The 144,179-nt window shown below is 43.5% G+C and overlaps 6 protein-coding genes across 15 annotated transcripts in view; 2 read left to right on the plus strand and 4 right to left on the minus strand.

Annotated features, from left to right (window-relative positions):
* Window positions 1–2,659, minus strand: part of LOC102904309 (baculoviral IAP repeat-containing protein 1b-like) — a 55,855-nt gene extending 53,196 nt beyond the window's left edge. Inside the window, exon 1 of the mRNA XM_076552131.1 lies at window positions 2,523–2,659. The gene's annotated coding sequence lies outside the window, so the exon portion shown is untranslated. The remainder of the gene's footprint in view (window positions 1–2,522) is intronic.
* Window positions 1–29,103, minus strand: part of LOC102903994 (baculoviral IAP repeat-containing protein 1e-like) — a 30,647-nt gene extending 1,544 nt beyond the window's left edge. The window contains exons 1-15 of one of the 2 annotated variants that reach the window (XM_042261702.2): window positions 28,616–29,103; window positions 26,594–27,226; window positions 25,880–25,979; window positions 22,698–22,779; window positions 22,018–22,069; window positions 18,470–18,589; window positions 17,279–17,378; window positions 14,921–15,002; window positions 13,854–13,911; window positions 11,267–13,375; window positions 7,520–7,687; window positions 5,229–5,381; window positions 4,826–4,912; window positions 2,523–2,687; window positions 1–748 (exon numbers count right to left, since the gene is read on the minus strand). The exon at window positions 1–748 is cut by the window's left edge and continues 1,544 nt beyond it. In XM_042261702.2, coding sequence (XP_042117636.2) covers window positions 384–748; window positions 2,523–2,687; window positions 4,826–4,912; window positions 5,229–5,381; window positions 7,520–7,687; window positions 11,267–13,375; window positions 13,854–13,911; window positions 14,921–15,002; window positions 17,279–17,378; window positions 18,470–18,589; window positions 22,018–22,069; window positions 22,698–22,779; window positions 25,880–25,979; window positions 26,594–27,158 — 4,206 coding nt within the window. In that variant the 5' untranslated portion in view covers window positions 27,159–27,226; window positions 28,616–29,103 and the 3' untranslated portion in view covers window positions 1–383. The remainder of the gene's footprint in view (window positions 749–2,522; window positions 2,688–4,825; window positions 4,913–5,228; window positions 5,382–7,519; window positions 7,688–11,266; window positions 13,376–13,853; window positions 13,912–14,920; window positions 15,003–17,278; window positions 17,379–18,469; window positions 18,590–22,017; window positions 22,070–22,697; window positions 22,780–25,879; window positions 25,980–26,593; window positions 27,227–28,615) is intronic. The other variant, XM_076552132.1, reaches the window with a different exon arrangement.
* An 11,833-nt stretch (window positions 29,104–40,936) lies between these two features.
* Window positions 40,937–88,930, minus strand: LOC102921243 (baculoviral IAP repeat-containing protein 1a-like). 5 transcript variants are annotated; one of them, XM_076552125.1, is made up of 15 exons: window positions 88,737–88,930; window positions 86,752–87,319; window positions 84,833–84,932; window positions 80,353–80,434; window positions 79,487–79,538; window positions 72,170–72,289; window positions 70,037–70,136; window positions 66,707–66,788; window positions 64,620–64,677; window positions 62,028–64,139; window positions 56,135–56,302; window positions 53,159–53,311; window positions 52,751–52,837; window positions 49,478–49,642; window positions 40,937–42,981 (listed from the first exon to the last, which is right to left on the minus strand). In XM_076552125.1, exons 2-15 carry the CDS (start codon window positions 87,314–87,316, stop codon window positions 42,617–42,619), a joined length of 4,209 nt encoding a protein of 1,402 aa, XP_076408240.1. In that variant the 5' UTR covers window positions 87,317–87,319; window positions 88,737–88,930; the 3' UTR covers window positions 40,937–42,616. The 5 variants fall into 5 exon arrangements, with proteins under 5 accessions (XP_076408240.1, XP_076408239.1, XP_076408241.1 ...); XM_076552124.1 differs by having other exon boundaries at window positions 86,752–87,384; XM_076552126.1 differs by lacking the exon at window positions 72,170–72,289 and having other exon boundaries at window positions 86,752–87,384.
* An 8-nt stretch (window positions 88,931–88,938) lies between these two features.
* LOC102916214 (sperm motility kinase 2B-like) lies at window positions 88,939–116,939 on the plus strand. 4 transcript variants are annotated; one of them, XM_076552136.1, is made up of 5 exons: window positions 88,939–89,047; window positions 94,122–94,234; window positions 105,445–105,562; window positions 114,485–116,111; window positions 116,564–116,937. In XM_076552136.1, exon 4 carries the CDS (start codon window positions 114,510–114,512, stop codon window positions 116,064–116,066), a length of 1,557 nt encoding a protein of 518 aa, XP_076408251.1. In that variant the 5' UTR covers window positions 88,939–89,047; window positions 94,122–94,234; window positions 105,445–105,562; window positions 114,485–114,509; the 3' UTR covers window positions 116,067–116,111; window positions 116,564–116,937. The 4 variants fall into 4 exon arrangements, with proteins under 4 accessions (XP_076408251.1, XP_076408250.1, XP_076408252.1 ...); XM_076552135.1 differs by lacking the exon at window positions 88,939–89,047 and adding an exon at window positions 90,087–90,222 and having other exon boundaries at window positions 116,564–116,939; XM_076552137.1 differs by lacking the exons at window positions 88,939–89,047; window positions 105,445–105,562 and adding an exon at window positions 90,087–90,222.
* LOC102912463 (rho GTPase-activating protein 11A) lies at window positions 90,093–93,619 on the plus strand. Its single transcript, XM_076552133.1, is given in 2 exon segments — window positions 90,093–91,419; window positions 91,422–93,619. Coding segments are annotated over 2 exon segments (2,877 nt in total). The 3' UTR covers window positions 92,972–93,619.
* A 24,265-nt stretch (window positions 116,940–141,204) lies between the features above and the next one.
* The window catches only part of Cenpk (centromere protein K), a 27,513-nt gene continuing 24,538 nt past the window's right edge, over window positions 141,205–144,179 (minus strand). For both annotated transcript variants that reach the window (XM_006982748.4, XM_076552155.1), the window contains exon 10: window positions 141,205–141,435. In XM_006982748.4, the coding sequence (XP_006982810.1) occupies window positions 141,277–141,435 (159 nt within the window). In that variant the 3' untranslated portion in view covers window positions 141,205–141,276. The remainder of the gene's footprint in view (window positions 141,436–144,179) is intronic.

Raw genomic sequence — 144,179 nt, forward strand, 5'->3', positions numbered from 1 at the left:
GGTTCCCAGAACCCAAATGGAGACCCTCAACCATGTATAACTCCAGACCCTGGGGGATTCAATACACTTTTTGGTCCTCTGCAGACACCAGACACCCATGTGATGCACAGACATAAATGCAGGCAAAAATACCCATTCATATAAAATAAAAATAATGGAAAAATTATCAGCCTTCCATAGTTAATGAGCAGTCTTGTACATGGAATCATTAGTAAAATGGTTTGGTATTGGTTCTGGTTTGGAGGAATGGTCTTACTATATAACCCACGCTTCTATCTCCTGCCTCAGTGTCCTAAATTCCGGCATTATGCCACACTCAGCTGGAGTGAGATGCATTGGAAAATTGGGTTTCTAGAACCACTGGTAGCCTTTGGCTGCATCCTTTACTTCTGAATGACAGGAGAGAAAGGCACTATGCATTTCCATAAGACAGTCAAGCGTTCGGACTGAGGGTGTCTCTCCTTCACAGCATTAATCACTTTCATGTCCTCTTCATCCAGGAGCCAACTGAGCATCTCAAGCCTGGTGAGGCTGGGCAGTCGGGACACACACTGACTCAGAGCCTTGACCGTGGTGGCCTGAACTTGGATGGAATCTGGGATTCGCCTGCAGATGTTGAGCACTTGTAAGCTTGGCAGGTTGTCCAGGGCTTGAAAGAAATGTCTGTACCCTTCCTCTGTAATCTTGTGATTCATTGAAAGATCTAAGGTTTCAAGTTTCTGGAAACCTCCGCTGGTTGCTCCCTTGGCTGGAAAACAAAAACATTTATGAAAAGAATATCCTGAGGACTTCAGTGATGGTGACAAGTTATTGGTACCACTCCCACACCCACCATGATGAAAGTGGGAAATGCTCAACATGACGTTTTAAGAGACCATTCTTTGAAAGCTCTAAACTGCTGCTTGGTTGATAGGAAACCACCTGGCCAAAGCACAAGCAGTTTGGAGGAAGCAGAGGTCAGGAAGTTGAGTTCACAGAGCTTTGGCTGCCATGGCAAAGTGGACTTCTCTTCTGGTCTCACAGAAGGACATATGTGAAGGGAAGTTACAGTAGAAGGAACTGAGAAATTGTGGCAACAGCGTCTCCATTTTTGCAGAGTACAGAATCCTAACAGCTTGTCCTCTCACTGGCTACCACAGTGTCTTCCACCTAAAGCCCAGAAGGGACTCCCTGGTTACTGAGAGCAGGTGCTCTGAGGGAAATGGAGCCAAAACATGGTGAGTGCTCAATGGCCATGGACCCATGACTTTGGAAGTGAAGATCTAATCCAGCTTCAGGTTTGTTTTTAACTGTTACCCACTTTTCCCTAATCAGGGAAGCACTAGGGCTGATTTCACCCAGAACCATGTCGTAGCTTGAGTTTAAGACAGAGGACTTAAGAAAGTGTTTCCACTGTGTCCTTAAGGGATCATCTGTGATAGTCAGGGGTATTCCTCAGTCCCTGAATGGAGACTCCTCTGGAAGGACTAGAGGAACGCTCAGTCCTCCCCCTTCCATGGCCTATCGTCCCCTGGTTTCCTTTACTCTGTATATCACACTGTACACTCATCTGCTTCTGTGGTGTGTGCAAGTGCTGTCTTCTAACTGTGAATTAGACGCTGGCCAGGAGTAACCTGTCAGCTGTTCATGGACTAATGGATGCTGTTGCCATGGTGAGATGGCTAAGCTGGTAAAGGCATCTTCTGGGCAAACCTGATGTCCTGAGTTTAATCCGTGGAACCCACATTGCAGAAGAGAACCAACAAAATTGAGCTCTGATCTCTATATACTTGCCACAGCACAGTCTCTCTCTCTGTCTTTCTCTCTCTCTCCCCCTCGGTCTGTCTCAATAAATAAATGGAAAAACAAATAAATAAATGTTTTTAAAAGTCTTAGTAAGGTAGGCAATTTTTAAAAAATTCATTTCAAGGCCAGGATGTGGTAACCCATGCCTTTAATCTCGGCACTCTGGAGGAAGAGGCAGGCAAATCTCTGTGAGTTCAAGGCAATCCTGGTCTACAGAGCAAGTTCCAGGATAGCCAGGTTTCTACAAAGATATCCTGTCTGAAAAAATAAAAACAAGGCTATTGACCTTCCCAGTCAGAACAGGATGAAGCTGTCTGCAGAAGGACACGAGATGAAACAGTGTGGTGGTGGAAATGAGGAACAGTTTGGAAGACTTTTTTTTTTTAATTTTTTAGTTTTTTTCCTTTTATGTGTATAATGGTTTTGACTGCATGTATGTATGTATACCACATGTGTGCCTTCTTTTTTTTAAATGTTTGTTTGTTTATTTATTTATTATGTACACACTCGCCAGAAGAGGGCACCAGATCTCATTACAGATGGTTGTGAGCCACCATGTGGTTGCTGGGAATTGAACTCAGGTCCATCAGGAAGAGCAGGCCGTGCTCTTAACCTCTGAGCCATCTCTCCAGCCCCTGGTTTGGAAGACTTTATCATACTAGATATTCGAAGCAGACAGCTCCAATGAAGCCACTGCTTCCACACAAGGAGAAACCCGTTCCCTGAGGGGAACTCACCGATTTCCATCACACTGTCGTCATCCAAGGTCTCCTTAAAGGCAAGAACTCGGAGACACCGAAGCTGCAGACACTGCCGGACAATCAGTTTGGCCACGTGGTGAATCCCGTCCCCACTGGGAAGGAGCAGTTCCTCCAGGTTCCTGAGAGAACCCAGAGCCTGGGCTGTGGGAGACACCACAAAGCCATCCTCAGTAGTAGTCCCGGCATGAGCGAGCAGCTGATGACCTAGACCTTCTGCAGTCTAGGAGGCCCCACCTAGCAGGGGCCCTCCTCATCACTGTCCTCTCCAAGGAAAGGAGAAGGGGTCAGCACACAGCTGTTCCCTGCTGCTCTCTGCAGCTGGCTCCTCCATCCTCCCCCACCTGACTCTTCACACAGGTCCAGGCTGTCTGTCCATTTCTGCTCTCTCTTCTAAAGCAGGGCCTCCACTGCAGGTCACTCTCCTAACTGCAGAGAGACTTTGGCCCCCTCCCTCGCCATCCCACCTCCTCTAATCCCTCTGAGGAATCCATCTGGCTGTCCCATTCTGCCCTTTCAATGCATGTAAATTCTTTGTTCCACAGTGCGGAGACTTAGCACTCATTATACTCCGTGTCTTTTTGGCACAACTACCATGTGATATATGCCAGTCACCATCTTGGTGCCTGATTCTGTCCCTGATATTTTAACACACTGAATTTCCCATCTAATCTCCCCATAAACAAAACTCACATGCATGCGTCCACACACACCCTGTTCCTGTGTCTATATGAAGAGAAGAGAAAGCAAGGGTAAACTCAGGCTCTCTGTATGCATGGTAAGTTTGGGAAACATTGTGAAGACACAGCTCTGGACCCCATATCTGCATTCTCTCTTTCCTTTATTTAACTTGTTAGAGTGTTTCCCATGAAAGCCCATTATTTTCACAATCAATTCTTAAGTCAAAGTACCTAAACTCTTCTTATACTTATCATTTTGTTGATTCTGAGTCATAGTTTCTTGACCTTAAATAGAAGTTTTAGTATGTATTCCAGAAACCATGAAACAGAAAGGACTTGGCATATTTGGAGTGTGTGCCAGACAACGACATAACACAGTACTATCATGATCAAATTCTCTCCTAAGAGGTCAGTGAGTCTGAGAACGTTGCATTTAATGAGATCAAGTGTCAGGATGTGTGTGACCAACAATGTTGGCATCTGGGGGTGATAAGGAGCATCACTGTGGTGTCCTCTTAAGGACCAGTGTAACTGGTACAGCTGACCCTCTGTATCGGCACATTCTACCCACCACAGGTTCATTTTTTATTATATTTAATTAATTGTGTGTATGTGTGCGTGTGCATGTGCGTGCGTGTGTGCGTGTGTGTGTGCGCGTGCGTGCGTGTGCGTGTGCGTGTGTGTGTGTGTGTGTGTGTGTGTGTGTGTGTGTGTGTGTGTGTATTACAGAATATGTGTGGAGGTCAGAAGACAACATGCCTAAGTCAGTTCTCTCCTTCCACTATGTCCTGGGGAGGAAGGGCATCAAGCTTTTGTAATGCTCTCAGCCCTTTTGCCAGACCTGAAATAATTTTAAAATTATATTCATGCCGAACATACATTTCCCCCATGTCATATTCCTTGAACAACACAATACTGTTTATGTAGCACATGTTATATTAGGCATTGTAGGCAATCCAGAGATAGCTTGACGTACATGGACAACAGGGTCACATTTTATATCATAGATTTAAGCATCTTCTAATGTTGGCATCATCAGCAGTCCCAGAACCAATCACTATGGGTGTTGTTCCTGGCCGTTTTATGTCAAATTGACACAAGCCAGAGTCATTTTGGAAGAGGGACACTCAATTGAGAAAATGCCTCCACCAAATTGTCTTGTGGGCCTGCCTGAAGTGCATTTTCTTGATTGACAACTGACGTGGGAGGGCCCAGCTTACTGTGGGTGGTTCCACCCCTGAACAGGTGACCATGGGTGCTATAAGAAAGCAGGTTGAGCCAGCCACGAGGAAAAAGCCAGTAAGCAGCAGACCTCTGCTTCAGTTCCTGCCTTCAGGTTTCTGCCCTGATTTCCCTCAGCGATGGAGTACAACCTGAGAGTTGAGAGCTGAAATAAACTCTGTCCTCCCCAAGCTGCTTTTGGTCATGGTGTTTTATCACGGCAACAGAAACCCTACCCAATAGTCAAGGGACAACCATTCACAGCTTGCTCTGTTCTGGGTTCACTGGAGAAGATGGAGTGGGGGAAGGGGAGAAGAGGAGGAGGTGGGGGGAGGGGGCAGGGGAGATAAAGAATAAAGAAACACTGTTTTATAAACCTACCAAAATTTTCTGATGTTTCCTTATCTGGAAATTGTTGGCGTTTAAGATTCAGTATCTTCAGGGAAACAAAATTTGGCAAAATAGTGACTAGGAAAAGGAAAATAAAATTTAGTTAGTTCAGATACATTTCCTGTGACACAGAGGAATACCATTGAAGTAAGAGTGTTTCAAAAGTGATGAAAAGTGATATAATATTCAGATTGAATTACTATGACTAAGCAGAGGAAACAATTCTGAAAATGAAATGGTTACATTGTAGACACAGATGCACTTCATTGCTGTGAAAGACTCACTGAAGTCAGGTGCTGTCACAGTTTCTGTGACACCAGCAGCCTTTTAATTCTAGAGTACTTAATGACTTTGTGCACAGGAGCATCTAAAATCAATGTTGTATAGTTCTTACCAAATGGCATGGCTTCAAAGCATCGTCCAGAAAACTCAATCTCTCTGAGTTTCTTGCAGGAAGCAAGCACAGTCATGAGAGGCTCACAGTTCGAAAAGAAATCACATTCCAGTTGGAAAACTTGAAGATTTGGAGAGTTATGGATCAATTCAACTGGAAAAGATGAAGGATATTCAGAAATTAGAGAAGGCTACAAATTCCCATCAGAATTGGCCTCTCAATCCACCAGCTCAGCCACAGCAATTTAAGAGGCAGTGACGCACTGAGCTAGTGCTCAGGCCATGCTCCATTCTGCAACGGACTAGTGAGCAGATAACCTGGGACAAGCTCCGGATGCTCTCTGGATCAGTTTTCACCTCTCAAAGTTCAAATAAGGGCTCACCATAGACTAACAATAGCCTCAGTACCAGACATCGTAAACTTCCCTTCAAGTTTTTGGTCAGAGGTTCCAAGAGAGTCCCCAAACAATACAGACTTCACTGTCGTTCTTGGTCTGCTCCCAGAACTTGAAGATAAATCCCTACTGCTGAAGATACCACACTCCTGACACAGTGCTTGATGGAATCAAAGTAGAAACGACTTGGAAATAGTGTATGTTCTCTCTGTCTCTCTGTCTCTCTGTCTGTCTGTCTCTCTCTTTCTCTATTGATACACACACACACACACACACACACACACACACACACACACACACACTCACACACGGCATGAATCTGAGACTATAAATCTGAGACCTATGCATAAAAGCCACCTTTATCTTTGAACGCTAATGTCTATGTATTTGTATATTGCATTTATGTAATAAAAATTCTATACAAAGTAACATAAAAGGATAATTCTGAAGCATAAATTGTTGAAGTTTATTTTTATTTAAAAATACTTTATTATACGTATCTATATGTGTTTGTGCTTGTTCATGCACCCTCAAACTATTTTGTTTGTTTGTTTTTGTTTTGTTTTGTTTTTCTTGTGGGAGATACTTTATAATAATCATCACAATAGATGGTGGTTTGGAGCTTTTAAAAAGTTAGATAGCTGAGAGTCAAGAGGCAGTGGCATTTGCCCTCGTGTACAGAATACTTAGTTTTTGAAGATTAATCAATGAGGATACACATGTTTTCCTTTTGATTAGAAACAGAGTCTTAATTGAGACCAGTTGGAATAGGGATCTATCACAGTGTTTTAAGAGTGCAAGGCATGCTGTGTATTACAAGAGTGAGAATTTTTTTCTCTTTTTTTTTTTTGAGTCAGTCTTACAGTGTAGCTCAGACTGACCTCGAATTCAGTGATTTTGAACTTGGTGTATCCTTCCCCCTTAGCTTCTCACATGCTAGGGTTCCAGGTGTGTGGCGCCATGCCACACCTCGATGATCTTTTACATGTCAGCTCCAGATTGACATTTTTCTTAGACTTCAGTGTTCAGTGTGCACCAAGTCAAGCAGCCCATCATATTTTAAAGCATTTTGCAAAATGATGAATTTCAGAAACATGGCTGCATAGCTGTCCATCAAGCATGAGGCTAGGCAGGGAGAAAGCGGGGGGGGGGGGGGGGGGGCATTCAGAGGGCTACTTATAAGATTTCCTTCTCCCTTGGCAGGTAGATGTGTAAGCAGCGATGTGCAGACAGCTTAAAACAAAAACCAAAGGACACTACAAATAATTTTGGAGAGGAAGATAAAGAAGAGGAAGTGGAGGAAAACAAGGTGTTTGATTTAAAGTGGCATGTTCAGCAATGGAGGTCCGGAATCCGGCGCAGTACCAGGTTGGGGGCGGGGTTTCAGAGGAAGAGGAAGAAAGCCTAAACGTCAGGGCAACCATGCTTAGTAAAGATGTAGGAAGAAGAGAAGGAAAGATTAGGCTTCCCTGAGTGAGGACTAAGAACAGCATCGGGCTTACCACAGCTGCATGGCTGTGCCTACAACAGCAATGGCCTGAAGATACACTAGCTGAGCTGAATGAACCTGAGCCAGTCACTTAATGTCTTTCTTTGTGCCTTCATTTCCCCAGATGCAGTGTCAACGATCACAGTGCCTTCTCTCACACAGTGCGTGTGAGGAGTGTGTTAGGATTTGTGAAGAGCTCAGAATAGTTCTTAGTATATAGTAAAGACTCAAGAGTTACAAATCAATCTCCAAGGAAGGGTGCCGTTCCTACACCTTCCTATGGACACAGTTTACGATGTCAGGCCCATAGAAGTTTTAACTAATGATGATTTCATGATTCTAACAATTATTAGCCAAGTAGCTTTTCCAGCTGAAGTATGACCTGGGAGATCCAAGCGCCATTCTTACCCAGTTTGGAGAGGTCAGACTCTGTGGAAGTTTGGATGGATAACTTCTCCATGTGGTGGAGGTTTGCAAAATCCCCAGGGATGACTGAAAGCACATCTGGAATGCCATCTAGTCCCACAGACAGTTCTTTCAGGCTTGGGAACTTGTCCAAGTTAGCGAAGAGTTGATCTGGAAAGCAGCACATAGTTTCCATCACTCATGCGTCCCAGGCGGAAATTCTCAAGTGTGCTGTGATTTTTAGATATTTTCATAACAAAACTTTTCAGAGATCCTAACATCTGTTTAGGAAGCACATCCATGAAGAACCTGCCGTCTGCAGCATCTGGTGGTCACTGAGCACAGGGGAAGCTCTGTGGTGCCCTCCAGACTCACAGAGTAAATAAGACAGCTCCCCAACAACCACAGCGTGGGAACAACTGGTTTTGTACATGCAAAAGGACACAGTTAGACTCTTACTCTAACTCATTGGTAACAAATTGGATCAATGACACACTTAAGAGCTAAAACTATAGAACTCTTAGAAGGAAACAGATAGTCCTCACAACCTTGGATTTTATGATGGATCCTTAGATATGCTATAAAAAGCAGTAGCAAAAAAATTGGACCTGGGATGGCTATTCTTGGTTGTTAACTTGATGGCATTTAAAATTAACTAAAACCTAAATGGACTGGGCACACCTATGGGATTTTTTTTTTCAAATTAGATCATTTGAAGTGGGAAGATCAACTTCTAATCTAGATTTTGGAGTGGGAAGATCCATCGTTAATCCGGGCCTCTCCTGATAGTCTCTATAAGGACATGGAAGAAGGAAGCTCTCTCTTTGCCTGCTTGCTCTCACTCTCTCTAGAAAAACCATTCATTCACTGGTATTACAGCCTACTTCTTTAGGATTCTGGCATATTGATGACCAGCTGAGACATCAGCCTCATAGACTCAACAACTACTGGGTTCTTGGACCTTCTATGGGTAGACAGCCATTGTTGTACTAGCTGGACCACAGCCTGTAAGCCATTTTAATAAATCCCCTTTCTGTTTATATCTAGACTCATTCCATTAGTTCTGTTCCTCTAGACTAATACAGACCCTGACTAATATAGATCTTATCAAATTGACAATTGTTCATGTGTCAGACGACATTACAATGACAATCTACAGAACAGGAGATAATGTTTTTCAAGAAACATGTGTGATAGGAGTTTTTATAGGGTTAGGTTAAAATCCAAAAGACAAAGAAGAACTCATGCAACAGAACAATGATGATTCTGTTTGTTTTGTTTTGTTTGACAAAATTTTACTCTTTAGCATTGGCTAGCCCAGACTCATTCATTATATAGCCCAGGCTAGTCTCAAAGTCAGGACAGCCCTCTTCACTCACCCTCTGGATTCCTGCAAGTGCAGGCATGAACCTCAATGCCTTGACAAATTGTTTTATTTTATTTTGGTGTTTTGTTGTTTAGGTTTGTTTTGGTTTTGGTTTTTGGAGACAGGGTTTCTCTGTGTAACAGCTCTGGCTGTCCTAGAACTCACTCTGTAGACCAGACTGGCCTCAAACTTAACAGTGATTCACCTGCCTCTGCCTCCTGAGTGCTGGGATTAAAGGCATGCACCACTACCACCCTGCAATATTTAATTTTATTTATTTTTATTTTATGAGCATTGTTGTTTTGACTCCATGTATGTCCTTGTGAGGTTGTCAGGCCTCTGAAACTCAGGCTACAGACTGCTGTGAGCTGCCAAGGGAGTGCTGGGAATTGAGCTCAGGTTCTCAGGAAGAGCAGCCAGTGCTCTTAACCACTGGCCATCTCTCCAGTTCCGACAAAATATGTAAATGGACAATGATTTAAGTGCACTTTTCTCTCAGTTAGGTACCCAGTTGTATGAAGAGTCTCATTCAGTCACTAGGGGAATGTAAATCCAAACCACAGGACAGAACACTGCCTTACTAAAATATGTCTAAGATAAGCAAAGCAAAAGGAAAAATTGGGGTGGGAGATGTGGAGAAAGTGGAGACTTGAACATGGCAGGTGAGAAGGTAAATGGGGTGGCCTCCCTGGAGCACAGTTGGGAAGTTCCTCAACTGTTACACAGAAAGACGTGATGCCTCACAGATGTAACACCAGAGGCTGGGAGGCTGCGGATGGAGGATTCCAGTGAGTTCCGGGCCATTCTGGCCAGAGCGAGACCCTGTCTTCAAAACAAAATTACCATAGAAAGCAACAATTTTACTCCCAGGAGTATATAAAAACCAATACAACAGGGATCAAACAGACACTAGTAACTCAAATTATCAGCGCAGCGGTAAAACAACTCAATGTCCATAAACAGATGCACGGATAAACAAAATGGCACACACACTCTAGTAAAAATATCCACAAAGGACTATTATTCATTTCTAAAAAGAAAAGCAAAGTCTGATATAGACTATGCCATGGTGAACTTAGAAAGCACCATATGAAAGGCAATGAGCTAGACAGGAGGCAACTATTGTATGACTGCACTTATGGAACATTTCTAGATAGACACATGGATTGAGACATAGAAAAACAGATGTTACCCGAGGCTGGTGGAAGGGAAGAGCACTGTTTGAAGGAACCAACATGCTGTGTGGTAGAATAAAAGGACCTGGGGCTGGAGAGATGGCTCAGCCGTTAAAGGCTAGGCTCACAACCAAAAATATAAGAATAAAAGGACCTGAGAGTGGATGGTGGTGAATATGAATATTATTTATGCCATTGAATTATACATTTAAGATGGTTGAAATGCTATTCCGTTGTTTATATTTTAGTGTAATCAAATTATGTTAGAAATAAAATATTTCTGGCCTGGGCAGCCGCTGAACCTCTGATTCTCCTGCCTCTACCTTCCAAGTGCTGGCCTTACAGACAGGCACCACCTTGCCCAGTTTACAAAAAGCTATGGCTCAAAGCCAGCTATTTGTGCTAGGCAAGAAATCAACCAACGGAGCTTCATCTCCACCCAGTTTACTTAAAAGTCAATCAGTGCTTTCAGAATCAGTGAGTTGGTATTTATCATTCAATTTAGATGCCTTTTCAGGGACAGGATGCTCAGCAATTTGCTGGGGAGGTAGAAACAGGTGGAGCAGGTATATAATGAAGTTAAGACCAATCTGGGCTACGGAAGACATCATCTCAAAAAAAATTCTTTTTAATATACATAAAAGTAAAGCATGTTCAATCAATTAACAGGCCAATGAGAACAAAAGCTTTACTATGAATGATCATAAAATTAAAAAGTTAAATATTTACAGTGATATCAAAACCTAGAAACAGACTTAATGAAATGTAGGTGGAGCTCACACTGAAAACTATCAAATATAATTGTGAGTTCAAGACAGAAATAAATGGAGATTATTTCCCACTTTTACACTGATATTATGGAGAAGCTACCCCCCTTTCTTTCAGGCAATGAGGGTGCAGATGATTCTCTATCATCGTCTTACACACAGGCCATCATTTATCAACAATGAACAATTCAAACTCTATTAATGACCTTGAGGGGTGAATACTGATGGTAATGTTTTCCTAGTTTTGTCTGAGTTACTTCAAACCCATTCTATGATTCAGGGCCTGTCACTAAATTATACACTATCCCAAACAGTGACAGTACTTAGATCTCTTCTGTCAAGGCACATTTAGGACCTTGTGCCTGAGAAGTTTCACTCATCTGAAACTAGGAATAAGAAAACACAGTGTCAGTCAGAACGGTTATGTGACACCCGGGGATACCTGGTAACTGGTTTGTCCCTGAGACCTCAAGAGACTGCAGGACAGGCAGGCCGAGAAGCAGCTCCTGTTCTGCTGCGCTGAGCTCCAGTCTGCACATGGAGCACTTGGTGACAGAGGTCTTATTCAGCTCCAGAGCTGGGCGGATGCTTTCAAGAAAGCCACTGCTGTGGTTCAAATGGAGCTCGATATTCTGTGATGCTGAGAAGACTTCCATTAGGACCCGGAGCAGTGCTGGGTCTGCTGGACCCATGCTGGCCACTCTAACTTCCAGCCTAGGGATCTTGTACGGCTTGGGAGACAGTTTCCAGTAGCCAGCACTGATGTCTGGTGGGGCCCTGGGTCGAATATTTATATAGTTCTTTATGGCCTCCTCATATGCGATAGAAGTTTTCTTCCATTCACTTATATGCTCAAAGGCAGATGAGTAGTCTTGATCGATAGTTGGTGGCTGCATTTTTTCAAAATATGTCTTGAATGCATAATCTATATGAGATGTTGTTTTATTTCCATTTATGGAAAATTTTACACCCCTCAACAGTGACAGGCTTTCTGGGTGGTCCCCAAAGTACTGAAAATTCAGTACTTTCAAAGCCAGTGTTCTCCCTCGAAGGAATTGTAAAATAAATGGAGAACAGGCAGCCACCGCTTTGCTTTCATAAGCAAAGTTTAGAGCAATGCTCAATAGATGTTCTGAAACAAATGAAGAGAAAGCTTCAGGAGATACCTGCCACAACCCCCTAACAAACTGCATCCACAGGGAAGTTTCTGGATGGAGCTTCATGTAATCCTCATTTTCAGACATGTTCTCCAGGGACTCTTTATCATGCACCAACTGAAGCAAATGAGATACAATTTTTGGCCCTGCCTTTGATAAAGGATGGCTACAGACATACTTCAAAAATATGTTATAGGAGTTTATAGCCTTCAAGGGTGAGTTAATTTGTCTCAAATAACCAAGTCCCAGATCTTGGTCTTCTTGTCTTTCTGAATCCAGGAGCTCAGTCAGCCTCATGGCAGCAAGAAATTCTTGGAACAAAGGACTCAAGAACCGATAGACAGGTCTCAGTCTCTGGGCAGAGAATTTGCTCATCAAGCAGGTGGTCAGATCTTCATCTTCATCAACACCTGCTTCTGTGAGGTCATCATTACTGAACTCAAAGCAAGATGAAAAAAGGCCTCTCAAGGCCAGCTGGCCACATGAGGACACAGTGGCCTTGAGAGGCTCAGGTGTAGCCTTGTGTTTTAAGGAAAGGTATTTCATATAGGACTTGAAAGCTGCCACATCATGAAAGGACTGGTCAGAAGGATTTTGAAACCAGTCAGTACAGACTGCTGCCATAAAGAGAGGAGTTTTGTTAATTCCCTGTAAATCTTCATTATTTACAAAGTAAACTATAAACTCTTCCACACGGGCTAGATCATGTGAGAATAACTTCCGTAATACAGAGATAGTGTTATAGAGGGGAAACTCTTTGATCTCTAGAATTGTATCTAGGTATGGGCGGATGTCCCTGGCCCTGTTTGTATGGACAGTGATCAATAAGCAGGTTCGGGTCAAGTAGTTTCTTGTAATCAGGGTTTTTATGGCTTGGGGCAGTGAGTCCATCCCATGATAGTCATCCAACAGGAACAGAACCTGGTGTTTTAACTGCTGGATGATGCTGCTCAGGCCCACGTCACTAATGCATCCTCCTGCCTCTAGGAGTTGGGCACAGATGATGTCAGCCAGCCCCTGGTCTGGTCTGGTGGAACCAAGGGAGATGTAGAAGACCAGCTGGAACCTGTTCAGCAGGGGACAGCATCCTGATGCCCAGAGAAAAGCTGTTTTCTTCAGGAAGGTTGTCTTCCCACTGCCAGTTTCCCCCTCCACACACATGACGGAGCTGAGATTGCTGAGGACCTCGGGAAGCATCAAGGCCTCTTGCACTGGCCTGCTGATGTGCTTTGAAACCATGGACAGGTCACAACCAAGCAAGTGGTCAGTGCCGAGGCCGGAACACACCTCTGGCAGATTGATGTGGCGGAAAGTGGCCTTGGTGTAGGCTCCTCTCAGCTGCTCACTCAGACTCTTTGCCTCTTGAAACCACTGGGCTGCACTCTGAGCCAGGTCTGTGGAGAGGAGGGAGAGAGGGAGGTGTACCTTCACATTTCTCAGTCCTAATGTGATTACTTTGCCTGTCTGCTAAGGGTGGATCAGGACTTCCCACTTCCCAGACACCCATCCCCTCCCCAAGATCCTCTCAGATCCATCCATAGCATCAGAATGTGTGGGGGAAAGTCTAAGGTTCCTCATATGACAGGGACTTAGACATCCTGGCATCCTAATTTCCCATTTAAGACCCCAGGAAACCGGCTTGCTGCAGGATGCCTTTAAGACGGGCTGATTTGGATCTCACACAAGGACCGCTGTCACTAGTCCTGCATTCACTCTCAAGATGTCGCAGGAATGCTGACACTCTCTCACCCACAGTGCCCTCCATGTCAGTGCCCTCCTCTCTAGGAGCTCCTTGGACAATTATAAATACACTTTCCTTTCAAATCCCTGCGTACAAATACACATAATCCCATGTTGCTTTCAGGTTCTTACCGGCCACCGTAGAGTGAACGGTTACTGGATCCTCATGATTGCTTTCACCTGTGGTGTTCTTTGAAGGAGAAATCCTTTATTAAATCAAAATATGCATAATACTGGGGCATTACATTATCATTGAGGGCCCAATATCTTATAACCATCGCAAGCATTCCACCAACTGAATGACATCTCCAGCTCTTGCAATGTCATGTTTAAGTTCACAAATACCATGCACACACCATGTGAACCCAAGGTTGCTTATCTTTTTGGTTTTTACTGCCTCTTGCTTCTTTTTTCCTGTTTGTTGTTGGTTTGTCTTTGTCTTTTGAGCTGCGGCTTTAGACTATCATCCCGGCTGAGCCTGGGCTCACAGCAATCTTCTTGCCTCACTGGAGAGTGTTAGCTTCCAGGCATGAAGCATGATGCCCAGCTTTGTTTTTTCTTTGCGAGACGACAGCCGTAGCCCACCTACTCTACAGCCTCAGTGTGAGGCCGTTTGTGTAGCTATTGAATGGACACTCAGCTTCCATACCACAAAAACAGGTTTTCTGATTTTACGATTTTGCTTTTGCTTTTGTTCACCAAGCAAATCCATGGCCCAGGGATGTATCTCGATCCTAGAGTGCTTTACCAAGCACAAGGCCTTGGATTTGCTACAAGAATCAACATCAAAAACCAAATCAGCTGGGCACAGTTGCACACATTTGTATCTTAGCATTTTAAACCTGAGGCAGAAGATCACAAATCTGTCTCAAAACCCCAACCAAGGAAAATGACTCATCCTGTTACAGTTCAAGTAGGAAGTCAACCCTACTGCCTCCCAGAGAAGATGACAGATGGGATCCGTGTAGTGTACACGGTAGTCAGGTCTAAGTCTAGAAGAATCTGAAGGGTGAACTTCCTATGGGAGGAGGGCTCAGTGTCCACCTTGTAGTCCCATCTACAGCTATCAGATGGTAGTTGCTTAGTAAAAACTTGTAGAATTTATTTAATTCTTATTTACAAATGGCAATTGCTGTTCAAAACCTCGTTCAACCACAGGATCATGCACTTCGAGGCAGAGAAGGGTCAGTGTCCATTACCATGGCTTCTGGAAGTGCGCAGTGGCTCTGAAGGTCAGGAATCGCTTCTGCAGAGGACTTCAGGTTTTGGAGAAAAACACAGCTAAGCAGAAAAGATAAAAATCATAAAATAGTTCCATGCAAGTAAGTGTTTCTTTCAGGTTTTTAATACACACATGTACAGACACACACACACACACACACACACACACACACACACACACACACACAGAGAGACAGAGAAAGAGAGAGAGAGAGAGACAGAGAGAGAGAGAGAGAGAGAGAGAGAGAGAGAGAGAGAGAAAGAGAGAGACAGCTAAGAATTAAGTACAGAGCTATGACTTTCAGTGATTCTGTCAGTGTTTTATTATATGAGACACTCAGACTGTGGCTTTCAACAATTCAGCACATATGGTTTGTAAAGTAATGGTAGGAACTGAGAATGTGGTAGGATGAATGCATAGTTAATACCAGTTCATGCAAACAGCTAAAATGAACTTAAACACTCAAAAATAATCCATCCTGTGTAGGGCAGAGAGTAGGGTCTTAGGGGTCTGTTGGCTGCTTGCCTAGTTACAGTTTCAGTGAGAGACCCTATCTCAAGGAAACAAGGTACAGAGTAACAAAAGAGAATGTCTGACAGTCAATAAGACAAAAAGACACCCAACAGATTGGGAAAAGATCTTCACCAACCCCACATCTGACAGAGGATTGATCTCCACAATATATAAAGAACTCAAGAAACTAGACATCAAAGCACTGAACAGTCCAATTAAAAAATGGGCTAAAGAGCTAAACAGAGAATTCACAAAACAAGAACTACAAATGGCTGAAAGACATTTAAAGAAATGCTCAACATCCTTAATCATCAGAGAAATGCAAATCAAAACGACTCTGAGATACCACCTTACACCTGTTAGAATGGCTAAGATCAAAAACACCAATGACAACTAATGTTGGAGAGGATGTGGAGCAAAGGGAACACTCCTCCACTGTTGGTGGGAATGTAAACTTGTACAACCACTGTGGAAATCAGTATGGCGGTTTCTCAGAAAATTAGGAATCGAACTACCTCAAGACCCAGCCATCCCACTCTTGGGCATATACCCAAAGAATGCTGATACATACCATAAAGATACATGCTCAGCTATGTTCATAGCAGCACTATTTGTAATAGCCAGAACCTGGAAACAACCTAGATGCCCATCAACGGAAGAATGGATGAAAAAAATGTGGTACATATACACAATGGAGTACTACTCAGCAGAGAAAAACAATGAAAGCATGAAATTTGCAGGCAAATGGATGGAACTAGAAAAAATCATCCTGAGTGAGGTAACCCAAACCCAGAAAGACAGTTATGGTATGTACTCACTCATTGGTGGATTCTAGATATAAAATGAACAATCAGACCACAACCCATAGAACCATAGAGGCTATATATATAGCATGGAGGTCCCTAGGATGACTGTGGCATATAATCAATTTCAGTTTTACTCAATTATTGAAAAAAAATAGCCAAATGAATGGAAACACATGAACTATGAACCAAAGGCTGAGGGGCTCCCAGCTGGATCAGGCCCTCTGAATAGAACTACTGTGAAGAGGAAGATCTTCCTATCAACTTTCCATACTTGACTATTTTATCAGAAACTAAGTTAATTAAACTGTTAGAGCATTAAAAAAAAAAAAAAAGAGAATGTCTGATGTCCTTCTCTGGCTTTGTAAAACACACAAGAGGACATCTGCACCATGTACACACACACACACACACACACATCACAGAGTAAAAATAAAATTTTTAAAAGTAAAACACAGATTCCTGGAACAACAACAACAACAACAACAACAACAACAACAACAACAACAAAAAGGCAATAGAAAAACAAAAAGGAACAAGGAAGTAATTCTCTTATTAAATTTTAAAGAACAGAAACAGAAAACACTGAGATTCTAGAAGAGGAGGAGGAAGAAGAGGAGGAAGAAGAAGAGGAAGAAGAGGAAAAGGAGGAGGAAGACGAAGAAGAGGAAGAGCAGCTTGCAATTAAAGGAATCAGAAAGGCTTGAAATGGTTGGCATAATTGTGCTAGGGCAGGAAGTCATGAATTCAAGCTATTTAGCTACATGGAGAGTCTGGGCTACATAGAGAGATCCTGTCTTTAAGAGTGTGTATATTGACCCAGCCAAAACCAAGATCTAATCATGATTTAAGGAACGCTATACAGGGAGTGTCTTGGGAGGAAAGAGATGAAGCTATAAGGATGCATCCTTCACAACAGGACCCAGAGGAGGGGGCAGATCCTATCCATAGGGAAACCATGGACAGAGAGGGATAACTGTTGAAGTACATTCCAAGTCAAGAGAATTCACCATGCTCACTTGGGAAAAAACTTGGTGTGATCTTCTAATGGGTCATCACCTTCCTCCCATTTCCACATACATCCTCCACAGGAAAAGCACCGGACAATGTCGTTTTTGCCTAGAATGAGGGAATATGGTCAGTTCAACAGCACATACACCTGTCAACTCACAAGCAGTGAAATCCTATTTGCAGCTCCAATTGGATCGTGTGGCAAAGTCACACATGAGTCACTAGGGGGCACTAGTTCACACAGGACTCTTGGTCCTTCAATGGGGTGTTCAGCAATAGTCACTGAATGTTCCTGTGCACTGTGTGCTTTGATCCCAACCCATCATCTTGAAAGTTCTGCTGTCAGAATCTAGAACAGAAGATCTGCAAGAGCAGAGATTTTTGTCTGATTTGGACACTAATGACATACTGGACATTCACAGATATAGGCAACCAATAAGCATTTGCTTAATGAATAAATCAGAAAGAAAATATTTGAAGATCATGTGGGAAACACAGGAGCAAATATAGGAGACTTGAAGTAAGTGAGATCATGAAAAATTACATATCTCTTCTCTTATTATTGCTGGGTGTACTACACTGGAAATAGAAACACATTGCTCGTAAGCCTGTATTCTGTGGAAAGGATTCTAATTTGCCTGAGCCGAGGGATCAAACCGGAAATGAAAGATCCACCATCTCCCACTCTTGGACCATGAAGGCGCTGTACAATTCGAGCAGAGAAGAGCCTCCCTGTCTCTCTGGCCAAAGCTACTAGGGCCTGGAGTTTGCAGGTTGTCTAAAATGGGGAGCTGAAAAGGAAGAGGGTGAACCTAAAGGAGAAGGGGCCTAGAGGGAGCCATCCCCCAGCTTCTGGAGCTCCAACTCTTTAACTGGGCGTACTGCTTCCTGAGGGAAATAGTTCAGATTCCTCAGCAATTCTTAAAGGTAGGTATGGCCATGTAAGTTCTGGTTAAAGAAACATTAGGGAGCTGGGGAGATGGCTCCCTGGGTTAGAGGGGATTGATGACTGCGCTCACCGTCAGCCCGGACCTCAGGTTCAAGTTTGGAGGCTGAGCACCAGGGGAATTGTGGGAAACTGAAGGTCTTATGAGGCAGCAAAGGGATCTATGAGGAATGATGGAGAGCAGAGCCTGCTGAGTGGAGACAAATGCAAGACCTGGACAAGCACATCTGGTGGACACAAACGACTGACTCACCTGTGTAGAAAAGGCCTGCTCTGACCAGAGCTTCAACAGCCACAGGGGACTCAAGGGGCCAGTCCTTAAAGGTGTCCAGCCTTAGTTCTTCATTAGCGAAGATGCTGTCATTGCAGTAAGCTTGGGGGTTGAGGGGAGAAAAAACAAAACAAAACAATGATGTAGGTGAGAGCAGCAGGCTTTGATTGCAAAGTTCAAGTTAGCTGTGTGTGCAGGTGGAATGATCTGGTGTACTGTGCTTGTGTCAAAATAATTGAGGGTGGTTGGAAAAGCATGAAGGGATAAAAGATACAAGAGTGACTGTTAGAACTGCTGGAGCAGAGCTGGAGCAAAGGCTCCATTCCTTCTATTCATGGGAGCAATGTGTTAAATATAACTGAAGACTGTCTCTTGGTTGTCAGGCATCAGGACACAACAAAATCGAGAGGAGACTCTCATTTCCAGAGTCAGTGTCAAGATTTGAGAAAGGCGACGTCCCCTGTGGCTCCCATAAAAACAGTCATTTTGATGGCTTGCTCTTTGAGATGACCATGCTGGGGGTCTCCATTAGCCTTTCTGCCTCATCCTGGCCTCTGGACATGTCTTCTCCATGCTGTGAGGACTTGAAAATGAAATTGCCTTTACCTTGGTTCTGACAAGTTTTTCAAGATGAAAGCTTGCCTGTGTTCACACTTAATCCTAGGATTAGATTTTTGTTGTTGTTTTTGCTGATTTACATATTTCTTTGGGGCAGAGTAGATGGCACTCGATATGCACATTAATTCTCCTGGCAAGAATCTTGCCCTTAACTTGCTTATTTATAGCATTGCCAAGAGCGTGCTGGGTAACACTGTACACTGCCATGGTAACACTCACGGCTGTGCCTGTCATATTGATAAACTACAGATTCCTTTTTTGTAGAGCCTCGTATGTGTGGCCAAAAAACAACCACTGACAGGCCTGGAGAACAAACACTAGACATTTCTTTGTCTCTTTTCTGTCTGTTGTTTTTAGAAAAGTATTGGAAGATAATAATTCCTGTTCAAGGCAACAGGAAATTTTGGGTTGGTTTATTTTTTGAGACAGTTTTTTTTTTTTTTTGCTATGCAGCCCAGGTTGGCCTTGAACTTGTAGTCTTTCTGCCTCAAACTTCTGAGTGATGGGACTGTAGCCATGGGCCACCACACCTGGCACTAACCTGAGGGTGCATGTTGCATTTGCATTTGTTTTGTTTTTGAGACAGAATCTCATGGAGTTCACGGTGGCCTCTAACTGAGTATCATATTCCTGGCTGCCCCGAACTCCTGTCTCTATCTCTCAAGCGCTGGGATTGTAGGTATGGGTTGCCACCCTCCGATGACATTGGAATTCTTGCTATTGGCACCATCCTGTCCAGTGTTCTCTATGCTCCATGTCCCACCCTCATGGCTGGACTCAGGGCTCAGCATGCCTGTGGACAGATGTCCTACTATGAGCTAAATTTTAACTCCAGCTGTTCTGTCTTGAGGTGCTGGGAAGAGAACTCAAGACCCTTGCCCATGTTGGGTAAGTGTTCCACCAGTGAGTAATATCCCCAGACCTGTGACTTCATTTGATTGTGAATACCCTTGCTTTCTTAACAGCGTACTGAGCCTTTTAAGAAGGCTTTAGGGATTTAGGATGTAGCTCAGTTCACAGAGCATTTGCCTAGCACGCACCAAGTCCTGGGTGCCATCCTGAGCACCTCCTAAGCTGAGTGTGACAGTGCACATGTGGAGTCCTATTCTGAAGAAGTGGAAGAAGAAATATCAGAAGTTCAAGGTCATTTCTAAGTTTGAGGCCAGTGTGGGAAACATGAGTTCCTGAAAAATGCTGTCAAAACATTTTATCCAGAAATTATAGGTGTTTTACAGGAAATGTCAGTTAAGGAGATGACTGACACTTCCTGTCATATTTATCTAGGTTCATAGTGTAAATAAAAAGAAGCTGTGTCTAGCTATGAACGAAAGAACAAGACACCTCCTGGAAGGAGTTTCTGTGCCCACAGAGACTAGTGGACCTATTAGAATAATTTCAGTACGTGGAAAGATTGGAATTTTGTTGGTTTAGAGGCTAATTACTTATCTTAGGCTAGTTTTAGCCTTCTGGAAGAGCCATGTCTTGTCCTACTCTGCATCTGAACTAACACCTCATGACAATAAATAAAAACCTCTTAGAAGCTACTAACAGCAGAACACTAGCTTCCACCAACCCAAGAGCTAAGAATGTCATCAGATAGAATCTTGGACCTATAAAATAGCTTCCCCCTCCTATCTCATTATACCCACTGTAAAACAGGGGAAGGCAGTCTTGGCCAGTTGGAGCCAAGGGGTCCTAGAAAGTCATGGCCATGACAGAATTCATGTGGAAGATTTACTGGGGGAGGGGAGGGAAGAAACACAGACTGGGAGGAAGAGAGGGGAAGAAAAGAAGAGATGGGACAAAGGGAAGGGGTGCAAACATAGCCTCGTGGTGGAGGGGAGGGAGGGAGGGAGGGAGGGAGGGAGGGAGGGAGGGAGGGAGAGAGAGAGAGAGAGAGAGAGAGAGAGAGAGAGAGAGAGAGAGAGAGAAATGAATTTGAAGAAAGGAAGGAAGGAAGGAAGGAAGGAAGGAAGGAAGGAAGGAAGGAAGGAAGGAAGGAAGGAAGGAAGGAAGAAAATCAAAACATTAACATCTCTATAGCATTTTTAGATTTATAATTCAACTTTACAAGTGACAAAGAATGATGAACCAGACTACCTCCATCTTAGGCTTAAAAGCCATCTTATAGTAAAGGCAAACTAGGTTTATTCCTGTTTATGATTAAACCTCCATTTCTCAAGGATTGGGCTATGCCCGGTAACCTTAACTACAAATAGTTCTGTACTATCTATTCCAGGAAATAGCAAACCGTGTCTTTGTTTCAAAAGGTTATGACCACCTGTTGTTATGACTACCAAATGACCGCCTTACAATCATGTCTGTTTCAGGTGGTCATTATGACTAACTGGTTAGGCTTATGTTCTGCTCCTGTAACACCCTGCCCCCATTTTGCCCACCAAATCCCATTTGGAAAGCCCCTACCCCTGAGCTATAAAAGCCTTGTCTTCCTCACAGCCAGTGCAGACCTCCCAAACCCCGCCTTAGGGGGAGGCAGTTTGTATACACGAATAAAAAAAGCTTGCTTTAATTCATTGCTTGCTTTAATTTGACCATAATGATTTGTGTCCATGGTCTTTCTCCTCCCATCTTTGGGATTAACAAGAAAAGTCTGATGGGATACTTTATAGTCCTGTCCTCTAATTTAAAATGCTCCTTTAAATGAAAATGTGTTTCTATACATATTTAAATTTATATGGAACATTTTATAAAAAAGTAAATAGTCATTAAGACTTATAAATTAACGTGTTACTTTTGAAAGTTTTGTAAAGCTTCAAGTCTAGTAGTTCTTATGAATCTGCAAAGATCTTAAAAGAATAAAAGTGACCCGAAACCTGGAGAAGTGGCTGTGGGGGTTGCTTGTAACAAAGAAAGAGAGAAGCAAAGCCTTTGGAATGTGCCTGAGGTTTTACCTGATGCCATAGGTAATTCTCTTCTGACCCAGCAATTGACAAAATGCTCTCCCTGAGAAACAGAAATTCCGGTTATTGATTCATTTATAAAATACACATCTATGTTGTGAGCAGCAACTGAAGATGGCATTCTATTAGACACTCTAATAGACATTCTATTAGAGTGGTTGGTGAGACAGGTCTTTAATTTTGGCTAGGTTATTATGGGATTTTTTTTTTATTCATTGCAAAACAACAGTAAGTGTTTACCTGTAGCCAAGTGGAAACCGCAGGGTCTTACAGAGCACGCAGCTCAAAACAGAACTAGGTTACCCAGCACAGATACATTGTAATTAGTGTGGAATGAAGACTCAGAGGAACGTTTCCAGTTGAACAATATACTGTCTAGGGAAACTGGACCAGTTTTTTTCTGAAGGAAGCACCTTTCCCCTGATTTTCAGTCTAAGTTCATGGCAGGAGTCAGAGCCAGCCAAAAGCCAGCTGTGGAAAAACAAATTTTCCCCAGCTTAGTAAGACAATGTGCTCCTCACCCCCATACATACCCCATGGGTGAGATGCAGAGGGATAGAAGGAGAAAAAAAGAAAGACACAGAAGCCACGAAAATAAACAAAACACCTCACCCTTGTGATTTAGATATTATGTAATAAAAAGATTTGGGAGAAAGGTGGTTGTGAATTACCATTACATGGACAAATCCCTCGTAGCTTTGAATATACTGGGCAATTTCCTTTGAGGATTTCTTACGTTGAAGAAATTCACATCTATAATGAAAAATATAATTGAACACTTCCCCAATACTGTGATAAACATGTCCCATATCACAATGCATATTCATTTTTTAATGTGTTGATGATTTTTGAGCATTTTATTTTTTAAAAAAATAATTTCATTTTGTGGTAGTTTGAATGTAATTGGCCCCCATAAGCTCATAAGTACTGGCACTATTAGGAGGTATGACCTTGTTGAAGTAGGTATGGTCTTGTTAGAGGAAATGTGTCACTGTGGGAGCGGGCATTGAAGCCTCCTATGTTCAAGCTATGCCCAGTTTAGACCACTTCCTGTTGTCTGTGGGTCAAGATGTAAGGACTCCAGCTCCTCTCCAGTACCGTGTCTGCCTACATTCCACCATGTCACACCATGATGATAATGGACTAAACCTCTAAAAGTGTAAGCCGCCCTATTAAATATTTTCCTTTGTAAGAGTTGCTGTGGTATTGGTTTCTCTTCACAGTAAAAGAAAACCCTAACTAAGACATATATGATGTATTTTAATCATACTTTCCCCTCCCCTCACAGTTTCAGGCCCCAGGTTCTCTTTCCTAGCGTCAAAAGCAGAGAAGAAGAACAGCAAATTCAAGGCCTTGGATTTGTGGGGAATTTGATCTTGGGGACCAGATGCCTCTGACTGGCCAAGCATAGCACTGCCTGCCTCCCCAGAAAGGTTCCAGCAATTCCAGCTCTGCAGGGTGTAGGGGTAGGGATGGACTGCAGAAGTGGTCTGCCCAAACATCCTTTCTAGACCAGTGGTTTTAGAAATCCAAAGGTACCCCAGTCCAGCTCCAGCAGGGTTCAGGTCCCAAAGAGGAGGTGTGGAGTCAGTGAGGGGAGGAGACTGATACAATCTGAGGGGGAATCGGGATGGTGAATCATGTATTGAAAATAGGTTACACCTTATACACTGAACAATCGCGTCATAGTTTAACCACGAGCAGTACTGAAAGCAAACTGAATGATTCCAAGATGGAAGTGGCCATCAGTGTCATTGTAGTGTTTTTCTTGAAGACAAACTCTAAATGCCTGTTGTTCTCCAAGGTTCAGTAACCCTGCTAGGTGCTCTCTTACACTCCCTCCTGCACGGTCTCAGCCCTTGTGGTCAGGAGGTGTCAGACATTGAGACCCAGAAGAGCGATTTTCATTCTTCAAGGGGCATGACATAGTGTTTGAACCATGAGCACAGGTGTCGAACTGTTTCCTAACTGCATTTCTCTGTACTTTAGTCTTATAACATGGGCCTGTTCCCTCCTATGTTCCCAAAAGGGAAGGTCCTGATATCTTATTATTTTTCCATTATACCATACCATTCTGATTCCTTCAATGTGTGTTCCTTCATATAGCAAAGGGGAAGCAAGCCAGTCTAACTTCTTAACAGACTCTTCTCTCTGTGGGCCAGACCAGATCTTGCCATTCATCCAGTAAGCAACCAACCGTGGGCACTATTCCATACTATATCATTAACTGATTTCTTGTCCTAAATGGCCTCAGGCTCTGGATCTGGGCCCACTGTTTCTCTTGATTGTGTTTTTCATCTCTAGGACCAGGTACACCCAGTTAGCAAATCTTGACCTTTTCTACTATTGTTGTAATGGGGGCGGGGGCACAATGGGGAGTCCCGTGTGTGGAGTAGGCAGAGTTATCATGCTACATAGTTCCACGGTGGCGGGGACTTTTTCCAAAGAATTATTTTGTTTAAAGAGACTTCCAATGTATACATTTTCATATTTCAGAGCCCACACAAATATCCCAAAGGAAGAGGCATAAGGGAACTCCCATAACACATAGGGAGAATCATTAAAAATGAAGATAAAAAGTTGCTGGGGAATTGTGGTCCCCGAAACCGAATTGCTGGAACTCTGTTACGCAGCAGTGGTCACCATACAGGATGTGCCACAATGGGGTCAAACGACCCCTTCACAGGGGTCGCCTAAGAACACTGTAAAACACAGAAATTTACACCACAATTCAAAACAATGGCAAAATTACAGTTTTGAAGTAGCAACTAAGTAATTTTATGGTTGGGGTCACTACAACATGAGGAACTATATTAAAGGGTCGCAGCATTAGGAAGGCTGAGAACCACTGCTCTAAAGTTGAAAAAAGAGAAGTCTGAAGTTGTGTGTGTGTGTGTGTGTGTGTGTGTGTGTGTGTGTGTGTGTGTGTGTGTAGTGAGGGACATATAGAAAAGAGTATTGTGTTACTGTGTCAACAAAATGAAATGATAAAAGCTGGAAAAAAAAAAAAGGAAAGTGGAGTGTGATAAGGGAAATACCCTAGGTCAACCTGTGGCTTCCTAAGCCCATGCATGTACACACACATATACTATACATATAACCACATAGTACATACGTCAACAACAAAATCTGTATAAGATGTTAACTGAAGTGTGAGAGGCTGTTTAGGTTCAAGTGATTCATACTTTTCACAATATGATGAAGTCCTTTTTCTTTGAAAAATTCTAGAGTTATCGTAATTTGGATTCGGGAAAGATATAAATAAAACTCAAAGGGAAGATCCAATAATGTGGCTCCTTTGTCTCTAGCTTTATTTTGCTTTTAAAAACCTGAAACTGGATGCTGAAGAGATGGCTCAGTGGTTAAGAACACTGGCTGCTCTTGCAGAGGTCCTGAGTTCAATTCCCAGCAGCCACATGGTGGCTCACACCTGTCTGTAACTTCAGGTCCAGGGCTTCTGACACCCTCACACAGACATACATGCAGGCAAAACACCAATGAACATAAATTAAAATTTAAATAAACAAACAAAAACCTGAAACCGGCTAAAGCCGGTCTGAAGAGGTGATGACTCAGTGGTAAAGAGCACTTGCTGCCCTTCCAGGGGACCTGGACCCACATGACAGGTCACAACCAAGTCCAATTCCAGGGGCTCTGATGCCCTCTTCTGGCCTCTGTGGGCACAGGCACACCATAGTATACACACAGACACATATATGCATATATGTACAAATATATATGTGTATACACACACACACATATGGGGGTGTATACATAAAATAAAAAGGGAATGAATCTTTTAAAATGCTTATTAAAACTGAAAAGTTTAAGAATAAAGGGTTTGTCTGCTTACTTGGGGAACCACTTGGCATGCTCCTTCCAAGGATCATCTCCTTCTTCCCAGTTTCCCAAGCATCCACCACAGGAGAAACACTGCACGGTGTCCCTTTTACCTGCAGATGCAGTGACATGTTTTGACTGGCCAGCAATGGCACCAGGTGAGACATTGGAGCTGGTCATCTTGTTGCAGAACAAGACAGACTCCAGCATGCCTGTTCGTCCATGACGCCTCTGGCTGAATCCCTGCCCACAGTCCCACTGCCCTAAAAGACTCCCTTCTGAGCTCTGGACCTCCATCCCCCAGCCCATGGCCTTCCTCATATACACAGTCCAGGGAATTGAATGTGCTAGGGAAGCTCTTTAGCACTAAGTTCTACACTCAGCCCATGCTGGTACTCACCAGGTCTATATTAAAAGAAAAGCAACATTTTATATATATATATATATATATATATATATATATATATATATATGTGTGTGTGTGTGTGTGTGTGTGTGTGTGTGTGTGTGTGTGCATGTGTATATATATATATAATATAGACTAATAATGCTATATTAAATGTATATTAAAGCAGAAGTAAATTTGTTAAAGTTGAAAGTTGATGAAATACACGTTATGTCTAATGTAACACAGTCCACCACTGAGGACTGATAATGAAATATTGCCTACATTGGAACCTAAATTTTAAAGTCCAAAGAACCACCTCAGAAGATAGAATCCAGTTACCTGTAAAGACAAAGCCAGCGGCTGAGAGCACACGGGGCGATGTCCCATGGGCATAAAACGGCCAGTTCTCAAAGGACTCCAGTCTGGCCTCCTCTTCTTGGTACCTTGCTTTGCCACCTCTCAGCTTCTCGGGACTCTTCATCCTGATGTCATACTTGCCGATGTTACCGACGTCTTTGCCCAAAAGGAACTCGCATCCTGGGCGCAATCTCCTGTGGCTTTCTATGGGAGTTTTCCTTAGGCTGGTACCAAAGAGGATTAGGCTGCAGCAGAAGCACTGAACCCCAAGTTTCACCCCGGTAAAGTAAAACCCAGCGGCTGCCATGTCCTGTGGCGTCCATGATCTGAACGTGTCATAGGTCACGAAAGTCTTTAATCGCTTGGCCTCACTGCGCATGTGCGAGTGAAAACCTTTCTTCATTTTCATTCGTTCCTGATGGTCTTCTTCTTCTTGACTCTTTGCGAGCTGGGCTGCATCCACACCGAGAAGAGCAGAGAGCTCAGGGAGAAACTCATAATCAATCTCGGAAATCCGCTCCTCGGAGGCCTCCCCGTGAGTGGCCATTTTCTGAGAGGACAAGGAAAGCAGATGATTGGTCTTCTGGTTAGTTTTATTTTGTTGTGATGAGCATCCTGACCAAAAGCAACATAGGAGGAAAGGGTTTATTTCTACTTACAATGGTGGTTCTGTAGCTGAACGTCCTTGTCGGACCGCCAGCTCCCCAATAAGGACACAGAGACTTATTATTAGTTATGAAAGCTTGGCCTTTAGCTTAGGCTTGTTCCCAACTAGCACTTAGGACTTAAATTATCCTGTTTCTATTAATCTGCATTCTGCCACATGGCTATTTACCTCTCTTCCATCCTGTATGGACGACTCTATGTCTTGCTATCATTTCTAGAGTGCCTAGATTCATCCAAGTTCCTCTCTTTCCCCAGGAGACCCACCTGTTCTAGCCTGCCTCGCTATTGGACACTCAGCTCTTTATCAAACCAATCACATTGATATCTTCATACTGTGTAAACAACTATCCCACAACATGGTTCACCATCAAGGGAAATCAGGGCAGGAACTAAACGCAGGAAACTGGAGGTAAACACTGAAGCAGAGACTGTGGAAGAATGTTGCTTACTGGCTTAACTTCCCATAGTTTTCTTAGCTTAATTTCTTTTCTCTACCTTTTTTATTATTTTATTTATTTATTTATTTATTTATTTATTTATTTATTTATTTATTTATTTATTTATTTATTTATTAGTTCATTTTTCAAGACAGGGTTTTTCTGTGTAGCCCTGGATGCACTGGAACTTGCATTTTAGACCAGGCCAGGCTGGCCTTGAACCAGAGATCTGCCTGCCTCTGCTGGGACTGGTTTATTTTCTTATACAACACAGGACCACATGCCCTGAGGGCACCATTGCCCGAAATGGGCTGGACCCTCCCACATCGATTAACACCAAGGAAATACCCCACTGACTGCCCACAGCCCAGTTCTGATGACAGCGATTCCTGTTTCTGCCTTTGAAGTTCTGGAGAGCAGGCATGTGCTTTCCTAACTAAAACGGGTCTTTCAATGAAGCATGCTCTTTCATCTGACACCTAGCAGAGGTTTCCCTTGGAGCAGTTACACATCTGACAACACCTAGTGCACCATAAAGAGTTCTTCTCACTACTGTGTAAAATCCACCCCAGCAATGATCCCCCTGGAGTTCTCTCAATCCTCGGGCTACTCAACTCTTATTTTTTAGTTATTTTTTCTTATTTCTTTCTAGGTATTTTTACAGTTGTCTCTGGATAGTCCCCCACTACGGTCTCCTTAGTGATCATGAGACAAAGGTCATGTTCTTATCTATGGACACAATCGCCCCACTCTAGCATCCTGCTCCCTCCCTGTAAAGAAGGAACTGGCCCTGACTTGGCAGCCTAAGGCTTTGCTTAGTTGCTTTCATTTTCACTACAACAGCCTGTAGTGACTTTTCTGACAAAGCAGATCACAGAAAACAAGGTTTATTCTGACTTACAGTTTGAAGATGTATTTCCACTGGGCACAGGAGACCTGGTGTCAAGAGCAGGAAGTCAGTGGTCACAGTGCATCAGCAGCAAGGACACAGAGAAAATGACAGGAAGTGGCACCAGTCTATAAAGTCTCAAGCCTGTCCCCAGTGACCCACTTCCTCCACCAGGCTCCACCTCTTAATGGTTCCAACATCTTACCAATGACACCCCAGCTGGAAACCAAATGCTCAGACACTTGAGCTGCTTGTAGGAGACTTTTCCCATTCAGAGCACAGCATAAGCCAGGGTACAATGTCCTCTACTAACATCTGCATGTGAGCACCTCCCTCCCACACTCTCCTCCACTAACATCTGTATGTGAATACCTGCCTCCCACACTCTCCTCCACTAACATCTGTATGTGAATACCTGCCTCCCACACTCTCCTCCACTAACATCTGTATGTGAATACCTCCCTCCCACACTCTCCTCCACTAACATCTGTATGTGAATACCACCTCCCACACTCTCCTCCACTAACATCTGTATGTGAGCACCTCCCTCCCACACTCTCCTCTACTAACATCTGCATGTGAGCACCTCCCTCCCACACTCTCCTCCACTAACATCTGTATGTGAATATCTGCCTCCCACACTCTCCTCCACTAACATCTGTATGTGAGCATCTCCCTCCCACACTCTCCTCCACTAACATCTGTATGTGAATACCTGCCTCCCACACTCTCCTCCACTAACATCTGTGTGTGAATAAGTGCCTCCCACACTCTCCTCCACTAACATCTGTATGTGAATACCACCTCCCACACTCTCCTCCACTAACATCTGTATGTGAATACCTGCCTCCCACACTCTCCTCCACTAACATCTGTATGTGAATACCTGCCTCCCACACTCTCCTCCACTAACATCTGTATATGAATACCTGCCTCCCACACTCTCCTCCTTGTCATCTTTCTTTCCTGAAAAAATGCTTATAAATCTTGTTCTCTCTCTCTCTCTCTCTCTCTCTCTCTCTCTCTCTCTCTCTCTCTCTCTCTCTCTCTCTCTTTCTCTCTCTCTCTCTCTCTCTCTCTCCTGTGTGTGTGTGTATACACATGTCTTAGCTGTTGTGCCCAGATCGTAACCCCCAGAGAGACCACCAAGGACGAACATACCAGAATGCAAAAGCAAGGTTTATCTGTTACAAGTCATGTCAGGGAACTCATCTCAAGCCATCTCAAGTGAGGCAGAGAAGAGTTACTCTTTCTTGGGGAAGTTAGTTTTTATAGGCAAAACCCATAAAATTTCTTAGAGGGGAGGGGGTTAGTACGGGTCCATCCTTGATTGGTCCAGTTTTTCCCAGGCCTGGACTTTATCTTATTCTAGCTTATCTGTTTGCCCTGTCAGGAGTTTTACAACTCATCTCCAGGGCCTGGTCCTGTTATCTCTGGAGAGGGGTATCTCGTAATTAATTGGTTACCATCAGACATCCTGACTCTGTTCTTTTGTTCCTGGGGCTGGTGCCATCATTTCTGGTGACTTGAAACTGGCCTGGGTCTATCTATATTGAGATATCTTTGTCTAAGGCCCCCTTTTTGAGACTATAGAGTGAGGGTCTTGTTGCACCTAGATCATGTCCCCAAAGCCGCCACTGGAGACTTTAGGTACAGAATGCAAAAGTAAGGTGTTCTCTAAGTTTACAAGCCTCCAGGGAGGCTCTTTCCAAATCTCTAACTCACAGCAGGGAGGTTGGAAGGAGTGCTCCCCTTTCTTTGTGAGGCTAGTTCTTAAAGGCACAGACCATATAATTTATTTTAACCCGCCTCCCTTTTTAGTCTTTTGGTTAAATATCCTGACTGTTTTCCAAAGTCCCTGTAGCAGATACAGCCACCTGGGGAAAAGGGGTCTAAGTTCTTATCTACACTTAGGAATCCTGGTTTAAGCTTCTCTTTGTCTGTAGGGGATAGAGTGGGGGGTTTTACTGAGGTATCACATTAGCTATGGTTACTACTGCTGTGATGGAACCATGACCAAAGCAACTTGGGGAGGAAAGGGTTTATTTCTCTCATAGTTCCACGTAACAGTTCATCATCAAAAGTACTGAAGGCAGGAACTTAAACAGGGCAGGAACCTGGAGGCAGGAGCTGATGCAGAGGCCATGGATTGGTGCTGCTTACTGCCTTGCTCCCCATGGCTTGCTCAGCCTGCTTTCTTATAGAACCCAGGACCACCAGCCCAGGGAGGGAACCACCCACAGTGGGCTGGGCCCTTCCCCGTTGATCACTAATTGAGATAAGGCCTTCCAGCTGGATCTCATGGAGGCATTTCCTCAACTGAGGCTCCTTCCTCTCTGATGACTCTAGCCTGTGTCCGGCTGACAAAAGAGTAGTCACTCCACATGCCAGGTCATACACAGATAGAGATTGAAGGACAACTTGTGGGAATTGGTTCTTTCCAATTCCAATTTCCACCATGTGGTTCCAGGGATCCACCGAGGGCACTATGCTGGTGGCAGGTACCTTGATGCACTGAGACATCTCGTTGGTCCAGCCTCTTCTTTCTTTCTTGTTTGTATTTTCTTTTGTTTTCTGACACAGGATCTGGTGGTAGACCTTTAATGGGAACAGTGAGAAAATATCTGAGGCACTAAAAGTCAAATCCCACAGTCAGGGAAGTGACCAGTGGATGCTTGAAGTTACTGCTTCAGCGGGTGAGTCAGGACCTCAGGGGATGACAGTGGGAGGGATTTTATTTGAATACTTTAGGATATAGTTAACATTGTGTGCTACTGTAAGACATTTCTGTAACACGAATCTAGTTGGTCTTAATAATAAAAAACCAGGAGCCAGATATGAGGTAAATGCTGAAAGATCAGAGACAAAGAGCAGCCAGCCACAGACACCTCTTACCTCGGCAACTCCTCAGCCGAAAAGGACCAAGCTCCTGTCTCTGCCCACCTTATATTCCTCTCTCTGACCAACCATAGCACTTCCTGTTTCCTCCTGCCATGTGCTTGAATTAAGGGTGTGTGCCACCACTGCCTGGCCTCTGTGGTTAACTAGTGGCTAGCTCTGCCCTCTGATCTCCAGGCAAGCTTTATTTGTTAGAGCACAAACCAAATATCACCACATTTTTCCTTTGAAGCTGGCAGTTTCCTCAACTCTGGCAGATAGAGCCAGTGGGAAATCCAAGCAGAGATAGAGGAAAAGAAGAGTGGAAAATGGGGGGGGGGGGTGCGTGCCGTCCGTTGAGGAAGCAAGACTTGTAGAAAATGAAGTAATGCCACAACCAAATGGCAATAGATAGATTAATAGAAATGGGTTCATTTATGTAGTAAGAGCTAGTTAGTAATAAACCTGAGCTATCAGCCAAGCATTTGTAAGTAATATTAAGCCTCTGGGTGCTTCCTAAAATATATACATATATGAAAGGAATTTAAATGGAGTCATCATATAATGGGGGATATAATGCCAACATTATATCATATGACAACAAGCAAGACAGGGCCAGGAATGGGTTGCAGCTGTTGATTGCTTGGCCAGGGACATCCCATACACAGCCCCACAACACTATGGGCTATTGTCAAAACCATCAGTTACTCTCTACAACCTAATGGAAGGCTCTATTGCTGAGGACAATACTTAACTATGTCATTGAACACCGAGAAGTTTACCAGGTACCTAACTAGAAGCTTCACTCTTGCTGACTGGTATTCATAGTACTGAAAGGTACTCCGCATGAGACTGGAGTAGGAAAGTGATCATAAATATCACCCCCCTACAAACCTTGCTAACCTATAGGAGTTACCTTTCCAGGAGATATACTGGTGTCATAGTAGCACAAATGTTATGGAAGTAACCAATTCCTTTTAAAGTTGGATTTAAGGTCCACTCCATGAGATGGAACCCATACCCGACACTGCTAAAGTGACCAGAAACCTGACACTAGATAGGTCATGGGTCTAGGGCAGCACTTCTCAACCTGTGGGTCATGACCCTTTGGGGTTGAATAACCTTTTCATATGGGTCACATTGGAAATACCAGATATTTACATTATGGTTCATAACAATAAAAATTACAGTCACAAAGCAGCAATGAAAATAATTTTATGGTTGGTGGTCACTCCAACATGAGGAACTGTATTAAAGGGCTGCAGCATTAGGAAGGTGGAGAACCACGGGTCTAGAGGAAAATCTAATTCTATTATTATGCTGAAGGATCATAGCATTAAAATGTCTCCTAATGATCATTGATCAGGGTATAGCGCAATTCTCATCAGAGAAGCTTCTTTCAGTGGATGGTAATTAACACAGAGGCACACAATTGGACAGCATGCAGAGTATGAGAGACTTTGGAGCATTCAGTCCTGAGGGATCTCTTCACCAATGCTCTCCCCTCAAGACTTAGGAGTCTATGCAGAAGAGGAGGTGGAATGAATGTAAGAGCCAGAGGTCGTGGTTGACAGAAAAAGGAAATAGAAAGTACCACCTCTAACCCAGAAGCTATTTGCAATTGATACCTGCTGGGAAAGAGAAAATCAGTTTTCTCCAATGGAGTGTCACTGGTAATATCAACCACACCCCAGGACAGGCCCCATACCCAGGAGTAGTTGATCAGCACAGGAGACTTCGTGTGTGTGTGTGTGTGTGTGTGTGTGTGTGTGTGTGTGTGTGTGTGTGTATGTGTGTGCACTTTTTGTTGTGTTTTGACTTTTTTTTTTGCCTTATTGGTGTTTTGTTTGTTTGTTTTGATTTTTGTTTTTTGCTGTTTGTTTTTTGTTTTTGAGAGAGAAAGAAAATGAACCTGGGTGGGTAAAGATGGTGTGAATTGTCTGGGAGGAATTGGCAGAAGGGAAGAATATGGTCAAAACATATTGTGCATAAATTTTTATGAAAAATAAATCTTTTAAAATTAAAAATAGAATAACAATCAATAACTGAACAAATAAACAAAAAAAGGAGCTCCTTATATGATTTGAATATTTGAATCCAGATCTTTTTTTTTTTTTTTTTTTTTTTTTTGGTTTTTCAAGACAGGGTTTCTCTGTGTAGTTTTGGTACCTGTCCTGGGTCTTGCACTGTAGACCAGGCTGGCCTCAAACTCACAGAGATCCTCCTGGCTCTGCCTCCCGAGTGCTGGGATTAAAGGCCTGTGCCACCACTGCCAGGCTGAATCCAGATCTTTTACTTTATGATGGAAAGATTAGGGAGTCAAGATTTATCCTGGAAAAGGGCTAGATGTCAGAGAAGTACTTCAGAAAATGACTCCAAGCTGTCTACAAAGTGAAAGCCAGAAGCTGAAAGCTCATTTCAAACAATCCTTTGGCATAAACTATCTCTGGGTACTACCAGAATTTAACTAAATCATGGAACACCTTGTTGGTGTCCATAGAGAATTGGAAAGTTGGTGTGGACACTCCCTCATTTGATGCCAAGAAATGTTGTGACTAGACTTGTTTTCCTGAATACACTCTAAGCACATTTAGGTTATTATTAGCAAATGTTATATAACATTATTAAGGTGATTTTTTTAAAAGAACAAACCCATAAAAACTAAGAAACCAGAAAAATGATCAACACAAAGTATTTTAACAAATTTCAGAAGGTGGATACTACATGGAATAGTAGTAAGCAAGAAAGCAAGCCAAAGACAAGCACAGGTTGGATGAACAGTGTCTCCAGGGAGACTTCTGTCCCATCTTGGGTCCTGAGATGGAGATGCAGCATGCCTGTGACAAGAAGACATAAAATACAGGACTAAATCAGTCCGTGCAGGGCCAGGCAGTTCCCCCTGCCTCGTCTCCATCAACTATTCCACACACAGCTGCAAACCCAGAGGCCCCAAATAAGAATTCTCCCAGCTGCTCGCCCAATCTGACTAGCCCTAGAGAACTAACTCGTGTGGAAACCGGCCACCCTCAAGGCCAGATGAGCCCAACCCCCAGTGTCCAGGCTTCCTGCACCTCTGGAGAGCTAGAAACATGACCCCTACCCAGAAGTTTTAAGCTGACATCAAATACTATGAGATTCTTCCATGGATTATTTTTTCACTTGGTAACTTGGTCATGCGGTTCTCCAGCATGAACTTTATAGATGACAATGCCATGTTACAATATTAAAAGCTTGGACATGCCATCTTTAACAGCCCAAACAAGTCGGGTATGCTATCTCCACTTTACAAATGAGGAAACCCAGGCAGTAGGGTTAAAGAGTAACCAGGCAGCCTTGGGAGTCTGTACTTTGAACCACACACCCTGCAACATCTTAAGGAAAAAGGAACCCCGGGGGCCCAGATGCACATTTTCTTCGCCTTAGGATATTTAAAAAATTTTGGAGTTAGTAGGGCTTCTAGCTGTTACCAGCAGCCCTGGCGTGTACCTCAGATTATCTGTCTAGACCTGAAGGGCCGTTTCTCTTACCTAGAAGCCATCATAGTCAGATAACCAGGTTCTACCAGCCCCTCCTGACTTCTGTGTTAAAGCAGTGGTGTCTTGTGACACACTTTCCATCCTGCATCCAGCTGTAAACAGTCCAGTCTTAGAAAATAAGCTCTTCAGTTAGTATATAAAAATATGGATCTCACGATGTTTCCATGTCTATCAGTCTCCTGTTGGTACCTGCCACTCCCACTGTGGTCCTTCCTTACAAGACCCCTTCCTCTTCCCACTTCTGCTTTCCTGTCCCACACAAACTTTGTGTGGTCCTATCGGGTGGGGGATTCTAGATTTTGCATGAGAAAATGTCAGCTGTTTTCTTTCCTCCCTGTTCCTTCTCTCTTTCCTCACTTTCCCTCCCTTCATATCCCTTCCTCTCCCTCTGGAGTCATCTTCTGCTTCATGCTTATGCACTTATTAACTCTAGATTCCAAGCGAGATAAAGCATGCACTATCTGTCCAGCGGACTTTGCTTAACATGATGAATACCAATTCTGTTTTCCTGTAAGTAATAAAATTCCATTCTTCCTCGGTGTGTTTTCTTCCACAGGAAGTCCAGAGGTCAGACAGGCTCTTCACACTGCTGACTCTTTCATCTGTAAAATCTCCCCAGTGAAACTCACTTTTCACTAATGATATTGCTATATCTGCATCCAATGTCACCTTTATTTTAGCACCTTATAGATTTTTTTGGCCCTTGCAAGTGAACTTAAAAAAAAAAAAAATACTCTGCCGGGCAGTGGTGGCGCACGCCTTTAATCCCAGCACTCGGGAGGCAGAGCCAGGCGGATCTCTGTGAGTTCGAGGCCAGCCTGGTCTCCAAAGCGAGTTCCAGGAAAGGCGCAAAGCTACACAGAGAAACCCTGTCTCGAAAAACCAAAAAAAAAAAAAAAAAAAAAATACTCTGCATTTTAAATGTTCACTGACAATGTACAAGACTCTTTCATTATAATCTCCTCACACTTCTAGATACATATCTAAATACTGAATTCTGTCTTTAACATTATTCCATTTTCTTGCCTGATTGCATATATTGCTGACCATAATGCTAATTAAATTAATGGATACTATATATTATTCTTGATCTTTGTTTTAATTCTTCAACAATTTGACCATTAAATATAATTCTACAATTTCGGCAAATGTATCAATGACATAAACTTTCCTTTGGTTGAGGTTGTAGCTCAGTTGGTAAAGTTCTTGCCTGGCATACTTTAAGCTGAGAGTCCAGTGAAGAATAGTAAAGCAGAGGGAGAACATGATCTGACTTCCGGGGGAGCTTTCTGATAGCATGGTAAAAATACGCCACTAGTAACAAAAAAGAAAGGGGGCTAACTAGGTTGAATCTGCTGGGTGGTGTTTGTTTGTTTGTTTGTTTGTTGAGGCAGGGTCTCACTATGGCTGGTGTGGAGCTCATCATGTAGACCAGGCTGGCTTCTAACTCACAAAGAAACACCTGCCTCTGCCTCCCAAGTGCTGGAATTAAAGGTGTGACACACCACTGCCCAGCTAGATCAGATGTATTTTGCAAGTGGAATCACCAGGATTAGCTTAGATATGGACTATGAGTTCCAGGAAAGGCGCAAAGCTACACAGAGAAACCCTGTCTTGAAAAACCAAAAAAAAAAAAAAAAAAAAAAAAACCAAAAAAAAAAAAAAAAAAAAAAAGAAAGAAAGAAAGGAAGGAAGAAAGAAAGAAAGAAAGTGTGCCATCAGAATACTTCAGTGAAGGGGAAGGCCAAGAGTTAGCTTTGGAGATGTGAAATATGCAATACCCATTAGGGTTATATAAAAAGAGTCCAGGACTAGAGCTGGAGATGGAGGAGGTAGTGTAGGCATGGAGTTTAAAGCCACTCAGCTGGATGAGGTGTTCCAGGAAGTGCACTCACACACAGTCAGGAGAACTCAGATGCCCCAGTGGTTGAAAGAGGAACAGCAGAGGACTGAGCTGGAGCTGTCTGAGGAGGAAACCAGGAGTGAGGCCCGAAGGTCAGATGAAGCAGGCATTTCCTAGAGACCCGTGATGTGCCCATCAGTAGCTCAGATGCTGGAAACAGGACAAGTAAGATGAAGGTCGCAACACAGTCATTGAATGTACCAACGTGGAGGTCGCTGGTGATGCTGAAACAGCTGTTTGGGTGGGATGGAAGGGATAAAAGCTTGGGGGAGAGGATGTAAGCATGAAAGAACACTTACCCGTGCTTGTAAAGAACTCTTCCAATGAAAGTTGTTTTCTAGACTTTTGGAGCTTAGTAAAATCATATTTAATACAGATTTTTATGAGTTTACAGTTATTGTTACTTATTTCAGTTGTGCTCTGTGTGTACTATTCTTTGATATAAAATTGATTTCCTGGATTTGTTTTGTTGTTTTGTTTTTTTTTTTTAACTTAAAAATGAAGCAGATGTTCAGAAGAGCAGCCCATTTGAAGGAGTCAGAGTTGGGATATGGAGTATGTGACCAGAAATAGACATTTCAGGAATTTTGTTATGATGGAGCAGGTGCTTCCTAGAGACCAGTGATGAGTGCATTGGAGTTACAGTAGTGAAGTAGGATAACATAGAGAAGATCATTAATTACTGATTTATTGATTTCTTTGGTGTGAGCACTGCTTACACAGCTTATTGTCAAGCATAACTTCATTTGTTACCTGGCACAGAATAACCTGCCATTTCTGTTTTCTCGCTGGACTCTGATATAACATCTAAACACTTTTGACTACAAATGTATTAACTGTCAAATCAGATAATAAACAAGATAATCTGTTCCTATAGAGATAGGCTGTCTGGGAGCTGGGAACCAAACATAGGTCCTGTGTGAAAGGAACAAGTATTCTTAACCACCAACCCATCTCTCAAGTCCTGAGTTTTTATCTTAAGCATAAAAATAACAGAGAATTGTAAAATAAAAAAAAACAGTGCAGAAAGGGGTAGAATGAAAAGTAAGAATGCTTCCCAACTCACCTCCCAGATATAACCAATGTAAGGATTATGTCCTTAATTATGTCACCAGCCTACAATGCCGTCCCAGCCTAAAACATGGGCATGCCCTCTGTGTCCTCTCTCTTTCCGCACTCTCTCCTTCTGTATTCTCTCCCCTCCCCGCGGTCTCTCTCTCTCTCTCTCTCTCTCTCTCTCTCTCTCTCTCTCTCTCTCTCTCTCTCTCTCTCTTCCTCTTTCTCTCTCTCTCTCCCCCCACCCTTCTCTCCCAATAAAGGTTTAGAAAGGTAACCATGGCTCGTGATTCTTCCGTCACCAATACATCCAGCGCTCTCCTCCTTCAGCATGGCCATGGCAGATGGCAGCCAGCCACGAGCGAGCGCCACCGCCTAACCAACATTTGGTGCCATTCAGGCTTGGATAAACCACCGAGGACCTGCTGTGACCGCTGCTGCCTGCCACCTCCTTCCCCATCCAGCGAGACCGCGAGACCACAATCGTCCCTCGACTCCGCTGGACCCACACAGCTACCACCACTGCTACCGCCATGATTCTTCCCCACAGTGAGTCCGCCATTCTCGAGGCTGTAGTCTGAGCTATATTCTTTGCGACGGACACCACGGGGTTGTCCTCGGGCTGTGCTAGCAACGGCAGGCACAGTTTTGCTCCTGACGAGGCGGTAAATGCTGTCTCGGGTCCACCATGGACCAACTGCAGCAGAGCTACAGCCCTTACCTTCCTTGATGAAGAGGATGGGAACTTGAGCTGATTCATAGATCTCTCTTCACTCTCGAGGATGCCCAAGATTGGAGTCTGATCCCGGTTTGTTATTTTAATTTTTTATTTTTCTCTCGGCTACAGCCATGGAACAAAGAGGCAGATACATTTACCACTTACATTGGTGGATAGGGGCGGGTACCTGTCAATCTGTCTACATAACAGTGTCGCGGGAACTTCTGGCAGCGAATGTGCAAATAAAAGAGTCACTTCATCCCCAAGCTTTCTGCCAAAGCTCTGAACCCTTCTCCCTCCCCATTTCTGCCTCTGCCACATGCAACCTTTTCTGTCTGACTTCTGCCCACAGTAGGCGAGCTAAAAATGGGTGGGCTTGGGCGGCTGCTACGACTCTCTTCCCTAACTCACCTTAACTCCACCCACTCATTCTCAAACTGCTTTGGGAGACACAGACAGATCTGGAAGCGGCTAAGATCCATACAAATAAGTTTACAATAGTCAGGATGGCTCCTAAGCCAAAAATCAGTTTATAGCCTCAGACAAGTCTTCCAAAAGGATCGGTTTATGGTCTGCCTCCTGGCAGATCTTCCAAAAGCTGTCCTTAAGCCACCAATCATCAGAAAAAAAAATTCAGGGCACGGAGTAAAATCTGTCTCTTGTTCCCCAGACCTCCCCGACTTAAATATCTGGAGAGCAAGGCTCCTGACCCCACAGGCAAAAGAGTCATCTGTGGCATTTAAGGTGTGCCAGGGTAGAGATAAAAGCCCGAAAAAAAAATTGCCAAGTGGTGGCACTCGCTGACTCCCAAAAACTGTTGGGTTCATGTTTTAAGTGAGGAAAAAGGCCATGGGCTAGCGAATGCCCTGCCAGGCCATCAACATCCTTGTTAAAAGTGCCGCTTAGAAAGACAGAGTCAGCTGACTGCCCCTAGGCACCAAGATGCATGGGTACATCAAGCTAAGACCTCCAGCAGACCTAGGCTTGGCTACAGACATGGCAGGGAACCCAGAATGCAGCAGGGAAGCAATCCATTTCTGTCCTTCTGGGCACCAGAACCACTGACTCAGTCCTGGGAGTTTTGGGATGTCACCTCTCCCTTATTGTTGGGTACAGAGGACACCAGATTACCACCTCACCAGATTTAATTGCACTTTCAGAGTTACTTAATAAAAAATGATTTCCAGCTAAGATAGGAGCTTTCATTTCATTGTCTCACTCCAGATCTACTGCCTGTGTTTCTCACGTGCATACAGACAGGGTCCTGATCTTTGCCTTGTCCCTAATTCCAAAAAAAATAAATTTTCATGCACCATAAGCTTTTCTCTTCCCAGTTCCCTGTTCTAACTCACTGTTCAGGTAATGGTACAGGACCACCACAGAATCGGAAGCCAGAGATCATGAGGTAAGAACTGTAACAGTTAAAAGGTATTTACACACCCAGACCCAAAAGTGTCTGGGTGCTACAAAAAAGACTTTAATGTAAACATCTATTACTGTAAGATGCTTTTAACAATTGACCACCTGTCTCCTGGATGCTGAACTAGTAAAGGAAGCAGGTGCTTTAAAATAATCTGTCTCTGATAAAACTTAACATGATCCATTTGGACAGGCCGGATCTACCAACATATAATAATAATGATTCTTTTCTCTCTAAGCTTTTTTCTGTGTCACCAACATCTTGTCAGACAAAAGGTTCCCAGCCACAGCCAAGGGGGATACATGTCTCCAGAGCAAACGGATGGCAGACAGCATCCCACAACGCCTGTCTACCTCGGAAGGCTCCCCTTCCCCATTCTCCCAAGAGCCAACCGACGTCCAATAGTCAGCTGGAAGCAACTTTTGAGAGAAACGACGCCCCTATTCCCATCTACCTGCTCTTTTTTAATAATAAGCAAAAGTTTTGGATGTAAGGATTATGTCCTTAATTATGTCACCAGCCTGCAACAGCGTCCCAGTCTAAAGAGTGGGCATGCTTTCTCTGTGTCCTCTCTTTCCGAATTCTCTCCTTCCATATTCTCTCCCCTCCATGGTTCTCTCTCTCTCTCTCTCTCTCTCTCTCTCTCTCTCTCTCTCTCTCTCTCTCTCTCTCTGTGTGTGTGTGTGTGTGTGTCCCCTTCTCTCCCAATAAAGCTCTAGAAAGGTAACCATGGCTCATGACTCTTCTGTCACCGATACATCCAGCGCTCTCCTCCATTGGCATGGCCGCCACCGCTTAACCAACAACCAAAGCTTTTAAAAAATTTTTAGGTGTTTGGAAATCTTTTTCCTCAAGATTTATTGAGGTATAATTGGCAAATTAAAAGCATACAATATTTAAGTTGAAACAACACAGGTATAAAGAAAAGACTTTTGTAAACATATGGAATGAAAAATGCTGTCTTAGTCAGGTTAACATACCCACCAATCCTTAATGTATCTATAGACAATGTTTTTAAATTATCAACCCTCAGGAGGCAGAGGCAGGCAGATCTCTGTAAGTTCCAGGTAGGCCTGGTCTACATATTCAGTTCCAGGCCATTAAAAGCTACATAGTGAAACCTTGTCTCAAAAAAAACAAAACAAAACAAAAAAACAGAAAAGAACAAGAAAGAAAGACTTAAAGTCATTACATCACATACAAAGCTCTCAAAAGCCTCTGGAACAAAAGCAGTTTTCTCTAAGCCCAATTTCTTCCTCACATCGGCAATGGATGGGAGATGGTGTGGCCAAGCATGGCCACACCAAGGTTGGTGAATATATAGAAGCCCTGCAAAGAGCATCTCTGGAAAGAGTCGTCTACATTCTGTGCTAAAATCAACCCATGCTTCATCATGGGTGGGACCCAGTCATCCTTAAACTGGCCATTTCTTACCTCCATCAAATGCTCCTTCCTTGTGGCTTTTACATAGATCAATGCTCCCTTCCCCACGCCTTCCTGTTGACCTTGGTAATGGTGGGTTCTTGGCATGAAATTGAGTGCGGCTCTAGTCTTTTAGGGCCATACCAGGACTGCTCATCATTGCTCTACGTTCAGTGATGGGCATGCAGGCTTTAATAATCATCAGTCTACACAGTTAATGAATGTCCTTTAATATGATGGTTAGTTGTGCCTTTGGTCTTGAGACAGGATCTTCCGATGTAACCAAGGCTGCCCTGAACCTCCTGATTCTCCCACCTCAGTCTCCTATATGATGAGAGCACAGGTGTGTACCACCATACTCAGCAAGGGTGAAAAGTATTAGGAAATTAGGTATTACAGGTATTATTTTAAGGTGTGTTAACTTGGCTTCTGTCGCATTTGTTTAACTCTGTGAAGCTGTGTTGCTTCCCTGTCTAAAACCCCTGATGCACTAATCATGAGCTGAACGGCCAATAGAGAGCAGGCAAAGGGCTAGGTGGGGCTGGGAGCCAGACAGAATACATGGAAGGAGAAATCTGTGAGAAAGGAAGAAAGAGCAACAGAGATCAAAGAGAGGCAGATGCTAGGGACCAGCCACTCAACCACACGGCCAGCCACTGAATAAGAGTGAAAGTAAGATTTACAGAAGTAAGAAGAAAGGTAAAAGTCCAGAGGCAAAAGGTAGATGGGAATAAATTACAGTTAAGAAAAGCTGGCAAAGACGTTGTTGACAGTCCATGAGAGGCTTTACCCTCTCTGAGAAGTGGATGGGAGGAGGGGTGGGGAGAGGTAGGGGGGAGCTTGGGGAGGAGAGAGAGTGGGAACTGTGCTTGGTAAGAAAAATGAAAAAAAAAACATTAAAAAAAAGTAAAAGAAAAGCTGGCAGGAAACAAGCCAAGCTAAGGCTGGGTATGTATAATTAAGAATAAACCTCTGTGTGTGACTTATTTGGGAGCTGAGTGTTGGTCCCCTCCCCCAAAGAGCAAAAACAACTAAGTACAATTAGGTATTTAGAACTGCCAGTAGCCCTCGGCTGCATGCTTCACTTCTGAATGACAGGAGAGAAGGGCAGTATCCATTTCCAGAAGACAGTCAAGCGTTTGGACTGAGGGTGTCTCTCCTTCACAGCATTAATCACTTTCATGTCCTCTTCATCCAGGAGCCAACTGAACATCTGAAGAATGGTGAGGCAGGGCAGTCGGGACACACACTGACCCAGAGCCTTGACAGTGGTGGCCTGAACTTGGATGGATTCTGGGAGATGCCTGGAAATGTTGAGCATTTGCAAGTTTGGCAGGTTGTCCAGGGCTTGAAAGAAATGTCTGTACCCTTCCTCTGTAATCTTGTGATTCAATGAAAGATCTAAGTTCTCAAGTTTCTGGAAACCTCCACTGGTTGCTCCCTTGGCTGGAAAACAAAAACATTTATGAAAAGAATATCCTGAGGACTTCAGTGATGGTGACAAGTTATTGGTACCACTCCCACACCCACCGTGACGAAAGTGGGAAATGCTCAACATGACATTTTAAGAGACCATTCTTTGAAAGCACCATACTGCTGCTTGGTTGATAGGGAACCACCTGGCCAAAGCACAAGCAGTTTGGCGGAAGCAGAGGTCAGGGAGTTGAGTTCACAGAGCTTTGGCTGCCATGGCAATGTGGACTTCTCTTCTGGTCTCACAGAAGGACATATGTGAAGGAAAGTTACAGTAGAAGAAACTGAGAAATTGTGGCAACAGCGTCTCCATTTTTGAAGATTAAGGAAGGTGGCAGTCCTAACAGCTTGTCCTCTCACTGGCTACCACAGTGTCTTCCACCTAAAGCCCAGAAGGGACTCCCTGGTTACTGAGAGCTGGGGCTCTGAAGGAAATGGAGCCAATGCATTGTTGCTTTTCATTAAAATCAGTAGCTGCCCCTTAAGCAACTGCTGTCCTGATTGACAATTGCAACTCCACAGCTACCAGTAGCCATGTGGCAGCAATGGCCACAGCCAGGCAGGATTTCTGTCCCCTCAGGCACCAGCTCTATCACTGCTGCTGAAGGGAACTTTATCTAGATCTCTATCCCTCTATAGAACTCAAAGGACTGGAAGGTCGAGGTGAAATTCTGCTCGCTCAGAGAGGCTGAAGAGCAAGTAGCTAATCTTCTCTCCTAGTTTGCAGCTCCTCAAAAGACAGCATAGCATGTCCTTCAGCTCAACCCCCACTTAAGAATCCTAGCTACACATGGTTCTGCCTTATCACTCCACGTCAGTTAGTTGTAACCTCCTGATCCCAGGTTAATTTTATTTAATAAACAAATGTAACATGTCTTTGTATCTTAAACAAATATTCCACAGAATAAATGATTGTAATACATCTTGAATTATTATTCCATAACATTTCCCCTTTTTGTCTAAACAAAAAGAAAAGGTTTTGACTTAAACAGAGTCTTACTATATATGATATAAACAATTATCATGGATTATATTCACAATGTCCAGTTCATTTGTGTCTGGCAAATTTAAAGAAAATACTCCATTATCTACCCTATCTTAGTGAATCCAAAGTTTTATACCCAATTTATTTTCTATAATAACTAAGGAAAACTATACCTCTAATTATTTAGTCTTTAACTCCCTCCAGGACCACAGAAGGAGTTAATATTACCTAATAACAGGGACATTTGGTGCCTGGACAGTCACCTAAAGTTCTTCTGCAACATTAGGGCATCCATCTTCAGATGACAGGCTTAGAATATCTGGCAGACTTCTATGAAGCAAGAATTTTGAAGGACTATCCTGTCTTATTTTGTCAAAGGTCAGTAGTCACTTTCTTGTAGGCCCGGCATGTCTAATTTATACAGCATACTGTCAGCAGTCAAGGCAAAGCAGTTTCTTGCCCAAATGGCTAGCCTTGCCACACTGAAAGCAAACTCCATATGGAGGTTCTTTGATGTCCATCATCCTTTTATGAAGTAAATTGGTACTGCCAGAGCAGATGTGTCTCAATGTCATGAAAAACCTTAGGTTACCAAAATATTTTGGGGTGGTTTTCAAGATAGGATTTTTCTGTGTAATAGCCCCTAGCTGTCCTAGAACTCACTCTGTAGACCACACTGGCCTTGAACTCACAGAGATCCACTTGCCTCTACCTCTCAAGTGCTGGGATTAAAGGCGTGCACCACTGCTGCCTCACTAACGAAATATTTTAAATGCCATATTCTATGGGTTTTTGAAGTGTTTGAAACCATTCATATATCGAAATATATCTACTTAACCTTGAAAACAAACCTAATGTTGCTACAAGTCTGATTATTTTGGAATAATTACTAATCTCATTTCTTAATTATCCATTGTATTTTTAAGTGAGCTGAATAAGTACAAACCCCAAGGAAGGGTAGAAACACACATTCAGTATAACAAATTAACTTTAAATTCATATCAATATTCCAATATATCACTGTCAAGTTTCAGAAAGTCTCCTTTGATCAAACCTGATCCATATTAACTTGGAACAAGCCCACAGCCTCTTGTTTCCTATGGAAACTAAAGCAAAACCCCTTCTCCAAAGTGTTTTGACTTCCATTTAACAAATATATTTTTTATCTCCATTGTAAAGTTAAGGCATTCTTAAAATATCTAGCCTGGTTAATGCAGCAGTCCTTTCAATGCCTTGACTCTTAGCAGCTGTCGTTTGCTTATTAACAATCAAAAAAATTCAAAAGCCACACAATACTATATAGGCTCCAGACTCCCTGTGGATTTCCAATGTTAGGTGGCTTTTTTTTCTATTACTCTCTCTCTCTCTTTTTTTTTTAAAGATTTATTTATTTACTATATATACAGAAGAGGGCGCCAGATCTCATTACAGATGGTTGTGAGCCACCATGTGGGTGCTGGGAATTGAACTCAGGACCTCTGGAAGAGCAGTCAGAGCTCTTAACCTCTGAGCTATCTCTCCAGCCCCCCTATTACTCTCTCTTTAAAGACTATTATTTTTTAAATTATTCACTTTTTATGACTTTACCCTTTTTCTTTTTCTTAAACCTATGCACATTAGAAAACACACTGGAACTTGTTTAGAGGGTTTTCTCCCATTTGGACCTCTTTTACTGCATGTCTTTTGGCCTTTTTTTTTTTTTTTTTTTGACAGTATGAGCAAATGTCAAGCTGCTAAGCTACATCTGGGTCCTCCGTGAGGCTCTGCTGGCTTCTCGGTTCGTGGGAGCCAAGCCTAGAGCTCACAGCCCAGTTGGAGGTTCATATGACCAGGAACTGCATTCAACCCCGCAACTCTGGAATGGCAGTGCCTTGCACTGTGGCAGGTGTTTTGTGTAGTTTTTAGTTTTTATTTAGCATGAAAAAAAAAAAAGCTGTCTAAATCTCTGCTGTACAGCACAACTTCTTAAGGGAGACATTTCTTTCTTTCTCTCTTTTTTTTTGTTCTTTTCTTTTCAAGCTTTCTCAGTCCTTATGGATATTTAAGCCCCACGTTGGGCACCAAAATGTTGATTGTTTTTACTCTTTACTCTTGGCTCTCTGGAAGCCCGCCACCACCCAGCTCCCAAATGAGTCACACAGATGCTTATTCTTACTTATGAATGTATGGGCTTAGCTTTACTCATTTCTAGACAGCTGGCCTGTTGCTCCTTCAGTGGCTGGCTGGCATCTGCCAGACTCTGCCCTTCTTCTCCTGTCTCTCCCTTAGATTTCTCACCCGGCTCTATCCTGCCTTGCCATAAGCCAAAGCAGCTATTTATCAACCAATGAGAGTGACACATATTCACAGCCTACAGAAAATATCCCACAGCATTTCCCCTTTTCTGTCTAATCAAGAAGGAAGGTTTTAACTTTAACATGGTAAAATTATACATACCAAAAGAGTTATCATGCAAGAATCAGTTATAATATCCAGTCTATTTGTATTTGGCAAAATTAAAGAAAATACTCTATCATCCATCCTATTTTTTGTGAGTCTAAACCTTCATATATAATTTATCTTTTATCATAACTAAGGAAAACTATAATTACCTAGTCTTCAACTCTATCAAAGACCCAAGAAGGATATAATATTACCCGAGAAAACAGGAAGTGCATTGCAAGCAACTTCCAAAACTCTTAAAATGGCAGAGACATCTGGCTGCCTGGACAATCACCCAGTGTTCCTCTGCAACGTTGGGGCATCCATCTTCAGCCTACAGGTCTAGAGTCTCTGGCAGACATTTTAGTGAAACAGGAAATTTGAAGGACTGTCCCGCCTATACTGGCAAAGTTTGTCAGTTGCTTTCCTCTGTGCCCTGCAGAATGTCTGGCATTTTCCTCTGTGAAGCAGGAACCTGAAGGACCATCCCACCTTGTTTTGGCAAAGTTTAGTGATCACTTTCCTATGGGTCCTGCATGTCCAGTTTATACAACATACTGTCAAGCAGTTCAGGAAAGAGCAATTTTTTGCCCAAATGGCTAGCCTTGCCACATTGAACTCAAACTCTGTAAGGAGTTTCTTTGATGCCCATCATCCTCTTTAAAACAATTGGTGTTGCCATGAGCAAATGTGTCTCACCACCAAAAAAAGTCTAAGTTCTTAAAACATTTTAAATGCCATATTCTAAAGGTCTTTGAAGTGTTTGAAGATTACCTATGTAACTGAACTATATCTTGTATACCTAAAAAACCTAACTAATATAGCTATGTTTGACTATTATAGATGACTATTAATCTATATTTCTTAATTATGTATTACAACTCTAAACTAGTGACATAAATGTAATATCTGAAACAAGAGTAGAAAAATAAATAAAGTATAACAAAATTGACTTTAAATTCATGTCCATAAACCAAAATCCATACCATCCATTGTAAAATATTTTGAAATGAACAACTGTTTTTTGGATTAAAGTACATCCAATAATCCACCTTTTTAAATCATAATAATCTACCCTTTTCCCCCATCATCTCTATAGCATATCCCCACTTCTTCCTTAGAAAGAGATTGACTTTGACCATTAACCATTTACAGTTAACCTCTTAATAGCAAACAAACATCCATAAACAATACTTTGTGATTTGGGGCATGGTTCTCTAGACTATTTCCTGCTGATTGGTGGTGCTGGTAATCTTATAGGGATCCTGAGAAATTTTGAGATAATGGCCAAGTCCTGGGAAGACCAGCTGTACCCTTTGTTGATAGATATTACCTGTCAAGATTCAGAACCTGTCAGCCAGGTGGTGGTGGTGCATAGCTTTAATCCCAGCACTCGGGAGGCAGAGGCAGGTGGATCTCTGTGAGTTCGAGGTCAGCCTGGGCTACAGAGTGAGTTCCAGGAAAGGCCACAGAGCTACACAGAGAAACCCTGTTTAAAAACCAAAAAAAGGCCGGGCAGTGGTGGCGCACGCCTTTAATCCCAGCACTCGGGAGGCAGAGCCAGGCGGATCTTTGTGAGTTCGAGGCCAGCCTGGTCTACCAATGAGTTCCAGGAAAGGCGCTAAGCTACACAGAGAAACCCTGTCTCGAAAAACCAAAAAAAAAACAAAAAGATTCAGGAGGTCTCCTCTGATCACACGTGATCAATATCATTAATGAAGAAATCCATAGCCTCTCATCTCCTGTAGGAACAAAACTTGAAAGCGTTTTTTATTTCTATTTGAAAAATATATTTATTTTGACTTCTCTTTTAAAGTTAAGGCATTCTTAAAATATCAATGCTAGATTGTTACAGAAGTCCTTTCAATTCCATGTCTTTTAGCAGCTATTGTACCTTTTTCTTTCAAGTGCTGGTCAATCTGAAAGCTATTCCTCAACTAAAGCTTTGGGTTTTCCTACCTACAAGAATCATCAGAGTGCCTAACTATAAGGGATTGATAAGACCTACCAGAGCCAGAACATGAAGCAACCTCTGTTGAGGGTGAAAACAACACTGTGGAGAGGTTTGATCCTTTGTTATTTAATTGTTTGTATTCAAAGTGTCATGTTACCCAGCCTAGCCTTCAACTAGGAAATCTCGAACTCTTGAACCTATCGAGTGTTGAATTACAGGCATGTGACACATCTAACCCAAAACACACTTAATCAGTCCATGTGAGGTAACTCAGAAATTTCACCCTAGAAATTACTAAACATGGACAGTGTGTGAGAAAGTTCTTAGAAGCACTTCATAGATACCAACTACTAGAAACAACTCAAGTACCCATTGAATGGACACAGAGTGCAGATCGGTCAAATAATGGAATGACACACAGCAGTGAAATCAATCACTCTGGTCACATGTGTTACTAGGAATATGAAGCACACACACATTTTTAGACAAAACAGTGCCTATTGCACAGGACCCCCTTCCATGAGGAATCTGTGGCAAATGACCCTATGGTAAAGAAAGCAGTGCAGTGGTCATCTGTGGAGGAAGAGGAGGGCACGGTTGCAGAATGCACACAGGTCTGCATCCTCATCTGGTTGACTCTACACTTACAAGGATAACAAAATTTTCAGCACCGTGAACAGGAACATTGATCCAGTTCTATGTTTCAGCTTGTTGCACATTTGTTTACATATTGTCAGTATTCAATTGACTAACAGAGGATCTGCCAGGTACATGGAGAACCAAGTATCAGAACACAGATTAGTGGTCCATGGTGCAGGGGTAGAACACTGATCTAGTGTGTGTTAGGGGCACCGAGTTCAATTTCCAGTACTGGGGAAACAAACCACAGGTGGATGGCTTCTATATTCCCACTAAAACAAAGAGGCTGTTGACCTTCCCAGTCAGAACAGGATGAACCTATCTGCAGAAGAACACGAGATGAAACAGTGTGGTGGTGGAAATGAGGAACGTTTTGGAAGACTTTGCCATTCTAGACATTCCCAGCAGACAGCTCCAATGAAGCCACTGCTTCCACACAGGGGGAAACCCGTTCCCTGAGGGGAACTCACCGATTTCCATCACACTGTCGTCATCCAAAGTCTCCTTAAAGGCAAGAACTCGGAGACACCGAAGCTGCAGACATTGCCGGACAATCAGTTTGGCCACGTGGTGAATCCCGTCCCCAGTGGGAAGGAGCAGTTCCTCCAGGTTCCTGAGAGAACCCAGAGCCTGGGCTGTGGGAGACACCACAAAGCCATCCTCAGTAGTAGTCCCGGCATGAGCGAGCAGCTGATGACCTAGACCTTCTGCAGTCTAGGAGGCCCCACCTAGCAGAGGCCCTCCTCGTCACTGTCCTCTCCAAGGAAAGGAGAAGGGGTCAGCACACAGCTGCTCCCTGCTGTTCTCTGCAGCTGGCTCCCCCATCTTCCCCCACCTGACTCTTCACACAGGTCCATCTGTCTGTCCATTTCTGCTCTCTCTTCTAAAGCAGGGCCTCCACTGCAGGTCACTCTCCTAAATGCACAGACTTTGGCCCCCTCCCTCGCCATCCCGCCTCCTGCCGTCACTCTAAGGACATCCACCGGCCTCATTAAAGCCTTGTCCACTGCCCTGACAGCCTTCCACCCCTCATCCAATCTTCCATAGCATGATACTCTGTAGATCACAGGATGACTAAGTCTCGACTTCTGCGGCCTCACAGAAACTAATTAGAAAGACTTTCTGGCATGAGGCAATATTCCAGGTTTATCTTTGACTTTCCCTTCTTAGTTCTGAAATAAAATATTTCTTGTGACATTGACATCATGATGGGGAAATGTATAGACGGCCACCCAAACTAGTGGAAACCCATGAACTGTGGACCAATAGCTGAGGAGCCCCCATGGGACTGGACTAGACCTCTGGATAGGTAAGACAGTTGTTTAGCTTGAACTGTTTGGAGGGCCCTCCAGGCAGGGGAATTGGGACCTGTCCCTGGTGCATGAGTGAGCTTTTTGGAGCCTAGTGCCTAAAGTGTGACACCTTGGCCAGTCTTGGTGCAGGAGGTAGGGGCTTGGACCTGCCTCCACTTAATGTACCAGGCTCTGCTGACTCCCCATGGGAGACCTTGACTTGGAGGAGGTGTGTATGGGGAGAAGGTTGGGAGGTGGAAAGAGGGAGGAGGGGGCATCTGTGGTTGGTATGCAAAATGAATATAAATTTTCTTAATAAAGAAAAAATATTTCGCCGGGCATTGGTGGCGCACGCCTTTAATCCCAGCACTCGGGAGGCAGAGCCAGGCGGATCTCTGTGAGTTCGAGGCCAGCCTGGGCTACCAAGTGAGCTCTAGGAAAGGCACAAAGCTACACAGAGAAACCCTGTCTCGAAAAACCAAAAAAAAAAAAAAAAAAAAAAAATATTTCTTCACAGTCCTTGGTTTCTTTAGGAAAGGTAGTATTTAGAAATCAAGTCTAAATTTGGGCAGTTGGCTTAGTGATAAAGGGCTTATCTAGCATGCTGGATACCAAGGCACCACACACACACACACACACACACACACACACACACACACACACACACACACACACACACTGAACCTTATTTGGGCCTCGTTGCTCATCTGAAAGCAAAGTAAGGGGCATTTCCAGCAGCTCCACTTGGCAGTCTTGAGTCAGAGTCTCAGCCTGTCGTCCAGAATGGCTAGAACTCATAATTCTCCCTCATCATCTCAGTGCTGGGACCACAGGCATTTGTTACCACTCTCGGCTTCTAGGTGATCATTCTTGAATAGGTTACATAAGACACCTACCCACTGAAAGAAATCACACTAGGTCTGTGTACCGAAAACTCTTCCAAGGCTTTAAAAGGAATGAACCTCTGAGCACTTGTGTGCTCATTACTGCAACCATGATTTCCAGCCTCTCAGGAGACTGCGCTGAGGAACGTGTGTCTGTATGACTGCAGATAAAGAAGACTGGAAATGTATTTATTACCCTGTATGTTCATGGGTCAGAGCAGATGAGAAGGCTCGGGTGGTAAAGGCATCCGCAGGCACGCCTGACAACCTGAGTTTGATCCCAGGAGTCCACATTATGGTGAGAGAGAACGACTCCCAGCGCTGTTCTCTGACTTCACGCACATGCCACTCACAGCTCCACACATACACAGGTGGTAAATGCACAAAAATATGAATAAAACTTGTGAGTCCACAATAATATTTTTAACGTGATTTTCTCTCTCTTTCTGACATTTATTTTGCTGACCAAATCGCTGTTATGAGCGGAGGCTCATAAGCAAAGCTTCTCAAGTTTACTCTGTCACAACTTACATACACTAATTTATTTCAAAGGAAAATTTGTGGGACTGAAAAGGTAGCTCAGTGGTTGAGATCACTAGTTACTTTTGCAGAAGTCTCAGGAAGAGTTAGTGCCCGGCACCCACATGGTGGCTGACAACCATCCGATCCAGTGAATCCAAAACCTTCTTCTGACTTCTGTGGCCACCAAGAACATATGTGGAGCACAGACATATATGCAGGCAACACTCATGCACATAAGACAAGAATAAACATTTTAAAGTTTATTTAATTATCTTTAAAAGGAGGACACACATTCATGAGACGGGGACAGTTCTCAGACTGGGCACAGGAAGCTGTGGTTGCCTTCTGATTGGGTGTGCTACAGCCTGGGGTGTGGCCTTTCCCTGGAGTTATAGTGTTTGCTTAATTTTAAATAGAAGTTTTCGTATGTATTTTGAAACCTTTGAAACAAAAGGGACATTGCATGTTTGGAGTGGGTGCCAGACTATGAAGTTCCACAGTGACCAAATTCTCTCCTAAGAAGTCAGTGAATCTGAAAACATTGCATTTAATGAGATCAAGTGTGAGGATGTGTGGAAGCAACAGTGATGGCATCTGGGGGTGATATTGAGCATCACTATGGTGTCCTCCTAAGGACCAGCATAGCTGGTACAGCTGACCCTCTGTATGGGCACATTCCACCAACCACAGGTTCAGTTTTTAAAAAGTGTGTCTGTGCCAAACAGACATTTCCCCCTCACCATTATTCCCAGAACAACACAGTGTAACACTTGTTGATATAGCATTTACATTGCTTTAGGCATTGTAAGCAATTAAGAGATGGCTTATGGAAGATGTGTAGGGACACGGGCAAACACTGCACCATTTTATATCATGGAGTGGAGGATCTTCTAGTGTTTACATCAGCAGAGGTCCTGGACCCAGCTGCCATGGATGTCAAGGGACAACTGTACACAGCTTGCTTTCTTGTAGGTTCATTGAAGAGGATGAGGAGGAGGAGGGAGAGGATAAAGAATACATTAAGAAACTCTGTTTATAAACTTACCAAACTTTTCTGATGTTTCCTTATCTGGAAACTGTTGGCGCCCAAGTTTCAATATCTTCAAAGCCACAAAATTTGGCAAAATGGTGACTAGAAAAGGGAAAATGAAATATAGTTAGTTCAGATACATTCCTGTGACACAGAGGAATACCATTGAAGTAAGAGTGTTTCAAAAGTGATGAAAAGTGATATAATAATCAGATTGAATTACTATGACTAAGTAGAGGAAACAATTCTGAAAATGAAATGGTTATGTGGTAGACACAGATGCACTTCATTGTTGAGAAAGACTCACTGAAGTCAGGTGCTGTCACAGTTTCTGTGACATCAGCAGACTTTTAATTCTAGAGTATTTAATGACTTTTTACACAGGAGCATCTGAAGTCACAGTTGTAAGCTTATAGTTCTTACCAAATGGCATGGCTTCAAAGCATCGTCCAGAAAACTCAATCTCTCTGAGTTTCTTGCAGGAAGCAAGCACAGTCATGAGAGACTCACAGTTCGAAAAGAAATCACATTTCAGGTAGAAAACTTGAAGATTTGGAGAGTTCTGGATCAATTTAACTGGAAAAGATGAACGACATTCAGAAATTCAAGAAGATTACAAATTACTATCCAGACTGGCCTCTCAGTCCATAATCTCCAGCCACACCATTAAACAGACAGTGATGCAGTGATCTAGTGCTCAGGCCATGTTGGGCGTGTGCTCAGCTTCTGCCACTGACTGGTGAGCAGAAGACTTGGGGCAGGTTCCTGACCCTCTCTGGATCAGTTTTCTCTTCTCCATATTTCACCTTCAGCATCAGCACCCTGATATCTCTGTGTTTGCACACTGCCCTGACGCAGCAGGAGTTCTGTACAGAGTCACATAAAAGAGTATCGAGGACTATGGGGGTCCAGCCCCTCTATAGTCCCCTCCCAGGGTCCGGGAAGAATCTTCAACCAGCTGATAATTAATCTTTGATGAAAAGAATCCATGTACACGAAACTCCTTAGTCCATACACTTTATTATTCTGTGTCAGTTTTCTCTGTACAAGGTTCTATTCTCTTTTAGCTCCTTCTTGCCTGATTTCTCTCTGTATTCATCTACTGCTCCCTCTAAGTTCTTTCTTAATTCTCTTATCTTAATTCTGCCTTATCTAGGTCCTTTTCATCTCGTTCTTACCCTGCTAGTACTTCCACATCTGACTCTTCCTCATCTTCCATCTTGTCCACACAGTCTCTCTGATCAAAATCCTCCTTATCCCTCTCTGTTCTCTGTCTCTAAGTTCTCTCAGTTGTCTACATACCTCCTATGTCTCCCAGGAATCCAGTTATAAACCCAAGCAATAGTAATCCCCTGATCTAGCAAGGTCACCAGGATTGAATTCTATGGGGTCATAAAGGCAGGTAAGAATTTTTCTCAGGCAATGACCACCGGGCTTTCTTTTACAATCCAAAATGGGAGTGGTAAAAGAGGAGGTCAACAGAGTACTAATAACCGGTTAATGTATGAAAAGGTGGGTCTATGTGCTCAGTCTACATTCTGAGACGTGGTTAGGTACGAAGTTAGGGGTCTATAAAGTTAGTAAAGCTGTAAGAAAGGAGGGTCCTAGCTAAATTGTGTAAAGCTATTACTTAAAATCCACCTGACCTAGGTGGTGTCTCCTTGTGGAATTTACCTTAAATCAGGAGACTAGCATGTGAACTGTTATTACTGTCAATCCTTGAAAGAGGTTAAGGGAGTTATCTGATTCCAGTACTGAAAGGGGAGAACCAGATGGGCTGGGGGGAAGGAAAAGCCTTTCCCCAGGTTATTCTCCAAATACCTTAAATGTATATGTCCAAAGAGTGATCAGTCCATGCCGTTAGCACTTCTAAGGGCAAATCAATTGGGAAAACTATGAAGGCACACATGATTTTCATAACAGAAGACAGCTGATATGTAACAAGCCAAGTAACACCAAAAGCTCCTTCGAATTTGGCTTCCTCTGAAGGAATTCCTTGATCCCTTCAGGTAGTGACTTTGCCATAACTAGCTGCATTCTTATTTTTTTTTTAAAAGATTTTCTATTTATTTATTTATTATGTATATAGTGTTCTGCCTGCATATATGCCTGCAGGCCAGAAGAGGGCGCCAGATCTCATAGGTGATTGTGAGCCACCATGCGGTTGCTGGGAATTGAACTCAAGACCTCTGAAAGACCAGTCAGTGCTCTTAACCTCTGAGCCATCTCTCCAGCCCCAACTGTGTTCTTATGATAGATTCCTGCAGCCCTCAGCAGAAGAAGGGACAACTCTGAAGTACAACTTTAAGAATACGTGACCTTATTTATTTTGTCTATGTTTATATGGTATGTGTGGAGGTCATCCTTGGCCATAGGACACATGCAAAGGTCAGGGCAAAAGTGGGTGAATTGTTTCCTTCTACCATACTGATCTGTGGGACAGAGGTCATCAAGCTTGGCAGGAAGTACCTTTACCTGCTGATCCATCTCCACAACCTGCAAAATGTTTGTTTGTTTCTTTTGTTTCTTTTCAGACAGGGTCTCATATTGTATCTCAGGCTGGCCTGGAAATAGCTACATTTCTGGAGCTAAGCTGGCTTGATGTTGTGACAATCCTCCTGCCTCAGCCTCCCAAATTCTGGGATTACAGACATGAACCACCATGCCCCGCTCTGGTCCCCTTTTCACATTTCCTTAGTCCTTAGTGTTCAGGGTTTAACAAATTAAGGATCTGACGGGGCCTGAGTCATTTTGCTAAATGACATGTTCTAGAAAGATGTCTGCACAGCTGTCCATCAACAGGAGGCTGGGATGGAGAGAAGTGGAGGAAAGGTCCAGGTTGCCCCCAGTCAGATTTCCTCCCTCAGCAGGCAGATCTGCAAGTGCCACTAAAACAACATCAAAAGGAAAGAACTCCACAAACTGCCTTGGAGAGAAGTGTGCTGGGAGTTTAAACCTCAGGCCCTGGAGTCACACCTTCTCTTTTGAAGATACGTTTTCTTAGCTGGATAAACCTGAGCAATCACTGACCTCAGTTTCCCCAGTTGAGAATCAGCAATAATCATTGTGTCTTCTCTCATACAATGGTCTGAAGAGTGAGTTAATATTTGTACAGAGCTCAGAATAGTTCCAGTAATGTTAGAGACTCGGGGTTACAAATAAATGTCTGCCCTCTTAATGAGGAAGAACGCTGTTCCAATACCTTCCCTTGGACACAGTTCACACTGTCAGGTCTTTAATGAGGAAGAGCCCTGTCCCTACAGCTTCCCATGGACACAGTTCATGCTCTCAGGCCCACAGAAAATTTTAACTAATGATGATTTTATGATTCTAACAATTATTAGCCAAGTAACTTTCCCAGCTGAAATATGATCTGGGAAATCCAAGCATCATTCTTACCCAGTTTGGAGAGGTCAGACTCTGTGGAAGTTTGGATGGATAACTTCTCCATGTGGTGGAGGTTTGCAAAATCCCCAGGGATGATCAAAAGCACATCTGGAATGCCATCTAGTCTCACAGACAATTCTTTCAGGCTTGAGAACTTGTCCAAGTTAGCGAAGAGTTGATCTGGGAAGCAGCACATAGTTTCCATCACTCATGCGTCCCAGGCGGAAATTCTCAAGTGTGCTGTGATTTTTAGATATATTCATAACGAAGCATCTCAGAGACTCTAACATCTGTTTAGGAAGCACATCCATGAAGAACGTGCTGTCTGCAGCATCTGGTGGTCACTGAGCACAGGGGAAGCTCCGTGGTGCTCTCCAGACTCACAGAACAAATAAGACAGCTCCCCAACAACCACAGCGTGGGAACAACTGGTTTTGTACATGCAAAAGGACACAGTTAGACTTCAACGTAAATAAAAATGTAACTCGGCACCTCTCTACCAAAGCAGATCTGGCATGTCCTTTTCCAAGGTCTAGTACCAGGTAAGTCTGACATCTTCCCCTCCATTCATCCATCCCCAGCCCACTAGTTCTAGCCTAGATTCCAATCCAGCTCATGGGCCTAGTCTAGCCACCCCTGTCTGTGCCACTGCCAAGATCTAGGATTGGCCCCTGACCCACTCTGCCTCCCTCCTGCCCCTAACCTTCAGGCCACTCACACAACACATCTAACCTCTCTACCCAGCCAGGTCCTACACAACCTTCTCCAGGGTCTAGCTGGGTGAGTTTGCCTAATGCTCCCCTCATCATACCCACCCAACCCTCACATATACCCCTCAACTCCAATATTGAACCAGAAGGAAGATCTTTCACACCAGCCCAGTGCCCTGGGTCCACCTGAGCCATATCCAACCTCAGGCTCAAACCAACCCACACATCCTCTCTTTTGCCCAATCTGCTCTATTTATATCTGACACAGAATTATCAAAAAAGTCTCATCACAAAAATAGGAACACTACGAAAGGTCAAGGCAGTAATTCCCCCACAACACACACCCCACAAATCTATTAGTCCTGTAGAAATGTCTGTCAACGAGATTGACCTGCATGAACCTCAGGTCACAGAAGTGAAAAGAACAACCAGGCACTTGACCAAAGAAGTTTATGGAGAATGTAAAGAGTTTTAAAGATGACAGAAAGAAACAGCTCCATGAAAATCAGGAGAAAGAGCTTAAGAAGGAATGCTTGAGTGTTGCCCAAGAACACACAAACCTAAGACTAACAGATGTGATGAGGACAGTCCAAGACTTGAGAAGGGAATTCAGTCAGAAGATAGATACACTGAGCAAGACTCAGTGAACTGAAGATGGAGTTCAAAAACCTGAAAACTAAACTAGAACTCTCAAAGGAAAGCCTGAGAGTAGAGTGAGAGAGCAGAAGATAGAACAGCAAGACTCAAAGACAATGGAAAGCTATAGACCAAATAAGCAAGGACGATCCAAATTACACACACACACACACACACACACACACACACACACACACACACACACACACACAAGGAAACTAACACACAGGAAATGTGGGACACCAAGAAAAGACCCAACTTTTAAATTTTATGAATAGGTGAGGGAGAAGAATCCCAAGTCAGTGACATAGACCAGCTCACCAACAAGATCACAGAAGAAAATTTACCCAAACTAAGGAAAGATACACCAGTACAAAAGATACAAGAAGCACAGAGAACACCAAATGGATAGAAACAGAAAAGAAACTCTTTGTGGAATATTATAATTAAAACATTAAGTATACATAGCCAGGTGGTGGTGGTGTTTGCCTTTAATCCCAGCATTCAGGAGGCAGAGACAGGAGGATATCTGTGAGTTTGAGGCAAGCCTGGTCTACAAAGTGAGTTGCAGGACCTTCAGAGCTGTTACATAGAGAAACCTTGTCTTGAAAAACAAAACAAACAAACAAACAAAAAACGTTAAATATACCAGCAAAAAAGAAAAAGAAAAAGAAAAAAAGAGAGAAGATATTAAAAGTATCAGGAGAATAAACAAGTCACATATAAAGGACAACCCATCAGAGAAACAGCTGATTTCTCAATGGAAACTCTGAATGCCAGAGAGCCTGGAGCAATGCATCCCAAGTCCTCAAAAAACTACAACATCCAATCTAGTCTAATATACTGAGCAAAACTATCTGCCATAGTTGAGTAGGAAAAAATTTTCCATGGTATAAACAGCCTAAAAAATTACATCCAACAAACAAAATCTAAATTATAAAAGGAGACAATATTTCAGGCCAAAGAGAGGGATTGGCACAGCTTAGAGAATGCAGAAATTGAAGGTATAATTACCAAATACAAAGTACCACTGAGAACACCAGCACCACCAGAAATCAACACCACAATGACTGCAGTCAACACTTTAATAATAACTTCAGGTATTGATGCCCTAATTCTCCAATCAAATTTTGTAGGCTGGCTGAATGAATCAAAAAAATAAAATCCTGCAGATCATGCAGGGCAGTGGTGGAGTACGCCTTTAATACTCAGGAGTCAGAGGCAGACAGATCTCTGTGAGTTTTGAGGCCAGCCTGGTCTACAGAGCTAGTTCTCAAAAAACAAAGTAATAATAATAATAATAATAATAATAATAATAATAATAATTAATAATAATAATTCATCTACTGTTGTCTATCAGTAACACATCTTAGCTTTAAATATAGGCACCTATATTGAGTAAAAGGATGGACAATAGTACTCCATTAAATGAAAGCTCATAAGGCCTCAACCCTACACAATCCCTACAGAAAACTAAGGGATGCTGATAATGAGAGAAAGAGTCTTCCCCAGGGAAGAGCACACCAATTGGTTTTCTAATACCAACTAACATCTGAGTCAACATCTGTGGCTCCTGTTCAACCAAGGGCCATGTAGATTCCCAGGGTCTGGGCTGCCACCTGGGGCTACGCTGGTGTCTGAGGACTGAGCTCTCACCAGGAACATGCAGTCTGGGTGGCCTGTGCTGCCACCTAGGGCCATGGTGACATCCAGACCCAGGTTGCTGCTGAGAACCATGTCTGGGTCCATGGTCCTACTGCAGCCAGGATCTGTGTTGAAGTCTGTGGCCCATATTGTTACTGAGGGCCATGTGGAGGCCCAAAGTCAGGTCAGCTACCTGAGTCCATGTCAGTGGCCAAGGGACATGCTTCAGCCAGGGCCAAGCAGATTAGAGTGGCCTGCACTGCCACTTGAGGCAATGGTGACATCCAGATCAGGTTGCTGACAGACAAGGATCATGTCTGGGTCCATCGTCCCACCAGAGGTGGGGTCTGTGTTGCTACCAAAGGTTACAGGAAAACCTGGGATCCAGGCCACAACCTGTGGCCTTGTTGGTATCTGGGAGCCATGCCACCACCACAGCCATCCTGATCTGAGTGGTCTGTGTTTCCATCCAGAGCCAGGATGTGGTCCACTACCAAGCCACTGCCGAGGACCATGTCTGTGGCCCAGGTTGCCTCATGGAGCCATAGGAACCACGAATGATGGAATCAGAGGACCATGCTGATGAGCCAGCCCTTCCCTTCTCTGGCCCTGGGATAGCTGGAACTGTGCCTCACTGGATGCTGCAGCAAGAGAACTGACCTTAACCATCATGGGACAGCTGGCCTCCCAAACTCTGGAGAGATGGCCCCATGCCTCACCCAAGACAGAGGAGATCTGACCCTGATGGCATGGGCACAGGGGAGATGGCTCTGCTCCTCACCTGAGGGGGTCGGCCACAGTGCCCTGGACTGACCATCTGAACCACCACCCAGGCTTACCTAGGGCTGGCCCACCCTGACATCTACCCCCATCTAGGACCTGCTGGATCTTGTAAAGGGACTGGTCCTGGGGAACAATAACCTCAGGATCTCCATGACTCACGGTGGCTGCAGGATATCCAAGAGAACTTTTAGGTGAGGATCCAGTGAGGACGGTGTGCCAGAAACCAGAGCCTTGACCCAGACTCATAACAATGAACATTTGCAAATGAAGCTGTTTAGACAAAAGGGTAGACTTGTCACACCAGGGCTCCCAATGCCGCCAGGACTAATGAAGAGGGGCTGGAGAGGTGGGAAAGATGGAGGAACTGAGAGGGTTTTGTTGTTCTGAGGTATTTTTTCTGTTCTTTTGTTTTGGTTTTTATTTTCTGTTCGTGTTTCTTTGGTTTGGTTTGGTTTATGTTGCATATTATTTGTTTAACTAGTTAAAGATATGATGCACTTGTTTAACTGTGTAAAGATGTGTTGATTTGTTTAATTATGTACAGATGTGTTGCTATTTTACCTTGCCTGCCTAAGGCATCTGACTGGTCCAATAAAAAGCTGAATGGCCAATAGTGAGGGAGGAGGAATAGGTGGAGCTTCTGGGCAGTAAGTAGCAGGAGGAATTTAAGCTCCAGGAAAGAAAGAAAAGAAGACAACAGGGAGACATTAGGGGCCACACAGACAGACTGACACAGAAGAAGCAGAAAGGTAGGACACACAGAATGACAAAAAGGCAAAAAGCCCCAGGAAAAATGTAGATGACTAGAAACTGGTTAAATTAAGCTAAAAGAGCTAGTGGGACAAGCCTAAGCTAAGGCTGAACATTCATAATTAATAATAAGTCTGTGTCTTTATTTGGGAGCTGGTTGGTGGCCTAAAGAAAATTCCAACTACAATTTTGGTTTGTTTTTTTGTTTTTATTTTTATTTGGGAGGCCACAGCTGGGAGGCTGGATAAGGAGGGACTGGATGGTGAGCAAAATTGGGGTGCATGATGTAAAATTCCCAAAGATCAATAAAGAAATTATGTTTTAAAATGAGGAAGACAAAGGAAGCCACAGACAGAGCAGAGCATCCTTGAGCAACAGCAGCTGCTGAACACCAGAGCTATGCTCTAACAACAACAAAATTTAATGATCAAATATGTACAGTGGTATAAAAGCTTAGAACAACTGAATGAGAGGTAAGTCAAGTCTAGGGGCTGAAAAGACGGCTCAGCAATCAAGAGCTCTTGTTTGCAGAGGACCCAGTGAGGTTCCCAGCACCACATTGGACTGCACACCACAGCCTGGAACCAAAGCTCCAAAGGATCTGACATTCCCTTCTGATCTCTGAGGGTACCCACACATACATGCTCATGAAAACACACACACACACACACACACACACAGTGAAATATCTTTTTAAAAAAGAAATCATTACAGAGATAATGTCTACACAAAAACAAACATTGCTTAGAGCATTGGTTCTCAACCTAATTCCTAAGGCTGCAACCCGTTAATACAGTTCCTCATGTTGTGGTGAGGCCCCCCAACCATAAAATCATCTTTGTTGCTACTTCGTAACTGTAATTTTGCTACTGTTATGAACAGTAATGAAAATATCTGATATTTCTGATGGTCTTATGTGACCCCTGTGAAAGTACCATTCAACACCCTCAGGGGTCATGACCTGCAGGGTGAGAACTGCTGGCTTAAAGAAGACATAAATATTATTTACCCATAATAAAAAGTCTTCTCTGGAGAAGCTACCCCCCCCCTCTTTCAGGCAATGAGGGTGCAGATGATTCTCTACCATCATCTTACACACAGGCCATCATTTATCAATAACAAGCAATTCAAACTCTTATTAATTACCTTGAGGGGTAAATACTGATGGTAACGTTTTCCTAGTTTTGTCTGAGTTACTTCAAACCCATTCTATGATTCAGGGACTGTCACTGAATTACACACTGTCCCAAACAGTGACAGTACTTAGATCTCTTCTGTCAAGGCACATTTAGGACCTTGTGCCTGAGGAGTTTCATTCATCTAAAACTAAGAATAAGAAAACACAGTGTCAGTCAGAACGGTTATGTGACACCCGGGGATACCTGGTAACTGGTTTGTCCCTGAGACCTCAAGAGACTGCAGGGCAGGCAGGCCGAGAAGCAGCTCCTGTTCTGCTGTGCTGAGCTCCAGTCTGCACATGGAGCACTTGGTGACAGAGGTCTTATTCAGCTCCAGAGCTGGGCGGATGCTTTCAAGAAAGCCACTGCTGTGGTTCAAATGGAGTTCGATATTCTGTGATGCTGAGAAGATTTCCATTAGGACCTCGAGCAGTGCTTGGTCTGCTGGACCCATGCTGGCCACTCTAACTTCCAGCCTAGGGATCTTGTACGGCTTGGGAGACAGTTTCCAGTAGCCAGCACTGATGTTGGGTGGATGCTGGAGTCGGTTATTCATAAAATTTCTCACGTTATCTTCATTTTCAGCCAAATTGTTCTCCCATTCCTTCATATGTTCAAAGGCAGATGCATAGTCCTCATCGATGGTTGGTCGCTGTAATGTTTCAAAACATTTTTCCATGACTGAGTAATGTACTCTTGGTTGCATTTTATTTCCATTTATGGAGACTTTTACACTCTTCAACAGTTGCAGACTTTCTGGGTGGTCCCCAAAGTACTGTGAATTCAGTACTTTCAAAGCCAGTGTTCTCCCTCGAAGGAATTGCAAAATAAATGGAGAACATACAGCCACTGTGTTGCTTTCATAAGCAAAGTTTAGAGCAATGCTCAATAGATGTTCTGAAACGAATGAAGAGAAAGCTTCAGGAGATAGCTGCCACAATCCCTTAATTAACTGCATCACCGGAGATGTTTCTAGATGGAGCTTCACATAATCCTCATTATCCGACATGTTCTTCAGCAATTCTTTATCATGCACCAACTGAAGTAAATGAGATACAATTTTTGGCCCTGCCTTTGATGAAGGATGACTACAGACATACTTCAAAAAATTGCTGTAGGTACCCACAGCCTTCAAGGGTGAGTTAATTTGTCTCAAATAACCAAGTCCCAGATTATGGTCTTCCTGCCTTTCTGAACCCAGGAGCTCAGTCAGCCTCATGGCAGCAAGAAATTCTTGGAACAAAGGAGTTAAGAACCGATAGACAGGTCTTAGTCTCTGGGCAGAGAATTTGCTCATCAAGCAGGTGGTCAGATCTTCATCTTCATCAACGCCTGCTTCTGTGAGGTCATCACTACTGAACTCAAAGCAAGATGAAAAAAGACCTCTCAAAGCCAGCTGGCCACATGAGGACACAGTGGCCTTGAGAGGCTCAGGTGTAGCCTTGTGTTTTAAGGAAAGGTATTTCATATAGGCCTTGAAAGCTGCCACATCATGAAAGGACTGGTTAGAAGGATTTTGAAACCAGTCAGCACAGACTGCTGCCACAAAGAGAGGAGTTTTGTTAATTCCCTGTAAATCTACATTCTTTCCAAAGTAAATCATAAACTCTTGCAGATGTGAAATATTGTGGAAGAATAACTTCCGTAATACAGAGATAGTGTTATAGAGGGGAAACTCTTTGATCTCTAGAATTGTATCCAGGTATGGGCGGATGTTCCTGGCCCTGTTTGTATGGACAGTGATCAATAAGCAGGTTTGGGTCAAGTAGTTTCTTGTAATCAGGGTTTTTATGGCTTGGGGCAGTGAGTCCATCCCATGATAGTCATCCAACAGGAACAGAACCTGGTGCTTTAACTGCTGGATGATGCTGCTCAGGCCCACATCACTAATGCATCCTCCTGCCTCTAGGAGTTGGGCACAGATGATGTCAGCCAGCCCCTGGTCTGGTCTGGTGGAACCAAGGGAGATGTAGAAGACCAGCTGGAACCTGTTCAGCAGGGGACAGCATCCTGATGCCCAGAGAAAAGCTGTTTTCTTCAGGAAGGTTGTCTTCCCACTGCCAGTTTCCCCCTCCACACACATGACGGAGCTGAGATTGCTGAGGACCTCGGGAAGCATCAAGGCCTCTTGCACTGGCCTGCTGATGTGCTTTGAAACCATGGACAGGTCACAACCAAGCAAGTGGTCAGTGCCGAGGCCGGAACACACCTCTGGCAGATTGATGTGGCGGAAAGTGGCCTTGGTGTAGGCTCCTCTCAGCTGCTCACTCAGACTCTTTGCCTCTTGAAACCACTGGGCTGCACTCTGAGCCAGGTCTGTGGAGAGGAGGGAGAGAGGGAGGTGCACCTTCACATTTCTCAATCCTAATGTGATTACTTTGCCTGTCTGCTAAGGGTGGATCAGGACTTTCCACTTCCCAGACACCCATCCCCTCCCCAAGATCCTCTCAGATCCATCCATAGCATCAGAATGTGTGTGGGAAAAGTCTAACGCTCCTCATTTGACAGGGATTTAGACATCCTGGCATCCTAATTTCCCATTTAAGACCCCAGGAAACCAGCTTGCTGCAGGATGCCTTTAAGACTGGCTGGTTTGGATCTCACACAAGGATCTCTGTCACTAGTTCTACATTCACTCTCAAGATGTCATAGGAATGCTGACACTCTCTCACCCACAGTTCCCTCCATGTCATGCTCTCTCCTCTCTAGGAGCTCCTTGGACAATTATACATGCACTTTCCTTTCAAATCCCTGCGTACAAATACACATAATCCCATGTTGCTTTCAAGTTCTTACCGGCCACCGTAGAGTGAACGGCCACTGGATCCTCATGATTGCTTTCACCTGTGGTGTCCTTTGAAAGAGAAATCCTTTATTAAATCAAAACTGCGGCTTAAATCAAGACTGGGTACGATATTATCATTGACAATATAATCAATATTATCAATCAAATTGATAATACAATCAATCAAAACCCAACATCTTCTAAACACAGCCTACACTCAGTGCTGATTTAAGGAAGAGTGCTCTAGATAGGAAAGAATAAATCTCACACATCTGCAAGAGTGTGTTCCTAGACAGTACATGCATGGGATATACATCCTCTGTATGGGTGAGTGCTGTGTGGTTGATCAAAATTATAGAGTCTGGAACAAGAATGGCCCTACAGAAAGCATTAAGCTTTGCCTTCATCCTTGGTTAGTAACTATGTATGTAATACCGCATACTGGGAGGGAGAAAGGTTATTATGCATGCACACACAGTTTTTTTTTTTTTAAATATTCTCTTTTCTGAGACAAGGTTAAAAGTAGACTATGGGGATCCTCCGTGTAGTGGGTAGCCATTCCAGCTTGGATCTGGAAGTTCCAACCCCCATTGAGACTCTGGCAACTGTCATGCCTATGAGGCAGGGCCAAGGGAGGCGCCTGGAGACCGCAGACCTGGATGGGCAAGCGCTCTCTCTGTGCCGGACCCAAGACGGTGGAGGTTGACTGAGCAGAGCTCCAGAGAACACCACTGGACTTCGATACACCTTCCCCAGACCCAACAACCTACCTTTCCCTTTTTTGTAAGTTACCCACTAAATAAATCCTCTTTTTAACTACGTTCAGTGGCCATAATAATTTCACCAATACCTCCGTCTATTTCCCATGTGCTGGGATTAAAGGCATGAATCATAACACCTGGCTTCAATGTCTTGCTTTTTATTTTTGCTTCTGTTTTGAGACAGAGTCTTGTTTAACCTAGACTGGCCTCAAACTTAGTATGTGTCTGACCAGGACTTTGAACTTCTGATCCCCCTTCCTCCACCTCCCATTGCTGTGATTCCAGGTGTCCCCACCACACCCAGTTTGATCAGTGCTGAGGAGACACAGGACTTCTTGTGCACTGGGCATCCCAAGGGACTGCAATGTCATTTGAAAATGACAAATACAAGAGGTTAATCAACTGAACTGAGTTGTTTCTCTCTTCTTTTCCTTTCCATCCTGTTTTTGTTTTGTTTTTTGATAAGGAGGCTCATACTTATGGGCCGCCTTAAACTTATTGCCAGCCTTGAACTCATGGCAAATTCTGCCTCAGTCTCCAGAGTTCTGGGCTGCAAGCATGGGGCATCATGCCAAGCTTTGTTTCTTTTGGGGGATGACAAACATAGTGTACTACCATACTACCTCCAAGTGAGGAAGTGTGTGTGACTGACTTTTCAACTGATAGTTTGTATCCCTGAGAGATGTAGGGTTCAAACTATTATCTGGGTTACAATTTTGCTAGGCATCATTTTTGTTAGGAAACACATCTACAGGCCGGTAATGTAGGTCAGTTACAGACTCCTTGCCTGCGTTTGATCTCAAGCACTACAAGAAATAAAGCAAAACAATAATAAAAAACTCAGCTATGTGTGTTGGCACACAGACCTACAATCCTAACACTTGAAAAGGTAAAGCAGGAGGATCACAAATTCTAGGCCAGTCTGGGATAAGTAGCAAGTTCAAGGTCGGCCTAGACCTCATACTGAGAAGCTGTCTCAAGCAAAAAAACTAAACAAACAAAATGAAATATACCTCAAAGATCTCTCAATACCAAGTAGGAAGTCAAGCGTACTGTCTAAAGATCACAGATGAGATCCACTGAGCTCCGATGCCAGTCAGGTCTAAACTTGAAAGAGTCTGAAGAATCCCGGAGGAGAAGGGATCGCACATTCATAGAGCTAGGTATTGACGTCTGTTCACTGTGAAGCCCTGTCTATAACCATCGGGTGGTAGTTGTTAGTAAATAATTGTGTGACTCATTTAATTCTGTATTGACAAAGGGCAATTGCTGTTCAAAACAGTGTTCAACCACACTACCATGTACTGTGAGTCAGAGAAGGGGGCAGTGTCCATTACCGTGGCCTCTGGAAGTGCGCCGTGGCTCTGAAGGTCAGGAATCTCTTCTGCAGAGGACTTCAGGTTTTGGAGAAAGAGACAGCTAAACAGAGAAGACAAAAATAATAAAATAGTTCCATGCAAGTAGGCATTTGCATTAGGTTTTAACACAGACACAGAAACAATAATGAAGTAGAAAGCTAACGTTTTCAGTGACTCTGCCAGCGTTTTTATCATATATGACTTTCACAGCCAGGCAGTGGTGGCTCACAATTTTAATTTCAGCACTTGGGAGGCAGAGGCAGATCTTTGTGTGTTTGAGGCCAACATGGTCTACAGAGTGAGTTCCAAGACAGATAGGATGACACAGAGAAACCCTGTCTTGAGAATATATATACATATATTCACACGTTGACTTTCAACAACTCAGTGCATGTGGTTTGTGAAGTGAAGGTGAGAATACGCAGAGAACATGGTGGAGTGAACACAAAAATGTAACTATCTGATATGCAGGATATCTGATATTCAACCCTTGTGAAAAAGTCATTTGACCCCTAAGGGGTCAACACCCACAGGTTGAGAACCCATGCTCCACAGGGTTAACGTACATAATGGTGGAGGAGGCAATGCACCAGGCTGCAGAGCAGGACACTGGTAAATTACATCTCTGTCCACACACAGGAAACAGAGAGGGCTAACTGGAAGTGTATAAGACTATAAATACTCAGAGCACACTTCCAGTGACTTACTTCCTCCAGCAAGGAGGAAATAGCCTTCCCAAGCAATACCATAAACTGTTGACCCAGTGTTCAGATAGATGAGCCCATGGGAGACATTGCTCATTCCAACCACCACAACCATACATGTAAATATTTGGGGTACTCACACAAAGACAGTTGTAATTTAAGAGAGGTAGAAAGAGGGAAAAAAAACACTTTTTTTCACATAAAGATTGAGTTGATAGATGTTTTTAGAAAAAGTTCTAAATAAAACTAGATTGTATCTTAACTTACCAGCCCAAAGGATTAAGAAGGCCCTGTACTCACAATTTCCTACCTACTACATCCAAATAAAAAGCAAAAAGTGAGCACTGCTCTCCAGCATCTTCAGCCCTCACACCGAGAAGGAAATAGCCCTAGTTAGGGAGGTTGAGACAGATCTCACTCTGTAGTCCCAGCTGGTCTCCAACACGTGACCCCAAGAGGGGAGCTAATGGGACTGAGAGGAGGACAAGAGGGGGTGACAGGAGGAAGGTGGTGACCATAATTCAAATACACTGTGTACATGCATGAAAATGTCATAACGAACCCATTATTACTTAAAACTAATATCTAGTAACAACCACACTTTAGAAGACTCTTTCTAAGGATTTGTCCTATTATCACCTTTCTATCTCATAAACAGATAACTGATTTTAAAAGTAAAACAAATTAGACTTCAGTTCTTCTAACATCAAACTAACGTAGTCCAATTTCACTTGGACTTTGGCTGCACACAGGACTCCTGTGGAACTAATCAGAGAACAGGACACTCCAACGGGGAGTGGCTCAAGCCTGCAAAGGACTGTCAGTCACGCCAAAGGACATCTTCAATTGTGCTCCTCTTTCTTAACTTATAACTGCTTGATTTTAAAAATAAACTGATTTAAAATCAATCATACTAAGGTGTTCATACAAAACGAAGCTACACAATGTTCTTCCTCCAGCCTCTGAGAACTGGGACTACAGGTGCGCACCACTGCGTCCAGCCCAAAATACTCACTCTCAACCCTGCACATACTGATATTTACTTCTGAAAACACTCTTGATAATTACTTAGTGAAAACAACAAATTTCTTCTTGCAATCAAACATTTCTAGAGAATTTTTTATGTGTAGAAAATGAATAAAAATAAACTTGAAGGTGGACAGAAAGGGGGTCAGAGCAGCGCAACAGCAAAGGGCTAGCCTAGGGTGCCCTCACAACAGCAAAGGGCTAGCCTAGGGTGCCCTCACAACAGTAAAGGGCTAGCCTAGGGTGCCCTCACAACAGCAAAAGGCTAGCCTAGAGTGCCCTCACAACAGCAAAGGGCTAGCCTAGGGTGCCCGAGCAACAGTAAAGGGCTAGCCTAGCGTGCCCGCGCAACAGTAAAGGGCTAGCCTAGGGTGCCCGTGCAACAGTAAAGGGCTAGCATAGGGTGCCCGCACAACAGCAAAGTGTGGTGGTATTGTGTTCCCCAAAATATTGTGTACCTTAATAAATTTATCTGGGGTCAGAGAACAGACAGCCACTAGATACAAAGGCTAGAAAATGGTGGCACTCACACCTTTAATCCTAGCATTCCAGAGATAGAAATCCCTCTGGATCTCTGTGAGTTCAAGGCCACATTGGAAACAGCCAAGCATGGTGACACGCCTTTAATCCCAGAAAGCCAGCCTTTAATCCTAGGGAGTGGTGGTAGAAAGTAGAAAGATATATAAGGCGTGAGGACCAGAAACTAGAGGATTTTGGCTGGTTAAGATTTTGGCTGGTTAAGCATTCAGCCTTTGGAGCAACATAGTTCAGCTGAGACCCATTCCGGATGAGGACTCAGAGGCTTCCAGTCTGAGGAAACAGGACCAGCTGAGGAACTGGCAAGGTGAGATAGCTGTGGCTTATTCTGTCTCTCTGATCTACCAGCATGGACCCCAATAACTTGCCTCGGGTTTGATTTTATTAATAAGAGCTTTTAAGATTCCTGCTACAGCAAAGGGCTAGCCTAGGGTGCCCTCACAACAGTAAAGGGCTAGCCTAGGGTGCCCGCACAACAGCAAAGGGCTAGCCTAGCATTCCCATGCAACAGTAAAGGGCTAGCCTCCCATGCCCAACTCACTGGTTCCATCCCCAGCACCAGGAAAAGAAAACCACAGAAAAGAAATACCTTTGTGTGAAATCTTAGATATTGGAAATAGGAAATTCTAAAAGCTTCTAGAAGAAGCAGGAGGAAGAAGCAGTTTCTAATCAAAGGAATCAAAACAGTATAGGACTGCCAGGCACACCCTGGATGTTCGCCATTTTGGAGGCTGATAAAGGAACATCATGAGTTCAAATCCAACCTGGGCTACCTAGAAAGCTTGAGGTGGTGTGGGATATGTAGCAAGATGCTGTCTTTAAAATTATATATATTGAACCAGTCAAAACCAAGTCTAACTATGACAGGAAAGCTAGACAGGGAGGATGTCATGGGAGGAAAGAGACAAAGATAAAAGTTTGTGTCCTTCACAGTGGGAACCAGAGGAGCGGGCAGAGACTCTCCACAGAGAAAGCAGGTTGGGGAGCAGTGAGGAGTAACTGTTGAAGTACACTCAAGGTTAAGGGAATTCACCGTGCTCACTTGGGATAAAACCTGGTGTGCTCCTCTAATGGGTCGTCCCCTTCCTCCCACTTTTCCATACATCCTCCACAGGAAAAACACCGGACAGAGTCCTTTATGCCTAGAAGGAAGGAAATGTGGTCAGTGTTACTCTGACATACACCTGTCAACTCACAAGCAGATAATAATGATAGTAAAACCCTATTTGCATCCCCAATTAGATTGTGTGGCACAGTCCTGCACAGGTCATCAGGGGGCAACAGCCCACAGGGGACTCTTGGTCCTTCAATGGGGTGGTCAGCAACAGTCACTGAATGTCCCTGTGTACTATGTATTCTGATCATCTCAGCCCTGTCATTCTGAGAGATTTCCAAGAAGAGAAACTCCGTGGGAGCAGAGATTTCTGTCTGACTTGGACAATGCTGACAGAGTGGACTCTCACAGACACAGGCCATCAATAGGCATTTGCTTAAGGAATAAACGAGAAAGAATATATGTGAAGGTCGGAGGTGGAGGAACACAGGAACTGATTTAGGGGTTCTCTGTGAGTGAGATCATGGAGAATGACTTGTCTCTTCCCACAGCATTGCAGTAGGAGAACATCGCCCATGAGACCTGAGGGAGGGCAGCAAGAGAAGAGACAATGAAGAAGAGTCTGAGGTAAAAAGGTCATTCATGCTAGTGGACTACGTCTGTTAGATAAGGTGTCTGCACAATCCACATTCTGACCTGCTCTGACAAACTCGCAACATTATGTAATCACAGTGACAGATCTACAGAAAACTCCATCCCAACTCAGGAGTGCATTTGGTCAGAGGAACACTCGCCAGCTGGCTAGGAAGCACGCCATGTCTTTTCCTCATTCTCTCCTTGGACTTTAGGCAGTGACCCAGCTGAGGGGAACCAGCTTTGTGGATCACCCAGTGGAGCTTCTGCTGGGCAGCAGCAACAGAAATGAGGAACTTGTGGAAGATTCTTCACAGTTTGAAACTAAGGAAATGAGTTTGCGGGTATTTCTCCTGTGAGCACTGTATGGTAAAAACAGGGACCCACATCCTACTTTCTCCCATTCTTCCTAAGCAATAGAAACTCCAAACTCTGTGTGTGTGCATGTGTGTGCACATGTGTGTGTGCGTCTATGTGTGTGTGTGTTCATATGTACATGTACTGCGCACTGCACATGCATACAGCTACCTTCCTCTATTGCTCTCCCCCTGTTTTTTTGAGGTAAGGTCTCTCACTGAACGTGGAGTTCACTGATTCAACAAAAGGAGTAGGCCAGTGAGCTCTGCAGATCCACCTGTCTTTGGAACCCAGAGCTGGGATCACAGGCATGTCCCCTCACACTTGGCTTTTCACATAGGTACTGGGAATGTAAATTCAGGTCTTTGTGTTCACACAGCAAGCACCTTGCTGACTAGCCAGACCCTAGAAACTTCAATTCTTAACAGGGCGTAGCGTCACCCAAGGAAAACACTGGATTTCTCAGCAACTCTCAAAAGTCGGTATGGCCATCTAAGTTCTGGTGAAAGAAATATAAGGGTGCCGGAGAGATGGCTCACTGGGTAAGAGGGCCTGCTGTGTCAACACAAGAACCTGAGTTCAATTCTTGGCATGTACATGAAAAGCTAGATGAGGCCAACCACACACCCGTTACCCCAGTGCAGAAACAGCAAGATCATGGGTCTGGCTGGCTACCGCCTGACTCTTCATTCAGTGAGACAGCCTGACTCAAGAGAATAAGGCAGAAGGGAACAGAGCAGGCTAGTCAATTCCTTCTGCTGTCCTCTAGCCACCTGCACCCACATGAACACACACCACACTCACAAACACACATAAGAGAAAGAAATATGAGCACAATCGTCTTGTGCCAGTTTCTGGAAACTCCTGGGGTGTCAGGGGTAAGATACAAGGGAAAGAAAGCTGTAGACAAAAAGACATGATTATTATTCCAAATGGACGACTGCGCTCACCATCAGCCCAGACCTCGGGTTTCAAGTTTGGAGGCTGAGCACCAAGGGAATTGTGAGAAACTGAAGGTCTTATGAGGCAGCAAAGGGATCTATGAGGAATGATGGAGAGCGGAGACTGCTGAGTGGAGACAAATGCAAGACCTGGACAAGCACATCTGGTGGACACAAAGGACTGACTCACCTGTGTAGAAAAGGCCTGCTCTGACCAGAGCTTCAACAGCCACAGGGGACTCAAGGGGCCAGTCCTTAAAGGTGTCCAGCCTTAGTTCTTCATTAGCAAAGACGCTGTCATTGCAGTAAGCTTGGGGGTTGAGGGGAGAAAAAACAAAGCAAAACAAAACAACGATGTAGGTGAGAGCAGCAGGCTTTGATTGCAAAGTTCAAGTTAGCTGTGTGTGCAGGTGGAATGATCTGGTGTACTGTGCTTGTGTCAAATAATTGAGGGTGGCTAGAAAAGCATGAAGGAATAAAAGAAGCAATCAATTCAATTTAACTAAGAAAAATATTTTTACAGACTAGAGGCCTGTGTTTTATTTTACTTTTATTAAGCCATGGAGTGATAGGGACCAGCTCCCTAGTGCCACAATGTGTGGCCTCTGGGAGGAGCAGGCTGGTCCTTGAGCTTTTCTCTGGCTTCCTTCCTCTGATCGTTCTCCATCACTCATTTCAAGAAGCATGTTCAGCCCTTAGTTTCTCTCTCTTTGCATTTGTACAGGGGTGTGTGTGTGTGTGTGTGTGTGTGTGTGTGTGTGTGTGTGTGTATGGGTTTGTGTGTACACAGGTACATGTATGGTACATGCGCATTGTGAGTACGTACAAGTGGAGGCTGAGGACAATCTTCACTGTTATTTTTCAATCCCTCCCCCTTTTTTTGAGAAAGTCTCACATTTGCCTTGCACTCACTAAGCAGGCGAGGTTGTCTGGCTATGGAGCCCCAGGGATTGGCGCGTCTGCCTCCCCAGTGCTAAGAGCACAAGCCCATGCTGCCACACATAGCTTTTTCACATGGATTCTGGGGCTATGACTTAGGCCTTTGTTTCCCCAGCCCTTATTAGTTTGTTTTGTTTGTGGTTTTTGAAAACAGAGTCTCACTATGTTGTCACGAGCTATTATGGGCCATGATGCAAATACACAAATTTATAATTCAGAGGTTAACCCACCAGAGGAATGATTCTCCCATGGGGTAACCCCATCAAGCAAGGTTTACAGACCACTGACTCTGAAAACTGTTGCTCCTGTCTGTAATTTCACATGTGCAAAAATAGCTGTGGTATCTCCCCATTACCATGCATTTTCATATAATATAAATATGTAACCTCTTGATTGTATCTCAATCTTATGGGCACATATATTTGTGGATGGTCAGGAAGATGACTTCTCGTAAGCTGTCTAATTTTTATGTGTAGAAATATACTAGAATATGTTTCATAACTAGATGTTGTTCCATGTGGACTGTAAGACACTTAGAATCCTGTCCTCTATAATTAGCCAAGCTGGCAGGGCATATTGGTCAGACGTAGTGTCTCTGTGGATAGATCACTAGTTGGACTTTCACAGATTATACAGATTATTATATATATGGAATTACAAAATGTCTAGGTTGTTGAATCAAAGTCCTTCAGAGACAAAGTGACTTGAATTGCTCACCACTTCCCCTGCCAGGTCCAGCTGATAATGGGATGGACAACATTCCCTACTCAACTTTTAGCAATTAACACTCTATGTACCTTCTAACCTCAGTTTTATGATATAAACTTGAACTTCCACTAACTGCTTATTATTTAGGTCCCAAATAACAACTAATCAATTAATCAAGTCCAGAGAGAAATAGTTTCATGTCCAGATAACTGTGGAAGCCACTGCCCGGGAAAGTGCGGTGCACCATGTCTCCACCTATGTGTTGCCATGGTAAATGGCTCTGCTCCTTATCATCTCCCAAGGAATGCACTATGACCTTGAGAGGCAGCCTTGTGAATTTTTCTATGATTGCAAAGAGTCTCCTGTTAGAAATTTGTATATAGCCATGTAGGGAGAGAGGCTAGGATTATTACAGCTGAGAAGATTTAGAACTAGGGAAGAAGAAATTGGAATGACATGGAGTTAGAATTTAGAAAAAAAATCAGAGCTGTAAAAAAGAATTAGAGTGGGAGAAAAATAAAAGAAAATGACTCTCAGAACATGTATGAGTCTTTTTCCCTCAGATAGATAGAAACTTATTCTTAAAGACCCGCAGATAAAAAGGTTTTCTAAAGCCCTGATGCTGTGAAAGCATTCTTTTAGCTACCCTGGGAAGGGATCTGAGAGCTGGACTCACAGGCCTCTTTTACTATGTAGCTTTGGCTAGCCTAGAACTTAATATGTAGACAAGGCTGGCCTTGAGCACACAGAAATATGCCGGTCTCTGCCTCCTACATGCTGGGATTAATGGTGTGTACCACTACACCCAACCCTTATTAGCTCTTAAAATGCTCAATACATACATTAACTCTTTGGCAAGAACCCTGCCCTTCACTTGGTGCTGTGTGAAAACAGACTGTCTGTAGCAGGAATCTTAAAAGTACTTATTGATTAATCAAACCCGAGGCCAATTATTGGGGTGAATACTGGAAGGTCAGAGAGACAGAACAAGCCACAGCTAACCTCACCTGGTCAACTTCTCAGCTGGTCTTGTTTCCTCTGACTGGAAGCTTCTGTGTCCTCATCCCAATGGCTCTCAGCTGAATTGCTGCTGGAAAGCCTGAAGCTTAAACAGCCACATGCTTAACCAGCCAAAAGCTTCTAGTTTCTGGTCCTCACGCCTTATATATCTTTCTGCTTTCTACCACCACTCCCTGGGATTAAAGGCTGGCTTTCTGGGATTAAAGGTGTGTGTCACCAAGCTTGGCTATTTATAATGTGGCCTTGAACTCACAGAGATCCAGAGGGATTTCTATCTCTGGAATGCTAGGATTAAAGGTGTGAGTGCCACCATTTTCTAGCCTTTGTATCTAGTGGCTGTCTGTTCTCTGACCCCAGATAAATTTATTAGAGTACACAATATTTTGGGGAACACAATACCACCACAACTGTCCCAGTATTGGCATGCACTGCAGCCTGTGCAGCTCTGGACCTGACCTGACTGCAGGGACAGGGAATGAAGAAAGAGCAGACAGTGAGAAGAAATGACAGACGTGTGCACAGAAAAGCTGGGATTGGGTGGGTTGTACTTACTCTAACGGAGCAAGCACCAACGATGCATCAACCTGGAACGTACGTGATTTTATTACATATATCACAGGGGAGGGGTTACATGAGTTTATTACATATATTACAGGGGAGGAGGTTACATAAGTTTATTATATAACTCACAGGGGAGGGGTTCCGTGAGTTTACTATATACATCACAGGGGAGGGGTTACATGAGTTTATTATGTACATCACAGGGGAGGGGTTACATGAGTTTATTACATATATCACAGGGGAAGAGGTTACATAAGTTTATTATATAACTCACAGGGGAGGGGTTCCGTGAGTTTGTTATGTACATCACAGGGGAGGGGTTCCGTGAGTTTACTATATACATCACAGGGAAAGTGTGGTGGTATTGTGTTCCCCAAAATATTGTGCACACTATTGTGCCACAATATTAAACATAGAGGATAGGCAGTGGTAGCACACGCCTTTAATCCTAGCTTTCCAGAGACAGAGAACCATTCTTCATGGATACAGCCAAGCATGGTGACTCATGCCTTTAATCGCAGAAAGCGAGCCTTTAATTCCAGGGAGTGATGCTAGAAAGCAGAAAGGTATATAAGGCGTGAGAACCAGAAACTAGAAGCATTTGGCTGGTTAAGCATTTGGCTGATTAAGCTTTCATGGATCTGAGGCATTGGGTCCTTGACATGTTAAAAAGTGACCATTCACTCAGGACTTCATCTACTCCTTACACATTCACTCAAGACTTCCTCTGCTCCCCACAGCTATGGTAACATGTGTGATCATCCTTTTGAACAGCCCATTCCCCCTATGTCTACAATGTCGCTCTTCTTATAAACTCTTGCATATGTGTTCAAAGAGACAGCTCTGCTTTCTAAAGACCTAGAGAACAAACATTGGCTACCTCTCCTTTTCCCTTTGTGTGTATCATTTTAGCAAGCTACTGGAAAATGGCGAATCTTGCCAAAAGGATGTTTTTGTCTGATTCAGTTTATACTTTTTGAGAGAGCATTTTGCTATGTAGCCCAGACTGGCCTTAAACTTGTGGCCTTTCTGCCTTGGCTCTCTGGATTTGAGGATTCAAGAATGGTCTACCATACATGGCTCTAACCCCAGAATTCTTTTTATTTTTTTTTCTATTTGTTTTGTTCTTGATAGAGAATATCATGTAGCCCATGCTGGCCTCTAACTTCATACCAGAGTCTGGGCTGTCCTTGACCTCCTGTGGCCACCTCCCAAGTACTGGGATTGTAAGTGTGCAGCGCCATAGTCAGTGGACCATGGAATTCTTGCTGGACCGTCATGGTTGTCATCGTCCTGTCCAGTGTCCTTTCCCATATGCATCCCACCCTTGCCTCTAGGGCCTGAACTCGGAGGCCAGCACAATGCTATAAATAGTGCTCTGTCACTGAGATAACTCTCCAACCTCCCCTCTACTCTCTTGAGGTGGTGGGGATGGAACCCAAGGACATTCATTGCCCATTCTAGGCAAGTGGTCACCATATCCTCAGACCTGCTACTTCATTTTAATATGAATAGTCCTTAATCTCTTAGCAGCACACTGAACCATTAAACATTATCCAGCAAGTGTGAAGACTTGGGTACCATTCACAGCACTAATAAGCCAGGTATGGTGGGGCATGTCTGAAACCTTACTCCTCAGGAGGTGGAAGCAAAAGATCAGAAGTTCCAAGTCTTTCTTGAGTTTGAGCCAGCATGGGATACAAGAGGCGCTGAACTACCTTTAATTGTTTCAAAGGCAGTGTCAGTTAAATAAATGACTCTACCACATTTACCTATACTTATCTATTTAAAAAAAAAAAAGAAACTATGACACTCCAGGCCAGTGAGGGGGTTTAGTGGATGGAAGTACTTGTCCATAAATCTGATGTCCTGAGTTCAATGCTTAATGGTGGATTTGTGAACAAGAATTCCTGGAAAGGAGCTCTTGTCTGTCAAGGTTGATTGATTACTACTTAAATGATGTGGACAGGTCGGAATGTTGCAGGTCCAGAGCCTAATTACAACTTATCTTGAGCTATCATTAATTCCCTAAATAGCCATTTCTTGCCTACCTCTGTGTCAGACCTAACATCCTGTGACTAACAGATAAAAACCTCCTTAAATGTATGAGGTTACAAAACCCAGTTTCTCACAGTCACAAGGCTGAGCCATTAGACAACACCTGAGGCCTATGGCTGAGCTCACCCCATTTTGCTGTAACTGCCTTTTTAATGTTTCTATCAATGTGTTTGAAAAGCACCTTGATTTACGACTTTCTTTGTTCTGAAACTATAAAAACTTTTGTGAAATTTCTTCCACTTTGGAACATGGAATTTGGGGTAACACAAATCTGTTTTCCTCAGCTACAGTCACTCATATTTGGCTCCAGAGCAAACTATCTCATATCCCATTTGAGATGCTATAGAGGGCAAGAGCTCACAGATAAGCACTAGAGAAACTAGAATTGTTAAACACACAGGTTTTCTTCTTCAGTGGAGGAAACTGACACCCATTTCCCATCCAGAAGGCTGGAAATGGATGTGTTAATACCTGGCCAATTTTGCTGTTCTGTAAAGCTAGCCCTTACCGAAACTCCCAGAATCCTGAGCATCATCTCAGTCAACACAACCCATCCTCATGAAAGAGGTCCCATGTACTTTACAAAAGAATTTGATATTATGCTGATTACAAGCCCTTCCCCATAGGCCCTTAACCTGAGCACTGTTCTCAGTCAATAGAACACATTCTTGTGGGAAAATGTACTTTGTGGCTGGGCAGTGGTGGCACATGCCTTTAATCCCAGCACTCAGGAGGCAGAGCCAGGCAGATCTCTGTGAGTTTGAGGCCATCCTGGTCTACAGAGTGAGTTCAAGGGCAGGCACAAAGCTACACAGAGAAACCCTGTCTCGAAAAACAAAAAACAACAACAAAAAAAAAAAAAAGTACTCTGCAAAAGAGTAGCCACGTCTAAAGCTTTGTTGTGATACTTGTCATGAGGAAACTTTTTTCCCTAAGTTTTACAGTGTTTAAATGTGTAAAGAATGAATCACTTGGCATCAGACTCCAGAAGTTTTGACTCAGGAAGAGTTAAGTTGTGCTGACCTGAATATCATTCTTGACCTCACTGTAGTTGGATTTTGTTTTTTTGTTTTTTTGTTTTTTTTTTTTTTACTCTTTATTCTTTTAGGAACCCGCCACCCAGCTCCTAAATAAATACATGGAGACTTATTCTTACTTATGAATGCTTGGTCTTAGCTTGGCTTGTTTCTAGCCAGCTTTTCTAACTTAAATTATCCCATTTCTCCTTAACTACATTTTGCCTTTGGGCTTTTCACCTTTCTTTATTCTATATATCTTTCTTTACTTCTTACTCTGTGTGTGGCTGTGTGGCTGTGTGGCTGTGTGGCTGTGTGGCTGTGTGGCTATGTGACTGGATGACTGGGTGGCTGTGTGGCTGGGTGACTGGGTGACTGGGTGACTGTGTGGCTGTGTGGCTGTGTGGCTGGGTGACTGGGTGGCTGGGTGGCTGGGTGGCTGGGTGGCTGTGTGGCTGGGTGACTGGGTGGCTGTGTGGCGGGCTCCTGGTATTCTCCTCTCATTCTCCTTTTCTCACTCCTCTCTCCAGCCTAGATTTCTCCTTCTGTCTATTCTCTCTGCCCACCAGCCCCACCTAACCCTCCCCTGCCTAGCTATTGGCCATTCAGCTCTTTAGTAGGCCAATCAGGCGTTTTAGACAGGCAAAGTAACACAGCTTCACAGAGTTAAACAAACGCAACATAAAAGAATGCAACACATCTTTGCATCATTAAACAAACAGTCCACAGCATAACTGAGTGTAACACATCTTCAACTAATATTCCACAACACCTCACCTGGATCATTTGGTGGGTGTTGATGGTTGCAGACAACCCTGCAAGGAAAGACTTATGTATTTGCACTAACAGAAGGAGAGAACCAAATCCCAAAAGTAGTCCTCACAACCACACTCCAGGGTGCCTACACACATACAAATACACCAGAAAACATTCTAACATGAAAATAAATAAACAAGTTATTCTACACGAACATATGGTTAACATTCCCCCTCACACACAATTGATCAATACAAAAAATTTTAAAACTGAGTCATTCCATAAAAGCATAAATCACATTTAAAAATATTTAAAAGAAGAAAAATGAGAAGGCTAAAAAACTGAGAGTGCACCAAAAAAAAAAAAGAAAGAAAAAGAAAGAAAGGAAAAGAAAAAGAAAGAGACAAAGAAAAAGAACCAAAGCATTTAGAATGTGCCTGAGGTTTTACCTGACACCATAGGTAATTCTCTTCTGACCCAGGAATTCACAAAATGTTCTCCCTGAGGCAAACAAATTCAGGTTAAAATACGCATCTCTCTGTGAGCTGCAAGTGAAGGACTTCCCCCACTAAAGCCAAGTTTCCTTAGAGCAGCAGAAATGTTCACAATTCTGTCCTTTAGTTTTGAGTTGATTCCTATCGATGTTGGGAGTTTTTATACAGTACAAAACATCAGTGAATGTTTACCTGTGGCAAATGGGAATTTTCTCAGGGTCACTCTTAGGGGACACTCAGCTCAGCCACAGAACTGCAGTCACACACAGATGCTTTTTGACTCATGAGGAACTGAGCCACGGGAAGGAAGCTCACCTCAGAAGGACCTTTCTGATTGAGCAACTCTCCCTCCGAGAAAACTGCACCCAGTCTGTGCTCGGTGCAGATGCTGCTTCTGAGCCAGTCAGCCATGACATCCCCCCTTGGCTTCTGTTTGGGCTAAGTTTCCCACCTCTTGCCACTAGGAAGTCCTTACTACTTTAGAGCCTAGACAGCCAGGGGCAGGAGCCAGCTCTGAGGGCCCTGCTGTCACCAGGAACTAGGACAGAAGACTGAGTCAGGCATCCAGAGGGAGGCAGCAGGAAGCCAGGGCAGTGGCCTCAGTCAGAGGGAAGATGAGGAGGCAGCGGAAGCCACCCAAAGCCAGCTTAAAAAACCACATGGGTCCAGCTGAGCAAGACCACAAGATTGTTGTGTCTCCACTCTGCAGAGGAGAGGCGGGAGAATGGATTCATGGAAAATAAAAATCCTCACCCTGAGGATTCAGATATTACTAGGTAATGAACACACACTGTTGTCAAGTGTTTGCTGTTGTGAATTACCGTTACATGGACAAATCCCTCGTAGCTTTTAATATACTGGGCAATTTCCTCTGAGGATTTCTTACTTTGAAGAAATTCACACCTATAATTAAAATATACCCCAATAAATAGAGATGTTCTAAATCACAATGAGCATTTGATAAAACCTATTGAACTACTGGACTTTATACATCAGTGAAACTGTCAAAAGCAAAAACAAAACAAAAACCAACTTGCCCCCAATAGCAGGCACAAGTCCTGCCCAGGTCCAAACCAGATGGTGGCCCAGGACTTAGAGGGGGAGGTAGACACAGGGTCTCACCCTTCACCAAGAAGCTATTTGCAATCGATACCTGCCGATAACGGGAAAATCAGTCTTCTCCAATGGAGTGTCACTGGTGTAGCAGCCACACTCCAGGACAGGCCCCAGGCCCAGGAACAGTTGGCCAACACAAAATGAACTCCATATTATTTCTGTGGGCATTTGTTTCGTTTTGGGTTTTTGTTTGTTTTGGTTTTTGTCTTGTAAGTTTTTTAAGTGTTTTGGTTTTCGTGTGTGTGTGTGTGTGTGTGTGTGTGTGTGTGTGTGTGTGTGTGTGTGTTGAAATTGACTGAGTAGCAAAGTGGAGAAGATCTGGGAGGAACTAGAGGGGGAGACATAACCAAACTGTATTGTGTTAAAAAATTCACTCCAAACCTTACTCATGAGAATTACCATTGTTTGTTAATATTAGTGACAACACCTGTGGTTATTAAAACTGGCTCTTCAGATGGCTTTTATTTTGACTTTATAATGAGGTGCCCCTGTGTTGCCCAGGCTAATGATAAACTCCTGGCCTAGAGCAATCTTCTGCCTCAGCCTCAGGAGCAGCTTCAGCTGTACGCACACACCACCGCGCTCTGCTGTCATCTCATTAAACCAAATGTGCAAGACAAGCCATGAAGAGACGGCCCCACAGTAAACAGAGGGGGGACTCCGGTGCCGTTCTGAGGGGATGATGTTTCAATCACAATGAGCATTTGATAAAACCTGTTGAACTACTGGAGCCTAGTTCCCCTGGTCAGATCAGCCGGTGACAGTAGAGAGAAACAGGAAAATTAGTTTACCATATTCCACCCGCTAAACAAAAAGATCATCATAAGGTTTAAAGTAACAGATATTAATCTATTAATTTTGATTTTTTATAACGTATTGAACATCTTCCTGAAGGGCATTCCTTTCCCATAAAAATGAAGCTACTTTTAAGATTAAACAAAGTTCCTCTAACTGACACTGCCGTTTCTTTCTCATGGTGTGGTAAGGAGTGGACTGGTCAATGGGGATGATGAAATGCCCTGTTCCCATCTAATCTTAATCGCATGAGAAGAAGAACTCCATCACATGACCCAAAAAGGTCTCAAGGGTTCCATTAAACGTCTGTGGCAGCCAGGGATTGGCTCCATTTTTCACATATTTCTATGCATTGCTCTATGTCTGAATGTAATCCACGTAGCACACAGCACCTGGGGTGGACTACAGAGAACTGAGGTTATTGGTCCTTTGAAAAATATTGTAATAAGTCAACTTGCTTTTAAAATGTTTCAGTACTTTTTTTCTTTTGAGATAGGATCTCAACATAGGCTCGCTTTAGGCTTTCTGGATAGCAAAAATAAAAAGCTTGAGTTCCTGATCCTCTTGCCTCCACCTCACAAGGTCCGGAATTACAGGCATGTTCCCACCTCGACATTACTTTCTCAAATGGTGTTCTAAAAACTATTGCAGTTGCTAGACATGATGATAAAAACCGCAATCCCAGAACATGGGAGTCAGAGAAACGCGGATTGTAAGTTTGATGCCAGTCTAAGATACATAGCAAGTCCATGTTTCAAAACTCAAAATTACACTTAAATCAGCTTACATTTATTATTCAGTTTTTTAAAAGTATAAGAAGATATTCGGATATTTTGTCAATATTTCATAAAAGCAGTGACCAAGCCAGGGTTTAAAACTGAAGTCTAAGAAACTAAGGATAAATAAAACAACAAGAAATCTGGAGCCTGAGTTCTGATGCCAGCCCTGTGCTCATGCTGACAAACGGATGGAAGGTATATCAGTCATTGCATGTAATGCATGACAGGTTTTGCAAGACCTACAAGCTATACATTGTTATCTGCATTTTACATTCAAGATTCTAAGAGGGTCAGGGCTTCATTTCAGAGCTTGAAGTCAGGCCGCCTGCATGTGCAAGCACACCTCAGTCCACCTCTATCTGGAGCTTCTTGTGTGAGCAGGCCTCACTCCTTCAAGCTGTGGGGTCAGTCCCTGAACTGGCTCCTCTCCTTGTGTGGGTCTGTTCCCTCTGCTCTGTGTCAGAGAAGGGACAGAGGGCCACTGGAGGCAGATGCGCAGCCCCCGTTAGGGCTGATCACATGATTACTTGGGAACGATATGGCATGCGGTGGTCCAGAGTACAGCCAGCAACACTAAACAGAGGCTCTGAGGACAAGCAGACACGGTGGAGACGGTTTAGGAGCCCAGGAGCAGCAGTGTGGGTTCTGGCTGAGGCCGGAGCGAGGCAGGTCCATCTGCAGGGCACACTGCCACCTCCCAAGGAGCCACAGTGGCATTCTAGGATCTGCTCATCATGGCCCCATCATCCCCATAACCACACCGCTGGTTTTCAGGAAACTGTTCTCCCTCTGTCCACTCTGTCTTCACCTCTTTTTCCTTTCCTCTTCATTCCTTCTTCCTCCTAACCTCCTCTTCTCTTACTTTCTTTTAGAATTCTCTTGCAAATAATTTAAGTGAAGAAAGTACAATGCGAAATTTTCTCACCACCTCACTGCTCAGCAAACCCAGGCCCAATATACAATGAAACAATATATATCTACTTGATTTATATTGTTTGATAACTTTTCCTGTACATTTTCTAACAGGTAGTTATATAGTTTAAGCATCTTAAGGCTGCTCGCCCTACATGAATTGTGCATATTTATGTTTCCATTTAAACATTATCCTAGACAAAGCCTTTAATTTTTGTGAGCATGGCTGCCTATGTGCAAGGTCCTTGTAAATACTTGCTTACTTGGTTTGTGGGTGACCTAGCATCGACCGAGGAATTTGACATTAGGCAGCGATGCCATCTTTCTCTAGGAGACATAATGATGCTGTGGTTCAGCTTGTTTTTAAACTCTTATTGCTGTAATAGCAACGGTATTGTGAGGTCCCTGGAATTCACTTTGAATTAACCTGGTTATTGTTATTCCATGGAAAACAGTGTCAGGAGATAGATGAAATATTTACTGACCAGGTGCTGACAAGTGTTTATTATGCTATTCCTTTTATTTTTATGAGCTATTCCATAATGAAAGTTTGAAAACCAGTGAGAGGAATAAATCTTTATTTGGCAGAATTACAAAACCAGTACTAATCAGATCACTAAATATAATTATCATATACATTTTCTAAGCAGGGATCTAAAGACCATGCCCACTGCAATAACAAAATCTTAAATCTTGGAAACAAACATTTGTGTGTGTGTGTTGTGGCACTGGGATGTGGGCAAACTATGTATCTGCTCCTCTCATCTTTTAGCAGAGGGTAGCTTTGAATTCCTGATTCTCCAGTCTCCACCTTCCTAGTGCAGGGATTACAGGTATGTGCCCCTGCATCCAGCAAGCATTTTCAATTAGTGCATATTCTGCAGTATGTGAAACTGCTTGTAATGCTTTAAACATTCTTATTTTCTTTCATTTATACAGCAATTCCACCCCTGTGTAGATTAACGCATTTATTAGTTAAGGTAAATCTGGGACGCGCTGCTTGACAAGACATTACCTTAGTATTGGGGATAATAGGAAGATGGGTTAGTAGGCAAAACGCCTCAGCACAAGCATGGGGATCTAGAGTCTGAATCCTTGGTACGTGCATATCAAGGTGGGGTATGGTCACACATGTCTTTAACCCTACCCTGGGATAGCAGAGGCAGGCAGGTCCTAGGGGATCACTAGCCAGATAGTCTAGCCAGTCTATGAGTTCTGGTTCACTTATCCAGTCTCAAGATAGGTATAAAGTAATAGGGAAGACATTGGAGGTCATCCTGTAGCACATTCATTTATACTACACACACACACACACACACACACACACACACACACACACACACACCAAACCAAAAATATGTTTTAAAATAAAAGTAAAATAACCTTTTATTTTTATTTATTTATTGATTGATTGATTTTGAGACAAAGTTTTGCTGTGTAACAGCCCTGACTCTCCTGGTACTCACTCTGTAGACCAGGCTGGCCTCAAACTCACAGAGATCTGCCTATAAGTTCAGGTAATTCAAACTTATCATTGTGACCAGCTCTTCCTCGCTTGAAAAATTCTGGGTGATCCTATACTGAATAAGAGAAAGAAGAACTCAAAGGAATACTCCAACAATGTGGCTCTTTTATCTCTAGTTTTATTTTGCCTTTTTAAAAATTGCGATCTTTAATCCTAAAATATCTATTCACTTACTTGGGGAACCACTTGGCATGCTCCTTCCAAGGATCGTCTCCTTCTTCCCAGTTTCCCAAGCATCCACCACAGGAGAAACACTGCACAGTGTCCCTTTTACCTGCAGATGCAGAAAAACATTTTGACTGGCCAGCAATGCACCAGATGTGTCTTGGAGGTAACCATATTGTACCAAACCAAAATGGACTACTTATGACCTCTCTGGCTGAATTTATATCCAGAGACCAACTGCCATAAATGACCCCCTTCTGAGTATTGAACCTCCACCCTCTAGCCATGGTCTTCTTTCATAGGCATATCCCAGGGCCCTGCACATGCTAGCTAAGCAGTCTAGCATTGAGCTATACCCTCAGGCCACAGCAATATTTTCTTCCTTCTTTTCTTTCTCTCTCTCTCTCTCTTTCTTCCTCCTTTCATTTTTCTTTATTAACAAATTTTCTACTCACTCTACATAGCACCCACAGATCCCACCTCCTGCCTCCTCCCATCTCCCAGCCCTCCCTCCCAAGCCACCCCACATCACCACATCCCCCAAATCAAAGTATCCCATGGGGAATCAGAAGAGCTCAGCAAACTGAGCCTAGGCAGATCCAAGCCCCTTCCCACTGCACCAAGGCTGTGCAAGGTGTCACACCACAGTCACCAGATTCCCCAAAGCCTGCCCGTGCACCAGAGATGGATCCTGATCCCCCTGCCTGGGTGCCCCCCAAATAGTTTGAGCCAAACAACCGTCTTCCATATCCAGAAGGCTCCAGATAGAGGTGGATTGAGGTATGCTCGCACATGCAGGCTGCCTGACTTCCAACTCTGAAATGAAGCACTAACCCTCTTAGAATCTTGAATGTAAAATGCAGATAATAATGTTTAGTCCAGTCCCATGGGGGCTCCACAGCCACCAGTCCACAGTTCATGGGCTTCCATTAGTGTGGTCCATCATCTCTGCACATCCTCCCATCATGATCTCGACATCACCCACCTGCAGAATCCCTCCTCTCTCTCATTGATTGGATTCCCAGAGCTCAGCCTGGTGCCTGGCTGTGGATCTCTGCATCTGCCTCCATCAGTCACTAGACAAAGACTCTATGATGACAGTTAGGGTATTCGCTAGACTGGTCACCAGAGTAGACCAGTCCAGGTACTCTCTGGACTACTGCCAGCAGTCCAAGGTGGTGTCATCCTTATGGGTTCCTGAAAACCTCCCCAGCACCCTGCCTCTTCCTTTTCCCCTGATGTCCTCATCTATCATGGTTTCTCCCTCCCTGCCCTCCCACTCTGTCCCTGTTCTACCTTGACCCTCCCATTTCCCTATGTTCTCATTCCCCATTCCTCGCCCTCTGCCACCACCCCCTACACACACCCCCAGTCCGCTCATGTAGATCTCATCTACTTCTCCTTCACTGGGTCATCCATGTGTCCCTCCTAGGGTCTTTCCCTGTTAGCTAGCCTCTCTGGAGCTGTGGGTTGCAGCCTGGGCATCCCTTCCTTCACATCTAGTATCCACTTATGAGTGAGTACATACTATGTTTGTTCTTCTGAGTCTGGGTTACCTCACTCAGGATATTTTCTAGTTCAATCCATTTGACTGCAAATTTCTTGATATTGTTTTTCTCTGCTGAGTAGTATTCCATCGTGTATATGTGCCACATTTTCTTCATCCATTCTTCAGTTGAGGGGCATATAGGTTGTTTCCAGGTTCTTGCTATTATGAATAGTAATATTTTCTAATGTCCACATTTAAAGAAAGGTAACCTTTTATTTTATACATATGGGGTAAGCTAATAATGCTATACTAGTTGTTAAATTTTAATGAAATACTTATAGCTAATGCAACAGTTAAAAATTTACAAATATCACAAATAAAAACATGAAACTTAACTTTATGTTTTACAGAAACACCTCAGAAGATAGAATCCAGTTACCTGTAAAGACAAAGCCAGCTGCTGAGAGCACACGGGGCGATGTCCCATGGGCATAAAACGGCCAGTTCTCAAAGGACTCCAGTCTGGCCTCCTCTTCTTGGTACCTTGCTTTGCCACCTCTCAGCTTCTCAGGACTCTTCACCCTGATGTCATACTTGCCGATGTTACCGATGTCTTTGCCCAAAAGGAACTCGCATCCTGGACGGAATCTCCTGTGGCTTTCTATGGGAGTTTTCCTTAGGCTGGTACCAAAGAGGATTAGGCTGCAGCAGAAGCACTGAACCCCAAGTTTCACCCCGGTAAAGTAAAACCCAGAGGCTGCCATGTCCTGTGGCGTCCATGATCTGAACGTGTCATAGGTCACGAAAGTCTTTAATCTCTTGGCCTCACTGCGCATGTGCGAGTTAAAACCTGTCTTCATTTTCAGTCGTTCCTGATGCTCTTCTTCTTCTTGACTCTTTGCGAGCTGGACTGCATCCACACCGAGAAGAGCAGAGAGCTCAGGGAGAAACTCATAATCAATCTCGGAAATCCGCTCCTCGGAGGCCTCCCCGTGAGTGGCCATTTTCTGAGAGGACAAGGAAAGCAGATGATTGGTCTTCTGGTTAGTTGTATTTTGTTGTGATGAGCATCCTGACCAAAAGCAACATAGGAGGAAAGGGTTTATTTCTGCTTACAGTGGTGGTTCTGTAGCTGAACGTCCTTGTCGGACCGCCAGCTCCCCAGTAAGGACACAGAGACTTATTATTAATTATGAAAGCTTGGCCTTTAGCTTAGGCTTGTTCCCAACTAGCTCTTAGGACTTCAATTATCCTGTTTCTATTAATCTGCATTCTGCCACGAGGCTATTTACCTCTCTTCCATCCTGTATGCCCGACTCTCTGTCTTGCTATCATTTCTAGAGTGCCTAGATTCATCCAAGTTCCTCTCTTTCCCCAGGAGATCCACCTGTTCTCTCCTGCCTAGCTACTGGACACTCAGCTCTTTATCAAACCAATCACATTGATATCTTCATACTGTGTAAACAACTATCCCACAACATGGTTTACCATCAAGGGAAATCAGGGCAGGAACTAAATGCAGGAAATTGGAGGTAAACACTGAAGCAGAGACTGTGGAAGAATGTTGCTTACTGGCTTAACTTCCCATAGTTTTCTTAGCTTAATTTCTTTTCCTTACCTTTTTTATTATTATATTTGTTTATTTATTTATTTATTTATTAGTTCATTTTTCAAGACAGGGTTTCTCTGTGTAGCCCTGGATGCACTGGAACTTGCATTTTAGACCAGGACACGCTGGCCTTGAATCAGAGATCCGCCTGCCTCTGCTGGAACTGGTTTATTTTCTTATACAACACAGGACCACATGCCCTGAGGGCACCACTGCCCGCAGTGGGCTGGACCCTCCCACATCGATTAACACCAAGGAAATACCCCACAGACTGCCCACAGCCCAGTTCTGATGACAGCGATTCCTGTTTCTGCCTTTGAAGTTCTGGAGAGCAGGCATGTGCTTTCCTAACTAAAACAGGTCTTTCAATGAAGCATGCTCTTTCATCTGACACCAGCAGAGGTTTCCCTTGGAGCAGTTACACATCTGACAACACCTAGTGCACCATAAAGAGTTCTTCTCACTAATGTGTAAAATCCACCCCAGCAACGGTCCCCCTGGAGTTCTCTCAATCCTCGGGCTACTCAACTCTTAGTTTTTAGTTATTTTTTCTTATTTTTTTCTAGGTATTTTTACAGTTGTCTCTGGATAGTCCCCCACTACGGTCTCCTTAGTGATCATGAGACAAAGGTCATGTTCTTATCAATGGACACAATCGCCCCACTCTAGCATCCTGCTCCCTCCCTGTAAAGAAGGAACTGGCCATGACTTGGCAGCCTAAGGCTTTGCTTAGTTGCTTTCATTTTCACTAGAACAGCCTGTAGTGACTTTTCTGAAAAAGCAGATCACAGAAAACAAGGTTTATTCTGACTTACAGTTTGAAGATATATTTCCACCGGGGCACAGGAGACCTGGTGTCAGGAGCAGGAAGTCAGCCGGTCACAGTGCTTCAGCAGCAAGGACGCAGAGAAAATGACAGGAAGTGGCACCAGGCTATAAAGTCTCAAGCCTGTCCCCAGTGACCCACTTCCTCCCCCAGGCTCCACCTCTTAAAGATTCCAACATCTTACCAATGGCACCCCAGCTGGAAGCCAAATGCTCAGATACAAGAGCTGCTTGTAGGAGACTTTTCACATTCAGAGCACAGCATAAGCCAGGATACAGAGTCCTCTACTAACATCTGCATGTAAGCACTTCCCTCCCACACTCTCCTCCACTAACATCTGTATGTGAATATCTGCCTTCATACTCTCCTCCACTAACATCTGTATGTGAATACCCGCCTCCCACACTCTCCTCCTGTCATCTTGTTTCTTTCCTGAAAAATGCTTATAAATCTCTCTCTCTCTCTCTCTCTCTCTCTCTCTCTCTCTCTCTCTCTCTCTCTCTCTCTCTCTCTCTCTCTCGTGTGTGTGTGTGTGTGTGTGTGTGTGTGTGTGTGTGTGTGTGTGTGTATACACATGTCTTAGCTATGGTTACTACTGCTCCGATGGAACCATGACCAAAGCAACTTGGGGAGGAAAGGGTTTATTTCTCTCATAGTTCCACGTAACAGTTCATCATCAAAAGTACTGAAGGCAAGCTGCGCTGGGGCTGCCGAGGTGCGAGGTGCGGTCGCCGCGGTGCTGATGTGTGCCGGGAAGGTGGGGCGGAGGCATGAACCGAGCCACTGAGCGTTAGCGGGCGGGGGGCCGCAGGCAGGCTGATGGGCTAAGGGAGAGGCAGCGTGTGAGACGGGGTGACGGCAGGGACCAGCCCGGGCAGGGACCGGGACTGGAGCGGGGGGATCCCCGAGCAGCCGGCTGGCCCGGCTGGAGGGACGGGGTTAAGGTTGCGGTTCCATCTCAAAGATCTGAGCAGTCAAGGCCATCCATCCTGCGTGGAAGAGGACAGGTGGAAGTGTCCGGAAGCGTGAGCAACCAGCAGCAGGCGTGGGTCCCAGGAAACGGAAGAGTCGAAGGAGAAAGGGAGGTGTGTGTAAGTAGCTGACAGGGCCGAGTGACCCGGAAAGAAGGTCGGTGGAAGTGAAACGAGTGAAGTGTGGCCGGAGAGAAGAAGGTCTGTGGAAGTGGATAGAGGATCGAAGGAAAGCGGTGGAAGTGGCCGGGGCCTGGGGCCGGAAGGCAGCGGAGCCGAGCTCAAGCCTGAAGGTGTTTGGAAATTGGAAGACTTGGTGGCAAACGAAAGTCAGGACCCGGGGTCGGCCTCGGCGAGTGGGAGACGTGTTCGGGATGTGGGATCAGAGGTTGGTCAGATTGGCCCTGCTGCAGCAGCTTCGGGCTGTCTATGGCATTAAAGTCAAGGGTGGCCGCGGCCAGTGTGATCGCAGGAGACACGAAACTGCAGCTACGGAAATAAGGGGTAAGATATTTGGAGTTCCTTTTAATTCATTGCCTCATTCAGTTGTTCCAGAATATGGACACATTCCAAGCTTTCTTGTTGATGCATGCACATCTTTGGAAGAGCATATTCATACAGAAGGGCTTTTTAGGAAGTCAGGATCTGTTATCCGTCTAAAGGCACTAAAGAGTAAACTGGACCATGGTGAAGCCTGCCTGTCTTCTGCACTTCCCTGTGATGTTGCAGGTCTGCTTAAGCAGTTCTTCCGGGAACTGCCAGAGCCTGTGCTCCCGGCTGATCTGCATGAAGCTCTGTTCAAAGCACAACAGTTAGGGGCAGAGGAGAAGAATCAAGCTACATTGTTGCTGTCCTGTCTGGTGGCCAATCCTACAGCTGATATATTAAGATACTTCTTTAACTTTCTCAAGAATGTTTCTCTTAGGGCGAGTGAGAATAAAATGGACAGCAGCAATCTTGCAGTAATATTTGCACCGAATCTTCTTCAGACAAGTGAAGGCCATGAGAAGATGTCTGCTAACACGGAGAAAAAGCTACGATTGCAGGCAGCAGTAGTACAGACTCTTATTGATTGTGCATCAGATATTGGACGTGTGCCAGATTTTATTCTGGAAAAGATACCAGCCATGTTAGGTATTGATGGTCTCTGTACTACTCCATCCCTGGAAGGCTTTGAAGAAGGAGAATATGAAACTCCTGGTGAATGTAAGAGAAAAAGAAGACAAAGTGTTGGAGATTTTGTTAATGGAGCACTAAATAGACTTAAATCTAGCAGAACACCTTCTGTTACACCTCAACAAGATAGAGCTGCCCAGGCCTCTGTATCACCATTGATTCTCACACCAAGTGTTAAGCGAAAACTGCCAGGAGAGTCTTCTCATGCCTTCTCAAGTAAGAAAAGGAAGTCCATCAAACACAACTTGAACTTTGAGCTGTTGCCAAGTCATCTCTTCAGCAGCAATTCTACACCAGTATCAGTTCACTTTGATACGAGCCCAGACGGGTCGTCGCAGAGTTCACTCTCTCCCATCGCCATGAGTGGAAACCACTTGATCAGTACAGACCTAAGGCGAAGTAAAAGAATTGGGAGCAAAAAAGTTTACAGGGTAGAGTCAGGAAAAGCAGGCTGTTTCTCTCCTAAAGTCAGTCGTAAAGAAAAGGTCCGAAGATCTCTTCGCCTGAAATTTAGCCTGGGAAAAAACAGAGACTCGATGCAGAAAAGACGAGGAAATCTGAGGAACACTTACTAACTCCAGATGGACTGGATGGAGCAGGTTCCAGGATGTCTTGGACAGAACCCAGCAATTCAAGTTTTCAAGACATGGGTGCAAGCGGAGCTTCTCCAGTAATGAGCAATCTTGAGGTGAAGAGCTTTTCTTTGGAGCCCGACAATACTGTTGACAACTCACCACTTGTGTCCTGTGAACTCAGACCTTCCACCTTGCACAGTCAACCTGACAGCAGTGTGCTGGGGAGTTCCCTTAGTGGAGATGAAAGTAACCTGACCTCCGAGACCTTGCTAAAGATTCAGAAAGCGTTTTCCGAGGCTGGGAGTGATCTTCATACACTGATACATCGTGGGCAGTCCTCAGTCACAGACACAGGGGAAGAAAGTGAAGCCAGCGATGCGACTGTGAGAGAACCAAAGGGAGATGATGGGGACTGCATTGGGGAAGATGGGGACTGTGTTCCAGAAAGAGATTCCTCATCGTGTCCAAGTCCAACATTGGGCAGAGAAGCAAGCGTAGAATCTTACTCACCTCAGATGAAGGGGGGACATGAAGAAGACATCCAGTCAGAAGTGCCAAAAGCTGACTTGATCCTGCAAGAATTCCCCAGTCAGGAGCAAACGAAGGGACCACAGTCCCCAAGGAACCAACTAAATGCTCAGCCAGCGGGGAATGAGGCCGTGGTGGAGCAGAACTCCATGGCGTGTGAAGCCGCTGGGGAAGATGAGGCTCACTCTTCTTTAGAGCAGAGTGCATGCAGTGTGCTAGTCCCTTCAAAACCTCAGCCCCAGAGACTGGCTAAGCAGCAGTCACCAGTGGGAAAATGCGATAATGCGGTTCCTGGAGGTTTACAAATGACGGAGCATGGCAAGGTTTCTGATCACATACAGTGGTTTAATAAACTTTCTCTAAATGAAGCAAACAGAACGAAAGTGAAGTCACCTCTGAAATTTCAGCGTACTCCTGTCCGTCAGTCTGTCAGAAGAATTAATTCTTTGTTGGAGTATGGCAGGCAGCCTGTGAGGCAGAAGTTGGCATTCTTTGGTGATGCAGCTTCTCCTCTGGTAAAATCAGTGAGCTGTGATGGTGCTCTTCCCTCATGTGTAGAAAGTACATCGAAAGATTCCTCTGTTTCATGTGCTAAATTAGGTCCCGAAGCACAGAAGTCTACGTCATGTGATAAGTCAAATGATGCAGTTTCAAAATCAAGCGTTGAATTAACTTCTAAATCTTTCTCAAAAGTTAAGAGACATCCAGATCCTGTGCATGCTTCTCTTGGAACTACTAGATTTTGTAAACAGGAGAGCAAATCTGATGGCCAAATTAAGTTTCCCTTGGATGATCTCACTAATCATGATAGATTAAAATTTGCTGTAAATAATAATACAGCCTTTCCTCCCGGAATAAAAAACAGAGTTCTTAGGAAACCATCAGAAAAAGAAAGGGTCTGGTACAAGGGTTCTCCCAAAAATCCTATTGGAAAGACTCAACTCCTACCAACGAGTAAGCCTGTAGACTTGTAAATGACAAATGTCTTACTTGGCATCAGTGTTTATAAAGTTAGCAGTTGGTGGGATGGTTTGCAGGGTAATTGTGTGCTAGTGTGTAGCTAAGGATGCTTGTTAAGCAGCTTTTCTCTGAAGCAGTCTCACTGCTGGCTGGAAGAATTTGGATTTTCATACTTGCACGTAGAGCTGTTTTGTTTTTCTTTATTACTGAAGCATTTAAACTTCATTGTGATTTCTTGAAGCAAAGGTTATAATTAACTTTTAAAAAAAAAACTGTTGGCTAGATTTATTTAAAAGAGGGACAGGTTTTTGGTTTGTATGCCTGATAGGAAGTTGTGCTTGGTTTTGGTCATTCCTCCAAGTCCATTACAAATCTACCACATTAAGGGAATGGTTTGCCCTGCCAATCTTATGTCTTGAGTTATATTCGTGTCTGTTGTCTTGACCTAACTCCTCAGAAGTCTGCTAGTACTTATTCCTGTTTGGGGCAGAGGAAAATTTTTAATCAAGGTTTTTTTTTCTATGAAGGTGGTTGATTTTAGAATTTGAATTGCTAATGTACCTCTGTACATTTTACTTAGATAAATATCTGATAGTCTTATCATCTGCTTAAATCTTATTTATTTAGCATACACATTAAAAATAACTTCTGGAAAAAAAAAAAAAGTACTGAAGGCAGGAACTTAAACAGGGCAGGAACCTGGAGGCAGGAGCTGATGCAGAGACCATGGATTGGTGCTGCTTACTGCCTTGCTCCCCATGGCTTGCTCAGCCTGCTTTCTTATAGAACCCAGGACCACCAGCCCAGGAAGGGAACCACCCACAGTGGGCTGGGCCCTTCCCCATTGATCACTAATTGAGATAAGGCCTTCCAGCTGGATCTCATGGAGGCATTTCCTCAACTGAGGCTCCTTCCTCTCTGATGACTCTAGCCTGTATCCGGCTGACATAACAGTAGTCACTCCACGTGCCAGGTCATACACAGATAGAGATTAAAGGACAACTTGTGGGAATTGGTTCTTTCCAATTCAATTTCCACCATGTGGTTCCAGGGATCCACCGAGGGCACTGTGTTGGTGGCAGGTACCTTGATGCACTGAGACATCTCGTTGGTCCAGCCTCTTCTTTCTTTCTTGTTTGTATTTTCTTTTGTTTTCTGACACAGGATCTGGTGGTAGACCTTTAATGGGAACAGTGAGAAAATATCTGAGGCACTAAAAATCAAATCCCACAATCAGGGAAGTGACCAGTGGATGCTTGAAGTTACTGCTTCAGCAGGTGAGTCACGACCTCAGGGGATAACAGTGGGAGGGATTTTATTTGAATACTTTAGGATATAGTTAATGTTGTGTGCTACTGTAAGACATTTCTGTAACACGAATCTAATTGGTCTTAATAATAAAAAACCAGGAGCCAGATATGAGGTAAATGCTGAAAGATCAGAGACAAAGAGCAGCCAGCCACAGACACCTCTTACCTCGGCAACTCCTCAGCCGAAAAGGGCCAAGCTCCTGTCTCTGCCCACCTTATATTCCTCTCTCTGTCTAGCCATATCACTTCCTGTTTCCTCCTGCCATGTGCTTGGATTAAGGTTGTGTGCCACCACTGCCTGGCCTCTGTGGTTAACTAGTGGCTAGCTCTGCCCTCTGATCTCCAGGCAAGCTTTATTTGTTAGAGCACAATCCAAATATCATCACATTTTTCCTTTGAAGCTGGTAGTTTCCCCAGCTCTCTCTGGTATCTCCATCTTCTTCTAGATGGGAATTTAATTGGTCATTTATCATCTTACTTGTTTCTCACATATTTTTAAGGATTTATTAATTTCTGGATTTCTTTCCAGCTTTTTAATTGTGTGTATGTGTGTGTGTGTGTGATTTTATTCTTTAAATGAGATTGACCCTGTAAGTAAATTTGTTGCAACTCTGTGGGTTGGGTCCCAAGTTTTAGCACCAACATGTGAATTTTGCAACTCTGGGGAAAGGTGTTCTGACTACCTGGGGGAGTCAGGCAACACCTTGAGCTGTTTAGGACAGCTCTGGTGGTTGGAGCTGCAAAGAGACACCCCAACCCTGGAGGGCAAGGTATCCCAGATACCTCGAGCTGCTCAGAGAAGCTCTGCCCTTAAGGTGTCCCAGACACCTGGAGCTGCTTAGGACAGCTCTGACAGCTGGAGCTTCTCAGAGCATTTCTGCTCTGGAGGTGTCCCAGGCACCTAGAGCTATTTAGCACAGCTCTGACGGCTGGAGCTGCAAAGAAGCAGCCCAACCCTGGAGGGCAAGTTTTTCTGACTTTTCAGAAAATCAGGCCTGGAACTGCTTCAGCAGTGAAGGGTTATCCTGACTGTTTGGGAAAGTCAGGGTATACCTGGTGTGATGGGGGATGGTCTCCCCACAGGATATACCAATCCTGATCCTCTCTTGGAGAGCCACTACCACTGAGTTTTGCTTAGCCCCCACTTAAGGGGGCTTCCTAGCAGAGCTCTGCTTCTCTTGTGTAAGAAATTGCAAAAATGTAGCAATCTCCTCCGGCTCAGGAGAAAAATGTTACTTTTTCAGCTCTTTCAGCTCCTCCTTGATTTGTCCACTGAGGGACGTCTCATCAAGGGTCTTCTCTATGCCAGTGAATAAAGGTCTCACCCAAAACTCTTTTAAGAAAGATTTTTTGGGAAGGATGAGCCCAGGAAAATAGCTGCCTCTATCAGGGTAGAGAGAACACCTCTTTTTCTAATTGATCAGGCAGGGTGGTTTACATAGGATGTCTTGGGGTGGACTCAACCAGAGGTTAACTTGGGGTCCAGGGTTCTACTGTCCTGATTTGTGATTGGTTGGTTTCACAAGTCAGTTGGCCAGGGGCGAGATGGCTCTGATCTGACTGAGCCAAACTGTGTCTTTTTCTGCCCTGATCTGAGCCACCTTTCCCTAGTTCTGGGCTCCAGGGTCAGAGTGGGTTTCTTTAGCCAGCCCTTTTTCCCTACAGAACTCAGGATCTTGAATATGCTAGAAAAGTACTCCCCCACTGAGAAACGTCCCCCAGCCTTTTATTTATTTATTTCTTAGATGGTTGCTCAGGCTGGCTTTGAAATTGTCTTGCACCCCAAAAAGACCTTGAAATTGGTATCCTTCTGCATCAGCTTTCTGAGTAGCTGACATTATAGTGTGTACCACCACACTTGGCTTCAGATTTTATATATATTTAACTCTTGTTTGTTTTTTAGACAGTGTCTCACACTGTAGACCTGACTGGCCTTAAGTTAGTAAGGATTCCTCAAAGGAATAGAACTGATAGAATGAATTCACACACACACACACACACAGACACACACACACAGACACACACACACACACACACACACACACACACACGGGATTTATTAAAGTGACTTACAAGTTTTGTCGGTGTAATCAAAAAATGGCTGTCTTCCAATGGAAAAACAAAGAATCTGGTAACTGTTCAGTTCACAAGACTGGATGTCTCAGTAGATTCATTTGGGTGCTGAAATTCCAGAGAATTCCTAGAGATGTGCTAGTCTTCAGCCTACATTGATTCTTGACCAAGTAGGTTCTAAAACAACAAAGGCATGCCTCAGGAACAGGGTGGATGAACTATCCATGAGAGTGAAGGCAGGCAGACAAAAGGAGAATTCCTTCTTCTTTTATGTGGGCTGCCACCAGAAAGTGTGGCCCAGATTTAGGATGAGTCTTCTGACCTCAAATGATCTGGATTTATGGTGGACCTTCCCACCTCCAATGATCCAATCAAGAAGATCTCTCTTAGGCACACCCAGCTGAGTGGGTTTTAATTTACTCCAGATGTGGTCAAGTTGATAACCAAAATAAGCCATCAGGAAACTTGAACTTGATATGGACCTTGGGCTTCTCTTGAATCCCTGATCTTCCTGTCTCCCTCCAAAGTGCATGCACAGGAATGTACCACACTCATCTCTTAATAACATTTTTAGATTGAGGTAATTTAACTTCCTACAATTCTTTCTTGTTTCCTGACATATATATCACCCAACTCCAATATTGGATCAGAAGGAACATCTTTCACACCAGCCCAGTACCCTGGGTCCACCTGAGCCATATCCAACATCAGGCTCAATCCAACCCACACATCCTTTCTTTTGCCCTACATGCTCTATTTATATCAGACACAGAACTATCAAAAGAAGTCTCATCACAAAAATATGAACACTGTGAAAGATCAAGACAGTAGTCCCCTCCCTGCAAATCTACTGGTCCTGTAGAATGTTTCTCAACAAGATTGACCTGGATGAATCCCAGGACACAGAAGTTAAAAGAACAACCATGTACTTCACCCAAGAAGTTTATGGAGAATGTAAAGAGTTTTAAAGATGACACAAAGAAACAGCTCCATGAAAATAAGGAGAAAGAGCTTAAGACGGAATGCTTGACTGCTCCCTAAGAACACACAAACCTAAGGCTAACATATGTGATGAGGACAGTCCAAGACTTGAGAAGGGAATTCAGTCAGAAGATAGAAACACTGAGCAAGACTCAGTGAACTGAAGATGGAGTTCAAAAACCTGAAAACTAAACTAGAACTCTCAAAGGAAAGCCTGAGAGTAGAGTGAGAGAGCAGAAGATAGAACAGCAAGACTCAAAGACAATGGAAAGCTATAGACCAAATAAGCAAGGACGATCCAAATTACATACACACACACACACACACACACACACACACACACACACACACACACACACATACACGCACGCACACGAGGAAACTAACATACAGGAAATGTGGGACACCAAGAGAAGACCCAACTTTTAAATTTTATGAATAGGTGAGGGAGAAGAATCCCAGGTCAATGGCATTGACCAGCTCTCCAACAAGATCATAGAAGAAAACTTACCCAAACTAAGGAAAGATACAACAATACAAAAGATACAAGAAGCACAGAGAACACCAAATGGATAGAAACAGAAAAGAAACTCTTTGTGGAATATTATAATTAAAATATTAAGTATACATAGCCAGGTGGTGGTGGTGCATGCCTTTAATCCCAGCATTAAGGAGGCAGAGACAGGAGGATATCTGTGAGTTTGAGGCAAGCCTGGTCTACAAAGTGAGTTGCAGGACTTCCAGAGCTGTTACATAGAGAAACCCTGTCTTGAAAAACAAAACAAACAAACAAAAATGTTAAATATACGGGAAAAAAGAGAGTAGATATTGAAAGTATCAGGAGTAAAAACACAAGTCACATATGAAGAAAGACCCACCAGAATAACAGATGATTTCTCAGTGGAAACTTTGAATACCAGAAGAGCCTGGAGCAATGCATCCCAAGTCCTCAAAGAACCACAACATCCAACGTAGACTAATATACTGAGCAAAACTATCTGCCATAGTTGAGTAGGAAAAAATTTTCCATGGTATAAACAGCCTAAAAAATTATATCCAACAAACTAAAACTAAATTAAAAAAGGAGGCAATATTTCAGGCTGAAGAGAGGGATCAACACAACTAAGAGAATGCAGAAACTTGAAGATATAATTACCAAAATACAAAGTACCAGTGAGAACACCAACAACACCAGAAATCAACAAAATGACTGTAGTCAACATTTCAATAAGAACTTCAGATATTAATGGCCCCAATTCTCCAATCAAATGATGCAGGCTGGCTGAGTGGATCAAATAAATAAATAAATAAATAATATTCTGAAGGCAGTGGTGGAGCACGATTTTAATTCCAGCACCCAGGAGTCAGAGGCAGACAGATTCCTGTGAGTTCAAGACCAGCCTGGTCTACAGAGCTAGTTCCAGGACAAACAAATCTGGTACACAGAGAAACTCTGTCTCAAAAAACAAAGATGATGATGATGATGATGATGATGATAATAATAATAAATTCATCTACCTGTTGTCCATGAGTAGCACATCTTAGCTTTAAAGATAGGCACCTATTTTGAGTAAAAGGATGGATAATAGCACCCCTATTAAATGAAAACTCATGAGGCCTCAACCCTATACAAAGAACTACAGGAAACTAAGGGATGCTGATAATAAGAAAAAGAGTCTTGCCGGGCGGTGGTGGTGCACGCCTTTAATCCCAGCACTCAGGAGGCAGAGGCAGGCGGATCTCTGTGAGTTCGAGGCCAGCCTGGGCTACCAAGTGAGTTCCAGGAAAAGTGCAAAGCTACACAGAGAAACCCTGTCTCGAAAAAAAAAAAAAAAAAAAAAGAAAAGAAAAGAAAAAGAGTCTTCCCCAGGGAAGACACACCAATTGGTTATCTAATACCAATTAACATCTGAGACAATGTCTGTGGCTCCTGTTCAACCAAGGGCCATGTAGATTCCCAGGGTCTGGACTGCCACCTGGGGCTATGCTGGTGTCTGAGGACTGAGCTCTCACCAGGAACATGCAGTCTGGGTGGCCTGTGCTGCCACCATGAATGCCACCATGGTGACATCCAGACCCAGGTTGCTGCTGAGAACCATGTCTGGGTCCATGGTCCTACTGCAACCAGGATCTGTGTTGAAGTCTGTGGCCCATATTGTTACTGAGGGCCATGTGAAGGCCCAAAGTCAGGTCAGCTACCTGAGTCCATGTCAGTGGCCAAGGGACATGCTTCAGCCAGGGCCAAGCAGATTAGAGTGGCCTGCACTGCTATCTGATATCATGGTGATATCTGGGCCAGGACTGCAGCAGCTGGGGGCCATGATTGGGTCCATGGCCCCCTCTGCAGCCAAGGTCAGTGTTGATATAGGAGGTTCCTGTAACCATCGAGGGCCACATGGATGCCCAACACCTGGGGCCAAATTAGTGTCTGAGGACCACACTGTCCCAGGGGCCGTGCTGATCTGAGTGGCCTGTGTTTCCATCCAGAGCCAGGATCTGTTCCACGCCCAATCCACTGGGGAGGACCATGTCTGTGGTCCATGTTGCCTCATGGAGCAATGGAAACCATGCACGATGGAATCAGAGGCCCATTCTGAGCTGGCCTTGCCCTTCCCTGTCCTTGGGATATCTGGTACTGTGCCTCACTGGATGCTGCAGCAAGAGAACTGGCCTTGACCCTCATGGGACAGCTGGCCTCCCAAACTCTGGAGAGATGGCCCCATGCCTCACCCAAGACAGAGGAGATCTGACCCTGACGGCATGGGCACAGGGGAGATGGCTCTGCTCCTCACCTGAGGGGGTCGGCCACAGTGCCCTGGACTGACCATCTGAACTACCACCCAGGCTCACCTAGGGCTGGCCCACCCTGACATCTACCCCCATCTAGGACCTGCTGGAGCTTGTGAAGGGACTGGTCCTGGGGAACAATAACCTCAGGATCTCCATGACTCACGGTGGCTGCAGGATATCCAAGAGAACTTTTAGGTGAGGATCCAGTGATGATGGTGTGCCAGAAACCAGAGCCTTGAACCAGACTCATAACAATGAACGTTTGCAAATAAAGCTGTTTAGACAAAAGGGTAGACTTGTCACACCAGGGCTCCCAATGCCGCCAGGACTAATGAAGAGGGGCTGGAGAGGTGGGAAAGATGGAGGAACTGAGAGGGTTTTGTTGTTGTGAGGTATTTTTTCTGTTCTTTTGTTTTGGTTTTTATTTTCTGTTCGTGTTTCTTTGGTTTGGTTTGGTTTATGTTGCATATTATTTGTTTAACTAGTTAAAGATATGATGCACTTGTTTAACTATGTAAAGATGTGTTGATTTGTTTAATTATGTACAGATGTGTTGCTATTTTACCTTGCCTGCCTAAGGCATCTGACTGGTCCAATAAAAAGCTGAACAGCCAATAGTGAGGGAGGAGGAATAGGTGGAGCTTCTGGGCAGTAAGTAGCAGGAGGAATTTAAGCTCCAGGAAAGAAAGAAAAGAAGACAACAGGGAGACATTAGGGGCCACACAGACAGACTGACACAGAAGAAGCAGAAAGGTAGAACACACAGAATTAAAGAAAGGCAAAAAGCCCCAGGAAGAACATAGATGAATAGGAACAGGTTAAATTAAGTTAAAAGAGCTAGTGGGATAAGCCTAAGCTAAGGCCGAGCATTCATAATTAATAAGTCTGTGTCTTTATTTGGGAGCTGGTTGGTGGCCCAAAGAAAATTCCAGCTACAAGTTTGGTTTGTTTTTTTTGTTTTTTTTTTTTTTTTTCATTTGGGAGGCCACTGCTGGGAGGCTGGATAGGGAGGGACTGGGAGGTGTGCAAAATTGGGGTGGATGATGTGAATTTCCAAAAGATTCAATAAAGAAATTGTGTTTTAAGCCGGGCGGTGGTGGCGCACGCCTTTAATCCCAGCACTTGGGAGGCAGAGGCAGGCGGATCTCTGTGAGTTCGAGGCCAGCCTGGGCTACCAAGTGAGTTCCAGGAAAGGCGCAAAGCTACACAAAGAAACCCTGTCTCGAAAAACCAAAAAAAAAAAAAAATAAAAAAATAAAAAATAAAAAAAAGAAATTGTGTTTTAAAAAATGAAAGAAAAAGGACATACAGAGCAAAGCATCCTTGAGCATACAGCAGCTGCTGAACACCAGAGCTATGCTCTAACAACAACAAAATTTAATGATCAAATATTTACAATGGTATAAAAACTTAGAACTAAACTCAATGAGAGGTAAGTCAAGTCTAGGGGCTGAAAAGACAGCTCAGCAATCAAGAGCTCTGGTTTGCAGAGGACCCAGTGAAGTTCCCAGCACCACAATGGGCTGCACACCACAGTCTGGAACCAAATCTCCAAAGGATCTGACATTCCCTTCTGACCTCTGAGGGTACCCACACATACATGCCCATGAACACACACACACACACACACACACACACACACACACACACCACATAAAATGAAATAAATATTTTTTTAAAATAAATCATTATAAAGGCAAAGCGTATACAAAAATAAACATTGCTTAGAACATTGGTTCTCAACCTTCCTAAGGCTGCAACCCTTTACAGTTCCTCATGTTGTGGTGACCCCCTCAACCATAAAATTATTGTTGTTGCTACTTCAGAAGGGCAATTTTGCTACTGTTATGAATTGTAATATAAATATCTGATATTTCTGCTGGTTTTATGTGACCCTTGTGAAAGGGCCATTGTACTCCCCAAAAGGGTCACAACCCACATGTTGAGAACCCCTGGAGTAAACGAAGGACAGCTAAGTAGACACATCTGTGCCCAGGTAGACTGTCGCTCTTATTCTAGGTAAGGTGGAATTCTGGAAGGTTTTAAGAAGGCATTGAGGTGGCCCGTGTAAGAATGGCCTCCATAGGCCCTACAGCTGGATGCTTAGTCACCAAGGAGTGCAACTCTTTGACATGATTAGAAGGATTAGGAGGTGTGGCCTTGCTGGAGGAAGTGTGTCTCTGGGGTCAGGCTTTGAGGTTTCAGCCCTCTCTGCCTATGGGTCAGGATGTAGCTCTCAGCCACTGCTCCAGTGCCTACCTGCATGCCACCATGCTGCCTGCCATGATGATAATGGACTAAACCTCTGAACCTGTAAGCAAGCTCCCAGTTAAATTCTTTTATAAGAGTTCCCTTAGCCATGGTAGCTCTCCATAGCAACAAACAGTGACGGAGACAGGCATGTTCTGCGTGGCTTTTAGAATTACTCTGACAAGCCTTGTGAAGAACGGAGGAGAAGAGAATAGTGAAGGCTATCATAAGTACAGTAGGTATCTCAAATAAAACTGGGAAACAGCCCAACACTCAGGAGGCAGATCTCTGTGAGTTCGTGGCCAGCCTGGTCTACAGAGTGAGTTCCAGGACAGCCAGGGCTGTTACACAGAGAAACCCTGACTCAAAAAAAACCTAAACATATAAAACCTGGGAAACAGATCTAACCCTGAAGCTCCATTTCCTGCCCCCTCCAGACAGCCCAACCCTGGTCTAGTCATTCCTCTCTGTCATTCAGAGCCAGGTCAGAAAAACAGAACACACAGCAAGCTGTTCAATTGAAGGAGCTTTTATTAACTCTACAAAGTATGGGGCTTCATGATAGCACTTCCAAACATGCATCTGCTAGACTTGGATCATGGCAATGGTTACAAAAGTGTGTGTGTGTGTGTGTGTGTGTGTGTGTGTGTGTGTGTGTGTGTGTACCATGGCCTGCTTGTGAAGGTCAGAGGACAACTTGTGGGAGTCTGTTCTCTTTCCAATATGTGGTCTTGGGGATTAAACTCAGGCTATCAAGCTTGCTGGTGTTGTCTGCAATTCAGGTGGCATCTTCTTGTCATTGTTCCATATCCTCTCTGGAGACCTTGGGAGTCATTGCTAGGAGGTGGGAGTCCACAATACCATTTCAAAATACTTTTCACAGTATTTACATTCTATTGGGTACTAGAAGTAAGTCAGAGATGATTTGAAGTATATATTATGGGTATATGTGTGTAAGTTGTATGAAAATACTACATCATTGGATATAATGCATGTGAGCATCCATATTCATGGGCTTTGGTATCCTGGAGGAGGAGTCTGGAAACATTCCCGGGGGATACTGAGACAGCAGTTCTAAAATACAAAGAAGGAATATGAATGTGAGATACGAACTTCAGTGAGTAGTCAGGTGAGAACATTGGCTCATTAACGGTAATGAATGTACCACACCAGTGCCGAGGTGCTAATAACAGAGAGAAATGGCAGGAAGGAATGGAGGGGAGTTGAGAGAGTGGGTGGGAATATAGTGGGAAATCTCCACTTTGCATCCTTTCTCTGTAACCCTAAAGTAAAGTCTATTGTTCTAACATACGTAGACACACAAAATGGGCAATGGTTGAGGATTATGACATTCAACTAACAATAACTGGCTATCCCAGCACTTAGGAGGCTAAGGAAGGGGGATTTGGAGTCTGAGAACAGCCTGAGCTACATGAAACCTCATCTCAGAAAATGAATAAACACGTAAGTGGCTAATAAAACAAAAAATCTTGAATGTTATTAATAATGAATGACTAAAAATATAAATGGCAGTGAAGAGCTAGGTATCCTTTTAGCTTTGAAAGGTATTTTAATTACAATATGGGGTGGGGCTATAGCTCAGTTGTGTAGTACATGCCAAGCACATGTGATCTCTCCAGGACCGCAAAAAGAAATAAGGCACAGTGAGACCAGATTCTGTATACACTAGTAGTGGAAATAAAGCCATACTTATCCTGAGCTGAATGTGGTGACTCACACCTGTAATCCCAGTACTTGGGAGGCTGAGGCAGGAGGATTGCCATGGGCTTGTAGAGACTAACCTGAGCTACAGAGTGAGACTCTGTCTTACAAAAACAAAACAAAGAAAAGGGAACCACTCTGGAAAGCAGCAGTCTGGCATGAACCTTGATGTGTTTATTTCTTTTGGTGTATTTTTTCTCTTCTAGAGATCCACACTGGAAAGGTGTGTATATGTCTGTGTATCTTTGTGTGATACTGAAAAATTAATACAACAAATAGGTGAATTATCGCATGTTCACATGACATATTATACAAACTATAAGGTTATATTTTTGAAGAAAATTTAATGAGAAAATACTCAACTTATATTTAAATTTTTTTTGCATGTTTATGTGTGGTATGCATGTATATTTGCCTGTTCACATGTGTGTAGGCACACGGGTGTATGTAGAGGTCTACATGTATGCATGTGTACACATGTGTGTGTGTGAAGGCCAGAGGTGAGCACTAAGTACTTTCTTCAATCACTTTCAATCTATAGGCTGAAGCAGGATGTCTCACTTGAACCGAGATCTTGCTAAGTCAGCTAATCTAGGTACCCAGATTGCTGTGGGGATCCCTGTCCACACCTCCTATTGGCTGGGATTACGAGTGGGCCACACCTACCCAGAATTGACATAGTTTCTGGGAATTCAAACTCCATTTCTCACATTTTCCTCATGTTTACATGGCAAGCACTTTCCCAGCTGATCCACCGACCAACCCTTCCAATGTAGTTTTTTTGTTGTTTGTTTTTGCTTTGTTATTGTTGGTGGTGGTTGTTTTTGAGACAGGGTCTTACTATGTAGCTTTGGCTGTCATGGAACTTACTCACTATATAGACCAGGCTGGCATCAAACTCACAGAGATCCACCTGCCTCTGCCTCAAGAGTACTGGGATTAAAGGTATGTACCAAAATGTCCAGCTTAAGTGTAGATTTTTTAATTGGGAATACTCTTTTATCAACTTTGGATATGTTCAAAATGAAGATAATGCAACTGAATGGAATTTATTTCATCAAAACTTCATAGGGTGGTGGGGGAAATTTTCCCGTGCCTCTACAATCCAATACTATGCCCTCCATATAACAAAGACACTCTGTTCTTCTGAAAGTCCTAATCATAAGAACTCAGAGTCATTTCTTACCAGTCCTCTAGGTCTCTGTAGGATCCAGTGGAACAGGCAACAACAATCTCTCCTTGTCTCTTTCCTCTGCTACTTTAAGCTAACAGGAAGAAAGCATTTGATCTACAGGAAGCAGTCCTTAGATGAAGTGATTCTCTTGTATCTTAATGTGCTCCTCCAATTTCTTTTCCCTCAGATATAATCCCCGTTCTTCATCTTTCTGTGCCACTTGTCATAAAGAGGCATTCCAGAGGGCAGGACACAGGCCTGAAGCCACCATGAGTTCCTCCATGAAAGCCATCCTCCTCACAGTGGTGAGTTCTGTGGTACCCATTTTAATGCAACTGTGCTGAGGGGCTCGGAGATGAAAATAGGATGAGATGCCTGCCTCATGTTCCATTATGACCTTGAAAACTTGGCTGTATGAATAAGAAAAGTCCTTAGTCCCACTTTCAAGGGATGCAAGTGTCCACTTCTACCAGGTGGTCAAGCTAAAAGGATGAAGAAACTTGAGGCAGCACATTCTGTAAATGTTCATTAGCTAACAAGTGAAAGGAAAACCCCGTGCCAGAAGGGCCTTTCAGTACTGCAGATTAGTAGATCCAAGAGTCCACGTGCTGTTCTCTGCCTGCTGCCCGCAGATCAGGATGTAAGCTCTTAGCTACTGCTCCAGCACCCTTCTACCTGCTGCCACCATGCTCCCCATCAAGATAGTCATGGACTAAACCTCTGAAACTGTAAACAAACTCCCAACTAAATGCTTCCTTTCATTTAAAAAGAAGAAGAGGAGGCCACATACCCCTGAAGGTACCTGTATGAAACCTGCATCTTAAAAGGTCTTATAATTAAAAAAAAAAAGCCCAGAGCCAGATATTGAAGTGAAAGCTGGAAGATCAGAGAAGCAGAACGAACACAGCCAACCTCACCTCACCAATCCCTTAGCCGATCCTGTTTCCACAAATCCTCAGACTGAAAGCCTCTGCGTCCTCACCCCTGAGGGTCTCAGTTGAACTGCTGCTTAGTTCCTGTCTCCTCATGTTTTATATACTGTTCTCCACCCAGCCATGTCATTTCCTGGGATTAAAGGCGTGTGTGCTTTCCAGGCAAAGGCATGAGATCTCAAGTGCTAAGATTAAAGGCATGTGCCACCACTGCCTGACTTTGTTCCCAGTGTGGCCTTGAACTCACAGAGATCCAGACAGATCTCTGCTTTCCTACTGATAGGATTAAGGGTGTGTGCCACCACTGTCTGGTCTCTATGTCTAATCTAGTGGCTGGCTCTGTCCTCTGATCCCCGGGTAAGTTTATTAGGGTACATAATATATCACCATATTTAGGGTACACAATATCTCACCAAACATACGTACAATACCTTAAACAAGAGCAGAACCATATATATATATATGTATATATATATATATTTATATATATACATATATATACACACACACATATATATATATACAAAAATAACCTTAAGTTTGCAGCAGTATACAAAAATTCATACTAATATAAAATATTTGAGACTAGTGGTTGTTCAAAAATAGACTCAACAACCCACCCTTTTATCCCATCATTTTTATAACTTCCCTTTTCCCCTTCAGAACGAGATCCCTGAATCAAATCTCCTAGGTTCAGCTTTTTTCCTGAACATGACCAATAACAACTTATAACCAACTCCCCTAAACAATGACAAACATCCATAACCCACAGAATAATAAACAACCACCCACCCCACCTCTTGGGAATGTGGGCATCATGTTCTCTAGACAGCTTCCTGTTGTCTGGGGGTAATGGGAACTTTAGGGGACCCTGAGAAAATTGAGATACTGGTCAAGTCCTAAGAGAGCTAGCTGTATTATTTGTTGTTTAGTCTCTGTGTGATGGGAAAGTGTAGAGCTCATTTGAAGTCTTGGCTGAATAGCCTGTGAGACTGGACCATCTCAGCTAATAACTTTGAAGTTGTTCTAGATGCAGAATTTTGAGGAAACTGCAACAGAGGCATTCTGAGAAGCTGGATCACTTGGGCTACTTGTCTTCATTGATGATTGGTCCTTTTTTTTCTTTCTGAAAACACATACTTTTAAAGTTAATATATATATGCATTAACACAATTGTGGAATGAACAGTATGCACAACTCAGTTAAAATGATTTTTTGTTCTATGTTTGAGCAGGTAAACACATTTGTCAATGTTAAAGTCCATCTGGACTGTATAACCAAACCTCCCTCCATGCCATATGAAAGGATGGCATGTAATAATGATGATGATAATAATAATAATAATAATAATAATAATAATAATAATAAGTCATGAGGACGGTAGGCAATAAGAGTTACATGGCTCACCCAGTCTCAGAGCTGTGCCCTAGGAGAGGGGTCAGCACACATGTCCCCTGTCCTCTAGTCTTCCTTGGCTCCTTTCTTCAGGTCGGTAGCCAAGATTTTCAGGAGGTCTCCTCCAATCAAAGCTGATCTTTATTAATTTTGAAGAGAACCATAACTTTTTGTTTTCATTGGAAACAAAGTCATAACCTCTCTCCAAACACAACATATTTTCTGAATTCCATTTTGAAGTTAAGACATTATTAAAAATATGTAGGCTGGTTTAATTTAGCAGTTTCCATAATCTAATGCCTATTGATTTTTGTACATTAGCATTTAAAAAATTCAAATTCAACCAAGCACCATACAGGATCCAGACCCCCTGTGTATTTCCCATCTTTATGTGGCTTATTGCTTTTATATTACTTTATTCTCTCCTTAAAGACTTTATTATTTCTAAATGCTTTTTTTCCATGACTGCCTATACCCATTTTGTTTTCTTTCTTCTGCATCTAAGCATATTTTAAAATATACTGTACCTTGAGAGGTCTTCTGTGTCTGGACCTGGCTTTACTAGGTGCCTGCAGCGTTCTCTGACTGTGTGAGACAAATCTTAAACTGCCATGTCAGCCCCTGTGCAGCTCAGATTGGTGCATGGCATGGCGCTGGCAGCTGGCTCCAGCCCACAGGAGGCACTGGTGTTCAGGAATGGTACAGCACCCTGGGTCCTGTGACCTGACTGTGGCTCACAGTCGATTTCGCGATTTCGTCTGTGTCAGCACAGTGGCCCTGTTCCTTCTGGTCACAGTGTGCACAGAGCACCTGGTCCTCACACATGCCTGCTCCATCTTTGGACCTTTGCTCACCAAAGTGAGCCTTGCACTCGCCATGGACTTAGGTCATGTTTTCTATACATCCTGCCAACCTCTGTCTGTTGAGAGAGAGAGAGAGAGAGAGAGAGAGAGAGAGAGAGAGAGAGAGAGAGAGAGAGAGAGGAGACAGAGACACAGAGAGACAGAGTGTGAGCGAGCATGCACTCATCACCAAGGAGGCATTTGCTGTGACCTCCATTAACCTTACAGCCTTTGTCTCTTATTTCCTGATTATCGTCTTTTGATCTCAGTTGACTTTTTAGTGAAGAAATGCTTGAGTGTCCCTCTCTTCTCTGCGTGATTCTAGTTTTTTTCTGTGTCACCATGGAGATTACGCTGAAAATACTAAACACCCCACCATTCCTCTGTGAACTCAGGCCTCTTACTAACAGACAGAACGCTGTTCTCACAACCCTGCCCGGCCGCTCCAGAGACTGGTGTCACAAGAGACATCTCTGTGCACTTGAGTCTCGTCACTGCTGTTTGGGGGCTTGTGACATGATGTCCCTCACAGTTTGGAGGAAACAGAGTTCATCCTTTCTGACCGTGGGTGGAGTTGCCTCTACGGAAGTTCTTTATTTCTTCTTGAGGTTCTGAATTCCTGGGTCATCTCATCTGAAATCCCTTCACTCAGTGTTCATCCCTGGGAGCTTCTTAATGTCTTCCTCATTTCTTTCTTTCTTCTTTTTTTTTCTTTTTCTTTTTCTTTTTCTTTCTTTTTTTTTTTGTTGGTTTTTTCAAGACAGGGTTTCTCTGTGTAGCTTTGTGCCTTTCCTGGAACTCACTTGGTAGCCCAGGCTGGCCTCGAACTCACAGAGATCCGCCTGCCTCTGCCTCCCGAGTGCTGGGATTAAAGGTGTGCGCCACCACCGCCCGGTGTCTTCCTCATTTCTAGAGGAATGTTTTACTAGAGAATCATAGTTCATACAGTGTGCTTGCTTTCATTTCATTTTGCATAAATTGACCCATTTTCTTCTGACCTCTCAGTGTGTGTGTGTGTGTGTGTGTGTGTGTGTGTGTGTGTGTGTAACATGCTGTATGTATATTGACATGCATTTGTCCTACCACGTGTGTGGAGATTAGAGGACACTTTTGCTGCCGGTCCTTACCTTCCCGCTTGTTTGAAGCAAGGGCTGTGACTTGATAGCACATATGCCGGGTTACCTGGCCCCCAAGCCCCCAGGCATTTTCCTATCTCCATTGCCTTTCCTGCTTCTAGGGAGTTCTGACATTACAGGTGTGTGCTGCTGCGTCCAGCCTTCACATGAACTCTGGGAATTCACACTGAGGTCCTCACACTCTGCAGGGCAAATGTTCTAACCACTCACCTATCTCCAAGGCCCCCACCCAGGGTTTTTTTTTTTTTTAATGAGAATCCAATGGCCTTGGAAAGTATGAGAAAGGTATCTTCCTGACAGCCTCACTGTGATAATAAATATGCTCTATTATATTTATTATATATATATATGAACGGAACATTTTTTTCTGTAAGTTAAGCTGTAGCATCATCTTGGGCCCACCGGTCGGAATTCAAAGAACAGGTGCCGTGGCGGGTGCAGATATGAGGATGGCAAAGCAGGAGGCACAGCAGACATTCAAACCAGAAGCCTGAGCACATCCTCCAGGCTCTGATTTCTAAACACCTAATGCCAGTCTCCGAGGCCCATCTGAGCCAGAGCCTTGGCGGCCCGCCCAGCCGTGTCAGGGGAGGTCCTGCTATGACCTCACGAGGGGCGATTGTGAGCGGCCCGGCCTGGATTTCTGTGGGTGTGTGGAGAGGAGGTGTGTGATTTTACTGTTATCCATCGAGGCCGTGTGCGAATTTTCCATTTGATTGTTTGGTTTGTGTGTGTGCTTGTGTTTGTATGTGCCTGTGTGTCTAGATGTGTGTTGGTAGATTTGCTTATATGTGTGGCTTGTGCTTGTGTGCTTGTGTTTGTATATGTATGTGTGTCTAGATGTGTGTGGCTTGTGTGTCTGTGTGCGTGGTATGTGTATCTTTTTGCATTTAAGTTCACTTGTGTGTAAGTACCTGTTTGAATGTGCACCTGTGTGTTTTTTTGTGTTTGGGTAGGCATACCTGTGGGTGAGTGTGAGTGCACGTGTGTGTGTGTGTGTGTGTGTGTGTGTGTGTGTGTGTGTGTGTCCTATAGGGGCACTGTGTGGGTAGGTGTGGGAACACCTGTGTGTGGGAAAGTGTTGACTCTAGGAGTCAACTTGACCATTGTACCTAAGGTAGGTCATCTATCTTGTTTTTTGAGACAGTCTCTCTCACTGAACTGGAGCTGGTCAAGTGTTCCCAGGGATCTGCTGCGCCAACTCTGCAATCTGAGATTAAAAAAGCACTTAACTAAAGCTTACCTCTACGTACTATATTATAGGATCTTAGCAGGTGTTTGTGGACTAGAAACTAAATCTTTTTTTTTTTTTTTTTTTTTTTTTTGGTTTTTCGAGACAGCGTTTCTCTGTGTAGCTTTTCGCCTTTCCTGGAACTCACTTGGTAGCCCAGGCTGGCCTTGAACTCACAAAGATCCACCTGGCTCTGCCTCCCAAGTACTGGGATTAAAGGCGTGCACCACCAACGCCTGGCTAAAAAATTTTTTTAACAATTTTTTTAACTGATTTTTTTTATACTAGGTTTCTAGAGATGGAATGAGGCCCTCCCGTTTTGCATGGGCAGCAATTTAACTACTAACCTATCTCCCCAGCCTGTGGCTATTTGAGGTGTTTTGGGTTTGGGTTTTTTTTTTTTTTCTTGAGAGACAGGGTTTCTTTGTGTAGCCCTGGCTGTCCTGGACCTTTCTCTGTAGACCAGGCTAGCCTCAAACCCTGAGATCCACCTGCCTCTGCCTCTGGAGTTCTGGGACTAAAGGTATGTGTCACTATAGCTCGGTGTTTGAGTTTTACTTTTGATGTTTTGGGTTTTCTGGCTTCTTGGTTTGGGCTGGTTTCAGGTTTGTTAGATTTTGTTTGAAATTTTCTTTGTTTTTTTTTTTATTATTATTTTTACATTTTGGGGGATTTTTTTTTATTATTTTTACATTTTGTGTCACCTTTGGTTTTCTGATTTTGTTTTGCTTTTCTAGGTTTTCTTATTGTATTTTTGCTTTGTTTGGGGTTTTAGATTTTTTGATTATTTGTGTTTTTTAAAGATACAGCATTTTTGAGAATTTCATATGTTCATAGAATATATTTTGATCATATTCACTACCCATTCTTCCCCAACTTCTCCTAGATCTCCCCTATGTCTACTCTCCCCACCTCCAATTCCTCTCTCTCTCTCAATAGGCAATTGATCCCAATTTGTGCTCATAAGTTCATGGGTGTGGGGACATCCATTGCAGTGTGGGTGGCCTAGCAGGGGCCACGTTCTTGAGGAGAAATGACTCTCCCTTCCCCAGAAACCATCAGCTGCCAGTGGCTCCTATGGGTAGTCATGCTGGACGGCTTCCTGCTCGGTTTGGGGCAGGTCTTGTGTAGGCAGCCACAGCCGCAGTCAGCTCGTGAGTGCAGCGGTCCTGTCATGCCAAGAAGATGATAATTTGCTCCGGTCCCTCCCACCCTCTGGGTCTTACAACCTCTCTGCCCCCTTCTCCATGATGGTCCCTGAGCCTTAGAGGAGGAAGGGTGTGATGTGGACATCCCGTTGGTGTCTGAGCATTGACACTCTCCATTCTTTGACAAGTTGTAAATTTCTATGTAAACATTTGCACAAATTAATTTCTCTGATGAGATCTGAGAGTTGTGCTAATAAATCCAAAGATTTGATGCAAGGATCCACATATGAATGGGAACGTGAGAACATGCTATGCTTGCCTTTCTGGGTCCGGGTCACCTCACTTAGTGTAATGTTTCCCAGTTCCATCCATTTACTTAGAAATTTCATAATGTCAGTTTTCTTTGTAGCTGCATAAAATTCCATTTTGTATGGGTACCACATTTTCATTAGCCCTTCGTCAGCTGATGGATGTCTAGGCTGTTTACATATCCCAGCTATTGTGAATAGAGCAGCACTGAACGTGGGTGAGCAAGTGTCTCTCAGCAGGAAATAGAGTCCCTTGAGTATATACCCAGGAGTGGTATAGCTGGACCACATGATAGAACTATTGCTAGTTTTCTGAGGAACAGCCACACTGATTTCTACAGTGGCTGCACCAGTTTGAACTCCCATCTACAGTGCATGAGGGTCTCCATCCCCCACATCCACACCAGCATCCACAGTGCATGAGGGTCTCCATCCCCCACATCCACACCAGCATCCACAGTGCATGAGAGTCTCCATGCCCCACACCCACACCAGCATCCACAGTGCATGAGGGTCTCCATCCCCCACACCCACACCAGCATCCACAGTGCATAAGGGTCTCCATCCCCCACATCCACACCAGCATCCATAGTACATGAGGGTTTTCATCCCCCACACCCACACCAGCATCCAGAGTGCATGAGGATTTTCATCCCCCACACCCACACCAGCATCCACAGTGGATGAGGGTCTCCATCCCCCACACCAGCATCTAGAGTGCATGAGGGTTTGCATCCCCACACACACCAGCATCCACAGTGGATGAGGGTCTCCATCCCCCACACCCACACCAGCATCCAGAGTGCATGAGGGTTTTCATCCCCCACACCCACACCAGCATCCAGAGTGCATGAGGGTTTTCATCCCCCCCCCACACACACCAGCATCCACAGTGCATGAGGGTTTGCATCCCCCACACCCACAGCAGCATCCACAGTGCATGAGGGTCTCCATCCCCCACATCCACACCAGCATCCACAGTGCATGAGGGTCTCCATCCCCCACATCCACACCAGCATCCAGAGTGCATGAGGGTCTCCATCCCCCCCCCACACACACCAGCATCCAGAGTGCATGAGGATTTTCATCCCCCACACCCACACCAGCATCCAGAGTGCATGAGAGTTTCCATCATCCACATCTACATCAGCATTTGTTGCCTTTTGTTAGTCTTTGCCATTCAGAATGAAGTAAGACTGTAGCTAGAGTTTTCCTGCCTTGCCCACAGTCAGGACAAATCTCTCTCACCCGCCAGTCCCACAGCCGCTCAGACCCAACCAAGTAAACACAGAGACTTATATTGCTTACAAACTGTATGGCCGTGGCAGGCTTCTTGCTAACTGTTCTTATAGCTTAAATTAATCCATTTCCATAAATCTATACCTTGCCACATGGCTGGTGGCTTACCGGCGTCTTCACATGCTGCTGGTCATGGCTGCAGCTGGCAGTGTCTCTCTGCCTCAGCCTTCCGCTTCCCAGAATTCTCCTCTCTCCTTGTCCCACCTACTTCCTGCCTGGCCACTGGTCAATCAGTGTTTTATTTATTGACCAATCAGAGCAATTTGACATATAGACCATCCCACAGCATAAGACAAAAATCTCAAAGTTTTAATTTGAATTTCCCTGATGGCCAAGGATGGTGAATATTAATATACACTAACACACACACACACACACACACACACACACACACACACACACACACAATCCATTTGTGTGTCTTCTGAGAAATCCCTTTTCAGTTCCCTATCCCAATTATTCATTGGGTTGTTTCTTAGTGTTATTTATTTATTTACTTATTTATTTATTTTTAGTTATTTGTATATTCTAGAAGCTTTTGTGGGCTTTGTTATATTTTGTTTTGATTTCTAGGTTTTTAGTTTTTAATGTATTTTGTTTGTTTGGAGTTTGGTTTGTTTTTCTTTAATTTTTTTATTGCTTGGATTTGCTAATTTTTTTCATTTCTGCATCCTTTCTATATTTCTTTGTATGTTTTTTCTTCTTAAGTAATTAGTGGTCTTTATTCTCAATGTTGCTGAGCTGGGGTCCTCCTTCCTAGTGACCTACAACTAGTTTTTTAATTTGGATTTTCTTGGCTTTGTGTGTGGTTTTGGTTTTCTTGGTTTTTGTTGTAGTTGTTAGTTGTTTGATAGGATTTTAGGTTTTCTATTCTTTTTTTTCCATTATTTTCATTTTCAATTTCTTCTTTCTTTCTCCTTTTTTTCTTTCTCTTAGGTAGCATTTATGTTTGTTACCAATAATGTTCTCCTGTTGTGAAAAGGAGTGTGCAGAACTTGTAGATAATTGTACAGAGTTCGTGGAGGATTATGCAGGGCTCAGATCTAACTCCAGCCTCCTGGATCCAGAGAGCTTCTACTCGCAGTATGTGGTCTTGAAGACCATTGGCAGTGGAGCCTTTGCCAAAGTAAAACTGGCCCACCACCGCCTCACAGGCACCCCAGTGGCTGTCAAAGTACTTCAGAAGAGGAAGATGTGGTGCTTTGCAGTCATGAATGAGGTAAATATTATGAAGCTGATGAACCACCCCAACATCATCTCCCTTCTCCAAGTGATTGAGGCTGACAAGAGAACGTACCTCATCATGGAGCTGTTTGAGGGAAAAGAACTTTATAAGTACGTCCAAAAGGCTGGCCACCTGCAGGAGGACCATGCCCGGGGGATCTTCAGGCAAATCCTAAGTGCTGTGAGTTACTGCCATAAGCAGGGAGTAATTCATCGGGACCTGAAACCAGACAACATCATGGTAGATGGGAACGGAAAAGTCAAAATCATTGACTTTGGCCTTGGCACCCAACTCAAGCCTGGGCAAAATGTTGGATTTTTCATTGGGCCTTATGCCTTTTGTGCTCCGGAACTCTTACTTGAACTTTGTCATGGGCCCAAGGCCGACATATGGGCCTTGGGCGTGGTCCTATATTTCATGGTGGTCGGAAAACTCCCATTTTGCGCTGTCATCTCGCCAGAGCTCAAAATGCAGATTGTGAAAGGGAATTATACCGTCCCCTTGGGCCTGTCAAAAGAACTCCAGGACCTGCTCAGCCTCTTAATGAGAGTCAACCCCAAGCGTAGGCCAACAGCAGATGAAGTGATGACACACTCCTGGCTTAGGAAAGACACGGAGGCTTCACCGAATGACTGTGAAGAAATGGTCCCCAGCTTGCCCGACCCTGCAATTGTGAAAGCCATGGAACGGATTGGGTTCCAAGCCCAGGACATCAAAGACTCATTATGTCACAGGAAATTCGACCAGACCATGGCGTCCTATTGCTTACTGCAAAGGCAGGCTCTCCAGGGGCCTAGCTGCACAACCTCAGCTCAACCCGTGAACCCGGGGTTGGCGCCATTCCCTTCCCTAGAGGACCTTATTGCTTTCCCTCTACCACTCAGGAGGAGGAGCAGTGAGCCCACCCTTGGCATTTTGCTCAGAGGATCACCCACTAGTGGTCAGTTGTCTGCCTATGGCCAGCAGGCAGGTCAAAGAGGAGACAGAAGGGCCACAGAGTACGCCATTCCTCTCCACACGCCACTCCAGAGGACACTCACTTTGGACCAAGACCACCAACGCTCCAAGAGTGCCCCCTGCATTTACTCAAGGAGTACCAGCAGTGATAACACAGAAGATGACTTATGCCCCCACAGCGCCTCAGCAAAGGGCAAGTCCACCCGAAGCTGGGGCCAGCCTCGAGGCTTGAGGGCATGGACAAGGGGGATAGAAGATGCCATGATGAGACTGTGCTGCTGTTGTCCATCAAGGAAATCTCACCAGGGGCAGAACAGAGTCTCCCCTCAGAAATGAGGCACAAGGAGGGTGTCTGGAGAACAAGCAGCAGGCGTGGCCCAGGTATCTTTCTGTATTTGAATGAGTGTTTTACTCATGTCTGTGTCAATGGACAGATCACAACCATGTGTATTTATAGGATACAATGTATTGGGAAGCTAGATCTAGATACCATGGGAAGGTTCAATGGAAACTATCAACATATCTAGCATCCCAGAAGACAAATCTCATTGTATCCTGCACATGGGAAATCTAAAACTGTTGGACTAGAAGTCAACAGCAGAAGCGTGTTAAGAGAAGGGAGTGGGGGAAGGAAAAGAGGAGGTGCGGAGGGAGGAGAAAAGTGGTATGGGGTGGGAGCTAGGTGATGAGGGACAGAGGTGAGTGGGAGCAGAGGTCTAGACAGGAGGAAGCAGCCTGGAGAGCAGGGCAGAGCAGGGTGACCACGGTTGGGAAGACGCCCTGTATAGCTGCAGTCACAAGGTTCTCTCTCACGTGTGTTGTTGTATTCTAAGAGTTCTCCGGAGGATGCAGAAGGCCACCCACAGTTCTGCAGCCGTGGTGTTGGAGAGGACTCATGTATGGACCGAGACCTGCAGACGGAACCATGCAGAAAGCCCATGATGTCCTGTGTCCGTGCCCTGCTCAGGGCTCCAGCCAGGAGGAAGGGAGCAAATGATGGAATCCTGGGCCGCAGGAATTCTGCAAGGACCCTGCCCCTCAAGGCATCCATAGTCAGGGGGCAGGAGCTGAAAACGTGTCCAAAGTCTACCCAGGTCACGTGAGACCCCTCTTCTCCCGGCACTTCCCTGCCTCACTGTTAGCAGACATTAAAGTTCTTGAAGTGTTTGTCATGAATCTTAGAATAAAGTGATGTTTGTGAAAGATGACCATGGGGGTTTTCCTGCATCTTCCTTTCACAGGAGAATTGGCTCTGTGGTGCTCAAAAGCCCCAGGAAAGGTAACTTCACGCCCAACACCACCAAGTCATTAAAAGTGTCTTTGAAGGAACGAGCTCTAAGGTACCTGAAGGGGGAAAATGCAGAACCTGAGTGTGGACTTTGGGTCCTTCTGGATCCAGCAGCATTTTCAGAAGGACCAGTGAGAACACAGGGTGTCATCAGCTTGTCTCATTTCTACAGAGGCAAGCATGGTAGCCTGATGAATTCCTGTGGAGGTGGCATGGGTTGGATCCCAGAGTTGCTGAGAAGCCACTGGTCCATCCTGCTGTGTTCCTTAATTGCATCATACAAGATGTTCATTCTCCCTGTTGTGACATTTTCCCTTTTTAGATCTATGGGACAGGGCCACCCCTCTATGTCCTAGTCAGGCATGTGTCCTTCAATGAATGAGACTGATCTGGGGCAGGAGGATGTGTGATGGCAAAGAGAAATATAAATGTTCCATGTGAGAGATGTGAGAGGGCAGGCCCTGCTGACACAAATCAGCACCAAAATGTGCCATGTCACAGGGACCTCACCTAACAAACCCAAACCCTATCATACTTGGTAGATTACCAGTGCCTGGGGGGACCCATCTCACAGGCACTGAAGCTCTGGTTCATGTGTACACCTGTCGCTCTGATGGTAGGGTCTCATAGATTCCTGAGATGCCCTCGTAGCATCTTTCCAGTTGTCCTGGTGTAAAGCTCTTAGCTTCTTTATAATGTTTCCAATCTCTTTAGCAAACACCCCTCTCTAAACTGTACTCTTACACTCCTTTAAATTCAGCTTCATGAGCTCTCAGGGAATAGTGTGTGTGTGTGTGTTAGTGTGTGTGTGTGTGTGTGTGTGTGTGTGTGTGTGTGTGTGTGTGTGCTTTCAGGATGTATTACACTAGCAGTACCCTCTAGTCAACCTCCTATCAGAATCCTCAGTCCCATCCAAACTTTGCCACCACTCTGGTCAAGTCTCTATCACAATGTCCATTAAGCTCCGTTTAGAACATTCTTGAGACTCTCAGGCAGTCAGCATCTCCACACTTCTCCAAATGCTCCCCACAAACACATTGCAAAGGCATCTGAACCATGTAGTATCAGGGACACTCCAGCCTTAGCTCCATTGCTCCACATTAGATTTCCATTGCTGGGACAAAATACCTGAGTTAATCAAGTGATAAGGAAAAGTAGTTTTATCTCGGCTCACTGTTTCAGAGTTCACGCCCATGGGTGGCTGTGTCCAATGGCTAGGTCTATGGAGAGGCAGACCATCCTAGCAGGAAGTGCCTGGTAAAACAAACTGACACTTCACAGTAGTCAGACCAAGGAAAGAAAGAACTGTTTTTACCAAAGTGTCTCCTTCATGCCACTGAGTCTGGGGTCCATACATGAACTAAAGCCATTTCTGGGGTCAGGCTCTCCACATCCAGTTAACTTCCAAAGGCCCTGCTTCTGCTGACTGCTGTGTGGAGGATGGGAAGCCCTCAAAACAGGAACTTCTGTAGGATTTGTAAGTCCTACAAACCTAATCCCAATCATTCTAAGGCTGTGGTAGGAGAATTGTGAGTTTGAAACCAACATGGGCTACACAGTGTGATTCCATGTCAATAAAAAAAAAAATCTTAATAACTGGCATGCAAAGTGCTTACACCAGCAGGGCGGACATTCTGTCAGCTGCCATTGGCACATCGCCATTAGTATCACTACCATCCCCGCAGGGGAATGAGGTGGGTGTGCTCGGGGGGAATGGGTAGTGCCTGCTGCAGACATGATGCTCTCGCCACCTCCAATACACTGCATTCTGAGCACTTGCACTCCACGCGCAAACACTACATGGCCCGACATGTGACTGACTTGATGACACTTGTTCCTAGGTGGACAGACACACAGAGGTGGGCACGGATTGCTGACAGGTCACACAGCAGGGGAGGTGCAGAGAAGCCAGGGAGTGAACATGGAGCAGAGAGAATGAGTTCCTCATTCTGGGCCCTGCGCTCCTGCAGGTCTTCTGGAATCTTCTCAGAGCAGGAGGGAGAACTGGGGCATTCTGGCCTCGACCCCACTGTCTGGCATCTGCTTCCTCAGTTGTCACCTCTTAGTGTCTTTGACACGGAAAGGTCCCCTGCAGGATACCAAAAGAGGAAAGTCAACACCAACCCATCAATGAAATCGTTAACCTACAATCTGTCCTGCCTGCAAAATATCTAGGGCATTGGGGGCACAAACCTTGTGGGAGTAACCAGCCGGTGTCTGGTTTGACATAAGGCACACTCCATGAGAGGGAACCCATACTGAACACTGCTTGTGTGACCAAGAATCAGAGACTAGATAGCCCACAGGGTAAAACTGCATACTACTGGTCTTTTAAAAAAAAGTAACAATAAAATGACTCCTAATGATGTTCTGCTCTACCCAGAGATGGGTGCATTATTCAGCCACCATCAGAGAGGCTTCCTCCTGCAGTGGATGGGAACAAATACAGAGACCCACAGCCAGACCTTACACAGAAAGAGAGACCTTGGAACCACATCTCTGAATGGGATATCTCCACCAAATCTCTCCCCTCAGCTCCCAGGGAGAGATTTTCAGAAGAGGAGGCAGGAGCGGTAGAGACAGAAGGATGGAGGACACCAGGAGAACCAGGTCCTCCAACACAAACGAGCAAAGTTCCTATGAACTCAGAGACTGAAGCGCATGCACAGGACTGCACCAGCCCTCTGCATATTATACACTACAGCTTTCCGTTCCGGACTTTCATGGGACTCCTGAATGTGTCAACATGTGGGTCTCTGATTCTTGGGCCTTCTCTTGGGGCTCTTTATTTTTCTGTTGGGTTGCCTTGTCCAACTCCAATATGATAGTTTTTATCTTATTATATTTTATTTTGTTGTTATCTCTTAGATGCCTGTTCTTTTCTAATGAGAGGCAGAAAGGAGGTGAATCCAGGTAGGAGAGGAGGTGAGGAGGAACTGGGAGGAATACAGGGAGGGGAAATGATATTCAGCTTATATTGTATAAGAAAGGCATCTATGTTTAATATAGGGGGTGTTTCTTGCTGGTGTGGTGGCACCACCTTTAATTCTGCACTCAGAGGCAGAGGTAGATAATCTCTGTATATGCATGGAGAGTTCCAGGCCAGCCAGAGCTACCTAGTGAGACCTTGTCTCAAAAATAAATAAATTTTTTAAAGGAATGAATTTATTTGTTGGTTTGTTTATTATGTATACAGTGTTTCACCTGCATGTATGCCTGCAGGCCAGAAGAGGGCACCAGATCTCATTAGAGATGGTTGTGAGCCACCATGTGGTTGCTGGGAATTGAACTCAGGACCTCTGGAAGAGCAGCTGTGGAGTCCACAATAACTCGAAAGCCTTAGCCACCTACACCTGCTTTTTCTGCTGCATGACCCTTGTTCCATATTCTCTGCAGTTATGAAAAGAACAGTGTTAAACATTAACACCCCAGCTGTGTCAAGATAACCACAGACTTGTGTAAACGTGCTTTTACGAACCCCATATTAAGCCTGTGCAAACACCTTGCTATCACAAATCACACTACTAGTTGTAAAATGTTATCACAAGTCATAAATTCCCATAATGTACCGTCACCCAAGACCTAACTTCAAATTGTAAAAATCCTTTCTTATATCACCCCGACCTCCCTACTTGTGGCTTTTGCTTTAAAAAGGGGCTACTCCCTCTGTTCAGATTCCCAGTGTCAGAACCTGACTTGCCAGTGGCCTTAACTAGTTAGAAGTTCTGGTGCACCACGGTGATGGAATAAAGTTGCCTCTGCTTATCTAAGTTTGGTGGCCTCGTCCTCAATGTTTGTGTGACTCCCAGACCAACACAGCCAGGGCTCTTAACCAATAAGCCATCTCTCCAACACTAAAGAATACATGATTTTAAATTAAATAAGTTAAAAATACCTTCTTTCTTCTGGACTTAAACAAAAACCTCAGAAGTCAAAAACCTCCTAAAGGAAAAGTGGGTGCCTGCTATCCACTGTGCTGTACTTGAGTCTCAAGTGGGTCGTTTCTGGTGTAGCTCACTGATTACGGTTTTCTACCAGTGTCCTGGGCTATTTACTGGTTGGTTTTGGATTCCCAGTGATCTCCTCCATCAGGCTCTACTGCCGGCCTTTGTTAATAAAGTTTTATTGGAGCCGAGCCATTTTCGCTTATTTATACATTGTCTGTGGCTGTTTTCACAGCCACAAAACCTAAAATGAAACCTAAATATCCTCCATAGAAAAGATTTGCCACTACTTGTCTTTGGTGGTTCCTTAGAAGAATTTTGAGGTCTTAGCTCAGTGTTTGACACCCAATCGGCACTCAGTAAAGGTTCCTTCAATTATCTGGGAAGACACAGACATGCAGGTTCAAGAATAAGAGAGAAAAGAGCCGAGAGATGGCTCAGTCGGTAAAGCGTCTTCTGCGTAAGTGTGAGGACCTGGGTTTGGACCCACAGCACCCATGCAGAAGGCTGGGCCCATGCAGAAGGCTGGGCATGGAAGCATCGCTGTGCACTGGGAGCGCCCAGACAGCGGCTCCCTGAAGCCCCTCGGCCTTGTCGGCCTCACCAAGTCGGTGAGTTCCAGGTCCAGTGAGAAAGTGTCTCAAAAGTGAAAAGTGGAGGGTGATCAAGGAAACACACCCAATATCTGTTTTCCACGTGCGTGTTCACACGCACACAAAACCCATATCAACAAGTACATACACCACACACAAACAATCAAAAGAGGGGGAGGAAGAGGAGAAGGAAAGGCTATGAACAAAAGGCATGTCTAAGAGTGGGTAAGATGGCTGGGTGGGTAGAGGGACCCATGCCACCAAGCCTGGGGACAGGACTTCCGAAGAGAGAACAGACTCCTGCAAGTTGTCCTCTGACCTCCCTATGAGTGCTGTGGCTCACACAAAGACATGTACACACACATACACACACAGACACCAACAGACACACACACACAAATTAATAAAAAATCAAAAGGATAAAGCCAAACATATGAATATTAACATAATTTATTTCCTAGTACCATCAAAAGAAAAAACAATTAAGCCCAAAGCACGGGGAAAACAAGGAGGAAAGAACTCCGTGTGTGTAAAGGGTTATTTTCAGAGAAACAGTCATGTGTATTTCGAAACAAATGAACACAAAGATTTTTTTTTCCTTCTACACTGGGATCCACCTTGGTCCTGAGCATCTCTGCCACCGAGCCCCCTTCCCAGCTCAGAAATGACTTTCTAAGTCTACATAAGGAAATTTGTGTTCAAAGTGTGTGTGTGGGGGGGGGTGGGGCTTGGGGATTTAACACAGTGGTAGAGCGCTTGCCTAGCAAGCACAAGGCCCTGGGTTCGGTCCTCAGCTCTGAGAAAAAAAAATCAAAGTGTGTGCATGTGTGTGTTCGAGTGTGTGTGTTTGTGTGTGTGTGTGTGTGTGTGTGTGTGTGTGTGTGTGTGTGTGTTGGAGAGAGGTGTCACTTTATTAGCATTGAGTATCTAGAGCTCTGCAGATGTGAGTAGACATGTACGCTGGATGTCACTTCAGTTGTGTGAGGTTTATGAATGAACTAAAATGGACCCTCAAGCCCTTGAGCTCCCCAACTCAGGTCTCTCCGCAGCACAGCCTGAGTCCCCAGCGTGTGTAAGGAGAGGGCAGGTGGAGCTGGCAACGGTGACATTAAAGGTCTCCATATTTTTCTATTGAATGTTTAAAAAGCTTGAAAATTACAGTAACAAAATATTTTGCATGAACCTAAAAAATAATTCAGCCGAGCACACTCAAAGTCTTTGCAGTTGCTTTACACACTAAAGTGAATTGTGTCTGCATGTAGAGTGGACTGGAAAGAGATTTCTGCTGTCTAATAAACAGGATAAAATGTGAGTTGACTTTATATGGTGTAGCAGATTCTTAAAAGGTCTTATGAATAAGAGCAAACCTGAAGCCAGGCATTGGGGTGAATGCTGGAAGATCAGAGAAGCAAAACAAGCCACAGCCACCTCACTTGGCCAACTTCTCAGCTGATCCCGTTTCCTCAGACTGGATGCCTCTGTGTCCTCATCCAAATGAATCTCAGCTGAACTGCTGCTCGAAAGCCTGAAAGCTTAACCAGCTAAAATGCTTCCAGTTTCTGGGCCTCACGCGTTATATATCTTTCTGCTATCTATCATCACTTTCTGGGATTAAAGGCATGTGTCGCCATGCCTGGCTGTTTCCAATGTGGCCTTGAACTCACAGAAAGTCCAGAGGGATTTCTGCCTCCGGAATGCTAGGATTAAAGGTATGTGCTACCACTGCCCCCCCCTCGCCCCGATAAAGCTCTGATACTGGGTTTTATCATGCCTCATGACCTTTCCTCGCAGAGTAAAAGGGCCACATTTAAAACCAACATTTGGTGCCCTGCAAAGCAGGCTCCTCCTAGCTCAGCTCTCTGCATCCAGGACACTGTAGGTTTCTTGGATCTACGACTGCCTGCTTTTTTCATTTGCCCGGGTGCTGGGCCTGCTACGCACAACACACCGACCGGCTGCCTAGATTGATGGGCTTTGCCTTTCCAATCCCTCGCCATTTCCCACAACTGTAGCCAGAGATGTATTTCTTGCATCGGACCCCTTGGGGGTCCTCGGGCTGCATACCATGACTCCTTCTCTCTTGATGAAGCATGGAATGCTGTCAGACTCCCAGGTAAGCTCACGGCCCTTGCCCCTCCCTTGAAAAGGGTGGGGTAATTTGTGCTGGTAATGTATGCAGGTCCTCAGATTACCTACTCTCAGGTCCGCCCAAGACGGGAGTCTTGGATCCCGTTTGTTATTTTACTTTTTAATTTTTTTTTTCCTTCTGGCTGTAGTCGTGAGACATAAAGGCTTCCTTGGTCCCACCCCTCCTCTGAGAAATGCCTTAAATATTCCTATTTTATGTAAATATGGCCGAGTAACGACTGCTTGAACCCTGATATTTCACGGGAATTATCTAACTTCTGCCAGCAAATGGGCCAATGGAAAGAGTTACCTTACCCCCACACTTTTACCTGAGCTCTGAGCCCTCCCTCTCTGAGTCTTTCTCTCCTGCCCACGCGCATTCCTGCACCTGAGGAGTCTCTGACTCCAAAGAACCTCTGCCTATCTGCCCTCTGCTCTTTTTCTCTAGTATCGGGCGGGCTGCTCCAACTCTGGCTCCCACTTCCACTCTGACTGTCACCTGTTCTCAGCTGCCCTGAGACACAGGGACAGGTCTGGAAGCAGGCTAGGATGCATGCAAAGAAGTTTACGATCAGGACCCACATGGGGATTATAATAACACAGATGGTTCTCTTGCCAGAGATAACTTTACAACCTGCCTCCTGGCAGGTCTTCCTAAAGCTGTCCTCAAAGTAGCAAACTATTTAAAAAAAAAAAATCAAGATACGGAATTAAATCAGTCTCATGTCTCGCAGAGCTTCCTGACATCTAACTGAAGCATCTGGAGAGAGGGCTCCTGGCCCCACAGTCAGAAGTTTCAGCTGTGGCATTTAAGGTACCATGGGAGAGACGAGAAAGCCCATGAACAGAATTGCCAAATGCTGGTACATGCTATCCGAGTGACGGATAAGGGCTTCTAGGTCCCTGTTTTAAATGTGTGCTTAAAAAAGGCCATGTAAGCTAGTGCATGCCCTGCCCCTCGGGCCATCAACTGAGCCTTGTTCAAAGTGCCACCTAGAAAAATAACTGGTCAGCTGACTGCCCTTGTGCACCCTGTGCACTTCGGGGGGGGGGGGTGGAAGCAGAAAAATCAGAAGCTCAAAGTCATCCTCAGTTTGTATCAAGTTCAAGCTTAAGGCCAACCCATCTAGTGAGACCCTCTGTGGTTATGGGATGGGAGCATGGTAGGGCTGAAAATGAAAGTCACCATCTGGTAGAGCCTTTGTCTAGCATATATAAGCCTCTGAATTTGATCCTTCCTCTTCTTCTCCTCCTCCACAAAGCACACTAAGTTTTGTTATACCTATCTATATATGTTAAACCATAGTTGAGACTTCTTAATCAATGAGATCAAAGCCCTTAATGAACGAGGCATACAGGTCTTGTGCTCACAGATAAGCACTAGGAAAGCCAGGAATGTTAAATACACAGGGCTGTCTCTTCAGAGGGAGGGAGACGTATAACCTGTTTTCCACCCAGAAGGCCGGGAATGGACAATGGCCTGGTGACCTTTGTGCTGTCTGTGTGGCCAGGACACAGTGGCTCCCCCAGACCCTTGCCTTGAGCATGTTTGTCTCAGTCAATCTGTAACTCTATCCTTCCCTGGACCCTTATTGTGCGCTTATCTTGAGTCCGTTTCCTTGGTTAATCTACAGAATCTATCTTTATGGAAAATGTCACTTCACTAAAGAGTTTTGATGTAGTCATGTCTTAAGCTTTGTTGTGCACATAGGATTGAGTTCATTATCACCAGGAAACTTTCCTAATTGTGCTGTACTTAAATATGCCTGAAGTAAGCTACCCAGTTTTAGACTCAAAGTTTGAACCAACACTAGCTACTGAGTCCTCTTGAACTGAGCTGCCTTCTTATCTCATGTGATTATTACTCTCTGCTGGCCTTGGGGTCACAGAGATGCCCCCACACCTCAAGTATCAGTTTCTTTTATTTCATGATAGTTACTGTGTGTTTATGGTGTGTACACACTTCAGGTACTTATAAGGGTACACACACGTGTGTGAGTGTGGAGCCCAGAGGCTGGTGTCAAGGATCTTTCCTCCATCACTCTCCACCTTTTATTTTGACAGGGTCTCTCACTAAATATTGAAGCTCACCAATTTGGCTAGGCTGACAGGCCAATGAACTTGAGAGCTGTGCCTGTCTAAGCCCTGCCCCTCCAGCACGGAGGGTTTAGACACACCACCATGTTCTGCTTTTTACATGGATTTTGTGGGGGTTCTAAACATGGATCCTAGTGCTTGTGCAGCAGGAACTTTAATGACTGAGACATCCCCCACCCCAGCCCCAGGGACAGTTACTAATAAAGTAATAAACTTGCCTTAGGTTTGTTATCTCACGTTGGAGTAAAGAATATAGATCAGTAATCCTGAAACGTTCTTTTTTTATTGGGGAATCTATTCCAGCTTGTTCAGAAACAGCATTGTTTGTTTAGTTAATACTGCCATAAAATGTGCTAGGTGTGACATATCTCTACCCATTATGACCCTAAAAAGTGGAATTTGCACCAGTGTGAAGAATAGGAAAGTAAAGTTCTGGTTTTGTTTGAGACCCAAAGTCTCATTATAGCCCACACTTGAACTTACCATTCTTCTGCCTCAGCTTTGCAAATTTTGGGAACCAGGCATTAACCAACACGTCTGGCCTGCAGCTACAAACTTGAGTGACACTACTAAGGTGATGTAACAAATCCCACAGAGCCTGCTTTGAAGAGGAAACATAACTTTCATTGTTCTTAATTCCACTTAATTCATTCCTCTGTAGTTTTTCCTTCTTTCCCTGTATTGTACTTATAGACGGATCCTCTTATAGAAGTAGCCACCATTGAATTAAAATCTAATTCTAAATTTAGGTGTGAACAACATAGGAAAGGTCCCTGATTTAGAAATTAGCCAGACCTTGGTATTTGTGTGATTTGGGGCAAATTATTTAGTCTTGTGCCTGTTTTTCTAATACAGATTTTAAAAATGATTTACTAATTTTTATTTTGTATGTATGAGTACTTTGCCTGCATGTATGTATGTGTACCACCTGCATGCCTGATGCCCATGGAGTCAGAAGTCATTGGGTCCCCTGGAACTGAAGTGACAGTCATAAGCTACCATGTGGTTCTGGAAACTGAACTTGGGGCCTCTGCAAGAGCAGCCAGAGGTCTTAACTGCTGAGCCATCTTGTCCCCTTTCTGTTTTTTAAGTAAGAAACATGGGGATAGTAACTGAAGTTTTTGGACTTAAGCAAAAAAACAAAAGCAAGTAGGGCTTGGCTCAGCGAAGGTGGCTTTGGTTTGGCTCAATTTCTTTTTCTTTTTTAGACAAGGCCTCACACTGTACCTCAGGCTTGATTGGAAATCAGTACATAGCTTAGACTAGCCTAGAACTGGTAGTCATCTTAACCTCCCATGTAGTGGAATTACAGATGTGAACCACCACACCCAGCTAAGGATGTTGAATATGTAGCTTTGTAGTATATTTTAAAAATGTGGAATATTTATGGCGGATTTAGCTTTTACTCATACAGACAAAAAAAAGGTTTGTGGGCCAGCTGCACACTACGTGGTTGGGTAAGCTCGACTCTCCTGGGTACCTCTGCCATGTTGGAGAGCTGAAAGGGAAGGAGTCAGCAGCCAAAGCCACTGCTTCAGTCCTAGCCACACTACAGTTGAAAACAATGATCAGAAAAGGATTATAGATATGACAGATTCAGATGGAACAAACCTCTAAATGGTTTACAGTGTGGGTAAAAGGTACATAGGCTTGAAATAAAAAGAGAAAAGATATAGAAAGTCATAAAAATAAAATAAAGTCTTAAAAATTATATATATATATATATATATATATATATATATATCATAAAGATAGAAATTACACAGAGAGTCTGAATGATTTCATCTTTGGGATTTTTTTTTTCTGAGACAGGGTTTCTCTGTGTAGCTTTGCACCTTTCCTGGATCTCCCTCTGTAGACGAGGCTGGCCTCAAACTCACAAAGATCCACCTGGCTCAGCCTCCCAAGTGCTGGGATTTTTTGGGATTTTTAACTGAAGAAGGACATTTGACTGTAAAGGCTGCTAAGTTAAACACACACACACACACATACACACACACACACACACACACACACACACACACACACATATATATATCTTTTTTTAAAAGATATCTTGACTTCAACATTTGGATCTGAGGATATATTACTTTGGAAAGGAGGTTCTGCTTTTGTTTCCACAGGAAGCAAGAGGCTGTGGATTCATTCCAGGTTAAGATGGGGCAGATTTAATCAAGGGAGACCTCTTGAACCTTAAGATGATACCTATCAACAAAGGTTATAGCCCGTCTTTCCAGGACTTGACCATTATCTTGAATTTTCTCAGGATCACCATGAGATTAATAGCACCCCTAATCAGCACGAAGTAGCCTAGAGGACTAGGCCCATATTCCCCCCCCCCCCAGTGGATTATAGATGTTTGTCTTTGTTTAGGGGTTTGGTTACAAATTGTTATTAGTCATAGTCAAACTCTTTCTAAAAGAAGAAAGGGGGATATGATATTGAAATGTAGGATATAAATATGATAGGATAAAAGGGTAGATTATTGAATCTACTTTTTTTTTTTTTTTTTTTTTTTTGGTTTTTCGAGACAGGGTTTCTCTGCGTAGCTTTGCGCCTTTCCTGGAGCTCACTTGGTAGCCCAGGCTGGCCTCGAACTTACAGAGATCCGCCTGGCTCTGCCTCCCCCGAGTGCTGGGATTAAAGGCGTGCGCCACCACCGCCCGGCACTGAATCTACTTTTAAAGAGCAACCACTTGTTTGAAATGTTTTACATTGCTTTGAATTTTAGTTTATTGAATACAAATTTAAAGTTAATTTTGTTATACTATATATATTAAAATATTTTACATTGCTATTGATTTTAGTTTGTTGATATAAATTTAAAGTTAATTTTGTTATATGGTATGTATATTTCTACTATTGTTTAAGGTATTATATTTATACAACACATTTAAAATTGTAATATAAAATGAAGAAATACAGATTAATAGTCATCTATGATAATCAATCTTTTAGTCATGTTAGTTAAGTTTTTTAGGTATACAAAGATATATTTCAATTAGGTAGGTCATCTTCAAATACTTCAAAGACCTGCAGAATATATCATTTAAACTGTTTTCAGAACTTAGACTTTTCTGGACAGTGAAACATGTCTGCTCCTGGCAACACCAATTGCTTCAAAGAAGATATGGGCATCAAAGAAACTTGTCATGGAGTTTATCTTCTTAGCAAAACTAGCCATTTGGGCAAGAAACTGCTATTGTCTGGACTGCTTAACAGTATGTTACATAAACTGGACATACAGAACCCATAGAAAAATGACCACTAAACTTTGCCTAAACAGGGCGAGATGGTCCTTCAGGTTCCTGCTTCACAGAAGATACTGCCAGACATTCTGCAGGACACAGAGGAAAGCAACTGATGAACTTTGCCAACAGGCCAGACAATCCTTCAAATTTCCTGCTTTACTAAAAACTCTGTCAGAGACTCTAGGCCTGTAGGCTGAAGATGGATGCCCCAGTATTGCAAAAAAATTTTGAGTGATTTTCCAGGCAGCCAGATGTCTCTGTCATTTATAGAATTTTGGAAGTTGCTTATAATGCACTTCCTGTTTACTTAGGTAATATTATCCTTCTAGGGTCTTTGATGGAGTTGAAGACTAGATAGTATAATTACAGTTCTCCTTAGTTATGATAAAAGATAAATTAGATATAAAATTTTAGACTCACAAACATAGGATAGAAGGTAGAATATTTTCTAATTTTGCCAAATATAAATAGACTAGATATTGTAACTGTAATTCTTGCTTGATAACTGCTTTGTTATATACAATTTTACTATGTTAAAGTTAAAACCTTCCCTTTTGATTAGACAGAAAAGGCGAAGTGCTGTGGGCTGTCTTTCTGTATGCTGTGAATATATGATGTTCCCATTGGTTAGTAAACAAAGATGGTTTTGCCTATGGCAAGAAAGCTTACAGCCAGGCGGGAAATCCAAGTAGAGAGACAAAAGAGAAGACAGGAGTGAGGGAGATGCCAGCCACCGCCCAAGGAGCAGCAAGATGCCAGCAGACCGGTAACGCCATGGCCACATGGCAATTTACAAATTAATAGAAATGGGTTAAGTTATAAGAGCTAGCTAGCAAGAAGCTTAAGCCATAGGCCATCCAGTTCATAATTAATATTAAGCCTCTGAGTGATTATTTTATAAGCAGCTGTGCAACTGTGGGGCTGGGTGGGACCAGAGAAACTTATGACCCCACAGAGAACAGCTTCAGTCATCCATACCGACATCTACCCAAGACTTCCTACCAGCAGGTCAGTGCAACTACCTGTTGTTGTGGGATAACCTTTCTGTATACTAAAATGATGTGTCTGTTTTGCCTCAACTGCCTAAGGCATCTGATTGGTTTAATAAAGAGCCGAATGGCCAATAGCTAGGTAGGAGAGAATAGGCAGGACTTCTGGGCAGAGAGAGGAACTCAGGGTTAAAATCTGGCACAGCGGAAGACACAGAGCAAGTCAGACATATTTCCCTGAGCACTAAGTATCCCTGCAGGATCTAGCTGCTTGAAAACTTTGTTATAGTGATAGTATTTCCTAGAGATAGTCAGGGTCAACTCATTTTCTAGAGATAACTGTACTGGTTAGTGTTTTGTGTATTTATTGTTTGAGGTTTTTTGTTTTGTTTTGTTTTGGTCAACACAGCACCATCTGGAGTTATCTGAAAAGAGACCCTCAATTTAGAAAATGCCCCCATCAGACTGACCTATAGGTAAGCCTGTGAGGCACTTTCGTTTTTTCTTTTTTAAATTTTATTTTATAATTTAATTTAATTTTACATATCAGCCACTGATTCCCTTGTTCTCCTCCCACCTCCCCCCCAGCCCACCCCCCCATTCCCATCTCCTCCATGGCAAAGACTCCCCTGAGGATTGAGTTCAACTTGGTAGATTCAGTCCAGGCAGGTCCAGTCCCCTCCTCCCAGGCTGAGCCAAGTGTCCCTGTATAAGCCCTAGCTTCCAAACAGCCAACACATGCACTGAGGACAGGTCCCAGTCCCACTGCCTGGATGCCTCCCAAACAGATCAAACTAATCAACTGTCTCACTTATTCAGAGCACCTGATCCAGTTGGGGGCTCCTCAGCTATTGGTTCATAGTTAATGTGTTTCCCTTTGTTTGGCTATTTGTCCCTGTGCTTTTTCCAACCTTGGTCTCAACAATTCTCGCTCATACAAACTTTCTCGCCAAACATCTTTGTCGCCAATTGGACTCCTGGAGCTCCACCTGGGGCCTGGCCGTGGATCTCTGCATCCGGTTCCCTCAGTCATTGGATGAGGTTTCTAGCACGACAATTAGGGTGTTTGGCCATCCGATCACCAGAGTAGGTCAGTTCGGGCTCTCTCTCGACCATTGCCAGTAGTCTATTGTGGAGGTATCTTTGTGGATTTCTGTGGACCTCTCTAGCACTTTGCTTCTTCCTATTCTCATGTGGTCTTCATTTATCATGGTCTCTTATTCCTTGTTCTCCCTCTCTGTTCTTGATCCAGCTGGGATCTCCCTCTCCCCTAAGCTCTCTTTCCCTTGACCCTTGTCCTTCATTACCCCCACTCACGTCCAGGTTGTTCATGTAGATCTCATCCATTTCTCCATCATTGGGCAATCCCTGTGTCTTTCTTGGGGTCCTGTTTTCTAGGTAGCCTCCCTGGAGTTTTGAGTAGCAGTCTAGTCATCTTTGTTTTACATCTAGTATCCTACTATGAGTGAGTACATACCATGTTTGTCTTTCTGAGTCTGGGTTACCTCACTCAGGATATTTTCTAGTTCCATCCATTTGCCTGAAAACCTCATGATGTCATTGTTTTTCTCTGCTGAGAAGTATTCCATTGTGTATATGTACCACATTTTATTTATCCATTCTTCAGTTGAAGGGCATCTAGGTTGTTTCCAGGTTCTGGCTATTACAAACAATGCTGATATGGACATAGCTGAGCAAGTGCCCTTGTGGTATGATTGAGCATTCCTTGGGTATATGCTCAAGAGTGGTATAGCTGGATCTTGTGGGAGATTGATTCCCAGTTTTCTAAGAAAGTGCCATATCGATTTCCAAAGTGGTTGTACAAGCTTGCATTCCCACCAGCAGTGGAGGAGAGTTCCCCTAGCTCCACATCCTCTCCAGCACAAGGTGTCTTCAGTGTTTTTGATCTTAGCCATTCTGACAGGTGTAAGGTGGTATCTCAGAGTCGTTTTGATTTGCACTTCCCTGATGATTAGGGATGTTGAGCAATTCCTTAAATGTCTTTCAGCCATTTGAGTTTCCTCTGTTGAGAATTCTCTGTTTAGTTCTATAGCCCATTTCTTAATTGGACTGTTGGGCATTTTGATGTCTAATGTCTTGAGTTTTTTATATATTCTGGATATCAGTCCTCTGTCAGATGTGGGGTTGGTGAAGACCTTTTCCCATTCTGTAGGCTGTCACTTTGCCTTGTTGACCGCATCCTTTGCTCTACAAGTGAGGCACTTTCTTGACTGATGATTGATGTGGAAGGGCCCAGCTCACAGTGGTCCTGGTCTGTATAAGAAGGTAAACTGAGCAAGCCAGGAAGAACACAACAGTAAGCAGAGCTCTGCATGAGTTCCTACCTTGGCTTCCCTCAATGACTGACTGTGAGCTGAAAGTATAAGCCAAATAAAGCCTTTCTTCCCCAAGATAATTTTGGTCATAGTCTTCATCATAGCAATGGAAAGCAAACTAAGACAATACCCAGAGTATGGATTCTTTAATATATATATATGATTTTTATTTTATGTTCATTGGTGTATTGTCTGCATGTATGTATGTGTGAGGGTGTCAGAAGCCCTGGAACTGGAGTTACAGACAGGTGTGAGCTGCTATGTGGGTGCTGGGAATTGAACCTGGGTCCTCTGATGAGCAGCCAGTCCTCCTAACTGCTGAGCCATCTCTCCAGCCCCAGTGAATTCTTTATAAGTACTTGCTTCCTAGTGAAGAGTACTACACTGTGCCAAATCAAGAGCAAAACATCGCTTGGTATAAAAGGTTCTAAAGAACAGTCAGGGCCTGGCTTGGTCCTGTGGCAAAACTGGCTGCCTCCCTGGCCTTCATCTGGCTCCATCATATTGTTTCATAGGAATCCAGATAACTCCTATGTTCCTAGGCTTTCTCCTTTCCTTTTAAGTACAACTGAGCTTCCAGCCTATTGGGGTGCTTCCAAACTTCAAGAATGGCCTTTCTTTCTCTTAACTAATCCTCTCTAGATAAACTCTTACAGAAAGAGATATACAGAAAAGTGTAGTTTACTCATGTCCTAAAGGCTTTTCAACCCAATCAAGATTAACCATCACTCATTTTCTTAAAGTTTTCTAAAGGCATGTGATATTGAGCACTTTTCAGACGCTTACTTGACATCTCTGTATCTTTTTCGGTGAACTCTAACCTAATATTTTAACTAATTTGTTATCATATTGTTGAGTTTTAAGAATTCTTTTGTATATTTTGGACAGAAACCCTTTGCAGATATGATTTACAAATACTTCTCCCATTTGTGGGAAAATATCATTTTAATTCTAAGTGGTTTTTATAAAGTTTTTTGTTTTAGTAAGGTGCAACTTCCCAAGTTTTGGTTTAACAGGCCATGTTTTGACGTTGTAGCTACACAGTCATCACTAAAGTCAGCCTTTGCCCTCCAAATATGTTTTGGGTTTTGTTGCTGTTTTGGTTTTGTATTCCGCAGTTATTCTAAGTATTTTTCCTTTCCACAAAAATTTAGAGTCGGTTATCAGGATCTCAAAAGTAACTACGTAAGATTTGTATTGAGATGGGGTTAGACATATAGATCAAATAAAGGCATGCTTTCTTATCCATGAATGTTTTTCCATTTACTTAGATTTTTTGTTTATCAGATGTTTGTGCTTTGCTCACATGGCTATTTCTCATATTTTTTAAACTTATGTCTTAGTCATTTTCTTGTTATTCTGATAAAATACCCTGACAAAAGCAACTTAAGGGACAGAAGGTTAATTGGCTCACAATTTAAAGTCCATTGTTGCCGAGGAGTCACAGCAGCAGGAATGTGAAGCAGCTGGACACATCATATTTACAGTCAAGACACAGAGAACAATGAATATTTATGCTTAGATCACATTCTCCTTACAGTATAGTACAATACATCAGCCAGGCACCACCCACCTTGGATGGGTCTTCTCACCTTAATTCACCTAACCAACCTAATTCCCTATGTCTTCCCAGGGGCCTATCTCCCAGGTGATTCTAGATCTTACCAAGTTTACAAAGGAGATTAGCTATCCCATTTAAACCCCTTATCAATCTGACATTTAATTACATCACTTAAAGTCATAACCTTAGCCAGTGTGGTAGCCTACTTTAATCCCAGGACTCAGGAGGCAGAAGCAGATGGATCTCTGTGATCTGAAGCCAGGTCCACATGTGAGTTCCAGGACAGACAGACAGACAGACAGACAAAGCAAGACTCTGATTCCCCTCCCCCCTCTCCCCCACCTGTGGTATATTTTATTTGTTCTTTAACAAATAAAGCTTGCCTGGGGATCAGAGGAAAAAGCCAGCCACTATATTAAACACAGAAGTCAGGCAGTGGTAGCACAAACCTTTAATTCTAGCATTTGGAAGGCAGAGATTCATCTGCATCTCTGTGAGTTTAAGGCCACACTGGGAACAGAACCAGGTGTGGTGGCACATGTCTTTAATCCTGGCACTAGTTAACCACAGAGGTCTGGAGGTCTATACAGACAAACAGGAGTGATAGAGCTGGGCAGAAAAAGGAAGTGATGTAGCTGGGCAGAGAGAGGAAGTAAGGTGGCAGGTCACAGATAGGTATATAGGCATGAGTATACAGGAAGTAGCTCTCTCTTGGGCTGAGAATTTCCTAGTGGTAAGAACTTTGTGGCTGTGGCTTGTTCTGTTTCTCTGATCTTTCAGCTTTCACCCCAATTTCTGGCTCCAGGTTTTCTACTAATAAGACCATTCAGCAATTTGTGTTACACACACCACATTTTCATTCCTAGTTTCCAAAATCTTGTGTTCATTTCAAAATATAAAATATAGGCAAACTGAAAGTCCCCCAAATTTTAACAATTCTGATTGTCTAAAAGTCCAAAGTCCCCATCTCATCTAAAACTCAAAGTAATCTCTGTAAACTGTGAGCTCCTATAAAGCAAAGAACACACAGTGACACAGAGTAAACATTCCTATTCCAAAATGAAGAATCGGGACATAGCAAGGAATGATCAGACCAAAACGCAGCAAGGCAAACACCAAATCCTAAAGGTCTATGGCCTTCATCGGGGGTTTGTGATGAAACTGATTAGGCTCCAAAGCTCTGCTTCTCCAACTCTGCCACATACAGGACACACAGCCTCTCTTTTGCTGGCTGCTCTCTACCGCAGCTTTCCTCTATAGGTGGTTCATGATCCCACATCTCCCAACATCCTAGGGAACGGGGGCGGGGGCCGGGGGCGAGGGCAGGGGATGTTCCTCTATTGCAATTTAGCTTCACTTTCATAAAACAGCTTCTCAGAACCTTCTTTCAGGAACTCTGATTCTGCCACACATTGCCTGGTCTCAGTTCCTCTGAAACCATGGAGAAAGAATTCATGGCCCCCACAGTCTTGTATCATCCATGCTTACTGTGGTGCTGTCAATGAGAGATGCCCCAGATAAGCTGGTGTATTTGAAGACATGGTCCCCAGCTGGTAGCACTGTTTGGGGAGGTTCAGGAGGTATGGCCTTGCTAGAAGTCTGTCACTGGGGGAGGGCTTTAAGAATATGTAGCCTGGCCACTTGGACCACACTGTCAGTTTCTGTGTGTTGATCCTGGGGAAACACTCTCCTTGGTTGGTATTTGGCTTCTAGAGCAAATGGGTTTCTAGGCCAGTCAGAGCTACATAGTGGGATGCTGGAGAGATGTCTCATTGGTTAACAGCACTGGCTACTCTTCCAGAGGACCTGGGTTGAATTTCCAACATCCACAAGGTAGCTCACAGCCATCTGTAACTCTAGAGCCAGGGGATCCAATATCCTCTCTGGGCTCTTTGGGTACTGCATGCATGTGGTACATGACATATGTGCAGGCAAACACTCATACACACACACACACACACACACACAATAAAACCTCAAAAACTTTTAAATAATTTAAAAAAAAACACTGAATTGTTTGGATATCACTCTGTATAAATAAAACATTGATTGGCCAGTAGCCAGACAGGAAGTATAGGCAGGACTAGTAGAGAGGAGAGAGCAAAAGGAGAGGAAGGCAGAGGAGAGGAGACACCAGCTGCCGTTCAGGGAGCATCATGTAGAGGCAACAGGTAAAGCCACGGAACACGTGGCAACATATAGATGAACAGAAATGGGTTTAGTATAAGAGTAAGAGCTAGACAATGCTAGGACTGAGCTAATGGCTGAGCAGTTTATATAAGAGTCTGTGTGTTTATTTTATAAGTGGGCTCCAGGACTGACAGGACTTGGTGGGAGCTGGAGAGAAATTCTCCAGCTACAGTATGTAGCCTGGCCACTTGGATCACACTGTCAGTTTCTGTATGTTGATCCCGGGGAAACACTCTCCTTGGTTGGTATTTGGTTTCTAGGAGCAAATGGGTTTGGATCTTCACAAGGTGGGAGGGTCCAGTGGATAGGATTTTGCCCTCAAAGTATCTCTTATTGGGTCTGTGCAGTACAGATTTGTCTTCAGGATTGTGCTGGCTCGCTTTGTCAACTTGACACAAGGTATAGTCATCAGAGAGAAAGAAGGCTCAATTAAGAAAATGCCTCCATAATATCAGGCTGTATGCAATTTTATAAGGGTATTTTTCTTAGTGATTGATGGGGGAGGGCCCAGCCTATTGTGGGCTGGCAGTCCTGGGTTCTATAAGAAAGCAGGATAAAGTAAGCCACAGGGAGCAAGGCAATAAGCAACACCCCTCCATGGCCTCTGTGAACTGGGTCTCCACCATACACACTTCTCTCAGCTTTCTTGACTTCCAAGCTCCCTCACGAACAGCCCATTAAGCTCTTCTTCCAGCATACTTGGGCTTTTCTGGTCAAAATTCCAAACTCTTCCACATTTCTCCCACAAACCAGTGTCAAAGGTCTAAGAACCACACGGTCATGTCACAGTAATGGCCCTCTCCCAGTACTAATCTGGTTTTTTTTTTTTCAGCTTTTATGAAAAAATACCCTGAAAAAAGCAATGTAACAGAGAATTTGTCTCAAAGTTTAAGAAAGTCCATCACTGTGGGAAGTCACAGCAGCAGGAGCTTGAGGAAGCCATTTCAACTACACCCAGTCAAGAAACAGAGATGAATGCTATGCTTAGCATATTGCCTCCTTTTTTCTTACATTTATTTCTGTACTAGGGAGCATACATGTGACCTGACATGACACACTGAGGTCAAGGGACAGATTTTAGAAGTTAGTTCCCTCTTTCCACCATGTGGGATGCAGTGATCAAACTCAGGTCCTTAGTTTTGACAGCCAGCACTTTTACCCACTGATCCAACTCATTAGTCTTCATTCCCTCCTTTTACTACAGGATTGGATTCCATCTAAAGCAATGATCCTGCCCACAGTGGTTCCTCAAGTAACCTAATCAAGATACTCCCCACAGCAATACATACCATAGGTGACTCTGGATCTCCAGGCCATTGAAATTAACCACCACATTACATATCTTATTTTCCTTTTGGATTGCTGATACACAATTCTCAATTTCAAAATTCTAAGTGTTCACTGATGTTATACAGAAAATTGAACTGTGGATACTAGGAAATTGTGTGCCTTACAACCTTACTATAAATGAATCTTTGTTCCAAGAATTTTTTTCTTGGTTCCTTAGGATTATTTTTTTCTTATTGCATTATGATGCTGAATAAGGATGATAAGAGGGCATACTTGCCTTGCTTTGGATATTAGAGAAAACATCTACATTCTCACCATTAATTATATAGTATTTTGTGGATATTTTTCTCAAGTCTCAGAAGATACCTTACTGAGAAATCTGTGTGTTCCTGGGGGCCAGAAGGTGTCAGATCCCTGGACATAGATTTATAGATGGCTGTGAGCTACCCAGCATAGACTGGGAACTGAACTTCAATCCCCTAGAAGAGCAGGAAGCATTCTTAATCACTAAACCATCTCTCTAGCCCTCCCAAATTACAATTTGCTCTTAAATTTTATCACAGATAGACACTGGATCTTGGCAAAGTTATTTTCTATAGCTTTTTGTGTGACTGTGAGACTTTTCTGCCTCACTTTTGTGGTGTCTAACTGGGCACGTTTGGTCCAAGTCTTTGTTCTAATTAATAAATAGTTATAAACAGACATACAAAGTAAGCAAGTAAAAATTTTATTCATAGAGAAAGTCATTAAGAAAGCAAAACCAGATACATTGGGAGCAATGTCAGCAATTACCTTGTAAGGCACCTGCAGATGGCAATCAGGGCATTATTTTTATGAGCTCAGAGTTGTTGATGAGAGCAGATCATTTGATCAGTTCTACCTTTTATGATAATCACAGAACCATGCCTTAAGGACATGCATATTATTCAGTTACAACTTGACGTGCAATTGGAGTCAGTTTTCCCTTACCAACTGAGTGTCACCAATGGAAGGTCACAACACTGGTTAGACAGGAGCTTTAAACACTGCACATGTTCAGGTCTTTTGTAGCTGGCAACTATGCATGGACTGACCTCTAAAATTCTTGAGCCCAAGCAAATATATCCTCAAGTTATTTATCTCAGACATTTTGCCAATGACTAATGCATAATCAGAAAACTAAGTAAAGTAATGGAGTAAGAAATTTTCATGCAGAAACACATCAAATAAAATATAATAGTCAACAGTATTTCTTATTACCTGGGGCTTAATTTCTAATCACATAGATTATGATACACTAAAACAAATTTTTGTTTGTAAATTACACTACCATTATCATTTATGGGGAAAATATTCCCAACCTGAAAATATTGGTATTCATAACCTCAAATACTCTGGTATTCAAAAAGTTCATATTTCAGATTATAGATTAAGAACCATCCAGTAAAGTCTATGAAAATATTCCAAAGCAAAAAATATTCAACATTTCTCAATCCCTAGCACTACAAAACCCCCAACTTTGAAATCTGAAACATATCTGGTCTCAATGTTTCAAATACAGGATACCCAGTCTATATCTTATCTGAGTCAATGAAATAACAAACTCTCTCTCTCTCTCTCTCTCTCTCTCTCTCTATATATATATATATATATATATATATATATATATATATATATATATTGGGTCTCTGAGAGAGTTGAAGATTAGTTAGTTATAGTTGAAGATTTAATTAGGATAGAAAGTGAATTAGATACAATAGGATAGATAATGGAATTTTCTCTGAATTTGTCAAATACAAATGAACTAGACATTGTTTAGGTATTTATTACTTGTATATATTATATATAGTTATTGCACTTTTGTATATAGTTTTTCTTGTGTTAGAAGCTTATATATATATACATACACACACACACACACACACACACACACATATATATATATATATATATATATATATATATAGAGAGAGAGAGAGAGAGAGAGAGAGAGTTATAAGTATACACACACACACACACACACACACACTTTTTTTGTTGTTTTTTGGTTATTGAGACAGGGTTTCTTTGTGTGGCTGTGGCTGTCCTGGAACTTGTATTGTAGACTAGCCTGTCCTCAAACTCACAGAGGTCCACCTGCCTCTGCCTTCCTCATGCTGGGATTAAAGGTATGTGCTACCACCACCTGGCTGAAATAACAAATTCTAAATCTTAGTAGATTTTAGTGATTTTTCTTAAATCATGGAAACACAAGAAGACATTGTTCTCAGCACCTAATACATTTTCTACATGACTTAAAAGCACGAAAAGTTTTAAGGCACTAAGTTTACATGGGTTGTATATAGAAACTAGTGCAATTTTCTATTTTTATCTTGCTATCTAAAGGTTTGTTGACGAATTAAGAAGGAAGTGAAGTAAACTTTCAGATAAATGACCCGGTTGTTGGTTGCCTTTATCTACTCTTGTAATTTACAGCAAAGGACTTAAACCACAGCACCTCTTCCTCTAAAGAAGTGTTGGATCTTCACTGCCAGAATTATCACTGCAGATAACTTCAAATCATTCATCAAGAAGTTACTCCACCAATGTCACATTTAGAAAGGTATTTTACTCATAATCTCTCCCTAAAAGGAACACATGTTCTGTAAAATACAAGTGCTGAGTGGGGTGGGCTGGGGAGCTGAGAGAGGGGAATGGGGTTGCTCTTCCAGAGGATCTGGTTCTCTTTCCAGTACCCAAGTGATGGCTCTTCTGGCCTCCACAAGCATACAAATGGTATTATAGACACACATGCAGGCAAACACCCATGAGTATAAAAATACACACACCTAAATAAATAAAATAAAAAATCTCAAGTGCTGAGCATGGTGGTGGACACTTGGGAGTCAATGGCAAGAGAACTGACTAGTCTGGGCCCACACCCTGCATTAAAAAAAAAGTAATGAAAGAGATTCTATGATGAAGGGAGATTATCATGGGGATAGAGAGAAACCTAGTGCTAGGGAACTTGCCAGGAATCCCCAAGGATGACCCCAGCTTAGACTACTAGAAATAGTGGAGAGAGTGCCTGAACTGAACTGGATTGCCCAGCAAGCAGATTGGTGAATAGCCTGTCATCACAGAGCTTTTCTCCAATGACTGATGGAGGCAGATGCAGAGATCCACAGCCAAACACCAGGCAGAGCTCCAGGAGTCCAGTGGGAGAGAGAAGAGGGATTCTATGAGGAAGTGCATTGGGATCATGATGGGGAAACCTATAGAGATGACCACACCAAACTAGTGGGGACTCATGAAATTTGGATCAATGGTTGTGGAGTATGCTTGGGACTGGACTAGGCCCATTGCATGGTGAGACAATTATGTAGCTTGATCTGCTTGGGGGGCTCCTGGCAGTAGAATCAGAATCCATCCCTGGTGCATGAGGGGGTTTTTGGAGCCCACTACCTATGATGAGACACCTCATGCAGCCTTGAGGCAGGGGGAAGGGCTTGGGATGTGCCTCTACTGGATGTGTCTCCCCATGGGAGGCCTTGCCTTCTTGTGGGGAGGGAATGGGGGGTGGAAGGAGGGAAGAGGGGGTTCTCTGATTGGTGTGTAAAATGAAAAATTTCTTAGTAAGAAAAATGAAAAAAAAGATTTATAAGCTATAATATACAATATACATTTTGAACATGTATAATGGCAGTACAAGTCATTTCACAAAACAAAGAAGACGGACAGCCAGGGTATGATGGTGAAGGCTTATAAACTCAGTCAGTACTCAGTAAGCCCAATGCAAGCTGGGATACATGAGACCCTATTTCTAAACAAAAAAGAGACGGACTGCACCTTGGATTTGCAAATAATATCCTTTATTTAAATAGCCCTGTTTTCTCTGTCCGTGGATGACAAGAACATCATTTTACTGATGGAAGGCTTCTAATCTTATTCGTGTTGGATCTTCTGGATGTCTCAAAGCAATTCCATAACGCAGAAGCAGCTCAATATATGGTGGCCAAAAGGAATCACTAATTTTAACATATGGATCATGTGGAACATCAAACATTCTATTTATAAGTATCTAAGGAAAAAATTATTACAAATGAGCTTTTTGTGGGAAAAAGTCTACATACTTTCATAAAACAATAGGTTACCCTCCAAAGAACACTGACTATCTTTTCTCCTTGAACTGCTATTCATAAACATTACTTTTATGTACTTAAACAATATCCAATTTTAAAGACTACATTATTGGATGGAATATGTATTAAAATGAAAACATTTCCTAAAGCCCACCTAAAAATATTTACAACTTTCCTACTGCTCTTAGTAGAATTCCCTTAGGATAAGGGCAAGAATATTAAAAATTGAAATTTATATAGATAAAGTATAGAAAACTTAGCTAGCTACATACGGGCCCTGTGTTTTATCCCTATTACTGAAGGGGAAAAAAAATTAAAACTTGAAAACAGCACACAAATTTCAAAAGAAAGCTAGCAAGAGTCTCTGAATATTTGGAAGGGAAAAGGAATCACCATCTCTTTATTCATCTATAGTAAATGAAATGGTGTCTTTTTCAGGAAAATGGAACTAAGAGTATCATGTTAAGTGAAATAAGCCCACCTTAGACAAAAATCCTGTTTCCCTTATATGGAATCTAGTTTTAGATAGAAGTATATGTATATACATGTGTGTAAATATGAGTGGAGTGAAAGCAGAACAAGGAGAACTATATGGTGTGGTGATATTTTAATTGTGCTGAAATGTGACTTTATTTGTATGTTAATAAATAAAGTTTGCCTGGAGATCAGAGGTCACATAGTGAGGTCACATAGCGAGCCATAGCAGAAGTCAGGCAGTGGTAGCCCACGCCTTTAATCCAATCACATGGCAGGCAGAGTCTCTGTGTGGTCAAGGACACAGCCAAGTATGGTGACATAAGCCTTTAATCCTAGTACCAACCATAGAGACCTAGAGGTCAGTATAGATAGGCAGTGACGAGGAAGTCATGTGGCTGGGCTTAGAGCCAATGAGAAGGCAGAACAGAAAGGCAATAAAAGCACAGGTCAGGCAGGAAGAAGCGACGATGGGGAGGTGGTAAGATAAGGTAGTTGTGGCTCTTTGCTAGTTCTCTGATCTCTTTGGCTACTACTACCTTTGTATTTGGCTCTGTGTTTCTTATTTACTAAGACTGTTTAGAAATTCATTTACAATATGGGAGAGAAAGAAGCATGGAGAAGAGGAGAAAACAAGAGAATTAAGGAGGGGAAGAAAGACAAAATAAGGGAGACTATCTAGTGGAAAGGTACAGAAAAGGGAGGAGTAAGGAAGAAAGATGGTAGTAATTGGGACAAAAATGAACAAGGCACAATGATACATGTGAAAATACCACAATCAAACTTATTGTTTTTATGTTATATCAAAATCTTAATTAAAAGATAAGAGAAAAGAAAACCAAGGTTCTGTCATTACCAGAAAGTTTAGAGAATCTAGCTAATGAGATCTAAGAATCAATGGTCTTCTACAAATCTACTGGCATTGGCAGAGATTTTTCATGAAGCAATATTTAATTATTTGAAAACTAATGTCTCACAAAATATGGTAAAAATACTGAATGTCTTTTATTATTTTGTCTCTTCATCTACCTTTCAGTGATTTAACAATTTATGAAACTAGAACTTAGAACTCAGAGGGATTAGGGATTCCTTAGGTACACATAATTCATGACAAATGTTTAATTGCCAGGTCAATTTTAATTAAAGATATTATTATTTTAAGGATCATGAAAATTATACATGGCATAATTATACAAATATAAAGTTTTGTAAAAGTGACTAAAATTAACCTTTCAAGCTCTAATCTCAATCATACTCATAATTCAATATTTAAGTTCATGAAATAAAAATGTTGACTACCACTAGTTTTCCCATTTCAAGCCTTTCATCCTGGGGAATGAAAAACTCAGAATCCCCTTCCTTTTAAGTATCATAATAAAGAAATATTTTCATACGTTAGAGTAGTTGTTTATCTTAGTACAATTTAAAAGCCTTATGAGCTGGATATATAACTCAGTGGTATAACACTTGTCTATGGCAAGAAGTTACATTCCATCCCAATACCACAGAAACCAAACAAATAAAGTGATCTTATTTTACATGTCTAGTTTTTATAAAATTACAGTAATTAAAATTCTAATAAAAAGGACAGTAGAAATATGTTGAAATTTGACAAAATGAGTATGTTAATTTTTTCACTAAATTGTAGCTTATGCATTATTTATTTTTGTCACTAATAATATGAACTGCAGAGAGATATTTGGTTTTCTTAGTTTTATATAGTATCCCATGGGACACCATTAAAATTTATAACCTATAACCATGTGTTTCAGATGATATTTTCCATTACGTGTAATTTAAAATTTTTTATTACATTTGTTTTCTCTGTGTGCACATGCATATCTGTGTGTTGTGTGTGTGTACGCATGTGCACATGTGTGGACATGCACATGCTTCATAGTGTGTATGGACAAGTTGGAGGGCGACTTGCCTGAGTTGTCTCTCTCCACACACCACATGGGCCCCAGGGCTTGAACTCACCCCGCTGAGCTTTGCAGCAAGCACATTTACCCACTAAATGAGCTCATTGGCCTAACATGACATCTTTTTACTTTAAAAAAGAGAATACATCCAAGAAAAGTTACAGTTTTAGCTTAAACTAGTAAAATCAGGAATAACTAAACAAATTCTGATTACAAATCAGACAAACATTTCTATCTTGCTTTTCATACCAAAAATATTAACTAGGGAAGATTCTTAGGCAGTAACC

This window comes from Peromyscus maniculatus, chromosome 15 (assembly GCF_049852395.1).
Source record: "Peromyscus maniculatus bairdii isolate BWxNUB_F1_BW_parent chromosome 15, HU_Pman_BW_mat_3.1, whole genome shotgun sequence".
Classification (NCBI taxonomy): domain Eukaryota; kingdom Metazoa; phylum Chordata; class Mammalia; order Rodentia; family Cricetidae; genus Peromyscus; species Peromyscus maniculatus.

Excerpts from the sequence above, each read along its gene's own strand:
- LOC102921243 (XM_076552125.1), bottom strand. The coding sequence starts at position 87,316 with ATGGCCACTCACGGGGAGGCCTCCGAGGAGCGGATTTCCGAGATTGAT. Across the intron at positions 53,312-56,134 it reads GTCTGACCTCTCCAAACTGG|TTAAATTGATCCAGAACTCT; the intron begins GTAAGAATGATG and ends CATCTTTTCCAG. Across the intron at positions 42,982-49,477 it reads CGACAGTGTGATGGAAATCG|CCAAGGGAGCAACCAGTGGA; the intron begins GTGAGTTCCCCT and ends TTTGTTTTCCAG.
- LOC102916214 (XM_076552136.1), top strand. The coding sequence starts at position 114,510 with ATGTTCTCCTGTTGTGAAAAGGAGTGTGCAGAACTTGTAGATAATTGT.